Source organism: Quercus lobata, chromosome 3, assembly GCF_001633185.2.
Source record: "Quercus lobata isolate SW786 chromosome 3, ValleyOak3.0 Primary Assembly, whole genome shotgun sequence".
Classification (NCBI taxonomy): Eukaryota; Viridiplantae; Streptophyta; class Magnoliopsida; order Fagales; family Fagaceae; genus Quercus; species Quercus lobata.
This window is the reverse complement of record NC_044906.1, coordinates 71,088,993-71,233,171: the sequence shown is the minus strand read 5'-3', so window position 1 is coordinate 71,233,171 and position 144,179 is coordinate 71,088,993. Positions and strand designations below refer to the sequence as shown.

At 33.4% G+C, this 144,179-nt stretch overlaps 8 protein-coding genes, 1 non-coding gene and 1 pseudogene across 13 annotated transcripts in view; 5 read left to right on the top strand and 5 right to left on the bottom strand.

Annotated features, from left to right (window-relative positions):
- LOC115978884 overlaps window positions 1-3,017 on the top strand; it is a 3,618-nt gene extending 601 nt beyond the window's left edge. Inside the window, exons 1-3 of the mRNA XM_031100770.1 lie at window positions 1-180; window positions 958-1,117; window positions 1,246-3,017. The exon at window positions 1-180 is cut by the window's left edge and continues 601 nt beyond it. Of these exons, the coding sequence (XP_030956630.1) occupies window positions 964-1,117; window positions 1,246-2,711 (1,620 nt within the window). The 5' untranslated portion in view covers window positions 1-180; window positions 958-963 and the 3' untranslated portion in view covers window positions 2,712-3,017. The remainder of the gene's footprint in view (window positions 181-957; window positions 1,118-1,245) is intronic.
- A 3,616-nt stretch (window positions 3,018-6,633) lies between these two features.
- On the top strand, window positions 6,634-9,134 carry LOC115981874. The gene is made up of 2 exons (XM_031104291.1): window positions 6,634-6,959; window positions 7,097-9,134. Exon 2 carries the CDS (start codon window positions 7,108-7,110, stop codon window positions 8,731-8,733), a length of 1,626 nt encoding a protein of 541 aa, XP_030960151.1. The 5' UTR covers window positions 6,634-6,959; window positions 7,097-7,107; the 3' UTR covers window positions 8,734-9,134.
- Window positions 9,135-26,079: 16,945 nt separating this feature from the next.
- On the bottom strand, window positions 26,080-26,151 carry TRNAE-UUC. Its single transcript has one exon. It is a non-coding gene; the product is annotated as a tRNA-Glu (tRNA).
- Window positions 26,152-40,984: 14,833 nt separating this feature from the next.
- Window positions 40,985-47,969, bottom strand: LOC115979120 (probable WRKY transcription factor 57). The gene is made up of 4 exons (XM_031101086.1): window positions 47,057-47,969; window positions 45,509-45,652; window positions 44,277-44,650; window positions 40,985-41,557 (listed from the first exon to the last, which is right to left on the bottom strand). Exons 1-3 carry the CDS (start codon window positions 47,485-47,487, stop codon window positions 44,281-44,283), a joined length of 945 nt encoding a protein of 314 aa, XP_030956946.1. The 5' UTR covers window positions 47,488-47,969; the 3' UTR covers window positions 40,985-41,557; window positions 44,277-44,280.
- Window positions 47,970-66,908: 18,939 nt separating this feature from the next.
- On the bottom strand, window positions 66,909-77,139 carry LOC115978882 (alpha-1,4 glucan phosphorylase L-2 isozyme, chloroplastic/amyloplastic-like). 4 transcript variants are annotated; one of them, XM_031100765.1, is made up of 16 exons: window positions 76,697-77,139; window positions 75,295-75,533; window positions 75,097-75,198; window positions 74,458-74,634; window positions 73,986-74,261; window positions 72,669-72,940; window positions 72,202-72,319; window positions 71,661-72,041; window positions 71,084-71,236; window positions 70,368-70,496; window positions 69,873-70,109; window positions 68,963-69,039; window positions 68,468-68,654; window positions 67,850-68,050; window positions 67,159-67,279; window positions 66,909-67,032 (listed from the first exon to the last, which is right to left on the bottom strand). In XM_031100765.1, exons 1-15 carry the CDS (start codon window positions 76,914-76,916, stop codon window positions 67,163-67,165), a joined length of 2,886 nt encoding a protein of 961 aa, XP_030956625.1. In that variant the 5' UTR covers window positions 76,917-77,139; the 3' UTR covers window positions 66,909-67,032; window positions 67,159-67,162. The 4 variants fall into 4 exon arrangements, with proteins under 4 accessions (XP_030956625.1, XP_030956624.1, XP_030956626.1 ...); XM_031100764.1 differs by having other exon boundaries at window positions 66,909-67,279; XM_031100766.1 differs by having other exon boundaries at window positions 66,909-67,279; window positions 75,295-75,524; window positions 76,697-77,118.
- Window positions 77,140-78,922: 1,783 nt separating this feature from the next.
- On the top strand, window positions 78,923-83,601 carry LOC115978879 (putative SNAP25 homologous protein SNAP30). Of its 2 annotated transcripts, none has more exons than XM_031100762.1 (6): window positions 78,923-79,253; window positions 79,995-80,590; window positions 82,240-82,333; window positions 82,454-82,584; window positions 82,659-82,756; window positions 83,222-83,601. In XM_031100762.1, the coding sequence occupies exons 2-6, from the start codon at window positions 80,087-80,089 to the stop codon at window positions 83,319-83,321; spliced, it is 927 nt and encodes a 308-aa protein (XP_030956622.1). In that variant the 5' UTR covers window positions 78,923-79,253; window positions 79,995-80,086; the 3' UTR covers window positions 83,322-83,601. The 2 variants fall into 2 exon arrangements, with proteins under 2 accessions (XP_030956622.1, XP_030956621.1); XM_031100761.1 differs by having other exon boundaries at window positions 78,923-79,277.
- Window positions 83,602-85,186: 1,585 nt separating this feature from the next.
- Window positions 85,187-87,803, top strand: LOC115979013 (lamin-like protein). Its single transcript, XM_031100951.1, has 2 exons — window positions 85,187-85,528; window positions 87,218-87,803. The coding sequence occupies exons 1-2, from the start codon at window positions 85,351-85,353 to the stop codon at window positions 87,538-87,540; spliced, it is 501 nt and encodes a 166-aa protein (XP_030956811.1). The 5' UTR covers window positions 85,187-85,350; the 3' UTR covers window positions 87,541-87,803.
- A 1,776-nt stretch (window positions 87,804-89,579) lies between these two features.
- On the bottom strand, window positions 89,580-99,125 carry LOC115981390 (annotated as a pseudogene).
- A 23,563-nt stretch (window positions 99,126-122,688) lies between these two features.
- On the top strand, window positions 122,689-124,644 carry LOC115982414. The gene has a single exon (XM_031105002.1). The coding sequence runs from the start codon at window positions 122,851-122,853 to the stop codon at window positions 124,513-124,515; it is 1,665 nt and encodes a 554-aa protein (XP_030960862.1). The 5' UTR covers window positions 122,689-122,850; the 3' UTR covers window positions 124,516-124,644.
- A 9,214-nt stretch (window positions 124,645-133,858) lies between these two features.
- On the bottom strand, window positions 133,859-138,813 carry LOC115982507 (G-type lectin S-receptor-like serine/threonine-protein kinase CES101). The gene is made up of 7 exons (XM_031105118.1): window positions 137,658-138,813; window positions 135,489-135,602; window positions 135,202-135,401; window positions 134,907-135,117; window positions 134,538-134,775; window positions 134,276-134,426; window positions 133,859-134,195 (listed from the first exon to the last, which is right to left on the bottom strand). Exons 1-7 carry the CDS (start codon window positions 138,811-138,813, stop codon window positions 133,887-133,889), a joined length of 2,379 nt encoding a protein of 792 aa, XP_030960978.1. The 3' UTR covers window positions 133,859-133,886.
- Between the last annotated feature and the right edge of the window lie 5,366 nt (window positions 138,814-144,179).

The following is a 144,179-nucleotide window of genomic DNA, read 5'->3' as shown; positions in this document are numbered from 1 at the left end:
TTTTCTATTTGGTGGAATTAAATTGGGGATACGTATAGCCTTGTAGGGATATCATCTTTGGCGTGTGATTCAGTGAATATTTCATCCGAATTAAGGCTTCTAGGGTTTTGATTTTGATCTTCCTGTCTTCTCTTTCCTCTTTTGTGGTCCTTCGAAGTTTGAATTCAAGGAATTCGAGAGGTAAAAAGGAAATAATGTTGTTATGATTGTTACTGCATTGATAACCATATGTTTACTTATAAATGTCAATTTTTTAGTATTTAATTTATTTATATTAGGATTTTTACATGTTGGATTCCATTGCTAGCTATTTTTAATAGATATGATTGAATTTGAACTTCCATTCCATGATCATTATTTTTTATTGTCAGCACAAGACACCAATAGGACATTTTAATGTAGTTGGGATTCGTTCCCAACCCATAAGGTAGTTTATCATTTGAGCTAATTAGAACTCACTACCGCTAATAACTCTGTGGCATTGTTATATTGCTCAATTCTCTCCGTGTATAGAACTTGCATTCGTGTCCCCACTCCCCCCACCTGTTGTAAGAAAAAAAAAGGAACCCACTACAATTGTTCTCTTGTAGGTAGCTCACTTACTATTTAAATAAAGGACTACCTATTGAAACCTTTAATAACTGAAATGGGTAAATCAATTTGCTTATTATTATTGGTTTTCTCCATGTGTGTAGAAACTGTAAAACATGTAATAGTATCTGTATCTACAATCATAACTCATTGTTATCATTTTAGGAACATTTTTTTTACTTGTTATGTATGTATGTAAGCTCTAACAGAAAATTATTCGTGGCTCTGTGTTTCATTCATTTTGAGGTTTTATATATACATATGCAAATAGATACACATGCATACACACACACATCAGATACATTTGAATGATCTTCTTGATTGTTTTGCACCTTCAAATTTAACTCTTAGTTGTTCTTCTTTCAGGTTAACATGGGATTTAAAAGGTCTTTTGATGACGAGGAGTTCCCAGAGCTTCCTTGTAAGCACCCAAGGAAGCCTGACTATAGAAATACACGGACTCCATTTGCTGAACTTGTTCCTTGTAACAATGCCTACAATGCCCCACAAGAACCTATTTCTTCAGGTAAAAATAGGCGATCTGTAATCTTTTAGCTTGCACTGGCAAAGCTGGTATCATGTGCCATTAACCAGACTGAACCATCTTTATTTGCAAAATGTTTGTTGATGTTCAATATATTCTGCATAAAACAGGTGAGGTTGTGGATGGCTTTCATAAATTTCAGTGGCATGAGGAAATTGGAAAAGACACTGTTACTGAAGTTTCAAATTTAGGTGACAAGGATCTTGAGACCAATGAACCCTTGTCGTCGTTCTCCATCTGTTCTAATGAAGAAGATGATGGGTCTGGGGCATCAGCCTACTCATATCTTTCTCCAGAATATTTCGAAGTAGATTTCCCAAGGAGAACGTTAGTTCCATTTGAGGATGTCTCGTCTTCTTACTTGGATCGTTATCCTAGAAAACAAGTTCCTCTTGGTGCAGATCATCAAGCCAGTATTCCATTGTGGGGCAAGCATATAAATAAGAACAAGTTAGATCTGACAGAAAATTGTAATTCCAGCAGTAGCGATGGTGGCAGCAGTGAGGAGAAGCTGATGGGAACTTGTGTTATCCCAATGCCTGATATGTCAACAGACGAGGGCTACTATGCTGGATGTGGCAGGACAGCCTGTGACTGTCTGGATTCTGGCTCTGTTAGATGTGTTCGCCAGCATGTCAATGAAGCTCGGGAAGAACTAAGAAAAACCCTTGGGCATGATAAGTTTGTGAATTTGGGGTTTTCTGACATGGGAGAGGAGGTGGCACACAAATGGACTGAAGAAGAAGAGGAGATTTTTCATGAGGTTGTTTACTCCAATCCTGTATCCCTGTGTAGGAATTTTTGGAAGAAACTGTCATCGGTGTTTCCTTCTCGAAGCAAAAAGGAGCTTGTAAGCTATTATTTCAATGTGTTCATGCTTTGGAGACGTGCTGCTCAGAACAGATCTACTTTTCTGGACATAGACAGTGATGATGATGAATGGCATGGAAGTAATAGAGGCTCCCATGAGGTTGGGAATTCAGAAGAAGATGAAGACTCTGCTATTATCTCTCTTGCTGATCAAGATAATCAGGTAGATTCTTCTGAAGAAGATGATTGTAGTAGTGATGATGATGATGATGATAACGATGGTGATGATGATTGCAATGATGACAGTGGCAAGGGACATGGTAGAGAAGATGTCCTTGAAGAAGATGGTGGTGTGGATATTTTGCCGGAAGCACCAGTTTTGAAATCGCATGATGAGAACAAATTTGACCAGTTAGTTCAGCACATGGATAATACTCCTGGGAGTGATCAGGAGGATCTCTATGCCCAAGATGACTCATGCTTGTCATTTGATTGTCAAGCCAATATGAGTAGTTCCTGTGGTTCTGTTAACAATGGAGCTGCTTTACAGGTGCGTGGCATTAATAGTGAGCATGGAAAATGCAGTGAAGCCGATTGGTGTAGCGATGTGAGTCAATTCTATTTACTCGAGCCCTGTGATGCTAAAGTTTGGGATGCCAGGTGTACGTCAACTTCTTTAAAAAATTTTGATATTTTATCCCCATGGAACATGATTGAAGAGGTTTTTGGGGAAGGCACTTCGGATAACAAGAAGAGGGATGACTAAAAGGCATCAACTAGTGGCTCTTTGAGATAGTTGTATCAATTTCTTTGTACATATCTTATCTGGGTTTTTTTTACAAGGGCCAAAATTTTTGAGGCTTTGGCAGTTGTAACTGTCATGCAAGAACAGTTCTTCTAAAAGCCTTGGATATTCTGTTTTTCCATTTTCCTTGTGTACATTCTTTGGAAATCTCTTATTTATGAGCATATTAAAATGCTCTGGAGCAAACATGCTTTTTGTAAGTTGCTATGCTCTTGTATATTTAATATTTTATTCAGTTCCCACCATTTTATTGGGGTCGGAAACCAATTTAGCTCTCTCTAATTTCACATTGTAACTTTATATAACTTTAACCACAATTCCACCTCATATATCTATCATTGGCTGAGTACTGTGATCAACTGCCAGAAGCATTACATAAACTTTTACCGTCAGAACAAATGCAGAGGTAAACATAGGACATAAGTCATGCTTCTGTAAGATGATCATGGTGCTCAGCCGGTTTAAATCTTCATATGGCTCAACTTTATATTGCAACTGGATAGCCAAATGTATGCAACACTAATACAACCTCAATTGCATCTCTCCCCCCCTTTTTTAAGCTTCTGAAGTTTAAAGGAAATGTGTAATCTTGCTCATCCTACCAACTACTAAGTTTTAAAGCTCTTTAAATTGAATTAACAAAGTAATGTCATGGCTCAAGCCTGCTTCAACAGTAAATTTAAGTGGACTGCTGTTTCACACTCTATCCGAGGTCTTCCCTGTTGAGATTAAAAAAATAAGAACTGATTACAACAACCAAAATAGAGGCAGAGTTCACTGCTCAGCCGGCACTTATTATGCCTTTGAAATGTGTCTGCATTGTTCGAAGTTCGAACAGGTATCTTCATTTATCAACACACCTTCTATCATGCGCTATGAATTGATTATAATAGCTTAATGAATATCTTATTCAAAGTCAATGCCTTCAATTATGATTAAGTTTATTAGTTAAATTGTCACATTTTGGTCAGCTAGTACAAAGACAATTGGTTAATTACTCAAAAAATAAATAAATAAAAAACCGCTTGAAGCTAACCAGCCATACCTGAAAGAACAAGAAAAAAGAAGAAGTGTTTTTATGAGACTTACCTAGAGAAAAAAAATTATGTGTTTATAGATTGGGAACGAAGAAAGCAAGTAATTTTTTGGGTAATTACATTTTATTACCCTAAATTATACCCCAAATTACATTTTGCACCTTAAACTTTTAGAATGTACAGTTATCACTCTCAACTATAGTCCGTGTTGCACTTTGCACCCTATTGTTAATTTTGCTGGATGAAAAACCAAACTTTTATAATTTCTTCTTTATTTTTAAGGGATTGAGAAGAGAGACAATTAAGTTTTTTCACATGGTGCTATCCAAGATAACGGTAGAATTGATGGTAGGGTGTAAAGTATAACACGAGATATAGTTTAAGGTGCAAACTGTGCATTCTAAAAGTTTAGGGTGCAAAGTATAATTGAGAGTATAGTTTAGGGAGATAAAATGAAATTTCTCACAATTTTTCCTTCAAACGGGATAAGAATGTATCTCTTATAACAAATATGCCAAGTCATTCATACTTTAATTCAATAAGTAAATAGCACGTGGAAGGTTAGTGGATTAATTTTGACAAAAAGGATTATAAAACTAATTCACATGACATTCATTTATTGGGTTGGTATATGGATAACTTCGTATATCTATTACAAAAGATACTTTCTTAAAAAAACATAAAAGAAAGCTACCAAAAGATACCAAAACTAGATTAAATTTCTTCACCCAATTTATTATACCTTCTTAATCAAATTATGTTCATAGTATCACATGAAAAATGAATCCCACCAAGGAAAGCGCATTATGCTTAACACTGAACAGAAAACACCTAAAATTAAACTCAACAATGTGCAAATAGTAAGTACTTTTTGTTCTAAATTAAGCATGGGATGACACTTTGGATTATGCCCAAACTCTTTTCCCCATGAGGAGAGTCACACATGCCACTGAATTATGACACCCTTTCCACACTCAACAGAAGACTTATTAGGAGATCAATTAGCTCAAGCTACATTCAGAGATCTAAGTTGTTCTTATTGTTAATAAAAAAGGTAACGTAAGTCCATTTTTTTTTGTTAATTCTTGAGCACTCTAGCCAATGAGAAACCAATGAATCTATTACCTCATAGCCAAACTATGAACCAGTCTTTGCAGTTTACATTGCCTTCACTCCTTTTTCGTTTTTCCTTTTGCCATGTGACTACATATCCTTTAAATGAACTTGTCAATAAAATATTTTACAGAAATTCAATTTGATATATAAAACACAATTAAGATAAAGCTTTGAAAGAATTCGAAGGACCTTCATCAACAGTGACTGTCCTGTTTCAATGTATTACTCCGATTTTCAGCTATAGCTACTGAAATGGTTTCATTCATATTTCCCAGATCTGTTCCAATTATAGATAATATGTAAGGCAAAAATGGGAAAATGTTAAAGATTAATATCCACCTCCATATATGCAAATAGTTCATGATACTATTCATTCATCCATTATTTAGGTGAATCTTTAGTCTCTGTTGTTTTTGTTGGTGCGCATTCTAGAGAATGCAAATAAGGGAAATTGAATAAAGAGAATCAAAATAGAATAATGCCAAGAATTTTTTTTTCATAATAATTCAATTTATGAGTTGTGTGATATGAGAAACATCACTGTCATATGGGTCTGATACTTATTAGTACTAATAAGAAGAACTAAAATCATGTGTTCTTGTGGGTTCCAGTTAGCTCAACTGGTAAAATCTCTAATGGTTGTATAAGAGATCTGGGGTTCAATCCGCACCTACACCAAAAACTGATTGGTGTCTTGGTCTGATGATAAAGAGCTATCATTAGAAGCGGACGTCATAGGTTGAAACTCTCTCCAAAAAAAAAAAAAAAAAATCACGTATTCCATTTTAAGTATTCTACTTTCTTCTCCACCAATTGTAGTATGTCATGTGTTTGATTTCCCCCCCCCCTCTATTTTATACTTTGGTTATTTTCAAAGGAAAATAACTGGTAATTGATAGATTACAAAATGGAGAATGGAAAGTAGACACGTATGATTTATATACTTAAGTAATATCTTAACTTTTGTTTAAATTATTTCACTCCTTGCGCATGAGACACCCTGACAACCTTATTGACATATAGTATAGTAGATGAAATTTAGAACCTCCATATTCACAACGGGGTTTCAAAACCCAACACTTAAGTTTCCTTGAAAAGATGAAATAAAATATTTTTATTCAAATTACAATATATTATCTCAATAGTCACAGGAAAAAAAAATGTCTTTGTAAATATATATTTTTTCTTGGGTGGAACTTGTGTCCAGTGGCACTAGCCATTGGACACGTTGCAATGCGGACACATGTTTAAGACTGAGCACATGTTCGTATTCTATCAGCTCCAGTGGCCACTGGACACAAGCCTAACTCTTTTTTCTTTGAATGCTTCATTTTTTTTTCTTTTTATTCTGAATGCCTTGTGTCTTTTTATATTCATTCTACATTTATTGGTCAGGATATAGTAACATCTGCCTAAATAAATATCATTTTCAATGGGGACCAGAAGAGGAGGGGGAGCTAAAAAACAATAACGGTTGGAGATATCAATCTTATTATATTCTGACCCTTCACATTTGTGTGAGCTTACAAGCAAGACAAAGCCAAGGCATAGTTTGGATGTTTCAGTTTCAGTTTGCCATATCTAGTACTCCTGTTTCCTTGGGATCCTGAAAACACCCCCACAAATCCTGACCGTTCAATCCTATCAGCTAAAGTCTCTCACCCGAGTACACGTGCTGCCTATCTTTTATTCCCTTTTTTAGTCTTTTGCTTCCATGCATGGAATTCTCCTCCAACTACAACACAAACAAAAAGAGAGAGAAAGAGAAAGAGTCATGGTTTTGCTTTGATTGTTCTTCATAGGCCTCTTCATCGCCATCATTAGCGAGGCCCAGTTTTGAATTATCTTTTCAAAGCCCCATTAAATTTGTTTTGAACATTCAAAGAGTGAGAGAGAGAATAATGGAAAATGGAATTTAAAGGGACCCCTTTGTTTGGTTTGGATCTCGTACTTCACCGAACTGTCACATCTGACCCCTTTCTGATTCTTTGCTTATCATCACCACCAGAGAAAAAGCAAGAAACTTCCTGATCTGTTGCTGAACTTCTCGATCTGGGTGTGCTTCTTCTCACTGCTTATTCTTTTGCTTAAGATCATGGAATGTAGCAATAGCATTCTTGTGGATTTGAGGTAATAATACTTATATAGTTTCCTGGTTTTGTTTTTGCCCATCTTTTGGTTTTTACTGGTCAGATATAAAATCAATGGAAGAAGATCAGCAAAAGAAGTTTGTATGCAAGTTTTGCGCCAGGAGGTTTTCGTGTGGGAAGGCCTTAGGTGGTCACATCAGGACCCACATGAATAAGAATTCAGCTGAAGAAGAAGACGAAGTAGAAGTGGAAGCTGATGGTAATGTTAATGCTAATAATGTGGTAAAGTTTCAATCTTTGAATGGTGGAAGGAGGAGCAAGAGAGATTTGTCAGGGTTTGAAGCTGATGGTTTGGATTCTGGTTATGGTCTTAGAGAGAACCCCAGGAAAACTTGGAGGTTTGTGGATTCAAGTAGTGCTACTTTATTGCAGGAAAGGGTGTGTAAAGAATGTGGCAAAGGTTTTCAATCTTTGAAAGCTCTCTGTGGTCACATGGCTTGTCACTCGGATAAAGAGAAGCTGATTAGCAAATTTGAGGACAATTCATTGATGGATAGTCACTCAGACACTGAGACATCGGGTCCAACACAACTTAGGAGATCGAAAAGAATGAGGTACAAGGCTGTTGATGCTTACCCTTCTGGTTATACTATGGCAAATGGTTCTTCATCTGTGTCTGGGATTGAACAAGAACAGGAAGAGGTGGCTATGTGTTTGATGATGTTGTCTAGGGACTCTGGTCAAAGAAATGGTTTGAATTCTTTGGCAGAGTCTTCGGATAACAATTCAGTGGTTTTAGAGGCCAAATCATGTTCTATTGATGTGAAAATGAAAATTACCATGAAGAATAGTAGGAATTGTGCCTCTAACATTAATGAGATTGTGAAGCTTAAGAAGCAAATAGACAAGAAGTTGAAAACTTCTGAGATTAGTCTTTCTGACAATTCTGATTCTGGGTATTTTAGGAATGGACCCAAAAAGGCTGAATCAGATGTTTCTGTTGATGGGTCTTATTGGGGTGACGGATTTAAGAAGCCTAAAGTGTATTATGGATCTGGGATTGGGGGCTTTGATTCTGAATTGGGTAAAAGTTCAAGCTTTGAATTAAGGAAGGAGTTGATCAATGATGAAGGATATGGTCCAGTTGGTACGGAGTGCGATTTAAGAATGAAAGCTAAAAATGATTCTTTCAATGCTGAATTTTCAGAGGGCTCCAGCAAGAAGATAAAAAATGATTCTTCCAAAGTTAAAGGTAGCAAGAATGCTCATAAGAGAGGCAAATATGAGTGCTTGAATTGTAACATGAGCTTCCACTCTCATAGGGCTCTCGGGGGACACAGAGCTAGCCATACAAAGAGCAATGGCTACTGTGAGGCTATATATGAGAGCGGCGAAAATAGCACAGGCACTGGTTCTCTTGCTGTTCCAAAACCTCAGAGTAAACATGTTGAGTCCTGCAGTGTGAAAACCTCAACTAGTCAGAGTTTCTCTGGCCATTCTAAGAAAAGAATGGGGCCAAGGAAAAGCAAGGGGCATGAATGTCCAATCTGCTTCAGGGTTTTCCGGTCGGGCCAAGCTTTGGGTGGTCACAAGAGGTCCCATTTTATTGGAGGTTCTGAAGAAAGAACTTTGGTCCTCAAGCAAGAGCTCCCTGAGTTTCATGGTCTAATTGATCTTAATCTTCCTGCTCCCACTGATGAAGAGGCAAATGGGGATGATGCCCAGTTCATGCCATGGTAGGTTGCAAGCAGAAACAAGCAATGAGTTGCTGGTGGGTAACATTGATTTATATATTTTTATTTATTTTTATCAAACCTCCATGAGATGCAAGAGATGCAAAGGTGTACAGACAAGTTGGCCAATTTCTTTTCCTTTTTCACTTTGCTTCAGATTCAAGAATGTTCGGTTGAGGTAAATGTTCCATTGTTGCTCCTGGCCTGTACACAGCAGTTTTTCTTGCATTTGAAGTTCTTCATTTCTTTTAAGTTCATTCGTCTATTTCATTTGCAAACTGCCATATGTGCACCAAATTAGTTCTATATTTCTTCTTTAGTATAACATCTTCCCTGAAAACTACTTCAACTAGTGGCTTTAAACTGTGATTTTTGGTCCCAATTTTGTCTTTGTGGAGACCCTGAATAAAGCTGTCTCTCTTTGCTACATTGGATGAGTAAAAATCACAACATTTTTCTTATTAAGCTTTCTTATCAAATTTTGTTGCCTTTGGACATGGACTAATGTGATATTCGATGGGGTGGGTTGAGGTAGGTCTTGGTTTCAAATGTTACCATTGAAAATTTTCTAATATCAGTCCCCAGCACATATGATTACTCGAACAAAATTCACTGTTGAAGCACTTTCTTATTTAAAATAGAGAATCGAGGACCACCTGCTTTTGAGGGGGCCTTATGATAAAGTTCCATTCTAAAGGTTGGAGGGAAGTTTCCTTTTGAAGTTCCAAGCCGAAATACTGTTTATTCACATTCATATAATACTATGTTAATTTTCTGTAAAGCTCCTAATCATTCTTCCCTGAAGTTGTGCATTTGGATTGGCTTTTGTTGAGAACTTATATGCTTTTTTGGCTGAAAGTTGGCAAAATATAATTGTATCTGGAAAAAACAAGGCCTTAAAAATCTGCATATAAGTAAATAAGCAACAAAAAGAAGAAGCTAAAAGTAAAAAATTTAGTCCACACAGATTAATGCATATAAGATCTACTCTGATTGGTAGTATTTCTTTACCACAAAATTCTTTTGGGTTAGTGTTCTCTACCATAGAATATGGCATAGGGTCAACCCAATGAATTCTATTTATTCCGGACAAGGGCTACAATTTAGTCCCCTTTGCGAAACAGGATGGCTTTATTGTTAAAGATTCTCCATTTCACTAATTTTATAGGTCGGCAATGAAAGGGAATATATTGAGTGGTTGAGTAAAATTCTCGAGCTCAAAGATTGGTTAGGGATAATTAGTTTGTGGAATTATTAGGATTTAAAGTTGATGTACTTTTTATCATTCAGCGTGAAAGCGTAGATTGAGGTGGTTGTGTCGTCACCTACCATTAAAAACAATGCTATTTATATAGCAATACTATGGACATAACTTTGTTCACAACTTACTAATGCAGCAAGTTGTGATCAAACTAGTATTATTTTCTCGTGGATTTATTATTATCGTTATTTTTTATTATGTATCAATTACAACAAATCACATAAACGATTGTGAAAAATTGGATTTCTTTCCATTCTCTCTTTAGCTTGACAGGGTGGGACAATTTGTTTTTTGTTTTTTCCTTTATTTCCTTTACATTTGTTGCCGATTCCATACTTATTATCCTTTTGGGTGTGTGAGGGGACAACTTTGTTTGACATGTTATGGGCTCAAGTAAGCTTCTATATAAGGCCGAATCAAGAAGCACTCAAGGAGAATCAAACTCCTATGGGATAGAGAGAATTATGAATATGGGTTGGAGTCAGCTTGCATCATATTGAATCAAGGACCACTTGTGAATGAGCGACTCTTACGCAAACTGATTGAATTGGTTTGTGGAATTTTTCAATTGGCTTATATTGTCTTTTCTTTTTAATAATTTCTTTCTTTTTTTTTTTCTTTCTTTCTCTTTTTACTCAAACCTTAATTTCCTTGTGAAAAGGGGGACAAAGCAATTTAAAAAGAACTTTGTTGGGTCTGCCATTATCCTATCACATGTCCAAGCCCATTACTATTTTTTGACAAAAGTGGTGCTTGGATTAAAGAGGTTAAAGTTATATTTCAAATAAGTTTGAATGTCTAACAAGGCTTTGCCTTAACTTCTTCAAAAAAAGGCTTTGCCTTAACTAAACAAACATATTGTTTTAACATATGCAGAGTTAAAACTTTAGTGTCTTGTAAAGCAAATAGGAAAGCCACAAGGATTACACTAAGGGAGTGAGTGAGGACTACTATTTGCAATGACAATAGAGACTTTAGTGCTTGGTAATATCTATGATATGTTTCCTAGCAAATAAGGTAGTTTGTTTCTAATTTTCCTTTTTTTTTTTTGCTTGGAATATACTCATCCTCATGCTCTAGCCTGCATTTTGCAATGTGGATTACAGAGTTCATATAGTTTGTATATATATATATAATGGGTGAATTGATGTGCTCATATTAATGAGACAAAATTTAATACTTGAATAATATTCATTGGGGTATAATTATTAATTTGTGGTTCTAATTAGGCCAGCTTATAAAGTGCTTTGTCCTCAAATAAGAAATACATGTTCAAATTTTGGCTATACAAAAAAAGATACTAATCGGTATTTTGGGCTAATTGTAAAAAATAATCATTATTAAATACACCTCATAAATTTTAAATTCTATCTTATATATAAAATTAATTTTTTAATACTAATTTTATCAATCAAATATCTGGTTAGTACAAAATATTTGAAAGAACTACAGTAATTTGTTGTCAACAATTTATGACCTTTTTGGTGGCACAAACTTTTTCACGAGTAATGTGTTGTACTTTTTCCTCATACCAAACGCATTGTTAATTTCCTTTACCGGGCACCTGTTTATACAATGGATCTTAGCTTTTTAGTTTGTTCACTATCGATAGAAACAAGTATCGCTATCGATACTTGTTTCTATCGATAGAAACAAGTGTTCACTTCATGGAGTAGTACACCTAACGCTAACATTACTTCATGGTATTTCTTTCCATTATTACCATAGTATATTCTTTATTAGCATGAAAATGCAATTATACTGGTCATCTATTTTTTTTTTTTTTCAGGTGAGAATTCTTCATTAAAAAAAATATAGATGTTTGACATGTAATCCTTTTCTTTTTCAGTGTGATTGACATCTAATCCAGATAGTAATTTGATCTATCATGATAAGGCAATCTTGGAATTGTCAATTATGGACTGGACCTTACTTATTTGGGCATCACCTATCATTTTCCTTCCCTAAAATAAATCTAACAATGCTAAATTTATTTTTATGACTAATAGATAATAAGAATGGAGTTGGCTTGAGCCTCCAGTGCACTGTATGTTGTATCCGTTGTGATGGCAACATGTGATAAAAAATGGATATATGTTATCATTTTAACGAGTCCAGTGTACTAAATCACTAGATCCAATCTTTGCTTAATAAAAATGATATTAATGATGAAAACTCATCTATACTACTGATAACAAGATTTTCTTGTTTGAGCTTGACTTTTTAACTGTCCCAAATTGCCATCACACGCATAACAGTTAAAAACTTAACAAATTGTAATTAATGGAGACAAGTCATATTTCTAATTTTCAAAATCCTTGATTTTAGATAAACTTCTTTTCTCCCTCTACACATATTCAAATTGAACATTCATCTGTTAGTTGAGTTCCTACTTGGGTTTCTTATCCTTTTTTTTTTTCTTTTTGAATCTCAAACTTATCGAAAAGTATTTGCATTTGTATGGCTTTTGAAACAAATTGGAATTAAGTTATATGCTGACAATTGGATATTTTTTATGTGGGCGTCTCTCTTAACATGTATTCCTTTTTTTTTTCTTCTTGTTGTATTTATGTGTGTTTTATGTTGTAGTTATTAGGATTTTTTATTGAATGGCTGGTTATTAGGAAGTTTGTTTCCCTTTTTTTCCCATTCTTTTGTGGGTATCTTTTACATGTCACTATTTAGTAGATGTTTTTGCTTTTGCATGGAGTTGGATTTAATTTTCAATTCATAAGGTAGTAAGGAATGCTTCAACCACAGCTGGCGAAGAAGGAAGTTGGACTCTCTGTCATGGCACCAATAACATTTCCTGAGTGGTCTCGCACAACAGCACCCAAACCAGCAACTCCGATCTTAGAGAAAGTGGCCCCATCAAAATTGACCTTGTACAATGGAAAGTTTGGAGGGGTCCAAAGAACAAGACTTACAGGCATCAGAAGGCTGTGCACTTTGCTCCCATTGACCTTCTTGAACTCATGGAGGAACTTCTTTGCCTTCTTTCGAATCTAATTAACCTAAATGGAAGCCTCACCAACCCGAATTGAATTTCTTCTAGACTAGATAAACCAGAAGATCAGTGCCATAAGATTAATGTCTAGCTTATCCCTCATTTTCATTTACATTTCCCACAAATCAGCAAACACCATGTTAAAATTGCAGGGCAGAGTAGCACGAGACAAGCTACAAGTGTGATGGGTAGTACAGTTGTTACTGAGGTGAAGAGCACTAACCAAGCCACAAGGGTTGTAGGGAGTGCAGCACTAACTGATAGGCAGTGCAGAGATCAAGACACACAGCGTGCATCAACATCTGACCAGAGTAGCACTGAAGTCTTGGAAGTCATTGAAGCAGTTCCACATCATGAATTCTTCATTCAAGAGCGCTGAGGATTTGGGTCCCAAGATTCTAGGAAGCAGTTAATGACAATTGACACGTGTATAATTCTAGAAGTTTCAATAACTGACTTTGGTGCCATATTTGGAAGTTAGTTATGTTCACTGTATATATAAACAGAGCACTATGTATTTTATTTGATTCATTCACTTCGTGTAATCATTTTGATCAATGAAATTCTCGCAATTCTATTTAGATTTCTCTCAGATTTTTTCATGGTATCAGAGCAGCTAGCACGGTTTACACTGATTTCCTAGCTTTTAGTTTGGTTCCAGAAGATTTTCTTTCGTTCCAAACAGAAATTTTCTCAAGAAAATTTCCTTGTTTTTTTTGCTGAGAAATCGTTCGAGAATTTCTTTCTGTTTCTTCTTTTCATTGAAGTTTTTTTTTTGTTGTTCAAGCTTTGAAGATTATTCATGGCTTCTGTTGAAGGAAGTGATCACTCTGATCCAACACACACTCAATCCACGCGACCAGTCTCAAGTTCCAATACACAGACCAATTCACCCAATCCTTTTCTGCTAAGTGCAAGTGAGAATCCAGGTAATATCTTAGTCACTCAGCCATTGTTGGGAATGAAGAACTATCAATCTTGGTCTAGGGCTATGGTTCTAGCACTCACTGCCAAGAAGAAGATAGGCTTCGTAAATGGAAAGATTGAGAAACCTGAAGTTGATTCTCCATTGTATGAAGATTGGGAAAGCTGTAACACAATGGTGCTTTCTTGGTTGATCAATTCAATGCATTTTGATGTGTCAAGTGGCATTATGTATTGTGAGACTGCGAGAGAGATGTGGCTTGAGTTGCAACGTGTGTTTTCTCAAGGAAATGGACCAAAAATTTATAACCTTCAACAAGAAATCTCTCAGATAACTCAGAGTCAATTGTCAGTGACTGAATATTACTCTAAGTTCAAGAAGCTTTGGGATCAACTGCTTCATTATGAACCTTTGCCAGCCTGTACTTGTGGTGCGATGAAGATACTCAGCATTGCTCATGAGAAATCCTATGTGATGAGGTTTCTAATGGGGCTCAATGAGAATTTTGAGACTGTGAGGAGTCATATTCTCATGCTTGAGCCATTTCCATCAATGAGCAAGGTGTATTCTTTGATTCTTCAAGAGGAGGCCCATAAAGGAATTGGTCATGGTCATGTTCTACCTACATTCCTAAACCTGATTCAGTGGCAATGTATGTTAATACCAAAGGGAATCCTGGTAGCAAAGCTGGACCTAAGAAGGAAAGACCCGTGTGCACCCACTGTAACATGCTTGGACACACTGTGGACAAATGTTACAAACTCCATGGTTATCCACCAGGTTATAAGCAAAAGGGGAAGTTCAATGTTAATCAAGTTTCCTTTCCACAAGGAGCTGCTGCTGAGAATGCATCTGCTCAATGTCCTATTACTAAGGCACAGTGTGAGCAGCTCCTTGCCCTTTTCAAGCCTGGTATTGATCAAGGTCAAAATCATCATGTTGCATCTATCAGTACAAGTGGAAGTGTCTCTGGTTTGACTACTGAAGCTCATGGTGTGCCTGCTGCAACTGGTGTGCCTCCCTCATCAGCCCTTAATAATTCCAATTTCATTGACTTTGAGCAGACCAGATATCACATATGCAGTACATAGGCTTAGTCAGTTCTTGGCACAACCTGGAGAAGGTGTTTTCTTTCCCACAGATTCTGATTTGCACTTAAAAGCAAACTGTGATGCGGATTGGGCTGGATGCCCTGACACAAGGAAGTCCTTGACAGGCTATTGTGTGTTTTTGGGTGATGCTTTGGTGTCTTGGAGATCTAAGAAACAAAGCATAGTGTCTAGATCAAGTGCTGAAGCAGAATACAGGGCAATGGCCACAACTACATGTGAGCTGACTTGGATATTACATTTATTACAAGATTTGCATGTTAAACATGACAGACCTGTTTTGTTGTACTGTGATAACCAGGCAGCACTTCACATAGCGGCAAACCCAGTGTTTCATGAAAGGTCCAAGCAAATAGAAGCTGATTGCCATGTTGTGAGAAATAGGATCATTGATGGTACACTTAAGACCTTCTATGTCTCAACCAAAAATCAGTTGGCAAATGTATTTACAAAAGCCTTAGGAGTTGAAAACTATTTGAGGTTGATCACTAGATTGGGTGTCATCAATATTTTTGCTCATGTAGTAGAATATCCTTCCCCACCTAAGTCAAGTCAGAAGGCAAGAGTTGTGCTCTTGAGGGGGAGTGTTAAAATTGCAGGGCATACTGCAGGGCAGAGTAGCACGAGACAAGCTACAAGTGTGATGGGTAGTATAGTTGTTGCTGAGGTGAAGAGCACTAACCAAGCCACAAGGGTTGTAGGGAGTGCAGCACTAGCTGATAGGCAGTGCAGAGATCAAGACACACAGCGTGCATCAACATCTGACCAGAGTAGCACTGAAGTCTTGGAAGTCATTGAATCAGTTCCACATCATGAATTCCTCATTCAAGAGCGCTGAGGATTTGGGTCCCAAGATTCTAGGAAGCAGTTAATGACAATTGACACGTGTATAATTCTAGAAGTTTCAATAACTGACTTTGGTGCCATATTTGGAAGTTAGTTATGTTCACTGTATATATAAACAGAGCACTGTGTATTTTATTTGATTCATTCACTTCGTGTAATCATTTTGATCAATGAAATTCTCCCAATTCTATTTAAATTTCTCTCAGATTTTTTCACACCACAAACTAGTACCTGAGTAGTTTAGTAGCCACTTCATTCGTCTCCCAAATCAAAGTGAGTGAGGCACAACCCCATAATGCATGTACAACATCTTCACATTCAGATTTGCAGCTCGCACAAAGGACTGAACCAACAACATTTCATTGCCAAAGGTTGCAAAGAGTAGGGAGAGAATTATGTGAGGCCTACCAAATTGTATGCTTAACTTTATGGGAAACTTGTAAATCCTAAATGCTATTCCACATCGAATGGGTTCGGTCTAGATTTGAGCAAGAAGGCAGCACCTTACGATTGGAGATAACAAGGAGTTTATAAGCACTACGCATTGAGAATTGACTTTGAGGGGTTGGGAGCCAAACCTACTTGTTAGGCATAACTCGGTAGCTTAGTGGAATCCCGAGGATAAGGCTTGCCTCTTGGGGGATGAACTCTGCTTTACCAAATCAACTTTCCAAGAATGGGACTCAGCATTTATTAGATCACCGACTCTAGCGTTTTGAGGTAGATTTAAAATAGGAGATACTATTTTTGGGCACAAAACCTTTGGCAGCCACCTATCCTTTCTGATCTGGATAGTCTTCCCATCCCCAACTCTCCAAACCGAACCCATTTCAATAACATGTCTTGCTTGGTAGAGGCTTTTCCAAGCATAGGACCCCTTATTTGCTAGAACACACTCCATGATGGAACAATGGGGAAAAAACTTTGCTTTGAACACCCTATGAAATAAGGAATTTTCCTGGGTATTGAGACGCCATACTTACTTGGTTAGAAGGGAATCGTTGAACTTGCTTAATTCTCGGAACCCCATAGCACCTTCATTCTTTGGGAGACAGAGCTTCTCCCAACTAACCCAATGGATATTCCTCTGCTCGCCCCTGTAACCCCACTAGAACTTCCTAATTAAGGTTTCAATCTCCTTGATAAGACCCTTGGGCAACTTAAAGCAAGACATTGTGTAAGTCGGGATTGCTTGAATCACCACCTTGATAAGCATTTCCCTCCCCGCTTGAGACAACAACTTCTCCTTCCACCCCTTTGGTTTCTTCTAGATTTTTTCCTTTATATTGCTAAAGGACATCTTTTTATGCCTACCAATAAGGGACGGCAGCCCAAGGTACTGTTCATATGTCTGGATTACAGGTACTCCCAAGAAAGCTTGAATTGCTTGTTTGGACTGGGCTGAGGTGTTTGAGCTAAAGAAAATATTCGTTTTCCCCCTATTGATGTTCTACCCCGATGCTTGTTCATATAGGTGCAGGATTGACTGAATTTTGACACATTCCGAGATTGTAGCTCGACAGAAAACCAAGCTGTCATCAGCAAAGAGTAGATGAGACACATGTGGCCCAACTGCACACAGAGACACATCCATTATTTCCCCATCTGATTCTGCCTTCTTGAGAAGGGCATGAAAGCCCTCTGTAACTAGTAAGAACAAATACGGGGAAAGAGGGTCTCCTTGTTGGAGACCCCTTCTCGGAGTGATAAGTCCATGAGGTTGTCCATTTAATATTATTGAATATGTCACAGACCGAATGCACATGGATATGAGACAGATAAATTTTTGGTTGAAACCCATCTTCACCATAATCTGCTCAAGAAAAGTCCATTCAACCCAGTCGTACGCTTTGCTTTTATCAAGCTTCAGAGCCATGAAACCCAATTTACCCATTCTCTTTGACTTCAAGTAGTGAAGCATCTCATGTGCAATAAGGATATTGTCGGTGACGATCCTTTCCAACATAAAAGCACTCTAGGTTTCCGATATAACCTGGGGAAGAAGTGCTTTCAAGCAATTTGCAAGAATCTTTACAATGAGTTTGTATAGAACATTACTTAAGCTTATAGGGGGAAATCAGTAACCCGACAACCACTCTTTACTTTAGGAATAAGAGTTAAGAATGTATGGTTAAGAATGTCAGGAAGGATACCTGAGTTGAGAACCGAGAGCACCGCATTCGAGACCTCAGACCTCACCTTATCCCAGAACTGTTTATAGAATAAAGGAAGTAACCCATCCAAACCTAGAGCTGTATTGGATTCCATCTATTGAATGGCAACCCTTACTTCACTTGCTTTAAAAGGTCCATCCAAGTCCTCATTCATGGTTAAGCTGACTCTTGGTTCAACCCCACTCAAAACTGGGTCCAGAGACAGGGGGTTTAAGGAAGTAAACAAACTCGAGAAGTAATTAACAATCATATCACCGACTCTGCCCTCATTTTCAATCCAATCACCAACTTCGTTCTCTAAGCCTGCTATGAAATTTCTCTCATCCCTTTCCAAGGATCGGCAATGGAAATATTTTGTATTTTGATCACCATACTTTAGCCAGTCCAACTTAGCTCTTTGGTTCCACATACATTCCTCCAGCTTCATCAAATTTTCAATCTCCTCACTCAGGGACTTCACTCTGTCATGGTCTCCTCCCACCATAGACGAAGCCTCAGCTTTCACCAACTGCTTTCTTTTTTGAGCCAATAAAATGTGGACATTTCCAAAAACCTTCTTATTCCAAGTGCACAAAAGGGATTGACAGTTACTAACCTTCAACAGGACATTCTCCATTGGACCACTCGTTAAGCCTATATCCCAGGCAAAGTGGACTACTCCCTTACAACGCTCATCATTTAACCACATGGACTCGAACCTGAAGGGTTTGTTTGGCCTATAGAAACGGTTCTGAGCATCATCAGTACATAACCAAATCAGATTGTGATCAGAGGAAGAGCCTAACAAATGGTGAAGCCGAGCTGTTGGGAATTTGAGCATCCAATCAACTGAGACCATTGCCCAATCCAACCTAACCCAAATCATTGGACCATTGTACCGCTTGTTACACCAAGTGAACGGTAGACCCGTGAAGCCCAAATCCTTTAACCTGCAAACATCTAAACAATCTCTAAAACCTTGCAGATTCAGTTGAGACCCAAGGTGGTGCAGCACAGTCCAAGAGTCTTCCCGGTTGGCAACTTTAGGGGCTCCATAGAAAACCGTCAAGTGCCAGGCGTCATCAACTCTTGGATTCACCACTGCATTGATATGGTGAGGAGAATATGTACGAATGTGAAGGTCGAGCTCATTCGTCCAAAACAGAGCAAGCCCACCACTGAGGTTTCTCCAAGGAACAATGAAGAGATTATCAAAACTCAAATGACAATGAATCCTTTCCAAATAAGCTTTCTTCTTCTTTATCTCCATCAGAAAGACTACCTTGGGAGCCTTTGCGTTCACCAAATCGGAAAGCTCTCGAACTCGCCGTGGGTTCCCAAGCCCACGACAGTTCCAACTCAAGCAATTCATGATGGTTGGCAGGGTTGGGGACCAACCACCACCATTGAGTTGTTGCTGAGGTCAACATTTTTTGCTTAGCGATGAACACCTCTTCGTTTAGATACTGGGATATCTAAGGCTTTTGGTAAGAGACATTTTCGTGAAGGTTCTGGATTAAGAACTGTTTTAGAAAGGGTTTGGGACTCTGTATTATTTCTGACTTTTATCCTAAACTTTCTGGGCTTTATTTCAGTTTTCTGCCCAATCCTGTTAGTAATATCTTACAAGGGAATTTTGATTTTTGGACTTGACAGGCCGAAAGGAAAGGGGGGGGGATGGGAGTTTTTAATAGGCCTAGCTTTGCTTGGGTTCGGCTTGGTTTGAACCTGAAGTGGGCCAATATTTTCCAAATTTCTCACGTTTAAAATAGGCGGGCCAAAGCCCACAGCTACACTCACAGGAGAACACTTTCTATCACTCGAACTTCTCAATTCAGACTCCCTACCTTTTCCGTCCCTATTCTTACCCATGACATCCTCAAACTTTCTAAGTTCTCGATCAATTTCATCTAGTTTATTTTGGAAAAGATCATTGCTTCCAAACTAACCTGAGATCTTCTCTTTTCCCTTTGGCTCATTTCCCATTGACTTCCCACCTGCTGACACGCCTAAAGTTATGAGACTGTTGCCGACTATCTGTGCTTCCTTAAGGGAAAAGTCACCGAGTTGATTTGACTTGCTTGAAGACCCCTCGCAGCCAGCTAAGACATCACAGTCATTTTGAGGCCCGGTTTTAGGGGGAAGATCTTCCTCATTAATGGCAGTATCATGGGTGTCCATTTCCACGTCGAGCTCAGTCATCAAGGGATGGTGGAGGGTAAAACCACCCACCACTGCAACTAACCCACCACCCAAGTTCACTGAATGTCTTGGCCTGGAATTGTCAACATTTTCATAGAACCCCGGAACAACAATGACGGGTTTGCTGTAGGATCCATACAGCGGAGCATGCAGTGAGCTACTGAATTGTTGTTGGTCGATGGAGAGGGTTCCCTTGCTATTTATCCACAGCATACAGTCCTTGTCATCGTGATCAAAACAACCACACCAATAACAAATGTTAGGGAGACATTTGTATTTAAATCCTACCCATCTTTTCTCTCCATTTTCCAGAGTTATTAGGCGGCCTCAACACAGAGGGAGGGAGATATCCAATGTAACCTTCACTCTCATAAAACTACCTCCTTCCTTATCAACCTCATCAATTAAGCGACACACCTTACCCACAGACTCACAGATCGATTCAGCAACTGTTTTATTCATGAATCTGATAGATATGTCATGAACTTGCACCCAAAACGAAGCCTCATTGAACGGAATCTCCTGGATTGACCCATCACCCTCATATTTCTTCATAACTACTAGGTGCTTATCAAAGCACCATGGTTCACTTTAAAGAACACGATCAACATGAACCCTTTTTGGAAAACAAATAATATAATGTGATTATCAAGATTTCGGATTTTGAAACCACTAGTAGAATGCCACAGTTGCCTGAAGGTCCTACCCATTGCCTTCATATTTAAGGCATGTTTTGTCAAGAACTTAGCAACAATGATAAACTCAGAGGATCGTAGCTGGTTTTTTAACGAAAAATTGGAACCTTCTCTATCATGGAGGGAGAGATTTTTCCAGTTTTTTGTTAAATCCTCCATTGGTAATAGCAGACAAGAAGAAAGAAACTGTTTCCCAAAAAGGCCCTAGAAGAAAGAAAAACCTACTAGCTCCAAGAGGCAAACTTGTTGACTCTAGAGAACAAACCACCTCTAGGAAGGAGGGCTCTTTTCTTCGCAAAGGAACCGAGCATCTTTGAAGTTTCTGTCGAGTGTGATTTTGAGGTCATTATTAAGGCCATACTAGCAGGTGACACAGCCAATTCGGAAAATGGTCATGTGATTAGTGACATTTTGTCTGTAGTAAAGGATTTTCATTTTTGTATTTTCTCTCATGTAAAACATATAGGCAATATCGTTGCCCATTTTCTTGCCAAGAAGGTTGTTTCTGGCAATGAGCTACAGGTTTGGATTGAATCCTCTCCTGATGATATAGCTCCTCTAGTAATTCGAGACTCGTTGTAATCTGTTTGAGTTTTAATGAAATTTGCTTGGTCTTCGGGTCCGGTTTCTCAAAAAAAAAAAAGGTAGTAAGGAATGGTGTCTTTTGACAATGGTTTATGTTTGTTGGTGAATTGTGGTTTGTGAGGATGTAAATGATTTGATTTTACTGTAATGATTGGGTGGGTTAAGGAAGAGATGGATGCGTATTTATTTTATTTTGTGACTCTAGAATTTAGGCGAAAACATCATTTTGGTCCCTACATTTTTGGATCATGGTCAATTTGGTCCCTACATTTTGGTAGCAGACAATTTGATCTCTCTTATTTTCAATTTGCAATCAATTTGGTTTTTACCGTTAACTCACTAACGAAAAATGCCTACGTGACAAACAAATTGCACTGTTGGCATGTCTAATATTAAATAAAATGCTGATGTGTCTAAATTTTAGTGTCCACCTCAACACTTATTTATATATAAAAAAAAAAGCCACTTCAGCTTTTTCAATATATATATAACAATTTATTTTTAATTTTATATTTCTTACAATTTCTTTAATAAAAAAAAAAATTAAAAAAACACTGAAGAGTGCCCTCCGTCTCTCTGAGTCTTCTCAATCTTTAATCTCCATCTCTCCAACTCTCAATTTCTTTTAGTCTTATATGTCAAAAGTTGAAACCAAAAAGCCCACTTGTCTCCTAAAGAAATAGAGCACAATTAATTCCTTCCTTCGTGGTTATCTTATCTCCCTCTTCTCAAGCCACTCTCTTAAACAAAATCAGAATAAAAAATCCCACCATCAACTAACACCTTCATCTCAAAAGCTAACCATTCAAGATCCATAAGCCACCCACCAGACCTCCATCAACTAAAGGCCCCAAACCAACAAATGAAACCCATCCCAAAAGCATAGCTTGGTGTTTGGAGTTTAGATACAATCTAGTGCCCCGACGCCGTATGACGAATCTACTGGGTATGACAACAAAAGATTTTTTGATTTGGTTGTGGGTTTGGTTTGGGTTGATTTACAAGTTTGATTTGGATGTGTATTTGAGTGAGCCTCTATTTGTTTGCTGAGAAAACAAGAGAAAAACTAAACAAAATGTCTGATTGATGAGATGTCAACGATTGTTACTGCAAACGCTGAAGCTCTTCCACGAAGTTGTTGAAGATGGGTTTTTAGTTTATAATTTGTGAGAACGTTTAGATTTGGTTAAACTCCCTAACTACAGATTCTAGGCTTAGGGAAGAAGAACAATGAATGGTGTTGAGCCAAAAAAATATTTGGTAAAGTAAATGATGAGGTAAAAATTTTGTTTGGTTAGTAACTGCAGATTCTGGGTTCGGGGGAAGAACAATGAAGAACATTGTGTAAAAGTAAAATGAAATTATCTTTGGTTAATGAAATTGTAAGAAAAATAAAAGATAAAACAAACAAAGGAAAAAATTGGAGAAGAAATTATAAAAATAATAAAAAAAGCTGATGGGACTTTTTTTTGCCATGTAAGCGCTGAGTGGTTACTAAAATTCAGACACATCAGCATTTTATTTAATATTTTAATATTAGGCATGCCAACAATGCAATCCGTTTGCCATGTGGGTATTTTCTGTTAGTAAGTTAACGATAGAGATCAAATTAATTGCAAATTGAAAACAACAGGGATCAAATTGGCCGCTATCAAAATATAAGGACCAAATTGACCATGACCCTAAAATGTAAGAACCAAAATAGTGTTTTCGCCTAAAATTTATCAAGGACCCAGATACAATACAACAAAATTTAGTATATGAGGAGTTTCTTTTGGTACAACAATAGAAGAATTACAATATTAAAAGATATGGGTTTCTAGCCTTTAATATCCAAGTTTTTATTTATTTATGTTTTTTATTGAAACTTAGATTTCAAAGTTACAACATATTTCAATTTTCGTATTAATGTTTCTAGAGATTTCAAGTACATAGTAGATTTTGTGTTAAGTTTACTTTGTTTAAAATTAATTTAAGGGATAATTACACTTTACCCACCTGTGATTTGCCTCTAATTCTATGTGTCCACCCGTGGTTTAAATTTTGACACTTTGCCCACCTGTGATTCTGACTGTGAGTGCTTCGTTACCCACCTCAATGTTTTCCGTTACTCTAACACCAAATAAGTAAAAAAACACATCCCAAAACGGATCAAAACTCACTCACTCCCACTCGCTTGAGACAACTGTGGCAGATCCGAGCCAAGGAAGAAAGATATAGTTGCTCCTTTGTTTAGCTGTGGCAGATCCTACAATGGGCTTCGATTCGTGCATGCTCCTGGGTTTTGATCGTGCATGCTCTTGGGTTTTGATCGTGGGTAGCTTAAAACTAATTCTAAAAAAAAAATTCTCTTATATATTTTTAGTTTTTACCACGTATATCCTCTATACCTCAGACACATCAGTTACCCAAGAATGTGAGAGACAGGAGTTACTATCCTCATCTGAATGGAATCTCCTATATATAAACTAGCTAGACCCTATAGTCTTTTTCGACATAAACCAAATTCGCATGCAGCACCAAATGAGTACTAAAACATTGTTGAGAAGTAAACTCAGTAAAGACAAAATTCAAGTTCACTAGCACATGCAATGCAACAACGAAAGGCAGAAAAATTGCCTTTTTCAAGTTATAACATAGAATGTAACTGGCTCATATAACAGGCTTGCATATATTAGCTTGTTCTTGGCAAGTTGGGTTCAGGAGATTCTATTCACTTGTTTGTTGGGTAAGGTCATTAATATCTGGGTTGCACAGCTCGTGATCCAAATAAAATGTGGAGAGCTAACTTTTATACTGACTGGATTTGCTTGTTCCCTTCTCACAATAAATGAAAAGAAATTCAAAAACATATCTCGTCAACCATCGATCCAATCTAGCATATGTCCCACGATCAAAACCCAGGAGTATGCACAATCAAAATCCAGGTTCAATACCCACGATCAAAACCCAGGAGCATGCACGAATCGAAGCCCATTGTAGGATCTGCCACAGCTGAACAAAGGAGCAACTGTGTCTTTCTTCCTCGGCTCGGATCTGCCACAGTTGTCTCAAGCGAGTGGGAGTGAGTGAGTTTGGTGAGCAAGCCGAGTAGGAGTGAGTGAGTATTGGGAGTGAGAGTGAGTTTTGATCCGTTTTGGGATGTGTTTTTTACTTATTTGGTGTTAGAGTAACGGAAAACATTGAGGTGGGTTACAGAGCACTCACGGTCAGAATCACAGGTGGGCAAAGTGTCAAAATTTAAACCACGGGTGGGCACATAGAATTAGAGGCAAACCACAGGTGGGTAAAGTGTAATTATCCCTTAATTTAAAGTACAAGAGTTTCAATTTTTGGATAAATTTTTTATTATTAGATTTTACAGTGTTACAACATATTTCAATTTTTGTATCAAAATTTTTTAAGAGACTTCAAGTCAATTTTAGATTTTGTTTCAAGTATCATTTAAAAAAAAACTATTTTAAAATTCATTAAAAATGGTTTTAGTCCATTAAAGAATACAATTTAAAGAAAATGTTAGAATGTTTAAAATGTATATTATGTTATATATATATATATATATATGAGTATTAGATTTGCATAATTGGATTACTTTTATTTGACAACAAATATAACAAAGTCAGTAAAAAATCAACTGAATTAAGAAGTTTTTAAAATAGCCTTACCCTTTAGTTAAATTGGCTTTTTTGAAAAAGTCAAAAAGAGAATTAAAAAGTGATTTTATCACTAAACCAAAATTTAGTCAAAATTATCTCTTGACCTTTAAAAACTACGTCGAATTACTTTTAAAAAAAAAAAGTCCAAGTTCTTAGCACACATCTAACTATAAAATTTTTTGTTTGATGTTCTAACTACAAATTTTTAAATGACTCAAACTTATCATTTAGCAATACATGATATAGAGAGTAAAGAATTAAAAATAAATAGATAAATAAAGGAGCATGAAGGATTTGCTGTCCAATTTAATGTCTTGCCAAATTTGACCTTGCTAAATAGTTAAAAAAGTTTTAAAAACATAAAATAAGGAGGACAAACAAGTAAATTAATGGGTCACATTCAATTGAAAAAATTAAGACACCACCACCAAAGACAATCACTCAATTGAGTCAGTTCCATCTTATCAAAAAAAAAATTGAGTTTTTTCCAAGTTCGAACAAAAATTGATCTCCCTTATCAAAATGCCTTTATCACTTTAAAAAATATATTAATATTAATATATATTTAACTAGCCTCATCTCCTCGGCTATTTTTTTGGGTTAGTGTCATAAATTTTTTTTAATAACTCACAAAAGTATAGTTGCATATTACATGCACACATTCAGTTATTATGAATTTCATCGCTCATAAAAAAAAAACAACATACTTTGGATATCCTTTCATGTGATTAAGACATAAAATAACTCCATTGTTGCTAAATGGACACCATCCAGGGTTCAAGTCTCTTCACTTTCAACTATTGAATTATCAAAAATAAAAACATTAATCAATTATCTACATGAATTTTCATGTGAAATATTGGAGGAAATTAAAATACTCTCTGAACTAAAAGAGTTATTGAAAAAATAAAAAATTCCATTGCCGGGAATTGAACCCGGGTCGCCTGGGTGAAAGCCAGGTATCCTAACCGCTGGACGACAATGGATTATTGGTTTATTGGATTATTTATTTTAAGAATTATGTTATTTCTCATGAGCAGCTCACAAATTGGTAGATACAAGTTAGTGTGAATACAATATTATTCTAACAACTTTTTCCCCCTATTATTGAAAAACTGTATTATATACAAATAGCTAAAATATTACAAAAAAATGTATCTCAAAAAAGAAATTTGGAAACCTGGAGAATGTGCATAATATCTCTTATATTTTATTTATTTCAAAATGAATAGATAAAATTTTAGTAAATGATCCGGTTATGTTTATATCTTCAATTAGGAATGTCATGTTTTAGTGTTTTACCATCTTTAAGTACTGTACAATAATCTGGTGGTATCTATTTGTGGACAGTTTGACATATAAGATGTGCTTGGGCTTTGAAACTTGTTAATTTGAAACTATACAGTCATTGAACTCCAAATTTGGGCCTCTATTACTTAAAAGTTAAAACTAGCCTATAAATGAGGCCCTACAACTTTCCAAGCTGTTCAGGATTTCAATTTGTCGGTTGGAACTTGTACCATTTGGAAAGTTTTGGTTTATAGATACAAAATCTAGTAACTTGATTTCTGAAAAAAAAAAGGGATTTTTTTTTTTTTTTTGAGAAACAATCTAATAACTTGATGAAACTAGTAACTTGATATGATTTACAGATTGAGAACCATGATCCATACATTAATATTACGGAGCATATACAATCTTTGTTTTATAGATACAAAAAAAAATTTAAAACCCATATGGTATGTTACATATTAATTGTTTTTTATTTTTTATTTATTGAGAAAAAGGTAAGTAATTTTACTGAACTAAAAAAAAAATGGTCAAAGATATGAATGATATTTTTTATAAACAAAATTTGAATACAAAATCTTTTATTAACCATTTGGAACTCACTATGAAACACATAATTGATATCCGGAAAAATGTACATATATAGATTTTCTCTTCATATCTATTAAACTCACATGATGAAGAGCACCCCTATTACCCATAACATAAAAGTTGTTCCGTTTGTCAGTCATGTTAGTAGGATTCAACTAGCTAGGACCCATGATAGAGCCGTGAGCTTCTTCATAGCAAATAAATTAAAGGGCAAACAATTTGAGCACATGTGATTTGACCGAAATTTAATTTGTCTACCTGTAGTTTGAAATTTGACATTTTACTCATCTAAGATTTGACCGAAATTTAAGTTGCCTACTTGTAGTTTGAAATCCCATGATGCAAGTGTTTCGCTAGATTATTTTTTATCTTATTTGATCTTGTACTTTTATGTTTTTTGTGTTTTTGGAGAAAAGAGATATAAAAGTAAAGCAAAATTACATATTTAGCCCTATTTTTAATAAATGTGGATTACAAAACTCTAACTGAAATAACCACAAGTGGTAAAGTGTCAAATTTCAAACTATAAGTAAATGACTTAAATTTCAGACAAACCATAGGTGGGTAAGTTGTAATTTGCTCTAAATAAAAATAACCAAAATGTTGGAAACCTGTCATCATTTCCAATTGTGATTGCTTGTATTTTACATAATGTAATAAATGTGTTTTTTTTTTAATATGTAATGATAAATATTGTGACTTTACGTTAGAACCTTATTTCTTTCCATTGTATTTATTTTTCAAATAAAAATAACTAAAGTGTTGGGAAAAAAGAGAAATGGCTATCATCATTTCCAATTGTGATTGCTTGTCTTTACATTAGGTAAATCCGTAAATGTGTTTTTTTAGTAAGTAAGAGCATTAGCATCCGGGATGCAAAAAAGTTCTACTTTGCATCCTTAAAAACCTACTTTATCTATTTTACCATCTTATTTTACAACTCCTCCAACATCCTAGTTTTTATTTTTACATCCAACTCATTAAAATAATATAAACCATACAAATAAAAAAAAAATATATATATATATCTCTTCCATTCCTCTCTTTCCTCTCTTTCTTTGTCTTTATCTCTCCAGTCTATCTCTATCTCCCAAGCAAACCAATCACAACCACCATTGCACCATTACACATGCCCCGCAAGGTAGCAATCACCACCACCCCACCACCACCACACAACCCAGCAAGGCAGCAACCACCACCACCCCACCATCACACACATCCCACCAAGGCAGAAACCACCAACAAAATAGAAAAAGAAAAGAAAAAAAAAAAAAAAACCAATAACCAAGCACAACCACCACCCAAACACCAAACCACCACTGATCCGACCACCCAAACACCAAAACCACTAATCCGGCCACCTAATCACCATACCAACACCGATTCAACCACCTAAACACCAACCCACAACCCATCCCATTTCCACCAAGATCCACCAAAACCCACAACCCATTCGACACAATCCCCATGCCGCCACCATCGCATCGCCCACGACCACCAGAAACCCACAAATCTCATCTCCACCATAGCCCCATTTGACCTACAACCCACAGCCCACGTCTCCACCACAGCTCCACCCAACCCACAACCCACAACCAAGAAAAAAAACCTCCAAATTGAGAGAGAAAGATGAAAAAAGAATAGAGAAGAGAGAAGAGTTGGAGAAGAAAAGATAGGGATCGGAGACAGAGAGTGAGAGTGATTCAAAAAGAAAAGAAGAAGAGAGAGAGGAGAGAGAGTCAGAGATTGAGAAGAAAGAGAAGAGAGAGGAAAGAAAAAAAAATATTTTATTTATCCATCCGTGCTATAGTAGGTTGTATATACCCATACTTATTGTAGCAGGTTGAATTTTTTTTTTTTAGGTTCCCATACCCAGATGGAGCACATTTTTACGGGTTTAGTGTGTATAATAGCAACTAGGGGGTGTTTACACCCCCCAATGTTGCCTTGTTTGGATTTTTTTTTTTTTTTTATTACTCATCACTCCTCACTCAATTTCCGTCACTCATCACTCATCACTCATCACCCATCACTCATCACTCATCACTCAATTTTTCACACCGTTTGGCATCATCACCCAATTTCCATCACTCAATATTTTTTACACTATTTATGGGCCCCACACCTGTCACTTTGTCAGATTTTTTTTTCCAGTACCCAAACTCACCGAATCTAGTAAAAAAAAAAAAAAAACCCAGAAACCGAACCCAGTGAAAAGAAGAAGAAAAAAAAAAAAAAAAAAAAAAAACACAGCCAACGGAGACCAGTGAAAGAAGAAGAAGAAAAGAACCCAGCCAACGTGAAAGAAGAAGAAAAAAGAGAAGAAAAAAGAAAAGAAAAAAAGAACCCAGCCAACGAAAAAAAAAAAAGCCAATGGAGACAGTACTGAAAGAAGAAAGAAAAGTGGAGAAGAAAGGAAAAAAAAAATGGTCAAAAGTTGCGGCTGTGGGTCCCTTTATGTGTGTTTATTTACGAAAATGCCATTGAGTTATGAGTTATGGAAACTGAAAACAGCCAAAATGTGTTTTCAATTTCCATAACTCATAACTCAAAAATCAGAGAATTGAGTAATGAAAACAGAGTTATGGAAACTGAAAACAGCCAAAATGTGTTTTCAATTTTCATAACTCATAACTCAAAAATCAGAGAATTGAGTTATGGGTCCCACCATTTTTGAGTTATGAGTTATGAAAACTGAGAATTGAGTTATCAAAATTGGAAATCCAAACAAGCAGTAATGTTCTAATGATAAATATTGCACTTTTGTGTTAAAATCTTATTTCTTTTTCTTTTGTGTTTATTTTTCAAATAAAAAATGACTTTGTTAGCTAATATTTTAAAAAATATTTGTTAGTGAATTATTTTTTAAAATTTTTTATAAGAAAAGTAACCATAAAAAAAAAAAAGACTTTTTAACTGTTTTATTTATTTATGTATTTATTTTTTATAGAAGTGATCTCAAAACTCTTGTAAAATAATTTATTAATAAATATCTCAAAGACATCAAGAAAATAAAAAATAAAAAACCCCAAAGCCTCCTATTGACATTAACAGACTAACAAGAGAGCATGATCTATATATTTTTTCCAGTCAAATCTTTATGATTATTAATTAGTAACAACAAATTCAGAAAAGTTTGTGTCTTGTTTCTGGTAAAAGTGGTTGGGCCCTATCAGATGCTTCCTTGAGATGACGGTTCAACTAATGCAGCATATCCTGTCTTAGTCAATAGCTATGATTAAGATGAACCAATGGGCTAGTCTAAATATTGGTACATATGGTAGTGATGTATAAGGGCCCACTTTTGTGTACCCAATTCCAGAACCCTAGAATAGATATCAATGCTTCACTCTAATCCCATCACTCCTTCAGAGTCCAGTCAAATCCTGTTCGAATTTTTGGATTTTTTTTTTTTTTTTTTTTTTAAGAAATTTGTCCTAAGAAAAAGATAATATTTTGTATACATATTTATTCGCATCAAAACCTAATAAATGAGAGATATTTGTGTAAAAATAATTACTCACTAACATGTCTTTCATTTGTTAGTGAGGTAATTATTTTTTGCTAACGTGTCTCACACTTATTAGATTTTGATGTCACTAACATGGTATCATTTGATACAAAATATCTTTTCTTAAGTAAGAGAGCTTAACTATAAGGAAAATCTTAAGGAATGTCCTAAAAGCATTTATTAGTGAATTGTTTTAGAAAAGTTTTTACGAAAAAAGAAAAAAAAGTAAGAAAAATGTTAAAAAAATGCTTCAAGGATATTAGTTTAGGAATTATTTTTAGAAATATTTTATTGTAAAATGATAAAGTAATTGATTTTGTTGAAAGTTTTTTTATATTTTCCGTAAAAGTGATGTCAAAACTTTCCTAATATAGTTTATTAACAATTGTCCTATAGGCACCTGTTAACATGACCTAAAAAGCAATTAATGTTTTGACAGTTTTTTTTTTTTTTCTCATAAAAAATGGTATAAAAACTTTCTTAAAATAGTTTTTAACAATTACCCTAAGGACATCTGTACAGACTCAATTTGATCCATAGCCCAAAAGATTCAGACAATGACCTAATAGGCCCACAACAATAGATTTATTAGAGAATGGATTTGTTACTGAGCATTCAATGAGTTAGAAGTAACTCACAGTAGGTTAATTAGCGTTGGAATGACTAAAATGAACAAGTTGAAAAGAAAAAGACTCCTTGGCCATGCCCGAGGATGGGATGTTATTATAGATATTTTCAGACTTATACAAATATTTCAAGTTCTTGGTTACAAGGTGGTTTCTTTTTTGGTTTTCTGATGATCCCTTATGTAATGGAATCCTTCTCCTTTTATACTCCATTTCTTTCTTTCATCTTAGTCTTCCACGTGTACATTAGATTGCTAATCTCCTTGATACTTGTCCTATCAGTACCTTCTTGAAGTCTTTGTGGGTAGCTGTAAGGCTAGAGGTCACTGTTTAGGTATCACTTCCACATTAATATGGCCAATTTGTTAGGTGCAGAGCATTTAATGCGGTGGTAGCAGCTTTCTTCCCAGATATTTCTCAATTCTCTGCTAACTCTCTTCTCTCCAAGGCTTATCCTCCTTCCAAGCATGGTTGTCCGCTTCCTAGTACTTGTTGGGTGGTTGAGCTTTAGGTTTCCACTCTACTTCCCGAGGAGTTTTATCTCCTTGGACAATATCGCCTGCTTGTCGTGACCAACTCCCATCCTCAGCCCGATAACCTACCTACCTTTACTAACACTGGTTTGTCCTTGGGCTCTTCGACTTCCTCAGGCATAGCCCATGGCCCAATACCCTTATCCAAGCCACTCATCCCCACAACACCTGTTAACATGACCACGTAGAAAAATTGCGTAATAAAAGATAGCAAAAATTAATAAATAAGTATAATCTAAATTAAAAGTGGTTTAGTTCTTTATAAAATGCCAATCAATTGCATTTTAAAATTCAACCTTAGCAAATGTTCTAACAATTGAGCCATTAACATATTTTTGGACCTATAGATGACATTTATTTAATTTTTTGGAGCTTGTTGCGTTTTGGTTATCAAAAATTAGCTTCTAACAATTAATATGCATTGTTGATAAATAATAAAATGGTGATCATATATACAAGAAATGATATTCTTAAAATAAATGAAAAAAATAAAATTCAAAAATTTTCTTAACCCTTGGTTTACCTGCCAATAATCTTCTAACTTAGATTTTTCTTTATTCTTTTTTTTTTTTTTAATTTTAAAAAAGATAAAAGTTAAGTATTGGGGATTAAGGATTAATAATACTTCCTATATAAAAAAATAAAATAAAATAAAAACCTATATTTCTCTTAGAGTAGAGTTAAAGTAACACAGACTCACACAATTAAAAGAGAAAATACATTCGCCATGAATACCATCGAAAGGATACTTGAGTTACATGATAAATAATATAACTATTAATAAGGTGAAAAATAAAAGAGAAAAAACTAAAAAGTCACACAACAAAGTTTATCTTTTCGTATCATATTTTTAAGGAATTTTCTATTAAGCACCCCTTTCCTAAAATAAGGTTGTGGTAGGACTTTCATCTCGACCCCCAATCAGGTATTGTTCGCTTTGGAATGGACAAGGATCGACCTATGTCCCACCCGCACGAATTTGCTCAATCCCACATCGTGGAGAGACGCGTCCCACTCTTGCCTTATAAGCCTCTGACCTAAAGAAGGGTGTACCATAGTGTGTGTAAATGCTTTAATATACCTTTCAACTTTGTGTCTAAATATAAAGACTATAAGTTGCTTCTTTTTTTTTTTTTTTGGTGGGAAGAGGCAAATACAAGTGACATTCACATTCACAAAAAAAGGCACAAAATTTAATACACCTATCATTTGCATAAATTCATAACTCTCACAAACTTTGATGTAGTTTATTTTATTTTGTTTTATAATTTTGTACCTCCAAAAAATAATAACACAACCAGAAAAATAACCAGTGGAGAATTTGTAAGTTTGATTAGCAAAAAGGTAGCTCATGAAAAATCATGGTGAGGGCACCCGCATCATATCATATATATTAATTTTTTTATTTATTAAATTTAAAATGGTTTATTAATATATGTTCTATGAACACATGTTAATAAATCCTACTCTATATTTATATAAAACTTTTTTGACCTTTTTCCTATGAACAATAAATCGTACAATTCAACCGCACCAACTGCCTAACCGCCAGCGAGGAATTGCCAAAATAAATCGCCAAGGAGGAAACGGTAACGAGGCGATTAGATTTTGATCCCCGAAAATAGCGGCGGGTAAAGCGGGACTTTTTATGTCGCCGCGACAGAGGGGGAATCGTACGTTGCTGAGTCAAAAGACATGTTCGGTCGAAAAGCTAAACCACATGCTCAAATGGACATGGAATCATTATTATTTTTATAATAATAATAATAATAATAATAATAATAATAATAATTATTATTATTATTATTTTCACGCGGATTGCTTTGAAAATTGCAAATAAAGCCTATTATTATTGCACTGCTTGTGCTAATCTCTTCCAATAATCCAGCGAATAATGTAATTTACAATTTATTTTGCTTCTTCTAGAAACAACAGGATTTAATACGATATTTCATCATTAATCATTAAGTTAAAATATTAATAAAATTTTGATGTATTTAAAAGACCAATTAAGGTTTAAAAAAAACAAAATTAAAGATATTTATTGGAACATAAAGTGTTTTATCCATTAAACTAATTGAAATCCACATGCATAAATAGGTATAGATTATTCTTAAGTAAGGGTGTCAATTCGGATTAGCGTGTAAATGTAGGATATTCGACTAAATATCTTAACTTGAACCCGACCCATTTAATAATCGTATCATGATCCTTTAACGTTAACTCAATCTATTAACAAAGCAGGTTGACAAACCCGATTCACTTGACACGCTTAGTAAACAGGTCGTGTTGAGTTGACATGAATATAACAGAACACATTTCAACCTGCTTAATATTAAATATGACATCCATACAGAAATAGGTTCTTTACATTCCAAAAGTAATGTATACACTTCAGGTTTTCAACCTATATTCAAGATAACATAGAGTTCTAGGGTTTGTAAAATTTTAATTTACAATCATATCACTTATAAGTTTTTGTAATTACTCACTTTTCTTTTTAAGTTTAAAATATAAGTTGGATATAATTTTTTTTGACAAATCTAAAATAAAATGAATATTTATTTGTTATATGAATTAAACAAGTTGTGTTAAATTAGTCATTTTAGGTTGATATAAATAAATTGACTTGTTTATTGCGGGTTGACCTGCTTATGACACGTTTCTTATTGTATAGCTTTTAGGTAGGGACGAAACCAGAACTTAGAGTTTAAGGGGCGGCTTTGTTGCTGGTTGTATGTAATAACTTTGGTCTTCGACTTTGCTGTTGCTTAGTTGTTGATAATTAATTATTTTTATTATTTTATTTTTGTGTGTGTGTGTGTGTGTTTCATGTGTGCATTGCTGGATAAGAGAAAAATTATTTTGTTTAAATTTTTTTAAAAGGCCAGGTTGGTTAACTACACTTATTTTTTTTAGTTTTACTATTGGTAATTTTTTTTTTGTTGGACTAATTTTTTTGGGTTTGTATATTTTGTTTTAAATTTTAGATCTATAAATTTTTTTTATGGTCTTTAAAATGAGGAAAATGCTAGAGTTACAAACGTTTTTTTACAAAATGCTGATGTGACGAGTCGTTATTGGTAAGTAAAAAAATTATGTAAGTGATGAGTCCGAATGCAAACCAATAAAAATTTGCTAGCTTAACAGTTTGTAAAAATGTTGTAGAAAAATTTGTGACTATTACAATACTCTTAAAAGAATTAATGATATTGTTAAGGGAACAAAAATGTAATTTTATAAAAAAAAATTGCTAAAATTATTACCCATATATATAATAATTTAAAAAAAAAAAAAATTGGGGTGGGGGGGCATTGCCCCCCAAGTCCAACCATGGCTCTGTCCATGCTCTCGGGTTGACCCGTTTATGACTCAAACCCGCTAAGGCTCAACCATAACTTTCAAAAACATGTGTCATATTCGTGGGTTGTGTTAAACATTGACACCCCTACCCTTAAGTGTATGTTTGGATGAATTTGTTTTTATTAGCTTTATTTATTTATTAATTTGATGGTTGGAAATGAAATATTTGAATCTTGAGTGTCTTTTTAGATATACTAAAAAATGTTAATTGCGTTACAAAACTCTTAACTCATTAGTTAGTTTGTTTTATTTATGATGTAAAAGTACAATAACTATACATTGAAAATGATGTTATTTTAAAAATATATATATATATATATATATTCCATTTAAGATGAAAATAAAATTTTCCAAACCAAACCATATAAGGTGTTTTTTATTTTTATTTATTTATTTTTAAATACTACATATTTTAGTAAAAAAAAAAAAAAAAAAAACTCATTCAAACTAATTGTCAGAAGACGTGACTACCGACAGTCATAATAGATATCATTTATTGTAGGAAAAATTGTCACAACATATATAGATAGTATATTATTATGAGGCATGTCGGAAAGAAAAACAAGAAAGTGTGTGAATATAGTGTTTGAATGGAGCAAGAATTGACACTGTATAAACATTTACGGGTGGTACGTACGAAATACGAATAACGTATACTTTTCCAAATGTTAAATGTACGATTTGATGGTTACTGATAATGTTGGATAAAGGGTATTACTTTTCTTATAGGAGATGGCACATCAGGATTAATCAGGTGGCTGCCCTGGCCGTATGTTTTTAACTCATCCTAAAGATGTGTACATTGTTTCGGTTGACAAAACACAGATATGAAGTAAATCACAAAGAAGGTCGTAATTAAGACTCATAAACTCATAAAAAAGAAAGAGGAAAGATAGAAAAAACAGAGGAAGTAATGGTTTTGGCATGTCATGATTCATCAATAATGTACACGAGGAAAACCTTTGTGATAGCCTGAACCATGCATATAATGAATTTCAGTCACCGACTAAATGATGGCTTTGATTCCCTATGAGTGCTTCACATTTAGAGGTTTATGTTATCTTGAGATTATCCATGAAAATTAGTCAAAAACAACGATCATGTGGAGGTACCAGAGCATACAATTGCTCTCACACCCACATTCTTAAGAGGATTACTAGGTCATCATGTCATAGCCTAGCATGGTAGGTATATATTCTTACCCGTGAATCGTTTTTTGGCTTAACTTTCTTCAGTTTTTTGTAGCTAGCTAAACGTGTAGTCTGTAGAACTTAGTAAATATATCTTCTTCGTGTCCAATCTTAGCACACCATCAGAAAAAGACCATAACATAATGTTTACGTAGCACTAGACTGTAATCCCAACTGGCAACTACCCTACTGTTTTACTCTGCACACAGTTCTAATGAAATTTATACAATTATATAAAATGAAATTTCTTTGTTAGTGTCTTCTTTTCCTCTCTTCCTTTCCTATTTTCCTTTTATTTTCTTCTAAATAGCCCCTCTTATAATTCACTTCTAAATTTAAATAATTTTACATTTGAGGCCTTGATGGAAATAATAGAAAACTTTACTCATAAAAATTCTGTTGGAAAGTTTACTCCCACAATCTTTTGACTCCGTATTCCAATGATTTGCCCATGTTTTACTCTTCTCTTTCAAATATTTGTGAGTTTGGTAAGCTAATTAAAACATGGTTTCGACTTGGGGCACAAGTTTCTTAAATTGGTTACCTCTCTCTCTCTCTCTCTCAAATTAATGAATGTAATTTTCTTTTACCTTTACTTTCCCTAAAATACTGTAAAACATTATTCATACCAGAGGTGATTGAAGGTGCTTAATTAGTGCTTAAGCATAAGAGCATTGTTAGCTAGTGATTAAAGCAATATACTGCAACTTTTACATGCACTCACAACATACAATTTTTTATTATGTGCAAATCATAGTATATCATCTCAATAGTTATGAAAAATATTGTAAATAATTTTATGTCATTATGCTTGATCCATTATTGATTTGTCTATGGTAGACAAGAATGCTATGAACATTCGGTAAAAGGGTTACAATATGAAGAATCAATCTAGACAAGGCCATTTGTTTACACAGCAAGAATACATCTATAAAAGTTATGAATAGAAAATGAAAATGGTGTGACATTTTTTAGAGGAGAAACCCTCATATCAAATACAATATTCAATGGGTTTATCCTTTTTTAAAAGATAGAAGCATCCAAATCTTATAAGACTTGGATAGGCATTGTGTAAATTGATGTTATTAATAATCAAGGACGGAACTAGGATTCAAACTTAGGGGGGGTCGAAATTCTTTGTTCAAAGATTTTAAAAAATTGAAATATCAATACTAAGGGTACGTTTGGTACATTGAATGAAGATTACAATAGGAATTGTAATCTTTATTACTAGGAATAAAATGTGTTGTAATGTAATAACTAAACATATTCATTAGTTTGGTTGTGAGTTATAACATTAGAATGAAACTTAACAATTATTTTAGGAAATTTCTTACTCATACAATTATATCTCCTTAAAAATTGTTATTTTTAAATTTAAGAGAGATATGTGTTATTTTTTATAATTTTTTATTTTTATAATTGTTAGATGTATATGGAAAGTTTGTTTATTTGGAAATATATTAAATTTTGAAATTATTACATTTACTAAGGAATAGCTAATACAAGCTTTTAAAGAGGAATAGTTATTCCTCATTTTGAAGAATAGCTATTCATAAGGAATGATTATTTCTTGTAATAAAAACATAACCAAATTAAAGAATAACTAAACCATAAGAATAACTATTATATTACAGCGCCTATTACAGTTTACCAAATATGCTTTAAAGATTGACAACAACGCATTATTACCATTAATTTTTTAATTATTTGTATTTTTTATTTTGAAAAAAAAATCACAAATGACAATTTGTAATCAAGAGTTTAGTAAATTGTGATTTACAAATATGTTTTTTGTTGGTTTTAATTTTGTGACAAATTTGATTATAATTATGTTCAATCATTTCCCTGTATTTTTGTAAGATTTAATGTAAGGGTTGTGTGTGAGAGTTTAGTGAAGATTCTATGAAAATGAGGATTTCACGACTAGCTCGCGAGTGCCAACTCGCGAAATAGGCCACGTGAAAAGCATATGTTGGAATTTGAAGAGTCTTTGACAGACTGAATTTCACGAGTCATTAGCGACTCAGGCCAAGTCGCGAGTGAAATATTCAAACATTGTAGTATACCATTCGTGAATATCAAAATCACGTAGTTCAATATTCAAATATTGTAATTTCATTTCTTTATTAATGAAAATGATGGGGATGTTACTTTGATCAAGAAAGAAGAAAATAACAATTAGAGGAAACCTGATCAACAAGTAAACAATGAGCATAGAAAAGCAAGTCAACAGAATTGTACCGTACCATGAGCAATAAGGCTTTTAAGTCTTAACCCAACGTAGCAATAAGTCAATAACAAAGAAAAAGTATTTTGCTAGGAAACTTGGGAGGCTAGCTAGCCACAAAATATTAGGTCGCAATTTGCTATTCACAATCAAATGACACGGAGTTATGACTAAGTGGGAGGCTCATGTGTGATAAAAGAATCATTTTTCTACCAAATATTAAAAGCAGTTTATTAAGGACGGAATCAGGATTCAAACTTAAGGGGGTTGAAGTTCTTTGTTCAAAGATTTTTTAAAATTTAAATATCAATACTAGAGGCTGACAATAATGCATTATTTGCATTAGTTTTTTAATTATTTGTATTTTTTATTTTGAAAAAAAAAATCACAAATGATAATTTATAATCAAGAGTTTTGTAAGTCAATTGGTATGTCCTAATATTTTTAAGGCCTGACCAAGATTAGTCTGATTCTTTATTCTATTGACATTATAAATTAAAAAAAAAATTTATGTACTCTTTTCACATAATTCTATAACTAATAACTTCATAATGCTATATATATAGTTAAAATATTCTTAAAAGAAAAATACAAAAAACTATAGTTAAAAATTAAAATCTATGTCAAGCATTATATTAATAAAATAGATAAAATAATGGTTAATAATATCATGCATTAATATTCAGCGTAAAAAAGGATAAGACAATTATTTGTGTCTTGGTAAGGGTGAGAGTTTTTCCTTTCAAAAATTGCAAGTTTGAAAAAATAGTAAAACAAAAAAATTAAAAGAGATCTATTAAATAATCACATGATAATGGACAGTAACTTTGAGTCTTTAACTAAGTAAATAATAAAGCTTTTCCCGTCATTACATTAATTTAGTTAAGTCACAAAATTTATTACCAATAGACTAATCTCACACATGCTTTGGTGGCAGTTTATGTAAGGCACAAAATAATAGATTGTTGTTGTTTCACACATGTATTACCATTTATGCATGCATGCTAAGTGTGTCCCAAAGTTAATAAAACATTAAAAAAAAAAAATTCTACCATTCAAAAAATAGATAAATTTTTTCCATTGGTTGAGTTAAAGACACCAACAATCTAAGTTGTTGGTGATTAACTGGTGTGTGGATAGAGCAATCAACAATATAAGAGTTGTCTCTGTGTCAATGAGGTGGAGTTATTTGAGAGAGGCATAGAACTCTCAAATGAGAGGGAGAAATTAGGTAAAAGTTATTGGGTTTTTGTGATTTGTTTTGCTGGGATTTGTAATTGATTTGTTGTTATTGTTTTTGCTTAGACCAGATTTATGATTTGTCTAAAGATTTTTCTTATTATTATTTTTTTTTAAAGATTCTTCTTGTTATCTATTTTTGAGATTTATGGGTCATCTTGTCAATTTTTTGGGGGAGGGGGGCCAAGTATATAAATTTTAGACCTTAATGTAATTTTTTTGTGTAAATATATATACTATAAGATTTTTTTTCGAAGGGGGGGGGGGGGGGATGGGCCCTAACATAGACATAAGCATAGTTTATATCAACCAACGGTATTCTTACCTTAATTATGTATCAGAAGACTCTTGTTATTTTTATTTTTTAATTTCATATTTATCTGTTCTAGAGAACTGTGGTTACCAAAAAAAAGATACCAAATATTGAACTTTCATATATTGTTGACACCATTGTCAGATTCTTTAGCCCAGGCACAGTTTATCTTTGTCATATTATTTTTATTTACAGCAAAAAAAAAAAAAATATATATATATATATATATATATATATAAGAGTATAAATGTGTCTATTTGATGTAGCTTGAACCAAATAAATTTATTAAGAATTGGGAAGGGGATTTATAGATTGTGAGAGCCATTCACCCTATTGTTTAATAATATTCTCTTTGAAAGAAAAAGCAAAAGAGAAAAATACAGTACTATATTGATATGTAGTTATGTACAACTTAGATGAAATTGCTAGCCAATGATTTTACTTATAACATGACCGGACTACAAGACCTTTTTCGTTAAATATATATATCACTTTTACTTTGACATCGCATGAGAGAGAAAGAGGATCCCTTTCCCCCATAGAAAAACATTAAAAGAGTGTTCATTGTAAGTAGTACTAATTAAAAAGTGAAAACTGAACAGTACATGCTAATTGCACTTTGCTTATTTTAGGAACTTAAGATATTCTAAAGACAAAAAAAGGCTCCGGTGTAAAGCTACCCCAGCATCATGGTAAATGGTAAATTGGTAACTTAACCCTGTGGAAAATATAAATAAAGGTGATAAAAGTAGGGAGTAAAAAACAAAAGCATTTGTCGGCTGACTCAGTCTGAAGCAACATCGAAGTTAACGCAACCGAGCCAACTACTGGTCCAATTCACAGTGCCTTTTTCTTTTCTCTATTTCAGAGTCACGTACAAGCCATGAAGAACTCGCAAAAGATAAGACCATCGAATGACCAAACAACTAAAAAAGCAGTACAACTCAAATGTATTTCTTCTCAAACGTACAGTATTCATATATTATACATATATATTAAAACTAAAAGGAAGGAAAGCAGTCACTTTTTTTTTTCTTCCTTAAAGCTAGTCAGGCTAAATATAAATATATATTATAACAAAAATTATGGATATGAATGAAGATGGGTTTTAAGGTTCACTTCAATTGCTAACTCAAGGATCGAAGCTGACAATCTAACGAAAAAAAATAGATAAAAGGTACCCTATACAGTAGCTTTGATGGAAATATCAAATAGTTATATACATATATATATATATATTATATATATGATGATGATGATGATCATCATCTTCTTCAAAATGACTATCTGAAATATATCTCATGCTCGATGTGAGAGTGGGTCTATGATTCAAAACCTGATACGTACGCCCATGAATATAGTGAGAGATGCAGACATTTAAAAAGGTTTGGAGGTGAAACCTGAGAGGACTCACTACCAGCTTGAAATTAATATTGCCTTAGTTGTTAATACTTGATGATAAGATGAATATTGTTTCCACTCTATTCCAGCTACCGCATGCAAGTCCTGTCCAATCGACCAAGTTTAATCAGCAATCCAACAGAGGAATTTGAGAAAGTTTTTGGGATATCATAAACAGTTCAATTAGTAATATACAACTGTACCATCATACACAGGGTTATCAGTTTGGGATCCACATCACGCGTGTGTTCCCTTATTTCATCATGCTTTCGTTTTATGAATGACATGTTGGTGAAAGTCTTGTTCATTAACATGTTTATTAGGCCCCTCTATTGGTGTGACATATATAAATACATGATGATATATGCATTTCCCTTTTTTGTTTTTGAAGTAAATGACATGTATATCACTCTCATAATTCCACTGTTAACTACTGCAATGATTATGCTAAATAATAATTTACTTTGGCTAATGGTCATATTCCATTCACTTCCATACTACATATTTCATGCAAAATGGCCAAAGAAAGATTTATGGAGAATTATGCTAGTAGCACATAATTGGACACAACTTGTCATATGATGAGTTGTGATTGGCAAATGTGTGTTTCTACATGGCCCACTGGCACATCTTTGCCAATCACAACTCGCCATGTGGCAAGTTGTAACACAAAATTGTGCCCAATTTTATAGTACTAGCATAATTCATTTATGAAAAAATAGATGGAAAAGACAATACAAACCCATCCTAAATGATATTGTCTTTTCTTCAAAGACAATACAAACCCATCCTAAACGATATGAAAGATTAGATGGATAAGAAAAAAAAAGAAATGAAAATAACTTGTAAGTAATAACCTAATGACAGATCTTCACAGTTTTGGATGAATTTCTAAGCTTTATCTCACTTTAAGCAACATAATAGTGACTACTAAAATCTTTTGGATAACTATTTGAAAGGGTCATCGGAGAACATTTTAGAAGTCATTAGAAAGCCCTTCCCTAAAGCTATTTATATTTCAAGTTTCAACCACAACCTTTTGTATAAAGCTGTTTGGATACATCATAAGCAAGCACAATAAAGTGGACATTATTCAAAGATAAGATATAGTCCACAAACACTAAATCTGGATTAATAGTAACGGATAAGTTTAAAGCCAATGAGAACTACATGATGTTGGCGATGGTGCATGGCCACAAGGAAACAATTAGTACACTGTAGTCATCACAAGCAAGACATTAGTTGTCCTACCATATTAGTATATCCATTACTATAGCACTCATAGTTGTTGCTCTAATAATTCATGAAATCGGTCTAAGGAATCTAGTGCTAGGTTTCTGGTCAAACAAAAAGCTATTCATATTTCATGCTGGTGGGGTTATATTTGTTGGGAACACCATGTTCAAAGGGGGTAGTTATGAATTGAAAATTTAACAACTGCGGTCCACGGAAGCAAAAGTTTTTTCAAAAGACAAAAGTAAAAGTTGTAAAATCACTTATGACATTAATCGATCTAGGACAAAACTTAAATATAATACTTTAGATACTGTTCCTTAAGTTTCATTTTTAAGATTCAGTTATGTGACTATTTAACTAAAAAAATATACTTCCATCCCATGTGAAAAAATCCACATGGTAGATATTAAGAGGGGAACCTAAGAAATAACACCTAAGTACAGTATCTAAGTCTTATCCAAATAATCTAAGCCTGGAAGACTAGGACTACATCCAAGTGAACTATTTCAATGCATCTTTCTTGAATGAATAATGGCATTGTCTACAACAACAATAGGTATGATAATGGCTATTAAAATCTCAGTATAAATAACATTTTACAATCTCATAAACCTAGAACAACCTAAACCCTTCTAAAAGTTTATACTAAAAGTTTTCAAATTACTAGGAGTCCATCCTTTATCTTACATGTGTGCTCCCAAAAATATGAGATAAGGGGTAGTTGAAGTAACAAAAAAGAGAGTGGAAATAACACTTTCCTATTCACAAAATATCAATGGAAAGAATAAGGACTCTATCTTTAGGTTGCACTCCTAATATGTATAGCTATGACATAATGTTATATGCACAACTGACTATTTTAACCATATTATAGACTCTTAACATTGTATATTTAAAAATGGAGTAAGTTTTTATTATGTTTTTCCATCATTACCTCTTAATTTAACAGTTTGTAAAATCCTATAAACCATGATTTGATTGTATGATTTGATTCCCAAGAATAATGCGTTGAAAACTTTTAACCAACATACTCAATTTCTTTGAACTACCTTTTAGAATTGATTCATGAAAGCCAATTAGCGCATCATTGCACCTCCTTAAGTTGTGCGTACAGGACCTGGAAATGCAAATCTGAGGTAGGCTTGATTCAATGAATCAAATGTAGGACCAAAGCAATAATTATCACTCCTTTCTTTCAAAGCTTCAACAATTTAATTCATTATAGAACCAACATATAAACATTTCAGTCCTACATCTACAAACAAAAGTAGACGCCCTTAGAACTTAAAAGTTTATCTTGGCTCAAACTCATGCAGCTTTGTGCACTAACATGCATTAAAATAAGTATGGTACTCCACTTGGGTAAGTGTGCTAAAATGCTCTCACAGATGCAGGTTTTACATTGAATTCTCTCCCTATCTGTCTCTCTCTCACACATATACACATGCACAGACAGCTGCTCACAAAGAAACAAACGCATATATGCACTAGAGATAAAAGGAAAATAAATTCACTTATGTTAAGATATATGTAACAACATTGTAAATTGAATTTACTTGTGAGAAATAGAGTGAATTAACCGTGTTACCTCATCATCTGTTACGCATGTTAGGAGGCACAATATCCCCCAGAAGTCCTTCATCAGTAGGAGGCTGTGCATTTGTTTGGGGCATTACACGGGATTCACCAGCTGCTTCGCCTGGTGTTTGCCGAGTCTGTGTTATAAAGAATGGATTTTCTTGAGGTAACTGATGATGAACTGTTGGATAATAAAATTGTGAGATCGGAGGAGCCAACTGTCCAGCAAAGACTTCTTGACTAATGATTCCACCACGAGGGAATCCGATCGTGTGATGACAATGTTGGCCTTCATAGGTAGTTATTACAATAGTGGGATCGTCTGATGAGCGTTCCACCCTTTTCTTTACAGTGCATTTGCTATTTGTGCAGCGGTAGTAGCTCCTGCCACAGTGAAAACTTCTACTGTTATGCTTAAAGTTTGATTGCCTTTTATAACATCAAATTTTCATCTTCTTATTGGGGTTTCAAATAAAAAAAAAGGTTGCATTTTACATTTTCAGTCTGTACGTTGTGAGAAAAAAATTACAAGGCATGCATGTATGATAACTAGGCAGATTGTTTGTAATGCTCATTTATTACACAATGGAAAATGCGAAAACTACATACTATCAATTTTATAGACAAATCATTTGTAAATTAACATGACAATGAATATAATTGACTACTATTTCAAGTTTCAACAACATAATAATTAGATATTTGAAGTAAATTTTTGTCATAATTGATAACAGGTCAATTTGTAAAAATTATGTATTCAAATTTGTAATTTCCCTAATACGCAATTATGAGCCAAGCGATAGGATAAGGGAGCTCAAAAGCTATGAGATATAATATTATTCAATGGCTTGGCACGCGTGACATAGATGGTTTGGATACAAAAGAGAGCTTGAGAAGCTATAAAGTAGTATTATAATATAATAGATACAATTCAACTTTTTTCTAATGGGTGTTATTCACTTTAGGGACTTCACATATATTTTGAGCATGCTTGGATGCTTTTCATAATTGGAAAGTGATAACCTGGAAATTAACATGTCTTACCATGTAAGCTTATATTCTTTTACTGGATACAAAAAACTAACATGAATTAACTAAACTGGAATAAACAGAGTAAGTTAGAAATGATGATGGAAAAAGGAAAAGGTTTAAATGACAACATTTAATTATTTCATGTTTAAATCAAATATGGGAAGGTAATTAATTTCTTTGGTTAAGTAAAGAGAAAGAAGCTATACAGACCTAGGAAATGGACTGTTTTTAACAGCCTTCTGTCCATATTTGCGCCATCTATAGCCATCTTCAAGATGATCAACCTCACTTTTTGTCATAAATGCGAAACGCGGCTGCCGGATTCGCTTTTGTCCCTTCTTTCTAACCTTGTTCCTACCAAAAAAAAAAAAAAAAAAAAAAAAAATCATCTAGCCACAATTAGCAAACAAAAACAGCATATCCTAAAACAAAAATATAAATGAATCCATACCATTTCATTAGCTGTAGGGACCAATATATATATTATAACATGTGGTGAAATGTATCCAAATGTTTTGTAGCTAATTAATAGTGAAAACTAAGAAAATGTAAAGGTAAAAGAGAATATACATGAAGCTTCAGATGTTCAGCATAACTAGCTAGGGTATACATTGAGCTATACTCTAGGAGTCTTTGCCCCACAAATAGATGTAAAACTAACTATAGAAGTTTCCCAATCCATTATAAGATGGCCAACTGCATCTATAAACAAGAAGAAAAAGAAAATGTGAAAAGTCAATCTATAAAAACAAATGAAACTCAATATTGGGAAAAAAACAAATATGGGTAATTTTCTTTTGGTTCAAACAACATATATTAACTGAAGTAATGGTTCAAAAAATTTAACTTGATACTGATTATGTTGCAACAACCCCATTTCATTTATAATAATTTGGTAGTGAAAAACGAATCTTAAAAAAAACACACACACACACATTTATAGAGAGATTGATCTATGGAGCTAGCATAATAAAAAGAAGAAACCCACTTAAGAAAACAAAAAATCTAACAGTTTCTGGAGAATATAGTATAGAGATATATAGCATTATGTCATGCAGCTTATCAAATTTGATTACGTAAACGATGCCAAAAGCCAAAAGCCAAAATCCAAATGCTATATAGATAGTGCACTCATATTCTTAGCAAATGAATGAATGAACAACATAAAAAAAAAAAAAAAAAAAAAAAAAAAGAATATAAAAGGCAAAGTTTATTAGAATCTCATCTAGAAGCTCAAAAAGTATAAGGTTTTTACTTCTTTTTGAAACGCTATAGTCTCGCTATTAATTTTCATTGTACTATATATATATATATATATATATTTACGTGATTATATTTCTCAGTACACAAAATTATTCCCAAAATGGAATTAAAAAAAAAAAAAAATTTAGGCACGCCATTCCCGCCGCAATAACGGCGGTGTTGTTGTAGGAAATGCTCCCTCCACTTTAGTGAAATTACGAAACTACCCCCACAGCCCAACTTGCATGGGTATCTAACACCGTAACACGTACGGACACAGACATTGCACTCTCTCACAGTCACACCGCACCTAAATTCCAAACGGAAAAATCTCCATAATCGGACATGGAGTTTGTTTTTTTGTTTTTTTTTCTCAATTGTTTGAAATAATTGACCTGTCATTTGCCCCTAAAAATTGAGTTAATTACGGATTTAGCCAATCACATGGAGAACATGTTGAATATATAAAAATCTATATAGAGAAAATTAAAGAATGTATTCGCAGAACCCACTCACGGTATCTCGGGCGGTTTTCCGCCGGAGCCCGTGGATTTCTCCGGCGGATCCTCGCTGGAGGTCGAAGAAACCGAAGGATTATTCGACGTCGTTGCTTCGCCGGCTTTACTTTCAGAACCGGACGGAACTGCCGGGTCGGAGCTCTGCAGAGCGCTGCCGGTGGTGGTATCTTTGTTTTGATCCGGAAACACGAAGCTTCTAGTGAAATCGGAGGCGTCGTCATCGAGGCCGCCGATCCGGTTCTGATCGTCGTTTTCGGGCCGGAGATTCCACCCGAACTCACTGAGAATCGTCGTGTCGTCGTCGCCGCGGCGGCCTCCGCGGTCGTTGTTGGCGAAGAAATACACGTTGTCCGAGTCGTGAGGACCGAGTGGCCAGCTGGAGTCGCTGGCGAACTCGGTTCCTGGATCGGATTTGTCACCTTCTTCCATCAAATCGTACTCGGAATTCAAATTCTCAGTTGCAAATTCAGCTCAAATTTGTAGCTCAAATTTGTAGCAGAAAGAGAGAGATAGAGCGAGAGAGTGCGAGAGTGTGAAAGAGAGAAGCTAGGGTTTTGGAATTGGTAGTGTTCGTTGCGAGATGGAAAGGACGCGTGGTTTTTGAACTTTTAGAAGGGTTTGAAAGCTTTGTCTCGTCATTGCACAGTCACAGAGAGAGAGAGAGACTGAGAGAGAGAGAGAGAATAGTAGGAAAGAGAATAAGAAAGAGAGAGGGAATAGAAAAGAGATAAGTTAGAAAAATCGCCGTCAAACCTCTAATCGTACTGAAGGATGATATTTAAGCATGGAGCGGGAGGGGAGGGAGAGTAGGACCCACGCGCATGAATTGAGTGAGTGAGTGAGAGCTAGTGAGACCTTTCCGACAAAGACCTCACCATGCTTCTCTATGCCCTCTTGTAATGGATTCTCTCTCCCCCCCCTCTCTCTCTCTTTATATGAGAGGACGGGACACAAGAGTGATACGTGGTTGTTGTTGTGAGTTACGTGTTGTATACTGAATGGATATGATTAGTACCACTTAAATTCAAATTATTTTAACCCACTAAAAGTGTGGGAATTGTGGATTCGACTTCTAACAAGTTTGATGCTATCATGATGATTGTTTTTATTATTTTCTTTTTTTCATTATATTCTTGTTTATTTTCAAAGGGATATCACTTATCTTTTATATATATATATATATATATATATATATATTTATAAAAAGAAATTATGTAAGCCATTTTTTGGCTTATTATTTGCCATATAAGCTCAACTATGCATTTCTTACACTAAATACAAAGAATACAACAGAAAAGGTTGAGATCAATATTAAATACACGTGACATCCTAACTAGTGTGTTGAATCAATAATCTCACTTTCTAGCCTCCTTTAAAAAAAATTGAGATGTCATATAATCTATAAACCGTGAATGATTTTAAATGAATTATTCCTCTATTATAATGATTGTGATGAATAGGAAATAAAAAGTATTTAACACAATAAATATTAGTTTGATGTTAGCACCAGGAAAAGACCAATGCCAATAACAATATAGCTTCTTCTTCTTCTTCTTTTCCCTCCAAAAACATCTTTATTTAGTTTCATTATAATAATCACATTGATTTAACAAAAACAATAATTTTTGGCAAAGAGAAAGGGGAGGAAGAGAAAGGAAAAAAAAAAAAAAAAAAAAAAAAGAGAAGAAAAAGGAAATAAATTTTCTATCAAAGTGCTAAGGTACAGGAAAATAGCTTTCTCTTGTGAATTCCACACCCAAAATTATTTTTTCTTTTCATTTTTCTCAATTTAAAAAATGAGATTCAAATGATATTCTAGTGGTAATAACATACTTTGTGTGGTGCATAATGTTTATGATTCGAACCCTGCTCCCTTATCTCCCATTATTGATCTATAAAAATATGGACTATGAAGTAAGATAAATCATTCCATTTTTTACATCCTTTCTTCCTTTCCTTATTCTTTCTTCAGTTTCTTTCATTTTTTCCTCTCTTTTCTGAACTAAACATAATGGAGGAGAACAATGGATTTTGATGAGATGCATGAAAGTTCTTGATTCTTTATAGATAGTGGGATAAACAAGCAAAACCAAGTAGTATATTGGAAGTTCAGGATTAATATATTCATTTAGTTTTAATTTGAATAAGAGCTGAGGTCCAACTCATCAACAAACTAGACATGTTTAAGCTTAGTTCATTCTTTTATTGAACAAGTTCAAGTTTGTTAATAAGCTGCATGAATAATACATAGAAGAATCCGATTAACGGGTATTTTTAGAACATTTATTACAGGGACAGACCCAGAATTTTAAGCTAGTGGAGATGAAATATAAAAGAAAAATAAAAACTCCAAATAGGTAACTATATAGTATTAAAAAATTTTAAATACATAAAATCGTTATTTCTAAATACATTAAGATGCAACCATCTACTAACAAAGACAAAATCAAAAACAAAATAATGTTTTTTTAATACTAGGCTGGTTAGGATTTTTTTTTTCTTTTTTTGGTTGAAGTTAGAGCATTTACAGTGGTAGTGCTAAAATTTTTAGTTTTTAGTACCTCAAAAAGCTACTTTATCTATTTTACCACCCTACTTTACAATACACCCAATATCAAATGTTCTATTCTTTTATCACTTCATTTAAAATAATATAAAAAAACTTATTAAAATAAAAAAATGAAGAAAGAGGATTTGAGTTTTTTAATTGAAGAAAGATATATAATCTTAATAAAATATTGTATTTTATTTTTAACAACTTGCTACAGTTAATTGGTATTTATACCAGTTTACTATAGTTACAAAAAAAAAAAAAAAAAAATTAGCTTTAGTTTTTCCAATAACACATAATTTTTTGGTTTTTGGTGGTAAAATAGTTTTTTTTTTTTTTTTTTTGTGTGCTACCATTGTGAATGTTTTTATTGTTTTTGTTAAGTTTTTGGATTGGATAGTTGCTATTTGAGTTAGGCTGATTGGAGAGAAGGGAGGCCTAAGGTTTTGGAAAGGGAATCCAATTACAAAAATGAAATATATAATAATTTTGTCCCTAATTTGTTAATAGTCTATTTTAAGAAAATTTTGATACCACTTTAATGAAAAATATAAAAATTTGACAAAAAAATTAGTTGCTTTTTTCTTTTCTTATAAAAAATTTCTAAAATTATTTTCTAAATCAATACTCTTAGAACATTTGTTAACATTTCTCTTATTAAAAAATAGTGTGAATATGAGTGGAACTTCTTGTGAAAATGCTATAGATGTTTGCTTAGTTACGTAAATTGGACAAAACTTGTGACCATTGTCTAATAAAAAATTACCCACTAATAATTTATAATAATGATTTGACAAATTAATAATTATTAAAAGCATGGGATAGAGTATTATTTTTAAAACTTAATATTGAATTAACTTCTCAAATAAAATTATTATAAAAAAAATATAGAGAATATTACTAATTTATAGACACTAAATTATTAGAGGGCCTATATGATTGGTCCCAAATCTATTTCACAAAGAATCTAGCTTATTTTATATTACTAAAATTCAATCCAAGCCCTTTAATCTTGACTGGACCAGTCGTTTCTAAACAGTCGCCTACTAAATAGATATGCCCACAGAAAAGAGAGAAAAAGAACGTAAAAATCTGCTATTAGAGTACACAAATTAATGGTTAATTACTGATCCGAAAAAGTACATGAGTAGTTGGAATAATGCTTTGTTATGTTCATATCAAAGATACAAATTTGTGAATAATGGGTTGATCTTTTCAATTAATTGATTTGTATTTGTGAATAATGAGTTGATCTTTTGAATGAATTGATTTGTAGGCTTTGGCCCACCTATGATGTGGATAACAAAATTCATTATATATATATATATATATATATATATATATAAAATGATGTGGATAGCAAAACAAAATTATTGGATTCGTGTATTTGAACTTATTCAAAAAATGGGCATCTCTAAAATACATAGAAAGAAAACCACTTGATTTGACAAATTTAGTGATTAACTATGTTAATTTCAGAGATGGATCACTAATTACACTTACAATATCTTATCAAAAAAAAAAAAAAAAAATTACACTTACAATATCTCAGTCAATTTCCTTGAAATAATTGGTATATCTAAACCACTTTTGGGTTGCTACCATTAATGTTGGTGTTTAACAAATTTAAGTACTTAATTATGTGTCACAAGTGACAGAACTAGCGCCATGCTTTTATATAAATTAAGGTCACAATTAATGTAATTATTAAAGTAATAGATTAATGTAATTAGAATAGAATCAACTTTCTCATTGGTCCACTATTAATTGACATCATTTTATTATACATCAATCACAACAGAGTATGTTAACAATTGTGAAAAATTCAGTATCCCTCTATTACTTCTTCTTTTTTTCTTTTTTCTTTTTTTAAGCTTTCTTAACAAATTCATTATCAAACAACTTATCAGTTCATATAAAAATTAGGTCACAAAAAAACCTATGAGCACTCATTTTACCATGAGGGTTGTCTTCTTCTCCCTTTTTTGTTTTTTTGTTATTTATTTATTTATTTATTTTTATACTTAACTAAAACAATGGTACAGGTCTTTTTCCACACGAGTGATGGCTTGCTCGTGACAATTAATTGTTAATGGAGACATGTATTTAAAAGCAGAAAAATTGCTGGGCCATGCTAATTTTGCTTGCAGAAAGCATGGAAGCCTTCTTGTACGTTAAGGTATCTGGTCCAACATATGTCCATGCATATTGTGTTCAACGTGGAACTCTTATGTCCAATTATCCATACATAGGCCATAAAAAAATAAGAGAAAATATATATGTACCCACCGAGACTGATTACAACACTTGCTTGCATTAAATGCTTGCTTATAATTTAAGAAAGGTAAAAATTATAGTAAAATTATGGTGGTTTTTTTTTTTGGTTGGGATTGTATCTAAGCATTGGACACGTTAGAATGTAGCCTCGTATTTAGTTTTGGATATATATCTATATCCTGACATGTGTCGTAGCCTTACTTTTATACATTTTTACAGCACTTGAATTAACATCAATGGTAAAATTTTAGTGGCAACCTAGTTGAAAAAATCAATTTCCTTGACGAATTTGCAGATGATGTCCTTCCATAGCAACACATACACAAACATGAATGAATCAATCAAGTACCAGACTGAAAATGGTGGTTGATGATTTACTGCTTCAATTTAATGCCCTAAAAGATTGACATGAATGGACCATCAATTAGGGTACCACAGACGTGGTCCAATTCATTCTTGTTAGAAGTTGTGACTGTTGCTTGTTGATGGATGTGATAGAGTACTGTAGCGCGCGGTTTAGGAGGCGCGTCAATATTTTTCCTTTTATTGCAAGCAAAAACTAAGACATAAATTATCACAACAGTTAATGGAAAATCTTCACATCATATTTGTTTACAAGATCACCCCATTACAAAATTTCTATAATTAGTGTAATGACATTAAACACAATTTGTCATGAATCTCTCTGTAAGAGCTTTTTGTCATTGTTTTAAGACTGCATATCAACCATGTCTTTCAAACCTTGTTAAAGTGAAAATTCTGACACTTAATACAACTTTTTTTAAGCAAGGTTTCTGGTGTAGTTATTTGATACTTCTATATTTTTTGTGCAGGTAATAATTAAATCCCAAATTTCTTATATTTTCTTTATTTGATACTTTTATTGATTAGGGACAATGTAAGAATCCACATCTCTCTCCCTTATATTTATGAACAATTTATGAATCTAATGGGGGGCTTTAAAGCATTGTGATTTACTTTTGCTAATAATTAACATACCATTTATGCTAACATAATCATTCTTGTCACAATATTGTTTGATGAATGAATTAAAATTATGATGAAATCAATTTAAGAGGTAATAATTGTCCTTTTTTTTTTTAATTGTTGGTTTTCATTAGTTGGTGACGTAATGGGTGTCTATAGTAACCCAATATCCAATTGGCAAACAAGATTACAATAAATAAGTAGGCATCAATTAGCGCATACATAAAGAGATGCTTTCTTTTTTACCTTCCAAAAAAGAAGCATTTTATAAACAAACACAAAGAAATGCTGAGTGATCCGAATCTCTTTATTTAAAAGCTAACTTGATTCTTAAGCAACAATGTCATTTTCAACCGAACTTCATGAAGATTTCTTTAACATTAGACTAATAAAAGAAAACAGGATCACCTCTTCTATTTGTTTTTATATATAAAGAAGAAAAAGAAAAGAAATAATTTGCTGTGTCGTGTTGCATCATACAAGTATTTAACGCACCGATTTGTAGAACAAGCTAGGGCCCTCTCTATATACAAATGACCAATGAGATACGTACAGTGTGAATACACGTGTGTTATTAGAAAGAGAGGACCCCAGATACCCAGTGTGTCATTTCACGAGATCTTATAGATATGAATCATGACAATGGTGGGGTAATGAGATCAAAGGGCTACAGTACTCACACATGCAAGTTGAGCAACCTTTTGAATCGTCCACTTCTGAGATATGAAGCTTGAATAGCCATCTTGTGTGAGTATAGCATTTATTGGATATTTGGATCACAAGGCCCTGCCAAACAAGTAAAAACGTTGCTACATTTGAAGGAGGATCTTTCTGTACAAAAATGCATTTCCTTGGTAACCATCATGTTTTTTTTTTTTTTTTTTTTGTGAGAAGTAATTGTTGTGTACATATGTGTGTACAAATTGGTGATAATTTAAGGAGAAAAAAGAAGAAAGAATTAAATACCCTTTTCATATGTTGCAAAAGAATAGGAGAATATGTTAATATCCACCTCTAATGATTTTTGAAGCAAATTGATCAAAAAATTGTGTTTTGGGAGCGTTAGAAAAATGGTTAGGTAATTAAATTTATCATTTTTTTATTAACTTTAACTTTTATGACAAGTGATAGTTTATCATATTATTAGAGAATTTGATTTTGGGTAATTAAATTTATCCTTTTCTATAATACAGTTTATTATTAGTGTTGGTTTATAATCATGTGAAAGTTACAAAAGTCATACCAAATTGCACACTGATCATCCTAAACAAAATGCATTTTTTTTGGTAAACCTTAATGTTTTGAGAAGTAATTGTGGTGCAAGTACCATGTAGGTGTACAAAGTTGGTGATAATCTATGGAGAAAAAAAAGCAAGTCCCTTAATTTCATCTGTTGCTAAATAATATAAAAACAAATATGTTACATATTCACATACTTCACCTTACCTGTAAAATAGTTGGTGTCACACATTAATGATTAATTAGGTTTTGTAGACCAAGAAGGTTTTTTGTTTTCTTGTGAAAGTTGCAAAAGTCATACCAAATTACACGGGTTTGAGTTCCAACATATATTATAAACCTTGGATTCAGTGCCTTGTGGATCAAAGTTGAAAAGAATTTGAAGCATGCAAGTTTGGTATCAAAAAAAAGATTATGGAAATTGTGGCATTTTATGATTATCTTAGTGTCAAATGGAATTTTCATCTTGCCAAGCAAATGGAGCATTAAACAACAAGTTAATGAAGACTATTATATTTATAGCATCCAAAATTTAATCTTGATTAGTCAATTCGAATTGGTTGCGGCTTCATCCTCAGAATACAGTGTGGACCCTCATCATCCCTATATTTTGGCCAAAAATTCCATAATAAGGTCATTTATTACTTTTTAGAACTATTATTATATCTCATCCAAGTCATAATCATACATATATTTTTTTATAGGAGTCATAATCATATTTTTATTAGTCATTTAATAATAGTTAAGAAAGTCACGAGAGCCTTACCAATATATATTTAGACTGGATTTTGTGTTGCCTATTGGCTATGATGGAGCCGAGTTACCATCCCATTTTAGCCAAAGCTATATAGCAAGGTAGTGTTTAACTATCCGACAAAAAAAAAAAAAATTTCAATAAATAAAAAAAATTTCAGAAATATTCTCTCAGAATATCCTCTTTGCCAAAAGAATAATGTAATTTTAATTTTGCATTTTGCATTTTGGTCTCGTATTGGACTATATAAATGCATTTGTTATGGACATTCACCTATGACTTTGGAGTTGGTGAAATTTTAATTTGTTTATTACGAAAGAAAACAGTTTAATTAGCCATATTATCTTATTTATGGTCCGAGGATTCAAGTCCTCAATCTGAGCATTTGGCCACTAATTTATAAGGCTTTGACTGAAAAACAAACAACTCTTACCTTAATAGTTAATACTAATTAGTTCTTTGCTTACAAATTCAATTCGATTTGGTCATGTATGACAACCATTTTGTTAGTACTACGAAGTAGTTGACAATGATACGGTGTTAATTGGCTGGGGCATGAGACAATGAGATTGTGGACTTTCTCTTGTGACAAACAATGTTTTTTAGTTGTTGTTACTTGTTAGAATTGTTGGCTTGGATTAATATTCAAAATGAGTATGTCAAATTGTCAATATATATATACTAGCTCGATCCAACCCATTACTAAGATTGTGTATCTCGATTTCTTGCCCTTTACCAAGAGTTTCCTCCTTTGGTTTCTTACTAATTTAAACAATAATTGTCTCCTTTGGTTGTCCAAAACTAGGGAATGATGACTCATTTTTGCACATCTTTTGAGTGGTATGAGAAAGAACAACACATACAGAAATCTCAACAAATAAGGGCATGTTCGATTGGTTATATTTTTAAGAGAGATGCTACGTACATAACATTTTTATAATATTTTCACAACAAATCACAGTGGTTAGTTGTTATTGGTTCAAATTTGAATCTAACACTAAGATTACTTTTTTGCCTCAACAATAACAACCAGTAACAATTTTCCACTTAGGATTTGTTGTAAAAATGTTGTGAAAATGTTGTAGACATATCTTTTCTCTATTTTTTAATCTTTAGAATTTAAAATTCCCTTGAGTTTAAACCTCTGGCTAATTGAATTCTAAAATATATATATATATATATCTTAGTGTTCAATAGGCCCTGAGAAATTAGTTTTAAAAATCCTGATTTTTTTTTCTTTCTTTTTTACAATAAAATCCTAAAAGTTTAAATATAAATTTATCAAGGTTTAAACAGACCCATGTGGTTAGTATTGTAGGTGAGATCTAATAAGGAAAGTTAAGTAGTTTTATGGATGTAGAATAGATAAATTTCTAACTCTTAGTTGAGATTTTAGAATTTATAAATATAAATTATGGGAATTGAGATTTCCAAACTTTGATAATATTAATCAACCGAACACCCATAAATTTAGTAATTCTTCAAAATTTTAAATTTTAACCTTAATTTCCAGCAAATTGAACACAACTATGTGAATTAAGTTGTGAATTCAGGATGATACAAGTGTGTCAGTGAGGCGACAGGTGAACAAATTAGCATATGTATTGGCTCAATATGTCAATGATGTTGCTAATTTTGTAACTTGGATAGAGGAAAATCTTGACATGATAGAGCCTCATTGGCTCAAGATATATTGAATTTCTCTTTTTCTTAATGAAAGTTATATATTTCTTAAAAAAGAAGAAGACGAAGCTGTGGATACGTATTTTCTATTATGTTCTTGCAATAAAAAATACCACCCATGTGAGTATTTCATGAGTGGAATTACGTAACATGTTAAACATTTACAAAAGATCTTTTTGTTTGTGGGTTTGATTCAAATAGAAGAAGGTACCGAAGGGGTAAAAAAAAAATTGTGTTTTATATTCTTCATTATGTATTCGAACAATTACAATTACAATAATTGATATTTGGACAGTGAATTGGCTCAAATGTTTTCCAATTGTAACTTGTGGAGGTCATTCAATATTGGCGAGTACAAAAGACAAAGTCAAATACACCGCCATGACACAAGAAGATGACCTACTTACTAGACCATGATAATCAATTAGTTCTATTATTCCCAAGTGACTGTGAAAGATTTTTTAGGAGTAAATTAATCATCTTGTGCAATGTTACAGGTTATATTAAAATGAAAAGGTAAGTAAAAGATTCTAAATGACAAGTTTGAAAACAACCATGACACCCAAGCTGATAAGGACTTGGATTTGTTTCTGTAAAGTCTCTGCATATAAATTTACCTTTTCTAAACAGGCAAAACAGTGAAAAAGATTTTGGGAGGTATTTTTATTTTTATATTGAGTCCCACAATTTTTCTCAAATAAATAACATTCTAGAGGTCTTAGAACCAGCGAACATGGATAAACCTAGCCAACTAGGAGAATTTGATGCCTACCAGCTGTAGGCTGATGTAATGGAAAACTTGGATGAAAGCACCAAAAAATATTCATATAAATATGTTTTTTTTATTAAGTTATAAAAAAAGCTTTCATTCACATTGGAAAGAAGAACATACATGATACTTGGAAGGTTCTTCCAAACTGGAAAAAAGAATTTTACTTCTTATTTTTTATTTTGGTTACTGTTTCCTTCATTTCAAATTGAAGACTTGTAAGTTGTAAAAGTCAAGTATTTTTACTCAGTCGAAGTTGTTACAAGGTTGAAAGTGCTGATTTAGAAGTAGAGATCTTCAGTTCAAGACCTAAAATTTGCCTCTGCCTTGCGTGAAAGTCCTATTTCCTTGGCCAAACACAAAGAGTCGTAACCATGGTTGTCATGATTTTACAATCACATCTTATTAAAATGTTTAGGATCACACTAGGATCGTAGGATCGTATGAGATCCTACCGATTCTGCTGATCCTACCAAAATATCAGTTTTTGGTTTTTTATTTTTTTATTTTATGGGATAAAATTTTGGTTTTGATGAAACTTTAAGGGTTATTTTTTTATTTTTATTTATTTATTTATTTTTTTAATGTTGTGATGGTATGTCTTTTTGTTTTATTATATATATATATATATATATAGAATTATATTAACCTAAACAGATGTTTTCTAGTTTCTAGTTCACTTGTAATCAAAATAAAGGAATGCTTTATCATTTCTAAATGAAAAATTTATATTGGCTTTGCTACATTTTAAGCTATAATGTTGTTAAATTTGTTTGATCAATATACTAATTTGTGTTCTAATATTACTAAATTTTTTTCTTATATATAATTTTATTAGTATGCTTGTATTGAATATTGATTGATTGATTTTTTTGAGCATGCTCTATAATAGTTGCTGAGCGGTATAACTTGAATAGTTGAGTGTGAAGTTGTATCTTGGTATTTTTTGTATCTCTAGTATATAAATATACAATGTTTACATAGATGATGAACTGGATGATGATGATTAGGACAGTGGTTATAAGAATCCTAGAATGAGAATAATTAAATGTTCATTTCACCTTAATATTTTGGATTTCATATTTTAGTTAGCTAGTTTCCATTTGATAATTTATTTTGGATTTTAAACTTGAAACTTAGAAAATATTTCCATATGTGTTGATAAATATTTTGGTATTTGGTTGCTAATTAAACATTTATTGAACCTTTTAGATATATTGGGTCAAAACTTAAATATATTTGTTTCGTTAGTATAGACATAGCGATGTATGACATGCAAATTGCATTATATGATGCAAATCTTTTTTTTTTGTTTTTTTTTTTTAATTTTTTTAAATTTTAAATTTTATTTATTTTTAGGGATAAAATCACAATTTACATGATTATTCAACATACAAAGTCATTATTAATGTGTTTTTTTCTTTAAATATAAAGATATGTAGGATCTTACGATCTACGATTATATCCTACGCTTCACAATCCCACCTACCTCCCACGATCCTATATAGGATCCCGATTTTGACAACTTTGCATGATAGTATGATACACCTTAGAACTCTCAATCTTAATGTATGTTACACAAAAATTTATCTACATCAGGCTATATAACTCATACACTCTTGAAATTTAATTGAATCTTGTTTATGCCAAAAAGAAATATATTAGTGAATTGTATCTTATTAAGTTAAATAGTTGTTACACAATATTTATATTTTGTCAACACCATTATGATTTATTTTTCCATTATCATGTGATTTTTTTTATAGAGTTCCAACTTATAGTATCTGTTTCCAATGATAGCTTTTTTATCATTGAACCAAAACATCAATTGGTTTTGGGTATAGGCGGAGATTGGACCCTAGATTTCTTATTCAACTATCAAAGACTTTATCAATTGAGTTAACTGGAACCCACGTTATTATCACGTGACTTAATTTCTCATATCTGACTTACAAGTATTTTAAGTCCAAAGATAAGAGTCTTATAACTCTTGAAATGTATACATAGAATGTGAAAGAAACTTATTGGGTAAAACATATAGAGAGTGCGTTTTTCTTGTATATTATATTGTGGGTAAAACCGTAGTGGTGTTTGTTTGGAGGAGCTTTTGCTTTATGCTATAAACCTTTATAATACAGGCCCATATAACCAATAACATGTACGGGTTGGATTGTTAATTGTATTTAGTGGATGCGCATTAGTGAATTCATTGCACTGGTGGGAATTTACGTTAACATTTCTCTTACAGAGAACGAGATATATTGTACCTCATCCAAGGACGGAACCAGGATTTGAACATAGGGGAGGCAAAGCATGAACCAAAAAAATTTCAAGTTACATGGCCTATCAAAAAAAAATCATGGTAGACAAAACAATTGCACTTTATTACCATAAATATTTAAGTCAAGAAGAAAATAATATGAACAAAAAAAGTTGAAAGTTACAATATGATATTCTAACCTTTTCAAAGAAGAAGAATAAAAAAAGAAGAGGATTTCGGATCTCCAGATTTTGGGTAATTTGAATTAATATGTTGATTTTATCACGTTAACCAACTCAAAAATATGATAAACCCATACTTTTGGATGCAACTGAAAATCACACTAATGAAGTTTCCAAAACTTTGTTTGAGGATTTTAAAAAATTGAGATATTAATATTAAGAGTTGGCAATACTACATTATCAATATTGGCTTCTAAAAGAATTTTGCATTTTATCTTTTGAAAAAAATTTAAATATTATAATTGACTTTTCCATAATTTATAAATCAATTAAAAAGTCATATAAATTATTGTCACCCCCTAAAGGAATTTTTTTTTCTATGAGATTTTTTTGGTTATGAATTATTGAATTATGATATTGGTGATTTATGGATTTTTTGTTGTGTTGTATTTGGACCAATCCAAAAATTTGAGGGGCTATAAAACCAATATACTACTTAAAGTTTTCAAAGAAATGGTTTTTTTGGGGGGGGGGGGGGGGAATGGCCCCCCTGACCTCATCAAAATTTAGGTAGGTGATATATATTACAAAATTTATATTATCTATTATAAAAATTTTATATTATTTTGAATTATTAAATCTAAATATAAAAAATCTACAATATGTAAAAAAATTGAAACATTTTACTTTTAGTTGAACTCATAAGATGTTTCCGAGACTTCAAAATTTTACACATCATTATTCTAATATGAATTTTTCAATTGAGTTTAATTAAATTCTATTATATATTTAATTCATTAGAATTTTGACATCTCATATTTTCTTTAAATTGAAAATTATATGGTTTCATATGCAAACACAATCAAAATAAATATGCATGAATAATTATCATAATTATTAAATTTCATATTCAAAAAAAAAAAAAAATAAAAGAAAAAAAAATATATTAAACCTTTTCGTACATTGCATTGATTACCGACTAGCTATCTATTATTTTCAAAACTCTAAAAGCCAAAGATAACGTGTGCCTTTTTTGTCCAAAGATGATGGAAAACAAATATAGTAGCACTTTTTCTTGTATTTATTGTCTTCTAGTAATTTTCCAACAATTTTAACAAAGAAATGGAGGCACGAAAATACCACATTTCTGTTTATATAGTCTATACACGTTATAGCTGTGCTGTGCGTGTCAAATACACGTTATAGCTGTGCTGTGCGTGTCAATAGCATCGAGTCTGGACCAAATGGACCGCTTTATAAGTTACAAGTCTCCCTAATGGCATGCATGCATGCATGCATGCATGTGGTCCACATACATTCCCCATAAATTGTTTTAGGTCAAATTGTTTAAATCAAATTATGGGTAAGTCTCATTCAGTATCTTTATGTAAAAGTAAAAATGTATAAAGCACCTTTCTTTAGCCAGAGAGATTTTGCTGTCCTTGTACTCTTTGGGAGGCATACCCAACTAACTTTGCGTACTTTCTTACTAGCTATTTGACTTGGTCATGTATTTTCAATATTTACAACTATAATGATACTATATATCTTTTGTTTTTTGTATAGGCAAATCATAATACATGTTCAAATTAAGCTAGTAACAAGCTTCAAGATATATCTGCCTTTTGGCAAGAAACCAATCCATGAAAAAGCTGCATTAATGGGACACTTGCAATACAAACCAAAACAAAATCATACACATCTCATAAATATATTTATCATCTCTCTCACGATGCATATGTGAGTTATAACCGTGTAAATTTCACATGTTGTGAGAGAGAGTATACATTCGTTGTCGGATGCGCAAATACATTTTCTAGTCTAAGTTAGCGGTGCTTAATTAACATTTCAAGGTTTATAGTATAAAATATTTACATGACCTAGCTGGGTATATATGCAGATTATTTTCACCACAGAAACTTACCTTATAACCAGAATTCAAATCATTTTTGTATAATTAAGTAGACCCAATTGCCTTCATCAGTTTCCTAAATATATGGTTTTCTCTGGGCTTTCATAAAATGATAGACACTTAATTAAATCATCTATGATGATAATCAATAATAAGACTATGATGATTAAGAGATCAACGGTTGAGAAGATCTAACCGACACCGACTAAACAGTTAAGGATATACGATGAAGGAAAAAAAAAGTGGGGCCATGAATTGAGGGTTATGATAGAGTAAGCAGAAGCATTGAACCTTGATGAAAGCATGACAGTAGGGGCAGCATCATTAATAATATTTTTCTGTTATTAGAGCAAAATGTCATCATTACAGATAGTGGGGGCAAAGCCATGATTCTTGAACAACCATTTTGTGTTCCCTTTGGGAAGCCCTTAATGAAAATGACATTTATGTAAAACCATTTGCACCCAGATTTTTCTGCACCAGGTTTTGTTTTGGTAGAATCTCAACTGCTCTCACTAAATGTGAGTGATGGAGGGGACAATCTAATAGATATGCATATGCCTTTTTTTTTTTCTCCAAAAATTACTGTGGGTTTTACCCATCCACTTTTGGGTTTGGAATAGAATTTACATGTGTGTGTACGTGTGTGTGACGATAAGTATACATAAAGTATATTATCACCTCAGTTTGTAAATTTTTAATGCTAAAACTTTCTCTCTCTCGTTTAGGTTTAGGTTTAAATTACACTAGTATAAGTCCTTATATTTTACATGTTTGACTATTAAATTACATTATCTTCTTATCCTCTACATGTTTACAAAATATCATGATGATCCAAGATCAATGACCATTCCATCATAAAATATTTACATTTCATTTTTTTATGACTTTAATCAATGACCATTTCATCATAAAATGTTTATATTTCATTTAAAAAAAATTAAAATTAGATGCAAAACAATGAGTTTGTGGATTAAATAGTGAATAAAATCTTATTGACACAAAATTTAGTGTGAATATTAAGAATAATAAAAACATGTAATCCAATAATAAGATTTTTTAAATATTAATTCGATACAAAGTTGTAGACTAATGTAAAGTTGCAAAGAGTTAAACATGGTACAACTCTCTCTCTCTCTCATGTGAAAGTTGTGCTGCTTTTTTAGAGAAAGAAAAGTTACAGGCTTTCCAGCTTATTGGCATTAACAAAATAGGAATTGTTTGATATGGGGTTCGCGCCTTTTATGTAAATAGCTGTTGTGATTAAACAGCTCAATCCCATCATAAGCTCGCACGTGTATGTAATGAGAAATATTTGTTCTCTTTAGAGAAAACTCCAATAAGAAAAGGATAGTTTGACCTTATATAAATAATTCATGACGTCCTAATGCGTTTAATTTCAAAGGTTTTTTTTCCCCATAAGAAATGAACAAATAAAGGATGCTACTTAATCTATTTATGGAGATGGTATCTCATACAATTGCAAAAATATAATGTTCTTCTTGGAAAATTCTCTCTCTCGCTCTCTATATATATACATGACTATGGGACTTGCATGTGAAAAAGATATTACATGATATAAGGATTGTGAAAAATAATTTTTGCTATTTACGAATAGATTATGGTTAGGGTGCATTAATATTTTTGAAAGGACACATTTATGATCAAACACCCCAAACCTACAATTACGTATATTCGTAAAAAAGAAAACAGTTACAATTATCTTGTACAGATATGATTCGAACTTATGACCTTACTAAAGTTCATAGGCACCGCCACACTTCTCTCCTCATTCTCAAAATAATAATAATAATAATAATTATTATTATTAGGTGGGGAACAGGCCCAATAGGGACCAAAAATGCACATTAATGGTCTAGTGTTAGGTAATGTAGAGGCAAGGCAGTGTGTTCTTGTGCATGAAGTGGATTGATCACTCATTTCATTATCAAACTTTGTTCTTGTTTTTTACTTTTGCATCATGATTGTAGTGGGAATGGACCAACATTTGGGCCATCCCTATGAACTACAGGATATAGATGAGAGAGATTAGAGAGAGAGAGAGAACATGAAATGATAAAAGTATTACTACTAAATTAGCATTAATCCTATGTGATTCATAATATTTTTTTTCTATACCAATTTGGTAATTTTGTGTATTTTGTTTTAAGTGTAAGTTGCTTGACCTAACAAAAATAATAAATAATAAAAAGTTAGTATAAAGTAAATAGAGATTGCCAAGTCACTTGAATTTTGTGTTCTTAATTAAATATACTAAAATGCTAAATAATTTGCATATTTAAAAGAACCTTTTTAGTATGGATTGTAAATTAAATGTGTATATACTATATAGGGATTGATTTAAAAGTATCAACTAACTGAGTTGTAGTATTTGTTCTGTGCTTTTTTTAACTAAACACAATAGAATTTTGATACAATAACCTTAATATTTAAAAAAAAAAGAAGATAATTGATTCATTTAATAGTTATTAAGTACAGTCATTCTAAGGACAAACCTAAAAGAATATTAATGAGATTAATCAATGAGTCGCTAATAAGTAATATTATTATTTCAGCTAAAAAAAAGGGTACTAAATTATTATCATACTAACTGTCCTATTTAGATACGAATTAAAACGCGCACACAAAACTTATGTGAAGTAACTAGTAAGTTCAAGTCTTTGCATTATCACGTTTCATACAATGAACAATTTAAAGGTTAGCTTTGGCCTTTGGGTACTCAAATATTAAAGAAATAAGCAAACTTTTAAATCAAGTCTAATCTAACTTTTTATCTGATTGAAAGTGGTGTTGGTTGCTCGATCTGCTGAACTATAGGGATCTAGAGACTCTAGGTGATAGGTGAGTTATTCATGTCAATGTGACACTGAGAAAGATAAGCTTTGAAAGCTACTTTCTTTTGTGAAAGGAATCATATTCCAAGGCATTTTACAATGTATAATTTCCCAAGAATGTTAGGCCAGTTTCAATCCACTTTAAATGGCAAACACATATTTCCAGGGTTCCTAAAGAATTTTAAATGGGGATTCATGGAATCACTTTCACAAAACAAAGCATATAATTAAAAAAGAAAATGCCTTTCTTCAAAATAAGAAAAAAGTTTTAATAATATTAATAGCTAGCTCAAGCAAATGAAAACTCTAGACAAAGATAGGTTCATCTGGGGTAACAACTTTGCCAAGTTATGTTAAGTTTTAAATAGGAGTCTAATCTTTATTGGTAAAAGTTCATTTTAACAAGGAGATTGATGTTAACTGCGCTGCTACCAAGTGAAAAAGGGGTTGGATCAATTACCTTTAATTACGTCAATTGGAGATGACCCTACTAATTAGATTCAAATCAATGTTCTTGGGGTTTAGTTAAAGAAAAAAGGGACTCCTTTAAAAGTGTAGGGCGTGGAAGTTAATAGTGGTTGATAACTAAACACTTTCTTTGCTTTGAGAAAGAGAGAGAGAGATTCACCTTATTGCCTAAATGTTTGGATGACTATAGGTCACTATATGCGAATATTGGGTTTTGATGTAATCATGAGTGCTTGGATGGAAGATGTGTCGGAATTTTTTAGCTTTAGTGCTTGTTTAGAATAACTTATTTGTATTGATTTACTTTGCTTCAAAAATAAGTTGGAAAAAAGTACAATTGTACCTTTTAAAGAGGGAGACTTTGAAAATTATACATTTTCTATTATAGTGGGACTTTATTGAGATGTGGTCATTTCTATTAGTGTGCTCATTTGGTATAACTTATTTTTATTGATTTTCTTTACTTAAAAAAAAAACTTGGACAAAAGTACAATTGTATCTTTAAAAAGTGAGACTTTGAAAAGCTATACATTCTCTTTATAGTGGGAAAACAGAGAGATTAATAAATGGAATACTTGATTGAGATGTTGTCATTTCTATTTAGTGCTCATTTGGTATAACTTCTTTTTATTGATTTATTTTGCTTCAAAAATAAATTGGATTGAAGTACAATTATACCTTCAAAAAAGTGAGATTTAAAAAAATTTTACGTTCTCTCTTAGGGTGAAAAAGAACAGTGATGTAAGTGAAACAAAATCTTCCAAATTTCCATAAAATTGATCTCTTTCATAAAAAAATTCATATTAGAGTGATATGTGGTCATTTTTGGATACATGTTGTACCCGTGTGACATGTAATACTCGAGTGCACTGGACAGCCAAAAATTCTTCATACCAAATTGGTTGCACTATGGACCTTCAATCAAAGTGGTTCATCCACCCTTACTTTTTAAAGATCTATTCATACTGGACAGGCTAAGTCCAGTGCTTGAATTTCATATAATACTTCATTAGTCGTTGTTCTGGACACCCAATCAAGGTGGTTCATCCACCATCACTTTTTAAAGATCATTGAATACTGGACAGGCTAAGTCCAATGCTTGAATTTCAAATGAAACTTCATTAGTCATATCTCAACTACTCCTACATGAAATTAGAGAGTAGGCGCGCAAGCCGTGTGAAGTCAGCTTCAGAATTTGACATTGTAGACAAATTCCTTCTAGCAGGTAAAACATTGATGATCACCTGAATTATCACCTTCAACAAGAGCCAAACTTTTAAGGTGTGAAAATGGTCATGGGCTGTTTTTGCTTGCATCTTGTCAAGTGGGCTGTATAAAGTTTATAACCCTGGTCTTTAGCATGAAAGCCCATTTGGTCATACTTGATATGGAGAAGCCTAGTAAGCGTATCTCCAGCAGATTAGTCAAATTTTTGTACTGTTTGGACAATGAACAGTGACATTTAGCTTTTACCTACCTACTTTTTCAAATACACTTTCCAACAGATTCTCTATTCTTTTCTATCTTATTTAAATATTATTTTTTTCATTTATTCTTTATTCTTTTTTTAACAACTACACATCTTTAAACATTTTTTTATTCAATACCTGATTATTATAATAGAAAAAAATATTTGAAGAATGAATAGTAAAAGCTACAGTGTTCTCTATTTATAGAGAAGCACTGTAGCAAAGCTAATCTAAAAAATGAAGATGGAGAATCTGTTAGAGTGTGAATGAAGTGTGAACAGTGGTGTTTTTGCTCCAAAAAATAGATATAGAGCATCTATTGGAGATGCTCTAAGATGATTGTGCTGATTTTTTTTTTTTACAACTCCATGATTTGGCTTTTTATTAATCCATTTATAAATATTATTTTAGTAAACTTTCTTATACATCACAAGGATTAAGATCTAGTAGATATGCATAAACCCTTTTACTTTTCCAATAAGTCTAGAAACCAAACAATTTTTCAATTTTTAATGGAACATCAAGATTTCAAGTTCCTAGCTGACTTCGCAACAAAATGGACGCTGGCCTGGCCCCCCAAAAAAAAACTGTATTAGTGGGTGACTTACAAGAATACTTAATTTCACCATTGAAAAAGAAGAAAAGAGATGCAGAATTTGTGTAAAACTTTTGTTTCACATGGAGTACAATTTACCATTTTATGGCAATACAACAGGTTCGATGCCCCATATGTCTCTCGCATATTCATGAATTGTTCGGTCACTGCTAAACTTGAACGAACCAGCTGTGTTCAAGATTGACATCTTTGTCCATCTCTGTCTCAATAAGACAACCATTAGGTAAAGCTAAGAATAGAACTATGGCATTAGTAATGCACTCATAATTAATACCATACACATAAGCATTTATGTGAGGCTTAAATCTAAACTTAGTTACCAAAATTTTTTGTAGAAGGTGTATGCAATTACATGTATATGCATGTAAGGGGGCCATGTAGTATGCATAAATTGTGTTAGCAACATAGCAAGAACCTTTATGCAAGGAAACTTGCGCATGATTATGCCACTCCTGGAATATAAGGTCTAGAAATTGCTATTCAGCTCCTAGTAATCAGTTGGTACATCAGGTAAATGAATTATTCAGGTTCAGGAAGGAAATTTGAGCCCAGAGTTGTAGAAAAACCTCATACAAACTTGACTACCTAAGCTAACTGGGATCTTTAAGACCTATATCATGATTGTCTATAAGCCTGATAGCCCACATAACTTTCAATCTATATGTATCTGAGCACGTAGATTACAGGTTCAAGACAAAACTACATGATAGGCAAACAAGGGTGTGTGTGCATGCCTGTTGGTGTGTATGAGGTAGCAAACATTACTCACTTTTTGGTCACGATATGCCTCATCAACCTTCTCTTGGCACTCTATGTAACTAGGGAAGTCCTTGCCCACAAGGAAATAATCAGCACGGCCATAACCTTCATTTCCCTCTAGTGATCCCATAAGTTCTTCATAGTTGTAGGGACCAAAAACGCCGCTTCTGACAAAAGCTTTGACTTCTTCAAAGCGAGGATCCGGCACAAACTGTGTATAAGATCAAATAAATTGGAATGGAAAAATGCTAAACATACTACCAATTTAACTAAAAAAATCTTACAAAGTAACATGACAATAAATATGATTGGTTACATATCAAAAACATAATATTAAAAATTTGTTAATTTTTATTTTTTGTTTTAAGTCTAAAAGTTGACGAATAAGTTTGTAAGGCACATATAATAATATTTATAGTATCTCTAGCATCAATCAACTGGGAATATATTTGATACAAATTTTCTTTTGTATTATTGAACACAACCAATAAAAAAATCAATCCACTTCTGGATTTCAGTTGTTTATAATGTGTGATGCTTTCCTTCATTATGTATTTGAATAGACATGCCACAACATTAGAAGTCTAATCCAGACTTATCAGAAGTCTCTACTGGTTTGTAAGCTTACCTTTCCCTCAGACCTTTCTTTCCTTAGTCCAGCAATTTCATGAGCTTGTGCACCAAAGAGGAAGAAATTATCCTCTCCAACCTCTTGCCTTATTTCAACATTTGCCCCGTCTAAGGTTCCAATTTGGATACAGCCATTCATTGCAAACTTCATATTGCTGGTTCCACTGGCCTCCATTCCAGCAGTGCTAACCAAATTGAGATTGAGAGAGAGAGAGCAAGGACCAGTCAGCAACAAAGATTAAAGTTAAAAATGCATTTTACAACACAACATACTGCAGGATTTGGCATCAGGCCATAAACACTCATTTCAAATACTTCTAATTCATTTCATGTCAAATTCACCTACCACATTAAAAGCAGATATATTTGGCTAACTTTGAAGTTCTAACACTTCAGTTGCATTCATTTTGTCTCCTTTTTTCCATATTTTTCTCCATTGAGGGATGAGTGGAAGAACTCCAAGAAATAAAATTCACAAATCCTACCAAAGTACCTGATATGCTGGGACAATTCACTGCCAGGAATAAGCACTTCTGCAACACTGACATTATAATCAGGAACAAAGATGACCTGAAAAAAAGAATATATATATATATATATATAAGATCATGCTTACAGATGATTATCAACTTCCAGCTAGCAATTAAGTTGTATTATCATTTTATTATTTTGTCTAAGAAAAAGAAGTCAAGATGATAATATTGACCCAACAAATAGCTACTTTCTGGTGGCCCCTATCTAATTTAGAAAACAAGTCAAGATACTATGCTATGTCAAAATGCTTCAGTTCCTAAGTAGAGAACCCAGAATAAGAAGATAAAGGTACAATCAGCTGATCAGATTACTCCTTTACATGTAAACTAGATAGCATAAAAATAATTCAGGAGACGAATATTGGACCAAAAAACTGTTAATCACACAGACATTTTCACATCATAGTCCATGATGCCAATAATGTGTCTAGAAAAAGAAACAGTATAACATTGAGGTTTAGGTTCATGAAAATTTATGTTAGCAAGGTGCTTTACAGAAAATAACGAGTACTTCTTTTCTTGTTTCCTTTTTTCATTTTCATTTCAATACTTTTTCTCCAATCAATATTGTTTTACTCAGTTATTTCCCAGATAATGTCAAAAGATTCATTTATTTGTTATACTTTCAGAGTTCAGGATTTTGAACAGAAAATAAATGATAAACTAAAAAAGTTTTAGCCTAGTCAATTAAATTTAATGTTGCTCAGTAGAGGTAGTTCAAACATAAAAAAGGAATATCAAACTAATATTGTTACCTTATTCTCTTAAGTTCTTCATATTGCTGATAATGCTGTAATGATTCCATTCAGATATTTAAAATATGAGTAAAGTGCATGAAGTATCTTGGATAATCAATCAGTGAAGCCATACCTTCAAAAGATCACCTATCTCTGGATCATGATTTACTGTAGCTCCTACATCTGTGATAAATTTCACAATTCTCTTGGCTTGGACATATGTAGCAAATGCCTTTCCTCCAAATATACATACCCGAGGAACAAACTTTATTTTTCTTTCCTCAAGACTCATTTCTTTCATTTTTTTATAGCGATAAACGATTCCCATGATGTTCAATAACTGCCTCTTGTATTCATGGATACGCTTCACCTGAAAATACACGGTTAGATCTACTGTTTTCTAGGCTAAAATACAGCAGAAGAATCTGTAGATGCCACCATGATTATTTCATATTATAGTATGAGTTGTATGTACAAAACTAAGCTTAAGGCTATTTCCCAACTCAAAGGTAATCTCCAAAATTTTGATAATTCCTTATTTCTCAGTTTCTTTACTTGGCATGATGTCATATTCAGTTGAAACAGAAAAAGAAAGAACAAAGAAAAGAGTTCAGAATCAGGGAATAACCTGTACATCAAACATTGCATCAGGGTCAACAAAATAGCCAGTTTTTTCTTTGAGGAAGGAGGCAACCTTGATCTTGTTTCTTCTTTTTGCTTCCTTCCATTCAGATTGGAGTTCTTCATTATCAGCAAACTGCAGATAACTGACACAAAACCTGTTAAATATGACATGCACACAGCTGATATAAAAGTCATAGATAGCGAGGAAATCACCATAGAAAACATGCGCATAAAATATAGTGAGAGTGACCCTCAAACTCAACAATGACCAGATAAGTTTTGGCTGTTTTGAAGCTTTTTATGGTAATTATATGACTATCATTGGCTAATGCATGTGGTTAAACTTGAATGCATCATACCATTCCATTCAACAACCTTTCTTATTTACTACACTCAAACTAATTATTCTAGACACTCAGGTAATGAGCTATAGCTCAGCTAGCACTTCCTTCTCCCATAATAACGGGGATGGAGGGTAAGGTCGTGAGTTCATGTCCCATTGGGTGCACGTGTAACTTACCAATAAAAAGGAATTTGAGATTAAGTTGATATCAGACATGAATCATAGTGTTCATGACGTGAACTACAAGCATTAAATACACATTGGAAAAAGAAAATACATTCTGTTTTTGGAAGTTTCAGGTTTGATATAATGAAATGAACAGCTATAACTGACCAATCTAAACATTTGCTGGACTATAGGATTGGATATGAGATTACCTTTCGAAGTGTCACCAATTTCTCAGTGTCTACAACCCAATCTTCAGTTCCAATCCACTTGGTTATAATTTTACTAAGATCTGGATTGCAAAAACGAATCCATCTTCTTGGTGTCACCCCATTTGTCTTATTTTGAAATTTCTCAGGCCATAACTGCCAAAAAAAGGTAATGCATTAGCAGAGAAAGAAAGTTACTATCTATTGGAATGTTCATGTATGAGTGATGTGGTTAGTTAAGTAGTGAAGTCCCACATAGGATAAAAATGACAAGAGTGAGTAGTATTTTTTTTATACATCAATAGCTAGGAGTGTGGGGATTTGAACCTTGGATATTTCATTGGAAACATTAGGAGGTGCTAACCAGTTGAGTTACAAGGCTCTTGGAACAAAAGTGAGTTGTTAATATAATATAATTGGGTCTAAACACATTAACTTAAGCTTTTGGATTAAGTAGTGTCCCTTTATGTTATAATTGAGTCTCCCCAAGGTGTTATATCCCATTACATTAAATTTAGAATGGTCCTACAACAATAACAGTGATGAAAGGAAAATATACTTAGATCATTGACATAGTTACCTTATAGAATTCATTAAAAACTTCACTCTTGACTATTTCACTATGAATCTCAGCAACCCCATTCACTGCATACCCACCTGCAACACATAGATTAGCCATGCGGACCACCTTTGGCAGTTTTGGAGCTTCATCAACTGTCACCCCTTTTTCGTTCTCAGTATCCAGTCCAGATTCATCTTCTTCAGCAGTAGGCTTATTTTCTTCAACAGAAGATTCAATTTCATCAGCAGGAACAACAGCAGAATTTTCTTCTGATTTAAAAAGCAATTCTGCAACGGAGTCAGGCAACTCCACATTATCCAAAATTCTCATTTGTTTCAATTTTTGTTTCAACATGTCAAGATCCTCCGTGCCGTACTCAGCAATTATGGTATGAACCAGCTGGTTAACCCGTTGAATATATAACATTAGAGTGAAAACTAAAAAGGACTATTTCAGAGAGGAAAATTGTGCATGTATGCATGGATTCAATGGTAAGGACAGAGCATGATTACTAATTAAAGTTTGAAGCTGAACATCACCATATTATCACTATATTTACCTCCTCATCAATCCTTCTTATGATCTCAACATGTCGAGGAAGCAATTCCTGCATAAGCTCTAGACTCCATTTCTCCAGTGCCTCAGGCAAAACTGTGTGGTTTGTGTATGCAACAGTTCTAGCAAAAAGGTCACAGAACCATGAAAAGAAATAACAGGTACTGCAACTTAGAGGTAATATAAGTTACCTAATAACAAGGAAACTACCTTCTGTTGAGCATCAAAGTGATGCATATAAATGTTTCATTATGATAGAGCTGTAACATTGTGTGGACCATGTTAAATGTGTTATGTGTGTGTGTTTAGTTAACAAATGCATGTACTTTATGCATCCATATGCATGCCAGAACGCCCAGCACCACACATGAACACAATGGCTCATGGAATCCAAAAGAAACCAAAGAAGTGTAACATACAACCGTGTGATCAATCACCACAAACATGTTTAAATATTGTTAAAGGAATTACCTTCGAGTAATATCCCAGGCTTTCTTCCAGCTCAAACCCTTAACATCCATTAATATTCTTATCAACTCCGGGATGCAGAGCGTTGGGTGAGTATCATTCATCTGCACTGCTACCTTTTCAGGAAAATTCTCCCATTTCACAGGCTCTCCTGATCTCCTTTCAAAATGTGCAATAATATCTTGGAGAGAAGCAGAGCAAAGAGTATATTGTTGCTTCAATCGAAGAGTCTTTCCCTCCAACGATTCATCCCCAGGGTACAATATGTAGCAGATCTGATCAAAATATAACATCAAAATGACCATAATTAATTAGTGTTATACAGACCACTTATGTCAGTTATCAAAATGAAGGAACATAAGCAACAATAGTTTATGAAGAGTAGGAGCAGATGATTGCTTGTAGTCCTACTCACATCTCTATGTTAAAGTACAGTGGTGAAGAAATCAAGGATGAAAGATATAAATAGATGATTTCTCAGAGAAAGAGATGGGTGCCAGAAGTAAGAAGTTAGATATAATCAACAGTCTTTAGAAGAAGTCTGACAAAGAGAGAGGGGGGGGGAAGAAAGGTAGGTGTTGGATGTAGTGGCTTAAGGCAGGGACAGTGAAGCAATGGAATGTTTTATATTGGAGATATGCAATGGCTAGGGGATTGCTATTATCTCCTGGAGGAAAGAAAATTAAGTTTTGTGATGTTCTTGGAGGAAATGGAATAGACAATCAGTAGAACCATTGAATAAAACAAGATGCATCTTCACACAATCCCACTCCAACACAATTTTCTATTAAACAAACCTTAGAAATATAGTAAAAGTTGTTCCGGACTTGTTTGCCAAGATGGAGTCATTAGAAGCATCAAGAAGTCATTCCCAATAACCTCATAGGTAAAGCTTCCTAAATGGTAGACAATACTGATGAGCGACCAAAATTTTTTATTGATGTGTTTAGATAGTATAATATAATTTACTGTCTTTTTGGTGCTGTATTTATGTTTGCTTGGGTCTCTTAAGGGCTTAATTTGCAGTTTATTTCTTGTGTTTTTAAATGTAACTCTTTCATTAGCTATGATTAAAATCTATTCATCTGCCAAGAAAAATGTTTCAAGTGTGTTTTGAAGCAGCAGCACAGATGTTGGAGAAGGTGCAGAAAAATTCTGTACATTTTCTTATTTCTATGGTCTGCACCTTGGTTTTGTTGTTGGGTGAATCAGCAGCATACAGAATTTATAAAAATTGTCTTAGAAAGTTCTTAAAAAAATGCAAATATGTTTATAAGAAAAGGAATCATAAAAATTAAAAGAATTATAATGAACTCTAACCTTTTCAGCATTCTTCATAGCTGCATATGCTTTGGCATGATCTCCAGCATTAAAAGCTCTTAAATCAAATTCTTCTGGTGCAAGTTTTGTGGACCACAGTCGAAGGTTTATGGTGGTTTTAGTTTTGTATCCTGGTATGGGGACATCATAGGCAAGAGCCACTACATTTTCCCCTCCAACCCATTGTTTACTTCCATCCGCCCCTGAAGTAACTTCACCATAGAATTTCACAGGATAGGAAACATCATTTCTTACAATTTCCCAAGGACTGCCCATCTGCTAGGATATGCTTTAATCAACCAACAGGTAAACAAAGTGACCATATAACCTCAAACATTTCATCACCCTTAAGTAGATATGGAAAACAAAGCTTCTACTGAAGTATTAACTATTAAGTATTCTAAACCATGATGAATAACTCACATAAAAAAGGTTGTTACTTAAACTTACACTGAACACAAATACATCATACCTCAAGCCAACTTTCAGCAACTTCCTCCTGCCCGTCTTTGGTAATGTGCTGTTTGAATAAGCCATACTTGTATCTAAGTCCATATCCCCATGCAGGGTAATTTAATGTTGCCAGTGAGTCCAGAAAGCAGGAAGCAAGCCGCCCTAATCCTCCATTCCCAAGTGCAGCATCTGGTTCCTGTCAATAATCAACTGACAGAATTTGGGCACTCAAAAAGCAGCTAGTCCATGTTAGATTAATTTAGCCAAGGGAATGCACATTTTAGATATGTTTGTGTGTTTGAAAACCACCACTTTCAAATTCCTATTAGAAGGTCAATTTTGGAGGTTTCTAAGTCGCATATCTAGTCAATTGTTTTAGGTAATATTTGAGGTTCAATTAGCTCAGAAAAACTTTTTATTATGACAGTAATTCAGTAATTTCATCTCTGGTTGAAATTGGACAAATTGTAACCTCTGCAGCTTCTAATGGATCAAGTGAAACTATATATATAGTAAACTTTGTTTTTCCCTTTTCCAAAATTACCATCATGTCAGTATCAAACAACCAAATGTCATGAAACTATGATGAATTTTCAGATACTCAATTAGAAGCAGTCCACAAGAGGAGGTTAATTAGAGGATTATTGAACTATCTTACCTGCCTAGCAACATCCTCTAGATCATGCCCTAGCTTTCTCAAAGCCTCTGCATAAGCCCCTGAAAGCTCTAAATTTCCAATTGCATTTAGCAATGCCCTACCCTTAAACAATTGAAAAAATAATATTTTTTTAAGAATAGTGGTATGCAAACAAGAATTAATTTCAATGGCTGGTACAAACAGAATGCTGGGACAAACCTGTAGATACTCCATAGAAAGATAATATGCCTGCTTTACATTCATCATTTCATAGTAATCATAAGTAGCATTCCAATTTATGATAAGGGTATCGCGAACACTTTCTGCAGTTGCAAAGTATGCCTTAGGGAGCTCAAACTGCTCTGTAGAAAACGATGGAGTGAACTCTGCATGGTATTTAATACTTGATGCTATAGATGCTGAATCTGGAATAAAGGTGCCTAGATCACCTGCAATACCTAAAGCAAAATACCAAATGTGTTAAAATTTAGGAGTGCATCAATAAGCAAGTGAGTGCATTAGACATGCTTGTCCAAAACAGAAAGGAACAGAACCAAATGTTATGCGCACATATGTAATCGGCCAACTCATAACAATCACAATGCAGTATGACTCAAGCATGAACTTGGGGATAGGCAGTGTTTTCAAATAAAAGAATTACACAATAAAATAAAGCAGACTACAAGATTTCAATAATTAGTTAAAAGGAAGCCTTGCCACATGTGCATGCAATAGATATGATTAGATTCAGCTTATCACTGCTTGTAATTTGACCAGATAGGAGAATAGCAAGACTTTCAAGAGCACTGAAAGCACGCCAGCACTATATCTAAGATGGTTGCAAGGAACCAAAAACACTATATCTAAGATAATTATCCAATCAGTAGGCATCCCAAGTTGGGGATTTTTTTTCTCTATTGTAGGAAAAACCTTGCCACTAGTTTCATCAATTTCTCCTGATTACAAAGGATAGAGCCTAGGTTATAAAGTAAGATAATTTGATCATATTCAACCATACCATTATACATCCAAATATTTCACAATACAAAAGTTTGAAGTATACATCAAAAAATAAACACCAATATGTGAATGAACTCCAAAATTGGAACTCCAACTATGACACAAAACATGAAAAATTTGAAACTTTAGCCTAGACTCCTTTGAAATGGGAAAAACTTAGGTATAGCTGCTTGGGTACTATACCTTAGGTTCTTCAATTAAATTCAATCATGTTGCTTAATTAATCAATGTGGCATATCTAAATGAACTCCAAATTCCCACTACTCCTAAACACAATGCCAAAAATGGAACTCCAACTATGACACTAAACATGAAAAAGTAAAAAATTTAGCCTAGACTAATTTAAAAATAGACAAACTTAGCAATAGCTTCTTAGGTACTGTACAGTGGATTTTCCAATTAATTAATCAATGCATATCTTTTTTGTAAAGACAATTAAACTCAACCATTGGGATTATTGGTCAATGCAATCACATGATTGAATTTAATTAAGAACCCATGATACAGCACCTAATACATGTAAAAAGGTTGTAACCTTTAAATATATACATATAAGGATTTCAAAAGACACTGTTAGCTAAAAGATATTCAAGAAAAGAACCTCCTTCTTGTTTAACAGAGTCCTTTAGCTTCTGCTTTTGATTGCTGGCGACATTCTTGACAGAAAATTTTCTTCTTGAATAACTGGAACGTGGGGTTCTGATCAAGAACATCTCCGGATTATGGGTTATGCGGTCGAACCCCATGAAGCCTAAGATAAATTTGGAATGTGAAAAGGACATTGATTGAGCACTAGTTGCTGAGAATGGTAGAGTTGCCATTGTTCTCTCTCTCAGAGCAAAAGTGACAAGTGATGAGAGAATGAGTTCAGTGAAAGATAATGTGCTCTTATCTACCTACTCTCTCACTATTTCATTCTTCATCAACTCTTCAACTTCATGGAATCATGTTAAACACACGACCAAAATGTTTGGTTTAGTTGTTTTACCTGTTTGTGTGGGACTAGAGTTCTAGTTGAACCTTGTGATTGAAATGGACAAATAGCGGGTAGATATTTTTCCCTAATATGGACAAGTTTATTGTCACCAAGATGCCATTTGTTTTCACCCTCCACCTTCCATGTTGGTGACTTTTAGGAGTGAAATCAAGGTGGTTCATGGACCACAAATCCACCATGATCTTGCTTGAATAAGACGTCTTTTTTGTGAGAAAAAAAAAAAAACAGGGAGCTCACGTGTGTAATCATCACCCTCACGTTCCATGATACACTGTCACTTGGGCTTTTTGGTATGTCTATAAGTACCACCATCGCACAATACAACATGCCATGAGTTTTGCATATTAGGGAGTGAATAAGAAGTATCTAATATGTATAAAGTTATGATGAAAACAAGCAATTATATGCTACTTCTTTTCTTTACTTTTCTTTTTTAATAAAAACTTCTTTTCTTTTAATACAAACAAGCAATATAGTTTATTTTGTCTAAAAAATAAGTTTGACAAAAATATAGATTCACTACGATTTTAAAATGTTGGAATTGGGGATTAGGAACAAGCATATTCACATGACAATAAGTAAAAACATTCACACAAGATAATAATATTTAACATGTTTTGGCTAATTCCAAACCTATATCCAAGAGCATCACTAACTAGAAATCCAATTTCAAAGATATGGATTACAATCACCTCAAACCAAACTAACACATTAAAATCGAAGCTAAGAGCCAAACTCACATTAGAATTGAAGCTAAGAGAAAGTTTGCACCTCGACCACGGTAGGCAATATGATGCAGCATTTTACAGTTGGTTTTGGTCAGTTAAGGACCTTTAGGAGTGGTCATGCAATTAAATAGGATTTTCTTACAGTTCTACTAAGAAATTATACCACCCTCGTTACGGACCACATTATTACTTATTTACCATTCTACTAAAAAACTCCCCCTATATAAAATTACTAAGGGTGTATTTGGATATCGTTTATTTTGTTGAAAACCGAAAACTGAAAATACTGTAGTAAAATAATTTTTAAATGTGAATAGTGCTGTGAGATTTATTTTTAATGAAAATTTTGCTGAAAAAAAAAGTTTCACGGGACCCATTGGAATACCATAAAAGCCACATAAATGCGCTTCTCAAAAAAAAAAAAAAAAAACAGACATAAACGCTGACTTTTTCATCAGTATCCAAACAGGTACTAAGTCAATTTATAATAATAATAATAATAATAAAATAAAACAAAAGTTAACTTCCTTTTTAAACTGATTTAGTAATTGTTTAACTGATTTAGTAATTTTAAACAAGTAGGAATTTTTTAATAAAATAGTGGACAAATAACATAATCTAAGTAGAGTATAATTTCTTCTTTTCTTTTTTCTTTTTTTAATATTTTTTTTAAGGGTAAAGAAAGAGTAAAAACACGCACATCTAGGCCCAAACCTGGTATGCTCAGCCGGATTCACATCAGGTGCAATACCTAGGGTATTGCACCTGGTGCAATACTTCCACTTCCTTCACAATTTTTTTAACTTTTTTAACTTTTTAACTCTAACCTTTTTACTCTTTTTAAATATATTTTATTTAATGGCTGAGATTGAAAGTTGCTTTTTCAATCTTTCAATCTCAGCCATTGATTAGGTATTGCACCAGGTGCAATACCCTAGGTATTGCACCTGATGTGAATCCTGCTCAGCCCATATTCAACTGCACATCATGAACTCATGTAAGCCCAATGACCTAAACGGGTCCTCGATAAACGTTCCATGCATCTGGGTCCCACATTTCCACTATTATCGTATTTTTGCATGAAACAAACTTTCAAGTTACAACAAAAAAAACAAATCCAGAATTTTAAAAAAGGCAAGGGATCCCAGATTCCCAAATCCCCAACGGTCTAAAATTGTTGAAAGCACTCAAAAGCTGGAGATAGAGCCGTACAGTTCTCTGCTTTTTCGCAGCGCCTCCCATCTGTTTGTTTTTTTTCCTCTGAGACAGAGGCAGACCAAAACACACACAAATTGAGGGAGAGAAGAGTTTTCAAAGAGGACCCTTTTACTCTCCCATAATAACAAAACCCATATTAGACAACATATTCGGTTCGTGTGTGAAGCTTTTTTTCTTGACGAGACGCCAAGATCAACATTTTTTTTTCATCTCTGGTACTAAATTTCAATACCCATCTGGTACTTTTTCTTTTCCTCTTTTACTATGTTTCTGTCCTTGCTTTCTTTGGTTGCGGAGAAAAGTTTGTTAATTCTTTTGACTCAAACAATACCCAGAAATTTTATAAAACTTTGGAAAGCAAAGTTACCATCTTTGTATTGTTTAATCTTTGCATTGGCATACATACACATAAAGATCTGTCATTTTTAATTTTCCTTTCTTTTTCATTTTTGGGTCTTAGGTTTCATTTCTAAATTTGTGTATTTTCTTATCTATCAATGGCTATTCATTGATTTCTCTGTGGGTTTTAATTATAACATGTAGTTTTTGATTCACATTGCTTTGTGCCTCCTCTATATGCTAGATTTATTGTCTGTGTAAAGATCAAATTCTGTACCTGTTCATGTTTTAGTCCTCTGTTTTTGTCACGAATTGAGTTCAAATTTGTGAAATTCTCTGTATTGGATTCATGGGATTTCTCTCTTTATTATATTGATGTTACCTGTAAAAGGAAATTTGCTTAAACATTATGGATCTCTTTCTAGATCTCTCACCAAGTTGTTTGCCGTGAGATATTTTTTTCCCTTATTTTCTTTTGATTATCACTTGCACCTACCATGGATAATAATATAAATGCCTACTAATATATATGCATTTTTAACAATTTTAGGTACCACAATTGAATAATCACACAGATTCCTACCATTCTTATTAAATGACATTGTTTGTTTTTGTAGGTACAATCATTGAATCGTTTCATAGATTTCACTAAGACGTTGGACTAAACAATATTCGTGTTGATATATAGGAATCTTAGTATATTGTCAAAATGTTTGGGTTTATGAAATCACCTGTGAACAAGGTTTTTAGGCAGAAATCAGTGGAGCCTGGATTCCCGGCTTCTTCTAGTTCTAATCCTTTTGATTCAGATTCTGAATCTGATGCCACTCATACTAAACCTGCAAAACGAACCTCTTCCGAACCTCTGTTAATAACCCCAAATTTTAATACCAACCCTTTTGATGATGATGATGATGGGAGAAGAGGGGCTTCTTCATCATCATCCTCATATTCTGGATCTGCAGCAGCAAAAGACAGATACAGAAATGATTTCCATGACTCAGGAGGATTACAGAACCAGAGTGTACAGGATCTGGAGAATTATGCCGTGTACAAAGCTGAAGAGACAACAAAGACAACTAACAATTGCCTGAAGCTTGCAGAGGAAATAAGGGAGGATGCTACTAAGACCCTTGATATGTTGCATCATCAGGGTGAGCAAATCACAAGAACCCACCAGATGGCTGTTGATACGGATAAGGATCTGAGTCGGGTAAGTTCGTCTATGTTCTTGCTTATGAGAAATGCATAAGTAGGTGTGCAGCCTAGGAAATGGTTTCTGATGTTACATACCAGAACTTTTCAATATCATGCCTCTCTCTGACTTTGCGATTCTCTAATAACTTGTACGTTGGAAAACATATTATTCGGAATGCATTGGTTTACACCAGAAACTCCTAGTGAATGTATGTGAATATTCCTAGATTATTGTAGATGTGTCATGGATTTCATATCTTTGGAATCTCTTATGTTAGCCTACAGGTTCCATGTAAAGAAGCCCAAGTATGAAGCTACTATGCATGTCAACATGTTTTATTGGAAAATCCTATGTAATAGGAGTAGGGATGAACTGCTTAGGAGAAGAAATAACCAGAATGCAGTGATTTACACTGAAAATCCCTAGTGAATATATGTGAATATTTCTACTTATCAACAACAAAAAAAGAATGTGTGAATATTTCTAGATTCTTGTAGAATATATGCATCATGGTTTTTTGCCATGGGATTCTGATATTTTGGAAAGTCAGCAGAATACGGATACTATGCAAAGAAACTCAAGTTTGAAGCTTGTATGCATATCAGAGTGGTGGTTTATAATCTTTCAGCTTCACTTAACAAATCGTAAAAAGCTCAACTAAAATTTATTAATAAAGATAATTTAATGGTGTTTTGCTTTGGCATCTTCAATGTGGGGTCTGATGGGTTCATACTTTATAGTTTATTAAGGGCTGATGTTAAACATGTCAGAATCTGTCCTAGAAGATCTCCATGTACCAAGTTAGAACTAGTTTAATTCAACTTGAGTTTCACAAGGCAACTATATAGTGCAATTGGTAGGCCGTCAGACCAAATTGACCTCAATCCAACTGACCACAATGTTCAATGACTAAACTTATCATAATCTCTTCAATTTAAAATCCAGTATTTTTTTCATTATAAAAGGGGTGGCAGTTTTGGGTTGAAGTATAAAACCCAAAGCAAATATCATTAACCTTGTTCATCAGCTTGCTTTTAAAGCCTTGCCACTCCCATTCTATCAAGTTAAGAACCAAAGACTGAAACTAGCCAACCTGGTTAGGTAGAGATCAAGGGAGGCACAGAGCTCCTTTCCAGATGGAGTATCTTGAAACCCTGCCTTAATCTCACTGCCTATCCAACACGAGGATAAAGAATAGATGCTAGTAATGCTGGGGCATGACTGGTTGGACTGTTGGAGTCCCTGATGTGAATTCTGTATATTCTTCATATAAATGTGTGGCAGTTTTGGAAATGGTTGACCAGCCTAAATTCATTAGCCTAAAGCCACCTCATTGCCACCTTTAGATGCAATGTGACAATCATTGAAAGCCAAGCTTGTATTTTCCTATCTGATAATTAATGAATTCAGTATATTCTTCAAATAAATGTGTGATAGTTTTGGAAATGGTTGACCAGCCTAAATTCATTAGTTCAATGCCACCTCCTTGCCACCTTTAGATGCAATGTGAAAATCATTGAAAGCCAAGCTTGTATTTTCCTATCTGATAATTAATGAATTATTACTTACTGCTACCTAAAAGTGGACTGCTGTCTAATTATTTATCTTTCATTGTATTCTCTTCTTTCTTCAAGTGTTTTTTGATCATGCATTATTAATATCAGGGAGAGAAGCTTTTAAATAACCTTGGTGGCATGTTCTCTAAGACTTGGAAGCCAAAGAAGACCCGGGAGATTACAGGGCCTATAATTACAGCAGGTTTTAATCTAAGAAAATTGGCTTCCTTCAGTCAAGATTTCTTGTTATTCCTTCAATATATCAAAATACATGGAGCTTGGTGATTGCAGTCATTTTATATTTATTGTGTTGGGTGAACAGATAATTCATCCAAAAGAAGTGTAAACCACTCAGAGCAGAGGGAAAAGTTGGGTTTAGCTCATGTACCCAAAGGATGGTCAGCTTCTCGAACAACTCCTCCTGAACCAACAAACGCCTTGCAGAAAGTTGAGGTTTGTGTTTGTGATTATCAATTAGGTATATAACATTTGCTTTTGAATTTCCTAATATGTGTTGCCAAAATCAGGTGCAGAAGGCAAAGCAAGATGATGCCCTTTCGGATCTAAGTAATATCTTGGGTGATTTGAAGAGTATGGCAGCTGACATGGGAGGCGAGCTTGACAGGTCAGTTGTGTCCCTCCTACCACGAGCAAATTACACATTTTCTATCTATATCTATAGTCATTACCATTGTGAAGCATCTGAAAGTAGAAAATGGAAAACTAGACTCTAGATCAGATTTTAATTAACTATCTTTTAGATACGACATATTTTTCTGGTTTAAGGGAATCAGTAGGTGCTATTGTTTTGTAGGAAAACCTTTTATGCTTCACAATGCAGCCAGTCATGCATCCATGCTGCTGCAGTATTCCAAAGGCTTTTTATTACAAGCACCTTGTAAAATACTTTTGGCACCGTTGGTTCCATTGTGGTTTTTCCTTTACACAGTCACATGACATACCAGATTCTTTGGCAGTGGAAAATTTTCTAGAGGATTTTATCTATTGTAATTTTTCTTGCCAAATTACTTTATCATTTTTATACAACTATTCTCTCTCATGAATGTTGAATGTAATTTGGTGATTTCAGGCAAAATAAATCTCTTAATCATCTTGATGATGACGTGGATGAGCTGAACCACCGAGTGAAAGGTGCCAACCAACGTACACGCCGTTTGCTTGGGAAGTGATGGTTGATAGTGGTTCAATCACCCAGCTTCTTCTTTCAACTTTTCTACTGTCATATTTTTGTTTTTCCCCCTTCTGGTTAATGTTGTCCTTATTGACATTTCTAGTTTTCTTCCCATTTGTATTCAAGCAATTATGAGTTTTTTTTTTTTTAATTTATTTTTTATTTACCACAATGTTATTTTTCTTTGTCAATTCCTTTGAATCTTGGTGCCCCCAATGCCTAGAAGAATTAATACAATTTACATATGATGTCATGGCTATGTAGGACAAAATTGTTTATTTATGGGTATCCATATGCATATCAAATAATATACATTTAATTTTGAAAAATTAGATGATTTCATCTTCTCGTGCCCTAGATGCTGTATTTAGGCCTTTCAACATGAAAATTCTCCATTTATAATTTGTATGGCATTTAAGTACGTAAGAAACTAGTTAATGGTGTCAACCTTGGAAGTACTTGGTTTTCTCTCATAAAAAAGAACTTAGGTTCAAATCCCCTCTTATTTGTTGTAAGCAAAAAAGACAAACTACATAATACAATCAAACACTCATGAAGAAGGGGGAAATAGGTGATAATTGGCTGACTCTATCCTAATGTGGCAATGACCATATTGGTTGTATATTTATTCTTCCTTTTTTATGGGGTAAGAAGGTTTGAATGACTTACCAAGAAAAGAAAGATTGACATCTAAAAATTTAGGATTCCAACTTAGAAGAAAAATAAAATGATTCTAGAACCACAATCAATTCCAAACCCATATTCAGAATTATCATGTGTGGCAAACTATGTAATTGGTTACCTATCAATCTCACATGGACACTTTAAAAAAAAAAAAAAAAAATTCAATCAAAATTAGCTACATTAGGTTTTTTTTTTTTTTTTTTTTTTTTTTTTTTTTTTTTTTTTTAGAGAAAAAGTCAGCTACATAAGATAGTTAGCTGTGAAAAAACTCATGAAGAAGGGGGAAATAGGTGACAATTGGCTCTATCCTAGTGTGGCAATGACCATATTGATTGAATATTTATCCTTCTTCCTTTTTTTAGGGGTAAGAAGGTTTGAATGGCTTACCAAGAAAAGAAAGATTGACACATTAGAAATTTAGGATTCCAACTTAGAAGAAAAATAAAATGATTCCAAGATCACAACCAATTCCACACCTATATTCACAATAATCATGTGCGGCAAATTATGTAATGGTTACCTATCAATCTTACATTGACAATTTTTTTTTTCCAATCACAATTAGCTTCATAAGATATATATTATATATATATATATATATATATTTTTTTTTTGGAGAAAAAAGTCAGCTGGATAAGATAGTTAGTCGTGAAATTGGTTGTGATATATTTTTTATTTTTAGAATATATGCATATAAATTTCTTATCCCATAAATAAATGAATAAAAAGTAGGGAGATTACAAATATTATCTTACCACGATTTTGGGTTGATGTGAACCAAAAGTGCATGACGAAATCTATCATCAAACGGCTCTTTTAGTTCAATCAGTACACGTGCACGGCGAGCAATGTACCATTAGCATTAGCTCCCAAGAGCAAAAAAAATTTTAGCCTGCTCTCCTAAGACGCGTCTTATACTAATACAGTAATTACTAATGTCAGATTTTCTTTCCAAAGATACCTCTTAATACGTTTATAGGAGACACATAAAATAGGCCTTTATACAAGTTAGTGTATTATTGGAAAATTATTAGGTACTTTAAGATTACAAGAGTCGTAGATTTTCAACATAAATTAATTAGTGGTACTCATTATTATTTTAAGACGGAAAGTTATACTACATTGTTTGACTCTTGGAATACTGAATAATTACTCTTGGTCGTAACCCTAATTGAAATTTCTGGAGTTATTAGGTAGCTATATTGTAGGAGACCTATAAAGTAAGCCTTGATTCCATGTATGGTATGACTGTAATTGAGAATTTTTAGGTGACTAGAGAGAGATCTTCAAATCTTATCATTTGTTTGTATAGACTATAGAGTATAGAGATAGAGAGGTTGGTGATGATGGAGGGTACAAGTTTGAGAAAATTGGTAGTGAGCATAGTAATAGTGATGATGATGGTGGAATTAACGAAAGCTGAATTGCATTACGTTGGAGGTAATAAGGCTGGTTGGACACCAAACACCAACTTCTCGGAGTGGACAAGTCACGAGAAATTTCTAGTTGGGGACTGGCTTTGTATGCTCTCTCTCTCTCTCTCTCTTTCTCTTAATGTCTTTTTTTTATGAGCTGTTTGGGTGATGAGAAAGTGTTAGGAAAAAGTGGATATCATATTTTAATCGTTGGTTTGGCTTGTTCATTATATCTTCTCTTTTTTCTTTTGAGTTAATTATACCATATATTTTTTTTTCTCCCTTGATGAAATCCATGTTCTTTTGACTGAAGGATTAATATTTCCACTAACTTTGATTTTTAATTTCAAGATATGATTTCGTTATTTTTACCAGTTATAATGCCTGTACCTTATTTCTTGAAAATGTATTGAGGGGAAATCATTCGATTTGATAGAGTTCCTCCAAGACTGTTTTGTTGCTTTCAAGTTGTTATGATTCATAGGTATAACTTACCTAGTAATTTTTTCTCTAATAATGAAATGGATGGTGAGGTCATAGCCTCATCGGTTCAAGATCTATTGGGTGTGTGTAATTTACAATAATAATAACAATTGCATCCAAGTCTTAATCTGAAAATTTTGAGGTCAACTATAGATTCTTCACAATCAAATACAGTTTACTTCTTAAATTGACATTATTTTGTTGTCTCTTCTCTACTTTTTTACCTGTGTATTAATCATTATTTTTTGAATATGACCAAACTATCTTAAGAGGCTCTCGCTTATCTTTTTATCAATGAGGATCTGTCTTATCTTTAAGCGAATTTCCTTATTTATGTTACTTTCATTATAATGATTTTATAATTGTTTTTATGTGTATTATAGCTCTACAAACTACATCTAATGGCGTAACATAGTAAGAAGGAGAAGAATGTATATATTTTTAAACAGAACGAGAACATGATAACAAAGGAATAGAAGAATATGATGATGATGATGATTTTGTATGCATGTCTGATTTTAAACAGAAGAGGGGGGGGGGGGGGGTGCAATTCAAACAGGCAACGCACAAATGCATTATGGGGAAGGTATATTTGATGGATTTCTCCAACTCCTATTCTTGCTTTTCCACAAGCTTTTCACTTTTTCACTTATTTCTTTCTTTCAACAAACTTTTCGCTACTCACTTATAATGGGTCATAGCTATAGATTAATTATCACTTCCTTCTTTCACAATAATGAAATGGATGATGGGTCATAGTTTTAAAATTCATTTTGTACATTTGTAACTTAACAAAAAAAATAAGAGGAAAATTTTTTTTTATGATTAGTACATTGTTGAATCTCAAAATCCCACATTTTGTGCTTTAGATAAGATTGGAGGTTATTTGTGGTCCTTAAATATTGGGAAGCGATTCAGTTATAATGAGACTGATAAAATGCTTAAATTTCTCTGCCAAATACAGACATGTGTATTGGTTTTTAATATCTGTTTTTCTTTTTTTAATAAAAATTCAACTGTTGAAGTATATTATCCTTGAATAAGGGACTTGAATTCAAATTCCTGTAAAATATATAATATAAAATAAAATAAACAATTGGTGTTTTGACTGGATGGTAAGAAAATAATCATAGCACGGAAGTCACAGGTTCATTCACATTGTATGTAAAAAAAAAAAAAAAAAAAAAGAACAAACAAACACGCGTGTTAATTCTAAGTCTCTGAATTTATAATCTGCATGGCCCTGATATTGTCCTCATCTTTATTTTGCTTTTCTCTGTTCTTTTCTAAATTATCGTGTTGCCTTCTTCAGTTTTTGGATTCAACAAGGTACTGTATACTGTATTTGAGGTGAATGAGACCAGCTATGAGAAGTGCATTGTGCAGGACTTCATAAAGAACATAACAAAGGGTGGACGTGATGTATTTGAGCTAACTGAGGCAAAGAAATATTACTTCATTTGCAAAGACTACTGCTTTGGGGGAATGAAAGTTGCCATCAATGTCCAAGATATCCCAGCTCCAGCACCTGCCCCAGATAAAAATGCTTCTCCATCAAATCACAGCATTCAAGTTACCCCAGTTATGGTGCTTGCCATTGCTATGATTTGGGCTTTCCTCTTCAAGTATTATTAGCTGGTGAAAATAGACCAGACGAATTGGTTTGTATGATTACAAAATCAAAAGGATTTTCAGTAGGTATTTTTGTTATTATTAAACCATGGAGTTGTGGATTGTATTAATTTCAGTCTAGGTGTTATCATTATAAGCTTTTGATCAAATGAAAGGTTATTGATTGCCTATGATGTCCGGTTATATTACTCTTTTTATAAGGGTGAAAAGAATAGTCAACCAAACCAATTTAGAAGAAAGTTTCTACAATCCATTATGTGACTACTCAAAAGACTATTCACTTTTAATTTATAGTCATGTGACTTTTTTGATGATTTAATGAATCTTGTGATATAATACACGTGAATGGTATTATAAATCATTACTTAATGGGTTAAAGAAAGATTCCTCCAACTGAGTTTGTAGGAAAACTGTCTTGTAATTACTAATTACTACTTAAAGCCCTTTCTGCATTACTTGTTGCTGCCTCAGTGGCAACTTAATCATTTCTGAATGCTTGTATGGTGACTTTGTGGATCATGATACCCCTGCAACTGCAACATAAGTATAATGTGGTGTTTCATGTCAGTTATAAAATCGTTCTATTAATTAGAGAGAAGCATGTGCAATTGATGTTTGATGGGGATCTAAATTACAACAAATATTGTTCTCATTTTGGTCAAGCAGGGTTAAGGTTATTGCGCTGGGAAAAGACAAAAGGCATTCTATAATAGATCAATAAACTATATACACACAAAAAATTTCACAACTATTAAAATTGCATGTTGTAGTTGATGCTAAAAAAGTGGTGTCAGTAGTGAACCCATGTGATATTGATGATGCTCCAATCAATTACGTAAGTAGCCGTGCAAAAGATGGTAACAATTTTGTCTCCCTAACATTACTCATTATAGATTTGTGGCTAGTAGTCTTTTCCAGCAAATGTGAGGACCTGCAGATGATAAACATAACAGAATGTTCCAACGCTCAGTCCCAAGCCCCTCATACACACTAACCTGACAAAACTTATTATATTGATTCCCAACAAAATGCTTTATTTGCAAAAATAAGCTTGATATATTTTCAAACCCGGATGTAGTATAGTTTCAGACTTAACTTTTTAGCATCTTAACTGGGGGAAGGAAATTCAAACACTAGACATCTAGATTGTAAACACTAGGAAGTATCAATAGACCTGAAGGTCATTGGCATTTGGTGCCCTCAGAATGGATGATACCTAAAGGCCATTGGCATTTGGTACCCCCAGAATTGATGATATAGTTCAAATGAAGTTCAGCTGTAAAGCCAAAATAAGTTTATATATAGGACGTCTGGCTACAATTCGGTGACTAAACTAGGTGGCTAAAAGGGTATTCTGATGTTTCCCACAGAGAAAACATACAAGACTTGCATCCATAATTCTCCTAGCCATGAAAGTCACAATAATAGGAAAAAATAATTGGAAGGCACTTCAAGAAAAATAACTGGATTTTTGGTGAGAGGAGGATTAGGTTCATAGAGTAATCATGAAATATCTTTGCAAAAGAAAACGAAAAGGTCAAAAATAAAAAAAAAGGTTTTAACATGCAGATTCTTGGATTTTCTCCATTAAGGAATTTGTAGTTTGCTGATGTAGGTTATCCTAAAAATGAGGGGAATCAACCTTTTAACGCACAGTAGGTGATTGGTTCAATAAGATCGTGAATTCAGGGGAGTTACCACAGTTCCTCAACTAGAGATGCTCCTCAGTTATCTCCAATATTAAAATAATAGGTCTTTTCTCCACACAAGAGTACTCACAGAAGTAAGCAAAAGAAATATGACAGTACCTCCAATGGCACAAAATGGTAAGATAAGATCATTTTCATCCATCAATAAAATAGTCCATGACAATTGCACATTTATTTGACAAAGCATATGAATTTAAACTATATGAAGCCCTTTATATAAAGTGTTGAATAGCATAAATTACATAAGGAAAATTGCATAATTGCAGTTACTTTAGAAATACAGATGAACCAGATTTTGGAAACTAAACAATGTGCTTCAATGCAATTTCAAGTTCAAATATCTTCTGTCTTCACAGGAGTCCATCTATTTTTTGAAGTAGCGTCTTTCCGGGAACGTGAAATGAAGCCAAGAACATAGCCTACAAAAGCCACAAGCACTAACACGATTGCTCCCTCAACCAACAATGAAGATTTGGACTGAGCCACCTTGCTCCCGGCACCAGCACTAGCCCCACTGCCACTGACAACTTGTCCAGATGCTAGAATCTCCACCATATCATGCACTTCTCCATCATGGTTCCCGACATAAGAAAGCTGAAGCTTCTCCTTTGTAGCAACCAATCTAGTGTACCCAAACACACCCCTGCGGTACAAAGAGTGCTTTGGTTGTGGGAAGATTAGATCATCCGGGTGGTCAGGTCTAGGCTCGCAGGTGGATTGTGCATCCTGTCCTCCCATCCCAATAACAATATGGACTGGAAATGCCTCCCAATCCTCCCCATCCAGGCCCATGCTTCCACAAGTAAAGTTATTCATTGGACAAAACCTCTCATATCTATGGTTATGACCCCACAAAGCAAGGGTGACCTTGTTTTTCACAAACAAAGGTTCCGAGTCTCAATGGGGCTTCTCTAGTTTCATTGCTTCTTGTATACATCGGCCGGTGCCCTTGGACTACCACAAAAGGGGTTTTGTTTCTATTAACTGACTCCAAATCATGCTTCAAAAAATTATATTGGTTGTTGTATAAAAGATGTACTGCCTCCATATCAAATGAGTAGTAAAGGTTCCAGTGTCCGGAGCTTGGGTTCCATTTGGCTCTAAAGAGTTTCCAGGCATTCTGAACCTAAAGTTGAAGGGTACACCGCATTCACCACCCCCATCATTTCCATAAATTCCCGCAGACCACTCAGGTCTCCAAGGCTGTGAAGGCCAGTTATAATCATGATTACCAATGCATACATGTTATGCTACTTTGGATGCAACAGGTTAAATCTTAGTAAAAGAATGATCCCACAACCATGAATATCCTCTTGCATAGCTGATGTCCCCAATATGTGAGATAAACGCTGGCTTGTCACCCAAAGCCTCATTATCACGGAGTATCCACTTCATGGTCGCTATGCTTTCTTCTTCTGTACGGAGAAAGGTAGAGTATGGTGTTGCAGTTCCCATGTCACCGAACAGAAAAGCTATTGTTTCATCAGAGTCCTCATTCATTGACACAAAGCTGCGGGTTGAAGTCCAACCTCCGGCATCACTTCCAACCTATCATAGAGAACAACAACAAACAAGCCTTAGTCAAACATTTTGGGGTCAACTAATTTATAATAAAGTGACTCAAGTTTAAATAATCTTTAAACTTACTCTAGATGTCTTATTTCTTTGGGCTTGGTGCCAACTATGTACAAAATATATGACATTAAGCACAAGCACAGCCATTGTTATATTCAAACCATGCAATGTCGGGCAAAAATAGTTTCTCATATGAGTTCCCTTTATCAAGTTTTTGAAAACCCAATCAAAACTCATGCATTCATAATAACAGAGAGTCAGAATACAAGGCCTCTAAAGCCGGGGCCGGTGAATCTTCCAGCCATACAGTTTCATTCTCTATCTCCCTAGCGAACTGAGCTAGCGAATGAGCAGCTCCATTAGCACTCCGTCTAACCCAGCTTGTGGACCATGCATGTAAACCAGCTGTGAGGCATCAAATATCATCATATATATGGCCCAACCGTGAACAGTTAAACCGAGTTGATGATATGGCTTTCATAACTTCAGCATTGTCTCCCTCAATGATCAGATCGGAAAAACCGGCATCCACTGCAAACTCCATGGCTTTACGACAAGCCAACGCTTCCGCTTCCTCGCTATCTGAGACTGGTGGACCTCGGGCTGCACAGGCAGCCATCACTTCCCCCTTCTCATTCCGTATGACCGCACCACACCCAGAGGTCCGCAAGCTTGGAGACGTTGCCGCATCAAAATTCAGCTTGTAGACCAAGCCCGATGGTGGTTTCCACCTATCTCTGTCCCCACCCACGGACGTCTCGATGGCCAACGAGTCCTGAGCATCCTGGAAATCCACCAACATGTCCTTAGCTCTTTGAGTAAGCTTAGCTGGATCTTGAACATGTCCTCCATAAATAATAGAGTTCCGTTGGTTCCATATTATCCATCCTTGCACCAAAAACAACTCGAACTCTTCTGTAGGCAGCCTATCCATCATGCCTTCAACCAAGTGCATAAAATCCCATTGTCCCAGGACACTTTTCTGAATTTTGCTAGAGCAGCCCGCCCACACATCTTGAGCCACTCGACATTCCCACAGAACGTGAAGCACAGATTCCAATCCTCCTTTGCAAATTTCGCACCCACCATCCTCTGTTATCTTGCGTCGAAACAGAGCATCCTTGGTTGGGAGGATATCCTGACATGCCCTCCATCCAAAAATCTTTATTTTGTTGGGCACACGAAGCTTCCACAACTTGGCCCACACATGACTTCCCCGAATTGGCATAGATGACTCGCCCACTCCTTGCTCCTCTCGTGAAAGTGTACGTGCAATATGATATCCCGACTTCACCGTGTATTCCCCAGATTTATTATGGAGCCAATACACCTTGTCCATCACATATCTCCTACTCAATGGAATCCGTAAAATCGCCTCCGCATCATCCCTGTGGAATCTACTCCTTATAAGCTCACCATCCCAATCAAGTTTAATCATACAACTAATTAGACATTATATACATATAAACAAATAATCAAGCCAGTAGTTTATAAAAACACTTTTTTGTAACTATGGATCACCATGAAATCTATAGACACTCAAACTAAGACATTCATTGGATGCTTTTCTTAGACATGATCGTGCAAATGAGATTCAATGATTACAAGGTCACATGGAAGAAAATGCTATAATAAAATCCAAACTATTGTGAAATATTATTGAACGATAGTACAACTACAACAAAATTTACCACACAAGCCTTACAAACTGATGCGTCTAACTTTTCAACACAAAACCAAAAGAGTGATTCTACATCTACTACAAAATTTACCGCATAATATTAGAAACAATTACTCCTTTTCATATATGAAACAAAAAAGTAATTCATAAATGAGCAAAACTTTTGGTACAAATTAGGTTTCCAATTGAATTCAACCACATAGCTTTATTAACCCCTACAACAAAAGTAGTGTTATCTTTTCTAAAGACAATTAAATTCAACCATATTCATTGGTCAATGAAACCAAATTGTTAGGTTAAATTTGTTTTTTTATTTTTTTATTTTTTTATTGCAATCGATCAGCATTTCTAGGGAGTCACACAACATTCTACTCAAATGGCCATTTATTTATTAGCTTTTGCTACTTCAACTTATTAACAAAAGCCATTTATTCATTATGTTCTTGATGACTTGATGTGACATGGATCACATTCATTGACATATCAGTTTGTAAGTTAATTTTGTTTCATTTATAACAAAATTGATAGTACCTTTTGGTCAAGTTATTGAGTCACAATCATTTTGATCAATCTAAATTCTAAAGTATCAAAATTTGCAATGAACAATGTTCCAAAACTAATGACAAATTCTCTCCCAAGTAGGAGTTCTTCTCTCTCACTGAGTTCGAGCACATCTCTCTCGCTGAGTCTGAGCACATCTCTCTCGCTGAGTCTGAGCACCCTTTCCCCTAAACGATCGTTCTAATCGGTCGAGCTAGGGGTTTTTTCTTGGTCATTCCTATCGATCGCTCTTGGTTTTCAAGGGTACTGTTCTTTCTTTCCCTGAATCGCGGGATCAAAAGCTTTCCCTCTCGGAGCTTAGGTTCTGTCGGTTTTTTCCGGTTGCGTTCACATAGGTTTCCGTTGGCCGCTACTGAGTGGTCCGATTCCTCTGTCTGTTCATCATCGCGCTCTTGGTGGGTTTCCTCTCTTTATCAGAGGTTTATCGGATCCAAGGGTGGGTCCTCTTGATCGGAGTGGGGCTGGACCTTTTGCCGATTGGTTTACTGGTGGTTTATCTTGTCTGCCTCTGTGGAATTTCAAAGCTGTAGAAGTTGGTGTTTTAAGGCTACCTGAAGCTTCTGCGGCATGACTTTCGGCTAGTGAAGGTTTGCTGGACCGGGCGTGTTTTGGCCAGGGGTGGATATTCCAAGTAAGAGGTGAATAGTACCTATACGCTTAATAATTCCCTATTGCTTATTAGGGGGTTCTTTTTCTGGATTTTCCCTTTACTTCTTGGTGTGGGTTGGATGCTCTGGTTGTACTCCTGGTTTTTCTTATTTCTTTTGGGTTGGCTTCACATGATGTATGGTATAGAAAATTTGTTTTAATGGTGGAAGCACTGAGGATTATAAGTTGGAATTGTCGGGGATTGGGGAATCCCCAGTCAGTTAGGGCATTGCATGATCTAGTGAGGTGTTGGAACCCAAAAATTGTCTTCATTATGGAGATAAAATCAAAGAAGAATCGAATGGAAAGAATAAAGAATAGAATTGGGTTTGCAAATGGATTGATTGTGCCTAGTGTTGGTAGAAGTGGGGGAATTGCTTTTCTCTGGACAAGGGAAATTAGTCTGGAGGTTAAAAGCTACACAAGATTTCACGTTGATGCAGTAATCACAGAGGCCAACAGTGATTATAAATGAAGAATAACTGGTTTCTATGGCCATCCAGAGACGCATAAAAGGTACGAATCTTGGCACCTTCTTGCTTTCCTTAATAATCAATTCCAACTACCTTGGTTATGTTTAAGTGATTTTAATGAAATACTCTCAATGAATGAGAAAGTTGGGGGAGCAAATCGCTCTCAGCTACAGATGGATGGTTTTAGGGGAATTGTAAATTATTGTGGTTTCCATGATTTGGGTTATGTTGGTCCAGATTATACATGGAGCAATATGCAGGAGGGAGAGAATAGAATTTGCCTTAGATTGGATAGGGCATTGGCTTCCCCAGAGTGGTCGGCTAGATTTAAAGGGATGAAAGTGCACCACTTAGTGGACTCAACTTCGGACCACTGTGCACTTCTAGTCTCTGATTCTAGAGCTAGACACCGACCGAGGGTGAGACGCTTCCACTTTGAAGCTCATTGGGCTAAAAGAGAGGATTGTAAGAGCATTATTGAGGCCTCTTGGGGTTTCGGTATGGATTTGAGTACACTGGAAGGCATAGCAGAAAATCTTAGAATTTGTGCTGCTGAACTTTCCAAATGGAATTCAGCGGTTTATAGGCAGATTCCTAAGAAAATATAGGATAAAAGAAATAGGCTGGAGGCCCTTGCCATGTGGGAAAAAGATAAGGAACTGAGCTTGGAGATTAACAGACTAAGGGGAGAGATCAATGATCTTCTTGATGACGAGGAAATGTATTGGGGGCAAAGGGCAAAAGCCCACTGGCTTAAGGAGGGAGACAAAAACACTAAGTTTTTCCATGCGCAAGCATCGGAAAGGAGAAAACAAAATACTATCATGGGCATTTGGGACGAGCAGGGGCGAGAGTGTGATGATGAAGAAAGCATTGCCCAAGCTGCTATCTCTTACTTTGATAACATATACAGCTCCTACCACCCAAGCTGAATTGAGGAAGTAACTGATGCTATTCCTTCTAAGGTGACAAATGAAATGAATGAGAGCCTAATAAAGGAATTCACTAGAGAAGAAGTGGTTGTGGCTCTAAAACAAATCCATCCTAATAAGGTCCCTGGACCAGATGGCATGTCCGCTGTATTTTTTCAAAAATATTGGAGCATTGTTGGCAACAACATTACTGATATGGTCCTAAGAGTCCTCAACCACAACATACCCATACCGGAGCTCAACAAAACCAACATTTCCCTAATCCTGAAAATAAATAACCCCAAAAGAATGACGAACTTTCGTCCCATCAGCCTCTGCAATGTTGTTTATAAGCTCATTTCAAAAATCCTTGCCAACCATCTAAAAACTTTTCTACCTCATATTATATCTGAAAATCAAAGTGCCTTCACCTCTGACAGGCTTATCACAGATAATGTGATAGTGGCTTTTGAGTTGATGCACTACCTAGATCAGAAAACAGCGGGGAAAGAGGGCTTTATGGCCGTCAAACTTGACATGAGCAAGGCGTTTGATAAGGTTGAGTGGGGTTTCATTTCAAAAGTCATGGAGAAAATGGGGTTTTGTAACAGATGGAGAGACTTGGTTATGCAATGCATTACATCAGTATCATACTCAGTTCTTATAAATGGGGTAGCTCATGGAAACATCCATCCTTCGAGGGGCCTCCACCAAGGTGACCTTCTTTCCCCGAGCCTTTTCCTTCTTTGTGCTGAAGGTCTCTTAGCCCTTATTCACCAGGCTGCTAGGAATAAGCTCATCACAGGCATCTCCATTACTAGGGGTTGCCCAAAGGTGACCCACCTTTTCTTTGCCGATGACAGCATACTCTTTTGTAAAGCAGCGTTGGAAGAATGTCACTTGCTAAGATCAACTTTGATGGAATATGAAGAAGCTTCGGTATAGAAAGTAAACATGGACAAATCCTCTATCTTCTTTAGTCTTAACACAGCCCAAGAAACTAGAGATGAGATTTTTAATATCCTTGGCCCTATGTAAAATTTGAGACATACTAAAAATCTTGGTCTCCCCTCTCTTATTGGCAGGTCAAAAAAGCAAGTCTTTGCAATCTTAAAGGAGAGGGTTGGTCAAAAACTAGCGGGTTGGAAAAGTAAGCTTCTTTCTATGGGTGGGAAAGAAATTCTCATCAAAGCAGTGGCACAAGCTATTCCAACATATACTATGAGCTGCTTTCTACTTCCTCAAGGCCTATGTGATGATATGGAAAGAATGATGAAAAACTTCTGGTGGGGCCAAAAGCAGCAAGAAACAAAATTGGGTTAGGTTAGCTAGAAGAGGATGTGCAATCCTAAGGCAAGAGGTGGGTTGGGGTTCAGGAATTTGAAAGCCTTTAATCTGGCCATGTTGGCTAAGTAGGCTTGGAGAATTCTCAATAACCCGAGCTCGTTGGTTGCAAGAGTGCTTAAAGCCAGACACTTCCCCACAGGTAATCTATTAAATGCTAAGCTTGGTTCTTCCCCTTCTTATTCCTGGATGAGCATTCATAGTAGTTTAGAAGTTATAAGACAGGGAACTCGGTGGAGAGTTGGTAACGGGAAGCAAATCCATATATGGGAGGATAGATGGCTCCCAACGCCTTCCACCTACAAAGTTTTCTCTCCCCAGATCCAAAATTTTGAATTTCCTATGGTTTCCTCTCTCATTGATCCGAACACTAGATGGTGGAAAGCAGAAGTTCTTCATGCCACTTTTCTTCCATTTGAGGTGGATACCATTCTAAGGGTTCCGCTAAGTTATAATTTGCCAGAAGATAAGCTTATATGGATTGGAAATAGGAAAGGTGAATTTTCGGTGAAAAGTGCTTATCATGTTGCCCATAGCATGGTTGATGCTTCTGAAGAGAGTGAAAGCTCTTCTGGGGATCCTTATAGACAGTTTTGGCGGAATTTATGGCATCTAAACCTCCCAGAAAAAATTAAAATCTTTGCCTGGAGGGCTTGTGTCAATGGTTTGCCCACCTATGATAATATAAGCAAAAGAGGGATCAATTGTAGTACTGCTTGCCCCGTTTGTGGTTTGGAACCTGAGGATATAAATCATGCTCTCCTCCATTGTGAGGTGGCCTTCCTAGTATGGAGCTTATGGCCAGATTATCCCAGACCTCCTCAAGGTCACCACTGGTCATTTTTAGACATGGCCTTACACTTAAACCATTATAATGCCTTACATGCCCTGGACTTGTTTTTTGCACTATCATGGGCCATTTGGTCTAACAGAAACAAATTAGTGCATAATGATTCTCCTCTTTCCCCTCCTCAGGTTTGGACTCTAGCAAACAATTCCTTGGAGGACTTCAAAAATGCTGCTACTTCCTTAGACATCCTTCCCCCAAGGCATTCTCAAAACAGATGGGAGGCTCCTCCTCAGGGTCTTTTCAAAGTTAATGTTGATGGGGCTACATCTAACCAAGGAAGAAATTCCGGCATTGGAGTGATCATTAGGGATTGCTTTGGTCATGTTGTAGCAGCTCTTAGTAAATACCTTCCAGGCCGGTTTGCTGTTGACCAAGTGGAAGCTTTGGCTATGGAGCAGGGAATTTTACTTGCTCAGGAGTTGCTTTTGCCTCGGGTCATTTTGGAGAGTGATGCCCTCACTGTGATCCAAGCCTTGAATGACAACTCTACCGGAAGTGAGTTAGGCCATATATTACAAGGAATTCAGCTTGTGTGTGACTCCTTTGAGTTTTGCATCTTTAAGCATGTAAGTAGAGACTTTAATGTAGTTGCACATGAGTTGGCTTAGCTGGCTCGGCGAGAGGAATCTACTTGCTTGGGGAATGGAGTTCCTCCCCCTGCTGTTTCTATGCTTGTCCATAGTGACTCCTTGTATCTGGCCTAGAGGCCTTTGTTTTTATGATATATATCATCCTTTTCAAAAAACAAAAAAAAACTAATGACAAATTACAAATATCATTTACTAAACTAAAAACCCAATTAAACAAAAATTACCTGATAATAATACCTGACTCCTTTCTTCAAATTCTTCATAACCCCATCATGAATCCAACCCGGGTCTCTCCACCCGACACTCAAATTCGTTGGCTCGTCACACACTTGCCATCGCCACGTAGTCAAACTTACCCTCTCTCACCCCAAACCTCACTCGCCTCTCCTCACGATCCCCTGCTAAGAACATCACTCTCATCTCATCCACATTCTCCGTGAACCCTAAATGGATTTGCTTCGACGCCCGACCCGACCCGAACCCGACTTCCATCGACTTCGCCAACAAATGGGCCGTGATCAGCAATGGATTGTGCTCCTGGTTGAGTTTTTTCGGGTCGATTTCGGACTCACCCCATTGGAAGACCCGGAAGGAGAAGTTGGATCAGAGGTTGATGAGAGGGAGTGAAATGGAGCCCGACCCGGATTGCCACTTGGCGGAGGAGTTGAGGAACACGTAGCCAATGAAGTTCTCGTGAGCGGAGTCCGGGGGAGAGTAGATGCCGAGCCAGCCAAGCTTGGATGGTGAGGCGATTCCAGACCATTGGGTTTGGACTGGGTCGCCCGATTTGGCTCAAACGGTTGGGGTTATATAGAGAGAATTTGGATTGGGTTGATGGGTTAAAAGCTTTTCAAATCAAAAGTAGGAAACTTAAATTTTGGTCAAATGGATAAATTGTAATTTGTTTAAAAATAAATAAATAAATAAAAGAAACCGATGAGTCATGATAAAGTAAGCAAAAAAAAAAAAAGTTAGAACTTGGTCTTGAGGGAAATATAAAGTGGATTGAGAAGTTTTTTTTTTTTTTTTTTTTTTTTTTTTTTTAATAATTTTAATTTTAATTTTTGGATAAGTTTGTTTTGAATGCATGAATTAGTAAAAGAGCATTTTATTTTTTAGACATTTTACGTGAAATTTGAGATATGTTTTTGGATTCAGAACTTCTAGATTTTTTAGGATACTCTACCAATAGATTTCTTTAAATCCTAACCACTCTTTTATGATTTAAGGGTCTAGATTCTACCATGTTAGCATTCCACTAACAATACTCTTAAAATAATAAAATAATATTATAAACAAAACAATTTAGATTATTGTTAGTAGAATGCTGACATGACAAAACCTAGACCATTAAATTATTAAAGAATGGTTAAGATTTATGGAAATCTATTTGGTAGAGTATCCTAAGAAATCTAGAGGATCTAAATTACCAGATGGTCTTATAAAATTGAAAAGGTGAAAATTCACTTTACTCTCATTTATTTAATTACTTAAAAAAAATCACATGATCATCTAGTTAAAATTAAAAGAATATTTGTATAAAATTTAAAATATTAGATTTGGAGTCATATTTAATATAATTACATAGGAATTAGGAAACAAATGATCTATTTCTTAATTAAAATAATTTATTAATTTCAGACTATTGGTTAACAATTGCAAACCATAATTTGTGGAAAAAAAAAAAAACAACATTTTTCATTATTTTTGTGGATAAGGCATGGCTTGCCTTATCCACAAAAATAATTAAGAGGTTGTGTAACACTTTGGAAGTCGTGATCTAATCAAATTATACAAACTAATATGTAACTTGTGTGTGAATTGTAGTAGTGTTATTAATGTTAGCTTGGGTTATAAAATATAGAATAAAATTTAGGTATAGTACTTAGGTTCCCCTTTTAAGATTCTACTATAAGATTTAGAAAAACTCTTTTTTTCTCTGTCACTAAGGAGGCGTCGTTGGGGCACCAGTTGACTTCCCTTGGACTGTAGAAGCTGCTGTTCCTAGTAGGAGGATTTCTGTGTAACTTAAGCAATTAATTGCTTGGAGAGAGTTAGCTGTTAGTTCTTCTTTTGCTGGGGTTTTGGGAAACACGAGAGGTGAGTGCAATAGAAATATGGACACTCTTACAAAACATTGGCAGAAAATGTCCTTGAATGCTACGGAGGGTGAAAAGTTGGGTTTGGACGATGAGTTATCAACTAAGAACTTTACCATGGCAGCTAAGTTTCTAACAAGGAGGGCACTAAATATTGAGGCGGTGACTAGGTCTGTGAAAGGATTTAAGGTTAGGAGAAGTAGTGACCACGTGTTACTGTTCACGTTTGAAAAGAAGGAAGAGGTGAAGAGGATAATGAGCAACGCCTCATGGAGCTTTGACAAACACCTCGTGGTATTACAGTGGTATGATAAGGAAGTCCCTCTTAAGGATTTAGTGTTTGATAAGTTTTCGATATGGGTTCAGATTCACGATGTTCTGTTAAGGTTCATGAATAAAGCAGTAGCTGAAAAACTCTGTGCAGTATTTGGAATAGTTTGGAAAGATATTGATGAGGGAGAGACGGATGGGGGGAGTTTTTTGAGGATGAAGGTCACCATTGATGTAAATAGACCTCTGTGTAAGGAGAGGTTAATATCTCTATCTCACGGCGCGCAAAGTTGGGTGTCTTTCAAGTATGAAAGGCTACCCAATATTTGCTACTGGTGTGGGTGCCTGAACCATGGGGACAGAAATTGTGATCTTTGGATTGAGAGTGAAGGTAATCTCACAAAGGAGAGTCAAGCTTATGGGGCGTGGATTCGTGCAGCTCCATTTGTGAAGGGAAGAAATCCTGTGGTGAAGGTACCGGGTTTCTACACTGTAAAAAAAGCCCAGCAAAAACAGGGGACTGAGGAGCGTGGGATGAACTTATCGGTAGAGCAAAATGGTAACCAACTCCCCACGATGGCGCACGCACAAACTGAGGAAACAGTGAGATTCCAGGAGGCATTTAATGGGACTTCTGCGGAGTCTGATACAGCGGATGTGATTGCTGAGCTGGTAAAATCCGGTGGCCGAGAGTCAGGGGAAAGATTCGAGGAAAGGCTTAAGGAAATTGATATGGAGATGGGCATATTTGACAAGATGTGGGGTGTATTTTCAACGGATAACATAGAAGAGGAAATTGTGGGAATTAAGGATCAAAAGCCAACTAGGAAAGCTGATGACTCTATCCAAAAGTTAGATGATAGGCATGCAGAAAATTCAGATAGGCATGCAGAGAACGTGGCTGGTACAAAGGGCTTTTCATAGTCACGGGTGCATGAGGCAAACTTGGTAAGTGTCCCTATTACCCACTCTACACTATGTGATATTTCAAATATTATGGGCTGTAGCAATAATAGTGCTAAGGTGGAAAAGGTAAAAAGAACTAGGAAAAAATGCCATGCACGTCCCATTGAAAATGTGGCGCCTAGAGGGCTAAAAAATATTAAAAGGTTAGCTTCAGAGGTGGACTATAGTGAGTTACCATGCAAGAGGAGGCTGGTTTCCCGTTCTGGTCATGAACTAAGTAATTTAATGATGGAGGTTGTGGTGCAGCCCTACCAACAATAATGAATCTCTTAAGCTGGAACTGTCGGGGGATTGGGAACCCTCAGACAGAGCAGGAGCTTGGTGACCTTATTCGAGCTCATTCTCCCTCAGTTGTGTTCCTAGCCGAAACATGGCTGAAAAAAGCTAGGCTAACTCAGTTACGTGATAAGCTAAAGTTTGATGGTATGATAGAATTTTCTAGAGAGGGAAAGGGTGGAGGATAGGTGGTTTTTTGGAAGAAAGAAGTGGATTTCTCGGTGGACACATATTCCCTGAATCATATTGACGCTGTCGTTAATAAAGGAAAGGAGGAGGAGTGGACGCATACGGGTTTTTATGGCGAGGTCGACACAAGTAACCACCATATCTCTTGGGCTTCCTAAGAAGATTAAATTCCAAATATTCCTTACCTTGGTTGTGTGCGGGAGACTTCAACGAAATTACTAGAGCCCATGAGAAATTAGGGGGAAGGCATAGACCAAGTAGACAAATGGAGGCTTTTAGGGATGTGTTGGATGAGTGTGGTTTTCAAGAATTAGGTTTTAGTGGTAACAAGTTCACTTGGTGCAATGGGCAAGGTGAGGGGCACACGGTGTGGGAGAGACTTGATAGAGCGATTAGTATGGTGGATTGGCTAGCAATGTTCCCGGCTACAAAAGTGGTCCATTTGGAGAGTGGTACTTCGGATCATAAACCGATCATGATTTATTTAGCGGGTATCCCAAAAAGAGTAAATAAGCCATGGAGGTTTGAACAAATGTGGATGAGGGATGAGGATTGTGGGGAAGCAATTGAGGATGCATGGTCCTTTGATTGCCAAGGCAGCCCAATGAAGAGAGTGGAAGGAAAAGTGGATAGATGTCGTAGGAATTTGAAGTGGTGGAGCAAAGTTGCTTTTGGTAATGTAACTTTGCTGCCTTATGGAGAAAAAGGAGCAATTGAAAGTTGCCGAGGAAGCTGCAATAAGGGGTGGAAGCATGGCGCGAGTCCAAAGGTTGAAAAGAGAGATTTCAAAGCTTCTAGTAAGTGAAGAACAAATGTGGAAACAGTGTTCCCGTGCTCTATGGTTGCAAGAGGGGGATAATAACACAAGATACTTTCATAGTAGGGCCTCTCATTGGTTTAGAAGAAATTGAATTGATTCACTTGAAGATCTGGGTGGGGAGGTATGTGCTGATGAGGATGGGATTGCAAATATTCTAGTTTCTTATTATCAAGGCCTCTTTACCACCTCAAACCCATGCGGGATAGGGGAAGTAGTGGCTGGTATTCCTTGTTCTATTTCGGATGAGATGAACCAATCACTAAATGTTGAGTATACTAGGGAAGAGGCGGTCATGGCCCTAAAGCAAATGGAACCTTCGAAGGCGTCGGGCCCGGATGGACTTCCACCTCTCTTTTTCCAACATTACTGGCAATCAGTGGGCGATGATGTGATAGAAGCAGTATTAAGTTGCCTTACCTCGGGTGTTATCCCACCATCAATAAATCAGACCTTCATCACCCTTATACCAAAGGTAAAAAGTCCCTCAAAGGTTTCAGAATTTCGTCCTAATTTTCTATGTAATATCATCTATAAGCTTGTTTCCAAGGTGATTGCTAACAGGCTCAAGGGGGTGTTACCTCTGATTATTTCGGAATCACAAAGTGCCTTCCAATCGGACAAGGCAATCTCCGATAATATTCTTGTAGCTTTTGAAACCTTGCACCACATGAAGAACCAAAAGGCAAAAAAAGGGGGTTTCATGGCCTTAAAGCTTGATATGAGCAAGGCTTACGATAGGGTGGAGTGGAGTTTCCTAGAAGCAACTATGGTGAAGATGGGCTTTAATGAGAATTGGGTGGCTTTGGTCATGAGTTGTATAAATTTGGCCTCCTACTCAATTCTAGTGAATGGAGTGCCAAAGGATGATATTTGCCCAACTAGGGGTTTTAGGCAAGGAGATCCCCTATCTCCATACCTATTCCTAATTTGTTTTGAAGCTCTAAATTGTCAATTGCAACAGGCAACCGGGTTCGAAGCTATTAGGGGCTTCTCTCTTTGCAAAAAAGGCCCAAAAATCACTCACTTATTCTTTGCCGACGACACTCTACTTTTTTGCCGTGCTACAATGAGCGACTTGGATGCTATCCAACATATTTTGAGTTTGTATGAGCAAGTCTTGGGGCAAAAGTTGAATAGAGAAAAAACTTCCGTGTTTTTTAGCAAGTCCACCCCGGAGGGGAGGAAATTAGAAATTCTTAATCTCTTGGGAGTAAGTGAAGTGCGAGAATACGAAAAGTACCTTGGGCTACCGGCAGTGGTTGGGAGAAATAAAAAGGCGAGTCACAATTTCATTAAGGAGAGAGTGTGGAGCAAGTTGCAAGGATGGAAAGAAAAGCTCCTTTCGCAAGTGGGTAGGGAGGTGCTCTTAAAAGAGGCAGTTCAAGCTATTCCCACTTTTATGATGAGCTGTTTCAAACTCCCATTCTGATTATTAAATGATATTGAGATGATGATAAGGAAATTTTGGTGGGGGCAAAGGGGAGATCAACGAAGGATCCATTGGAAGAATTGGGAAACTTTGTGCAAACAAAAGGCCTTGGGGGGTATGGGCTTTAAAGATTTGGAAAAATTTAATGAGGCTATGCTTGCAAAGCAAGTGTGGAGACTACTTGTGGATCGGTCTTCTCTCTTTTATCGGGTTTTTGGTGCGAAATACTTTCCAAGCGGGTCAATTTTTCACGCAAAGGTTGCCTCCAGATCTTATGCTTGGCAAAGCATTGCTAAGGCTAGAAATCTTGTCCAAACCGGTTTGCTTTGGAGTGTGGGAAATGGAAGGAAGATTAACATCTACGGAGATAGGTGGTTGCCTGGAGGAGACTCGGCTTGTATTCTTTCTCCAAAGAATGGGGTTGCTTCAAATTGGGAAGTCGCAAAACTGTTGGTAGCTAGGGGTGAAGGTTGGAATGACCAACTAGTGGAAGCTCTTTTTTTGCCATTTGAAGCACAAAGAATCAAGATCATTCCAGTACTTGTCACGGACCAGGAGGACAGTGTTACTTGGTTGAGGTGCAGGTCAAGCGCTTACTCAGTAAAAACGGGTTATCAATTGTTGTGTGAGTCTGAAATGAAGGCCGCACCATCAAGCTCCAATGCTGATGAGGTGAAGCAGTTTTGGAAGAGCATTTGGCGGTTGAAAGTCCCAAACAAGGTCAAGGTGTTCCTTTGGCGAGCTTGCTCAAATGCGCTCCCAACTAAGGTGAACTTACAGAGAAAGAAAGTGCTGGATAACCATTTGTGTGAACAGTGCAAGTGTAGGGGAGAAGACACGCTACATGCCATATGGAGCTGTGAAAACCCTGCAAGAAGGGTGGGAGCAATCTTTTGAAAAGGTTAGGAGAAAATTCCCGAGCATCATATCACTGTACGATTTGGTTAGCATCATAAAAGAGGAAGGAAAAATCTTGGAGGAGTTTGCTATGATTGCGTGGCTGATCTGGGTCAGAAGAAATAAACAGAGACTTAACAAACTAGCCTAGCCACTCTCGAAGCTTGCCTAATCAGCCACGGCTCTGTTAGATGAGTTCCAACGGGGAAAGCAATGGAAAGAACCTCAGTCAAGGGTTGGACTGGTATGGTGGCAGCCTCCACCTGTGGGATTAGTGAAAGCAAATTTCGACGGGGCAGTGTTTGGGGAGGAGAAGGAGGGCGGCATTGGGGTGGTTATTTGTAGCAATGAGGGGCAGGTGTTAGCTGCTCTATCCGAGAAAGTTCTCATGCCAAAATTTGTGGAGATCTTGGAAATGTTGGCGGCTCGTAAGGCTGGTCTCTTTGCCCGGGAACTCGGCTTTCACAAGGTGTGCTTTGAAGGAGATGCATACCTCGTGGTGAAGAGTTTGCAGGCAGGGAAGGCTTCAAATGTGATGGCTGGACACTTGGTAAAAGACTTCATATAGGGGGTTATTTTCAATCCTATTCTATCATCCATGTGAGGCGATAGGGTAATTATGTTGCTCATGCTTTAGCTAGGGATGCTAGGTTCTCCTTTCCATTAAGAGTTTCGGGTGAGGTTGTTCCTCCAAAAATTTTGAATTTTGTTGTAAAAGACTGGGTTTAGTTATATATTTTTAGCCTGAGTTGGGTTGTTCCTTAAAAAAAAAAAAAAAAAAAAAAAAAACTATGTGGATGTTTTCTTATGAGATGGAAGTGTATTTTTTAATTAAGTAGCCACATGATTAAATCTTAAAAGAGGAACCTAAGAAACAGCATCTAAGCTACCGTACCTAAGTTTTGTCCTAAAATAGTTTCTACCAAAACATTTGGAGGTACTAAAATAGTTTTTTCTTGCAATTTTCATTATATTAGTTATGCCAAGTTTCTCATTATACTGCTATTATGTATATAATTTTGAAAATTACTATTAGATATTACATATATAATATCAATTCACAATTACAGTCCGCGAAATTCTACTAAATACAACACAAAATAAAATAATAAATTGGCCCAATAGTATCTCCTAAATTGAATGGGGATAGGTGCATGAGATTGTTTAGCTTAATTACAATTTGTTATGTTTAAGATTCTAGCATACATCTGAATAGAAATAGTATAAAAAATATGTTTATTAGTTTAGAGAAAAAATAACAGAAAAAATTTAAAGAATTTTATTTGTATGGAAAGCTAATAAAAGCAAAATTCAATTTTGAAACTAATTAGTAATGGACTATATATAGTTATAGTGTGTGTGTGTGTGTGTATATTATTTTTTTTATGGTTTATTTATATTGAATTTTTCGTTTTCTACATTGAATTAACTTACTTGGCACAAAAATTAAAAAAAAAAAAAAAAAAACTTACATTAGATGAGATTAGTAGCGCAAAATGAAGCTTTAGTTGAATTCTAATTTTTACATTGAATTAACTAACTTAGCACAAAAATTTATAAACTTTGATTAGATGGGACACGTGGCGTAAAATTGGACTCTAATTGAATTCCAATTTGAAATCTTGTTAGATTTTCTCTTATTAGCTTAATTCAAATTAGAATTTTAATTTTGCACCATGTGTCCTAAATTATATATTCTGAAAGTGTTTTATTTCTTAATTTTAGAATAAAATGTGGAACTACATCATAAATATTCATTCAAGTGAGTTATTAAGTACAAAAACCAAAAAGTCTAGAATAAATGAATCGTAAAAAAAAAAAAAAAAAACCGTGGACTTTTATATTTTTTAAGTTTTTAAATTTTTGTGCCAAGTGAGTTAATTTAATGTAAAAATTGGATTTCAATTAGAGTTTAATTTTGCACGACATATCCCATCTAATCTTAAAAAAAATAAATTAAAATTTTGTGCCGAAGAGTTAATATAGTGTAGAAAACGAGGAGTTTAATATAAATAAACCCAGGTAATATATATATATATATATATATATATATATATATATATATATATTAAAATCAAATCTTAGAGAAAATTTGATTAGAATCAAAATTAGATTTTGCCTTTGTTCTTTTCATACAAATTAAATTATTTAGATTTTTTTTTTTTGAACTAATGAGTATATTTTTTATATTGTTTCTATTTAGATATCTTATATGTGAAGATCTTGAACATAACAAACTATAATTGAGCTAAACGATCACATACACCTATCTCCATTCAATTTAGGAGATATAGATATTATTGAACCAATTTATTTCTTTTATTTTGTATTTTATTTAGTATAATTTTGTAGTCAATGATAGTGAATTGATATTGTATATGTAGTGCCCAATAGTGATTTTCAAAATTATATATATAATAACAATGTAATTAAAAATTTGGAGTAACCAATATCATTAAAATTGCAAGGAAGAATCATTTTAGTACCTCCAAATATCCTGGTCAAACTAATGTCCTATATATTTAATAACCCAAACTAACATTAATAGTAACACTACAATTTATCATTCATGTGTATAAGTACGGGTTACATAGTAGTTAGTAGTTAGAATAATAATAGATGATTATTTCTTTTTCTTTTTATTCTTTCTTTCCTTTTGTAATGGAAACAAATTTCATAATTGTCTGGTTTAGTAGAGCTATAAACTTACATTCTTTTTTGAGTATCCAAAAAACAGAACTCAAATTCAATTTTGAAGATATTTTCCATTCTTTTTGCTAAGGAAACTATATATATATACCAATAAAATTCTTGTGTATTCCAATTGCATTCTTATCCCTTGTCAATGAAACATTTCCGAAGCCTTTTTAGTAAGTTGAATTTAGATCAACTATTAACAGAAATTGAATTGTTTTCACTTTTATTTTGCTTCATGCTAAATCACAAGAGCTACTTAGTACTCCATCTTTTATATCTAATTAGATTGAAATGCCAGTTCTATACTTGGCATATAATCTTTTTTAGACCGTAGCAAAATTATTCAACGCTTGATGCATTAGGCATATGTTCGTTGCCTACTCCCTGCATCTCTGATGTGAGCAAGAAAGCAAGGAGGGGACCTTGAAAATGCTCAAAATCTTCTTATTTTTTATTTATCATTATGTAAAACTCATGTTTCTTGTTATTTGGTGAGAGTGCAAATAATTTACTTTCATAATTACCCTTAAGGTATTACTATTTGTTACATAATGGACGACCTTTCTCTAAATAGGTATACATCCATATGTAATATTTTAATTACAACTTATTGGGGGGAGTTGGCTTAGGGGTAACAACTAAGATAAGTTTAATTAGTAGCTTTATCTCTTAAGGTTTGTATGAGAGAAAATGATATCGTTCATTTTTTAACTCATTGATATGCCAGATTCCTTCAACTTTGAAAATGTGTACACTATCAGGAGTCTTTTTTTTTTTTTTTTGGAGGAAACACCATTAGAAGATTTTAATCATATTAGTGTTTTAACAAGTCTTTGATCATTGTTTGGAACTTCCAAAGACTTCGAAAATTCAAGTCTCGAATTCTTTTTTCTTTGTTCACTATAGTTTTCGAATTTTGGACTATATAAGAATTGTTTGATGCAAATTGCATAGTTATAGACAAAATATGTTGAAACTAATTAACATGTAATAATCATGTTATCTAAATAAGTTTTATGTCAATGATATGTCAGATTCCTTCAACCATGAAAACGTATGACACTATTACAAGTCCTTTTTTGTTGTTGAGGGAAACACCATTAGAAGATATTAGAAAACTTTAATCATGTTAGAGTTTCAAGTTTCGACAAGTCTTTGATCATTTAATTATTAATTAAAGCATTATAATTTACGCACATGCCAAATGCACAAATAAAAATAGCCAGTAAGCAATTGGTTTAAAGGGAAGTTTACATTAACAGAGTCGAAGCACTTATGAAACACACCCTTAGGAATATTGTAACTAAGATCATTGTAATACTAGAAAATTTCTTAATAATCTCAGCCAAAAAAAAAAAAAAAAAAAAAACTCTTAATAAAAGTTGAACATAAAATGATAATTTCTAGAGGGTCCAATTTAGTAATGGTATAGTCATGAATTTTTGGATTGCTCTTTCGTAACATGGACTAGCTTTTTCTAAATATGCATATATACATTTGTAATAGTTAAATAATTTACTAAGGGGAGAGGACTTATGGGGAAGACATAGTTTTCCAAAATAACAAGTAAGAAAAGTTTAGTTAGTAGCTTTATCTCTTAAATTTTTTTGTGAGAGAAAATAATTGTGGCTTTTTTTAATTCATTGATACGCCAGATAACTTCAATCATGAAAACGAATGACACCACTAGAAGTCTTTAATCTTGTTAACATCTCACCAAGTCTTTTTTCATTGTTCAAAACTTCCAAAGTCTTTTGGTTATTGTTTGAAAATTTCAAAAACTTGGATAGTTATAATCTTAAAATTTTGGACTATATAATAATTGTTTGATGTAGATTGCGTATTTGATAACTAAGTGCATGGAAATTACCAAATGTGTAGCAATCATGATATTTGAGTCAGTTTTACATCATCCATTACTATTTCTCAAATAAAATAAAAATAAAAATGGACTGTAATTACATATCTAGTTTTCTACCCATTCGCATCCCATGTAATGATCAAGATATTTTATTTTTATATAAATAAGTGTAACTCTAAATTACATCCTCCAACTTTAACTTATTTTCAAATTAGTCATTTAAGGTTTTTATTTTTTATTTATTTTATTTTATTTTATTTTTCAATCCTTAACTTAAATATGTTTTCAGTTTAGTCATTCCATCAATATTTTCCAATCTTGCTATTAGTTTAATATCGTCCAATGTGGATTAGATGGAAGGAATATTGAAAACAAATGAAAGTTAAAGGACTGAAATGATAAAGAGTAAAACTTAAAGAACCGAATTAAAGATTAAGTCAAAGTTAGATGTGTAATTTTTAATTAAGCCTTCGTTTAATAAGTATTAAAAAATAAAAAGTCAATTAGAAACCTTCTAGAGTAGAATATACATATTAATTATAATTTGTTCAAGGAAATTTAATGAAACCTAAATTAAAATTTATTTAGTGTAAGGTTGCTTTATATATATATCCAATTAGATTTCAAACTGGAATTCAATTAGAATTTAATTTTGTGTCACATGTCTCATCTAATGTAAGTTTTTTAATTTTTTTTAATTTTTGTGTTAATTGAGTTAATTCAATGTAGAAAATGAGGAGTTCAATATAAATAAATCATAAAAAACCTAATCACATATATATACCATAACTATATACAATCCATTACTAACTAGGTAATATATATATATAACCAATACTTAGAGAAAATTTAATTAGATTCAAAATTGAATTTTGCTTTTGTTAGTTTTCCATACAAATTAAATTATTTATATTTTTACTGTTTTTTTTTTTCTTCTTTGAACTAATGAGCATGTTTTTTATACTGCTTCTATTTAGATATTTTGTATGTTAGGATCCTAAACGTAAAAAACTATAAATGAGTTGAACAATCCCATGCACATATTCCCATTCAATTTAGGAGATACTATTGGATCCAATTTATTCTTTTATTTTTTGTGTTGTATTTAGTAAAATTTCACAAACAGTGATTGTGAATTGATATCGTATATGTAGTATTCAATAGTGATTTTCAAAATTATATATATATATATATATATATATATATATATATATATATATATATATATAATAGTAGTATAATGAGAAACTTGGCAGAGCCAATATCATGAAAATTGCAAGAAACTATTTTAGTATCTCTAAATCTTCTGATCGAACAATATTCTATATGTTTTATAACACAAGCTAACTTCAATAGCACCATTACAATTCATCATTCTTGTGTGTAAGCACGAGTTACATACTAGTTAGATATAACTATCAATGGAGACATTATAGATTTCAATCTTTCCCTCTTCCATAATAACCATTGAATTAAAAAACACAAACAAACTTCAAAATGTGTGGTACTATTAGAGAAGACTTTAATCCTAATAATGTTGCAATGAGTCTTTGGTTGGTGTTCATAAAATAAATTTAGATTTGGAAAGTAATGGCCACATGGTACCACTATCGACTAGCGTGACATTTGAGCTATATAATTGTTTGATTATATACAACTACTCTTTTCAAGTCATGGATTCTATGTGTTTCAAAAAAAAAAAAATCATTGATTCTCTATACTCATTCAAACTTGAAAACTTGTATTAAAGGGGAATATACTTCAAAACTTGTGCCAAGATTTTTGAAGCAAAATTAGTTGACACCTCCTGGTATTAGTGGTATCTCCATGATTCAAAGCCTCCCTCATTTGTTATAACTATTGAATTATCCAAAAAAACTTCAAAACATGTGGTTCTGTTAGAAGACTTTAATCCTAATTACATTGAATCAGTCTTTGGTTAAAGTTCAGAAATTCAATTTAGACTTGCAAAGTAATGGCATCATGGTTTAGCTATTGTCTAGCATCGTTTTTAGACTATATAACTATTTGCTGAAAATTCATGCTAGATTGAACTAGGAGAAATTGTGTTAATTATCTTGGTAAGTTTGAAATTAGTGTTTTAATAAGATATTTATGGTGAGCCAGACAAAATACTTTCTTTGAAGGGAGGAAACTAACACTAATCTCATTCGTCTTCCAGTGGTTTTTCGTAATGAATTAATTTCTAACGGGTTCAACCCGGCGGGAGACCCTAACCACGATTATCAGCCACAACACAATTCTAATCCCTAGTGTTAGCGTAATTTATGGGTTGGGGGCTTTAATTTTCTTTACCTTATCAGCTCTCATTATCTTAGAAAAGACTTTAAGCCAGTAAAATGTTTCAAAAAGTCTTTGGCCTATGACATGGAAAATTAAGGTCTCGTGTCTCCTCAAAAAGACAAAATTAAAGTCTTGTGGGTCTCTTTATTAACCAGCGTGAATTTTGGTTTGTGGAACTTTTGTCACTTGTCAAAGGCATGGAAAATTTAATATATTAACTAGTGTGAATTGTGGTCACTCTATTAATTAGCTTGTAACTCCATGCATATGCGTGGATATACTTAAAAGATACACATTAAGATGTATAGTATAATAATCTTACATATATAATTTAAATATTATTGATAGTCATTCTTATATTTTTTTTAACTCTTTAAAAAGTCTTTTAAGAATGTTATTAGGTAGAAAATGTAAATTGTCAATTTTTAAAATATTTTTTTATCCTAATTAATTCTAGACTCTTTGGTTTTTGTATACAATAACTCACTTGAATGGATATTTATGATATGGTCCCACATTTGATTCAAAAATTAAGAAATAAAACACTTTACAAAAATAAAATATTTATGACACAGTGCAAAATTGGACTTCAATTGTAAAATCTAATTGGATTTTCTTTAAGGTTTAATTGTTTATATATATATGTGTGTGTGTATATATATATAATTTTTGTGCCAAATGAATTGCTTTTAGTTTTAAAAAAAGGGCTCATAAATATAAAATCATTAAAACTCTCTCTTCCTCTAATTTTATATATAGTGTTAAATATATGATTATTTTTTTATGATTTATTTATATTGGACTACTTGTATTCTACTCTAAATTAACTCATTTGGCACAAAAATTTAAAAATTTCGATTAGATGAAACACGTATCGTAAAATTAAACTCTAATCAAAATTTAATTTTTACACTGAACTAATTAACTTGGTTCAAAAATTTTAAAATTTTGATTAGATGGGACATCATTAGAAGTCCTTTTTTTTAAAGGGAAACACTATTAAAAAGTCAGAAATCAGGTTATCCGGATTAGGTATATATAAAAAAACTCCTTATAATTAATCAATTATCATAATAATCCTATCTACTATTTTTCAAAAATAATAATAATCCCATAAAAAAAAATACTTTAGATTTCAATTCACTCAGTCTGATACCTGTAGTGGGTAAATTTTTATTAATATATATTATGTATATATATATTTTTTCTTTTCATTTTTAGGAAATGTCTTTGCCTATTTAGGACCATCAATTTATGGAAATAATTAACTTATTATCATGACATTTATGCTACACATTTAGCATATTGTAAAGGACCAAGCAAATAAGACAAAGGCATCCTCTTGGCCTAATTATTAATTAAAGCATTATAATTTAGGCACATGCCAAATGCACAAATAAAAATAGCCAGTAAGCCATTGGTTTAATGGGAAGTTTACATTACCAGAGAAGAAGCACTTATGAAAAACACCCTTAGAAATATTCTATCTAAGATCATTGTATTAGCAGAAAATTTCTTAATAATCTTAGCCAAAAAAAAAAAAAAAAATCTTAATAAAAGTTGAACATAAAATGATAACGTCTAGAGGGTCCAATTTAGTAATGGTATAGTCATGAATTTTTGGATTGCTCTTTCGTAACGTGGACTAGCTTTTTCTAAATATGCAAACATACATTTGTATTATTTTAATAATTTACTAGGGGGAGTGAACTTATGGGGAAGACACAGTTTTTCAAAATAACAAGTAAGAAAAGTTTAATTAGTAACTTTATCTCTTAAAATTTTTGTCGGAGAAAATAATTTCAGTTTATTTTAAGTTATTGATACGCCAGATACATTTAATCATGAAAACGAATGACACCATTATAAGTTAATCTTGTTAACATCTCACCAAGTCTTCGTTCATTGTGCAAAACTTCCAAAGTCTTTTGGTTATTGTTTGAAAATTTCAAAAACTTGGAAAGCTATAATCTTAAAATTTTGGACTATATAATAATTGTTTGATGTAGTGTGCATAACTGATAACTAAGTTCATGGCAATTATCAAATGTGTAGCAATCATGATATCAAAGTCAGTTTTACATTATCCATTACTTTTTCTCAAATAAAATAGAAATAAAAATGGATTGCAATTTTTTTTTTTGTTATGAATAATTAAAGAAATATATCACCTTCTTCCCTCTCTTCGTGTATGTGTTAAAAATACTTAGTATTCTCAAAAAAAGAAAAAGAAAAAAGAAAGAAAGATATCACTTAGCATGGTTTAGAAAAACATATTTACAATTTCATCTATAGTTAAAGGAAAAAAGAAGAAGAAGCAATTTATACATATATTTTCCTTATTTATTAGTATTTCATTAATATTACTTTTGTATTGGTCGAGAAAATTCCACATTTTTCCCCTCCATGTGGTGGGGCTTGTGTGGCTACTAACCGCGTTGGTGTATTTGGATCTAACAATAACCATCAACTATTTATTATCCTTTGCCTATCAACCTATTTATTCTAAACACGATTCGATTCCCAAGATCTTGGAGTTGACCTCTAAGGTCTCTTTATCACCGACTTAACATTCAAGACTTTGGAATCAAATTCTGTTTACACCCATAAAAAAAAAAAAAAAAAAAAAAAAAAAAAAAAAAAAAAAAGGGGACTGTAATTACATATCTAGTTTTCTACCCATTCAAAGGGGACTGTAATTACATATCTAGTTTTCTACCCATTCACATCCCATGTAATGATCAAGAAATTTTATTTTTATATAAACAAGTTTAAACTCCAAATTACATCCTCCAACTTTAACTTATTTTCAAATTAGTCATTTAAGTGTTTTTTTTTTTTTTTTAATCCCTAACTTAAATATGTTTTCAGTTTAGTCATTTTGTCAATATTGTCCAATCTTGCTATTAGTTTAATATGGTCCAATGTGGATTAGATGGAAGGAATATAATGAAAACAAATGAAAGTTAAAGGATTGAAATGATAAAGAGTAAAACTTAAAGAATCGAATTAAAAATTAAGTCAAAGTTAGAGGTGTAATTTTTAATTTAGCCTTCATTTAATCTATATATATATAAAATCGAAGCCTTTGTAGGCACCACAATTTTCCACGTCAGCACAATATTTAAAAAATAAAAAATAAAAACAAAAATATTATAATTCCTCAAAACCCTAGCAACTTTACCCCTCTCTCAAGTTAAGAAATATAAAGCCACGGTTTCTGCAAACTCTCAAAATAAAAACATTATAACTCCTCAAAACCCTAGCAACCTTACCCCTCTCAAGTTAAGAAATATAAAGCCACAGTTTCTGCAAACTCTCTCTCTCCAGACATAGGAAGCCCTAAACGCATGGTATAGCATTCAAGATCTACAATGCACGGTATAGCATTGAATACTCATATAATCAATTTCCAATTCAGTGTTCAAGAATTAAATCAAAATTCTAACTGCTCTATCATAAAATATTATTATTAGTATGAATTTTATGGAGTTGTGGTGTTCAGGAATTAAATTTTAAGGCTCAGTTGCACAATATGTGTAAATTATTCAGAAGGCTACTTTAAATAGTAAGTCAATGTGTCTCTTACATTTGGGTATTAGTTAGAATTGTTTTCAAATGATTGTACCAATTAAGGTGAATGTGTATAAATTTTGTTTAACTATCCCGTGCATCGCACAGGTTAGCGACTAGTAAGTATTAATAAATAAAAAGTCAATTAGAAACCTTCTATAGTAGAATACACATATTAATTAAAAAGTTTTCAAGGAAATTTAATGAAACCTAAATTAAAATTGATTTAGTGTTAGGTTGCTTTATATATATATATATATATATATACACACACACATATATATATATCCAAATAGATTTCAAACTGGAATTCAATTAGAGTATAATTTTGCATTATATGTCCCATCTAATCTAAGTTTTTAAAATTTTGTGCCATGTTAATTAATTCAATCTAAAAATTGAAATTCAATTAGTGTTTAATGCTGCGCCACATGTCTTATTTAATGTAAGTTTTTTAAATTTTTGTACCAAATGAGTTAATTCAATGTAGAAAATGAGGAGTTCAATATAAATAAAGGGAAATGCTAACAAGTACCCTTAGGGCACTGGTTAAGAATCCAGTTAAAGAAAGTTTTTATGGGAAAAGAAAAAAAAACAATTAATGTTTTACCATGACTATATATGGTCTATTACTAACTAGGTAATATATATATAACCAATACTTAGAGAAAATTTAATTAGATTCAAAATTGAATTTTGCTTTTGATAGTTTTCCAGACAAATTAAATTATTTATATTTTTACTGTTATTTTTTCTTTGAACTGATGAGCATATTTTTTATACTGTTTCTATTTAGATATTTTGTATGCTAGGATCCTGAACGTAATAAATTATAATTGAGCTAAATGATTCCATACACATATTCCCATTCAATTTAGGAGATACTATTGGATCCAATTTATTCTTTTATTTTTGTGTTATATTTAGTAAAATTTTACGAACAGTAATTGTGAATTGATATTATATATGTAGTATAGTATTCAATAGTAATTTTTAAAATTATATATATATATATATATATATATATATATATATATATAATAGAAGTGTAATGAGAAACTTGACGTAGCTAATATTATGAAAATTGCAAGAAAAACTATTTTAGTACCTCCAAATCTTCTGATCGAACTAATATTCTATATGTACGTTTTTAGACCCCTTAACACAAGTTGTTTAACCTAATTATTTAACAAAGTGATTATTTAGATAAATTATTCAAATCTAGGTTAACACAATAAAATCATATCATGTAAATAATGCGAAAATATAAAAAATACAACGATATGATAACCTAGGAAAACCTATCAGGTAAAAAACTTGGAGAGGATTTAACCTAGCTATCCTCAAGGTAAAATGCAAATCCACTATGAAAGAATTGAAGTTTGTACAATAGAACTTAGACCACTAACATCCTATTGCTACCTCGAGTAGAAAACTTACTACCACGACCACATGATAGCTCTGAGTTCACGGAATACTTATTTCATTGATCTGTTGCAACCACAAGTTCTCCTACTTGTGACTTTAAGACTCCACTCAAAGGTTTCAGATCTTCTTTAAGTTCTTTAAGCAACAATTGAAAAGATCATCAAGCTCTTGACATGAATCTTGAACTTGATAACCCTAAGCGTGTGTGTGAAGGTAAACACCTCTAAATCTCACAAAAGATTCAACACACAACCATCAAAAGACCTCTAAAACGTAGCTAGGGTTTTTCCTTTTATACTTGGAGTAAAACACAAAACCCTACACATTAAACAAGTTTAGGCTAAATTGGAAATTTTGCAGAAAAATAAATTTGCCCGAGGTTCAATCGATCGAGCCTTGCAGATTTTGTCCAATAAATTCTGCAATCACTTAATTTCATTTTACAAATAAACACACTTTGAGCAAGCCTAAACTAAACTCTATGCTTTGATCATGGTTTGCCAACAAAATACAAATTGAAGTTCTAATACATTTAGTTCCAAAAGTCTAAGAACCTAACACTATATGTTTTATAACTCAAGCTAACATCAATAGTACCATTACTATTTACGCACATGTTATAGACTAACTAGATATAACTATCAATGGAGACATTACGGATTTCAATTTTCCCTCTTCCATTATAATTATCGAATTAAAAAACACAAAAAAACTTCAAAATGTGTGGTACTATTAGAGAAGACTTTAATCCCAATAATGTTGCAATGAGTCTTTGGTTGGTGTTCGTAAAATAAATTTAGATTTGGAATGTAATGGCCACATGGTACCACTATCGACTAGCGTGACATTTGAGCTATATAATTGTTTGATGACATACAACTACTCTTTTCAAGTCATTGATTCTATGTATTTCAAGAAAAAAAAATCATTGATTATCTAAACTCATTCAAACTTGAAAACTTGTATTAAAGGGGAATATACTTCAAAACCTGTGCCAAGATTTTTGTAGCACAATTAGTTGACACCTCCTGGTATCAGTGGTATCTCCATAATTCAAAGCCTCCGTCATTTGTCATAACAATTGAATTATCCAAAAAAACTACAAAACATGTGGTTCCGTTAGAAGACTTTAATCCTAATTACATTGAATCAATCTTTGGTTAAAGTTCAAATATTCAATTTAGAATTACAAAGTAATGGCATCATGGTTCAGTTATTGACTAGCATCACTTTTAGACTATATAACTATTTGCTAAAGATTCATGCTAGATTTAACTAGGAGAAATTGTGTTAATTATCCTGGTAAGTTTCAAATTAGTGTTTTAATAAGTTATCTATGGTGAGCCAAACACAATACTTTCTTTGAATGGAGAAAACTAACACTAGTCTCATTTTTCTTCTAGTGGTTTTTCGTAATGAATTAATTTCTAACCAGTTCAACCCAACGGGAGACCATAACCACGATTATCAGCCACAACACAATTCTAATCCCTAGTGTTAGCGTACTTTATGGGTTGGGAGCTTTAATTTTCTTTACCTTATCAGCTCTCATTATCTTAGAAAAGACTTTAAGCTAGTAAAATGTTTCAAAAAGTCTTTGGCCCATGACATGGAAAATTAAGGTCTCGAGTCTCCTCAAAAAGACAAAATTAAAGTCTTTTGGGTCACTCTATTAACTAGCGTGAATTGTGGTCTGTGGAGCTATTGTCACTAGTCAAAGACATGGAAAGTTTCTTAATAATCTTAGCCAAAAAAAAAAAAAAAAAAAAAAATCTTAATAAAAGTTAAGCATAAAATGATAACGTCTAGAGGGTCCAATTTAGTAATGGTATAGTCATGAATTTTTGGATTGCTCTTTCTTAACATGGGTTAGCTTTTTCTAAATATGCATACATACATTTGTAATATTTAAATAATTTACTAGGGGGAGTGGACTTATGGGGAAGACAAAGTTTTCCTAAATAACAAGTAAGAAAAGTTTAATTAGTACCTTTATCTCTTAAAATTTTTTGTGGGAGAAAATAATTGCAAATCTTTTTAAGTCATTGATAGGCCAGATACCTTTAATCATGAAAATGAATGACACCATTAGAAGTCTTTAATCTTGTTAACATCTCACCAAGTCTTTGTTCATTTTTCAAAACTTCCAAAGTCTTTTGGTTATTGTTTGAAAATTTCAAAAACTTGGAAAGTTTTAATCTTAAAATTTTACACTATATAATAATTGTTTGATGTAGATTGCATAATTGATAACTAAGTGTATGGTAATTATCAAATGCGTAGCAATCATGATATCCAAGTTAGTTTTACATCATCCATTACTTATTCTCAAATAAAATAAAAATAAAAATGGATTGTAATTACATATCTAGTTTTCTACTCATTCATATCCCATGTAATGATCAAGAAATTTTATTTTTATATAAACAAGTTTAAACTCCAAATTACATCCTCCAACTTTTACTTATTTTCAAATTAGTCATTTAAGTTTTTTTTTTTTTTTTTTTTTGGGATTCAATTCTTAACTTAAATATGTTTTCAGTTTAGTCATTCCATCAATATTTTCCAATCTTGCTATTAGTTTAATATCGTCCAATGTGGATTAGATGGAAGGAATGTAATGAAATTTAAAGGATTGAAATGATAAAGAGTAAAACTTAAAGAACCAAATTAAAAATTAAGTCAAAGTTAGAGGTGTAATTTTTAATTTAGCCTTTTTTTAATAAGTATTAATAAATAAAAAGTCAATTAGAAACCTTCTATAGTAGAATATACTATATTAATTTTTGTTCAAGGAAATTTAATGAAACCTGAATTAAAATTTATTTAGTGTTAGGTTGCTTTATATATATATCCAATTAGTTTTCAAACTGGAATTCAATTAGAGTATAATTTTGCATTATGTGTTCCATCTAATCTAAGTTTTTAAGTTTTTGTGCCATGTTAATTAATTCAGTCTAAAAATTGAAATTCAATTAGAGTTTAATTTTGCGTCACTTGTCTCATCTAATGTAAGTTTTTTAATTTTTGTGCCAAATGAGTTAATTCAGTGTAGAAAATGAGGAGTTCAATATAAATAAATCATAAAAAACCTAATAACATATATATATCATGACTATATACAGTCCATTACTAATTAGGTAATATATATATATATATATATATATATATATATATATAACCAGTACTTAGGGAAATTTAATTAGATTCAAAATTGAATTTTGCTTTTGTTAGTTTTCCATACAAATTAAATTATTTATATTTTTGCTGTTATTTTTTCTTTGAACTAATGAGCATATTTTTTATACTGTTTCTATTTAGATATTTTGTATGCCAGGATCCTGAATGTAACAAATTATAATTGAGTTGAACGATTCCATGCACATATTTCTATTCAATTTAGGAGATACTACTGGATCCAATTTATTCTTTTATTTTTGTATTGTATTTAGTAGAATTTTATGAACAGTGGTTGTAAATTGATATTGTATATGTAGTATTCAAGAGTGATTTTCAAAATTATATATATATATATATATATATATATATATATATATTTATATATATATAATAGTAGTGTAATGAGAAACTTGGCGTAGCCAATATCATGAAAATTGCAAGAAAAAACTATTTTAATACCTCCAAATCTTCTAATCGAACTAATATTCTATATGTTTTTTAAACCCAAGTTAACATCAATGGCACCATTGCAATTCATCATTCCTTTGTGTAAGCACAGGTTACATACTAGTTAGATATAACTATCAATGGAGACATTACAGATTTCAATCTTCAATATTCCATTATAACTATCAAATTAAAAATCACAAACAAACTTCAAAATGTGTGGTACTATTAGAAAAGACTTTAATCCTAATAATGTTGCAATGAGTCTTTGATTGGTGTTCGTAAAATAAATTTAGACTTGGAAAGTAATGGCCACATGGTACCACTATCGACTAGCATGGCATTTGAGCTATATAATTGTTTGATTATATACAACTACTCTTTTCAAGTCATTGATTCTATGTGTTTCAAAAAAAAAAAACAATCATTGATTCTCTAAACTCATTTAAACTTGAAAACTTGTATTAATGGGGAATATACTTCAAAACCTGTGCCAAGATTTTTGTAGCGCAATTAGTTGACACCTCCTGGTATTAGTGGTATCTCCATGATTCAAAGCCTCCCTCCTTTGTTATAACTATTGAATTATCCAAAAAAACTTCAAAACATGTGGTTCTATAAGAAGACTTTAATCCTAATTACATTGAATGAGACTTTGGTTAAACTTCAGAAATTCAATTTAGACTTGCAAAGTAATGGCATCATGGTTCAGCTATTGATTAGCATCACTTTTAGAATATATAACTATTTGCTAAAGATTCATGCTAGATTGGTCAAGGAGAAATTGTGTTAATTATCCTAGTAAGTTTCCATTTTTTTTTTTTTGAGGGAATAGTAAGTTTCAATTTAGTGTTTTAATAAGATATCTATGGTGAGCCAAACACAATACTTTCTTTGAAGGGAGGAAACTAACACTAATCTCATTCTTCTTCCAGTTGTTTTTTGTAATGAATTCATTTCTAACTGGTTCAACCCAACTGGAAACCATAACCACGATTATCAGCCACAACACAATTCTAATCCCTAGTGTTAGCGTACTTTATGGGTTGGGAGTTTTAATTTTCTTTACCTTATCAGCTCTCATTATCTTAGAAAAGACTTTAAGCTAGTAAAATGTTTCAAAAAGTCTTTGGCCCATGACATGGAAAATTAAGGTCTCATGTCTCATCAAAAAGACAAATTAAAATCTTGTGGGTCACTCTATTAACTAGCGTGAATTGAGGTTTGTGGAACTATTGTCACTTGTCAAAGGCATGGAAAATTTAATCTATTAATTGGCTAATTTACCCAAAAGGTCAATACATTCTTGACCTATCACTCCACGTAATAAAGACAATTAAAGAAGGGAGACAATCTACAAGCAAATCTTGTTGGAAATGAGTGTGTATTATTATAAATGAGTGTGTAGTCAAGTCTTCACACAGCAGTGTTGTTCTTGTTCATCTTTCTTTTTTCTACAAGAAAGAAGAAATTACTAAGGCCATGAACACCTCCGCAATGACCAACTCTTCACCAAGATGGCACTCACTGCCATGGTTTCTCATCCTTTTCTTTCTTTCCACCACCTTCATTTTCATCTCTGTCACTTCCTCTGCCTCTCAAGATACTTACTATGAGCACTGTTCTTCAACTGTCGCAGGCTCCAACTCCAAAGAATTTCCACTCCCAAAATTGCCACTTCCTCGAACCCATAATGGTTACTACACTGGTGGTGATGAACTCCACACCCAAAACTCGTATTCTTATTCTCCCACTTTCTCAAACTCCATTTCACTTCGCACCAGAGCTGTACATGAAACTGATATCCCTGGCTTGTTCAAGGTTGAGCTGAGTTTGACATTTCGAGTCTCAAATATCTACTACCAAGATAGGCGTCGAAGAAATTCAGTAACTTTTAGACTACAAGGTTACTGGTCAGAATCAAAGGGGAACCTTTGTGCGGTTGGAACAGGTTTTACTTACTCCAAAGAAGATTATTTGCCCAAGCGTTTTGCTATTCTGAAGCTCTCTAATATCACAAAGTCAACTAATATTACTAGTTTGATTACTGGGACTTTAGAGAGTCTGAGTTCTGCTAATGAAGATTCCTACTTTGTTCCAATTTCCATGTTGTTGTTTCCTCAAATGAATTACAAGTACTCATATGTTTCCGATGATTCCAAAGATCGTTGTTCTGGTGGAAGTGATCATCTTCCAAAAGGCTTGTCACTTAGTTCTCTGCAAACACGCAGTTTCTGTTCAATAGTTGCAAGGGCAGTCAATCAATTCAATTTGAAATATCCAGGGGGTTGCGTTTCTGCAAAGAACTGCAGCAATCCATTGGATAAGAGTATCGGATATGTGCCAAATCTTATGTCTTTGAGTGAAATTGAATGTTCTGAGGATAAAGACAGGATGTGAGTCCTGGTGGAGTTTGCTAACGGGAGCTATATTGATTATTACCGGCATTTCAGTCCCAACACGACTCTTGTTGGAGAAGGATCATGGGATGAGAGCAAGAATCAGCTCTGTATTGTTGCTTGTCAGTTTTTGGGCATGACACAATCTTTTTCTGATGCTCATCTTGGTAATTGTTCAACCATGTTGACCTTGAGGTTCCCTGAAGTCTGGTCAATCAGAGGTGCTAGTAGCATGGTGGGACAAATTTGGAGTGTCGAGGCTGGGAATGAATCTGGTTACTTCGATAAGATCATGTTTCAAAGTGATAGGAATTATATGCGAGGGGATGCCAGTGTGTCTAGTGCGAAGTATGAGTATTCCAAGATTGACATAGCGAGGAAGTCATGCTCAAATCCTGCTAAAACCAAAGGGAAAGTGTACCCAAATGCGTTTTCTTATGAAATGAGATTCCACATGTCAGTGAAAAATTCCAAAGGAAATATAGGTCGGGGTTATTCTGCCCCAATCTCTGTTGATAATCAGCTCTATCAGTACTCAAGCTATGTGGAGTCTGAAGAGCCAGCGAATTTCAACAGCAGTGGTCCAGTCAATATCAGCTACCAAATAGGCCTCACAGCGTACTCGACGATCTCTCCATTCAACACATCTTCCACATTGTGTGAGAACTTTGAGATCTTAGCTGAAGGGTTGTATGATGCTGAAACAGGAATCTTGTGTATGGTAGGGTGCAGAACTCTTGGCTCAAACGATTCTCTGGATTGCGAGATTCTTGTCAATTTTGAGTTCCCTCCAACAAATAAAAGAAATTCAGGTCGTATCAAGGGAAGCATTAAAAGCACGAGGGAAAAATCTGATAGTCTTTACTTTGAAGTTTTAGACTTGTCTGAAAATACTTATTACAGGGATGAAGCCTCCATTTGGAGGATGGATGCAGAAATCATCATGGTACTTATCTCCACAACACTTTCATGTGTGTTTATGGGACTCCAACTCTTTCATGTCAAAAGGCACCCGCATGTGCTTCCCTTCACCTCACTTGTCATGCTATCAATTCTCACTCTGGGTCACTTGATACCTCTTGTGCTCAACTTTGAAGCCTCGTTCCTGAGAAATTCTCGTGGGAGAAGTATATTCTTTGACAGTGGTGGATGGATTGAAGCAAATGAGGTAATTGTAAGGGTGGTTGGAATGGTAGCTTTCTTATTTCAATTCCGTCTTTTGCATAGAACATGGTCCGCAAGAAGGGGTGATGGTAATCAGAAGGCTTTGTGGATTGCTGAGAAGAGGGTTCTCTTTGTTGTTTTACCATTATGTGCAGCTGGGGCTTTAGTCGCTGTGATAGCCAACTGGGGAAATAATGAAAATGATGTTGTGATGGATACTTATTCCTTAAGAAGTACCAATCCACGTACTCTTTGGTGTGACTTGAAATCTTATGCTGGATTGGTCTTGGATGGTTTTCTTTTGCCTCAAATACTGCTGAACCTGTTTTGGAACTCCAGAGAGAGAGCTCTCTCTTGTGGATTCTACATGGGAAACACTTTAGTCAGATTGCTACCTCATGCATATGATCTTTACAGGGCTCACAATTATTGTCACCGGTATGATGGGTCATACATATATGCAAATCCTGGTGCAGATTTTTATTCCACTGCTTGGGATGTTGCTATCCCTCTTGGTGGTTTGGTTTTTGCATTGATCATTTACTTGCAGCAGAAGTTTGGTGGTCGGTTCATCTTTCCTCAGAGGTTTAGAGAGATGGAAGGGTATGAAAAGTTGCCTTTGATTAGTGATGCATAATTGCCAGAGGAATCTTACATCACCCATCTATGGCCTTTTACATATATTGAGCATGTTGTATGTTTTGTAAGTTAGCTGTATGATCTCTTTCGGTTATCGTTCTTGTATTTAAGCTTATGCTTCTTTCATTACATATTATTAGCTTATAATTAACTTCATGCATGTATACACTTAAAGATATACAATAAGATGCATAATATAATTCTTATATATAAAATTTAAATACTATTAATAGTCATTTTTATATTTTGTTAACTCTTTAAAAAAAATTTGTAAGGATATTATTAGGTATAAAATGTAAATTATCAATTTTTTTTAAAGATTTTTTTTTTTTTTTTTTTTACAATTTATTTATTCTAGATTCTTTGGTTTTTGTACACAATAACTCATTTAAATGGATATTTATGATATAATCCCACATTTGATTCTAAAATTAAGAAATAAAACTCTTTCTAAAAATAAATAATTTAGGACATATGGCGCAAAATTGGACTTCAATTGTAGAATTTAATTGGATTTACTCTAAGCTTTACTTATTAATATATATATATATATATATATATATATATATAATTGTGACAAATGAATTGGTTTTAGTTATAAAAAAAGACTCATAAATATAAAATCATTCAAATCTCTCTTCCTCTAGTTTTATATATAGTGTTAAATATATGATTATGTTTTTTATGATTTATTTATATTAGACTCATCGTTTTCTACTCTAAATTAACTCATTTGACACAAAGATTAAAAAATTTTGATTAGATTAAGCACGTGCTGTAAAATTAAACTCTAATTGAAATCTAATTTTTACACTAAAATAACTAACTTGGTTCAAAATTTTGATTAGATGGGATATGTGGCATAAAATTAGACTCTAATTAAATTCCAATTTAAAAGCTAATTGGATTTTTTCTCAGCTTTACTTATATGTGTGTGTGTGTGTGTGTGTGTGTGTGTGTATAGATGACTTATAAACTTGAATTGTTTTTAGTTCTAAAAAAAATGGCTCATAAATATAAAATCATTTAAAAATTAATTTTTTTATGGGTTTACTTATATTGGACTTCTCGTTTTTTACACTAAATTAACTCATTTGGTACAAAAATTAAAAACTTAAATTAGATGGGACACATGTCGTAAAATTAAACTCTAATTAAAATCAAATTTTTACATTGAATTAACTCACTTGGCACAAAAATTTAAAAGCTTAGATTAGATGAGACATGTGGTGCAAAATTAGACTCTAATTGAATTCCAATTTGAAATCTAATTGGATTTTCTCTCAGCTTTACCTATTATTATTATTATTATTATTATTATTATTATTATTATTATGTTAATCCCTTAGTCTGCTAAACATTTCTAATTTGAATCATTAATCCTTTTTTTCTTCTTGAAAAAATTATTTATTTATTTTTTTGATACAAAATAGAATTTTACTCTAACCTAATCTAAGTGTATATGTGTATAAAACTCCCTCTTAGAGATTTGAACCCTGGCCTTTGCCCCCCACACCCCAAGAGCACTTAAACGCCAATTTAGTCCACTGAACATTTCTAATTTTTGAATCATTAATCCTTTTTCCTTTTTGAAAGAATCATGAATACTTTAGACATTATGTTTTGTGTGATAGTTTAGTTCATGTATTTTATATGTAAATGCCAATTTAGTCCACTGAACATTTCTGATTTGAATCATTAATCCCTTTTCCTGTTTGAAAGAAGGAAAATAGTAACAGGCACTGTAAGGTGTTTGTTAAGGATGATTTATTATAGGGTCCACTTAATAAAAATTAGTATAAATTGATAAGAGGACTGGAAATATTACTGAAGTAACAAGCGGAACATCAAAAGTTAGCTATTGACACAACACCCTTAAAAGAATTATTAATACTTCAGGCATTATGTTTTGAAATACGTATAAAGATGAAGCACATATAAATAAATTCATCACTTATATTTTTTTTAAAAAACTTTAATAACATAAGAAACATTAAATTTTATCAAAAACCTATCAATATTACGCTAAGAATGTGACATAATTATCAATGAAATAGCCATGGTTTTAAAAATTGTTACGGTCAAAGAATTGGTTTGTGCCCGATTCCAAGTTCAACTTAGTTTTTTGACCGATTTTTACTAGTTGAGGAATTTTACCATACTGGACTAGTGCCCGATTCTCGGTTGAACCAGATGGTCTGGTCCGGTTTTTAATACAATGGAAATAGCTCATTTTTCTACCAAAGTCTTTCCTCCCAAAGCATCTCCACTGGGCTGAAGTGGATCAGACCAAAATGGACCAAAGGAGACCGAAATGGACCAAACTAGATTAACGTGGGCTAAATAGACCGAAATGCTACGCTAATATGGTGCAATAGAAGTGTAGCAATAATAAATGTTATGCTTCAATTTTTAGATATTATATAAAATTGTCTCAAATCTAAATAATTTTTAAACTTACTAGAGATGTCTTTTTTTTTTTTGTTGGGGGGGGGGGGGGGGGGGGTGGGTTAGGGGGCCAGTTATGAACAAAATATATGGGATTAAGCATAAACACAGCCAGAGTTAAATGAGTTCACTTTACCGAGTTTAATAATACATCTAATTAGATATAATATACATATGAACAAACAATCGAGCCAGTGGTATATAAAAGCACTTTTTTGTAACTATGGATCACCATGAAATCTATAGGCACTCAAACTAGGACATTCATAAAATTCTTTCTTAGACACGATCATGCAAATGAGATTCTATGATTACAAGGTCACAATGAAGAAAATGATAAAATAAAATCCAAACTATTATGAAATATGAATTGAGCGATAGTACAACTACAAAAAAATTTACCATACAAGCTTTACAAATTGATGTGTCCAAATTTTCAACACAAAACAAAAGAGTGATTCTACACCTACTACAAAATTTACTGCATAATCTTAGAAACTATTATTCTTTTTTAGACATGAAACAAAAAAGTAATTCATAAATGGGCAAAACTTTGGTACAAATTAAGTTCTTCAACCAAATTCAACCATGTAGCTAGATTAACTACTATTACAAAAGTAGTGTTATCTTCTCTAAAGACAATTAAATCCAATCATATAGTTAATTTGTCAATGAAACCACAATATTAAATTTAATTTGAGAATCTAAGGTATAACAATTAATGAATTGTAACTAAATTTTACATTTCATAAATTTCTTTAGCATCCAGTTAACAAGTGCCAAAGTGTACTGGTTAAGTTTGAGTTTTTTTTTTTTTTTTTTTTATTTTTTTTAATTTTTTTTAATTTTATTTTTTTTTTTATTGAATCGATAAGCTTTTTTTAGGTAGTTGCACAACATTCAAGTTAAGGGAGTTTTTTTTTTTTTTTTTTTTTTTTTTAAAAAAAAATTTTATGGAACATGTTAATAGATACCTCAAGAGCATTTGTTAATGAACTAGTTTTAGAAACTTTTATGGGAAAAGAAAAAGAAAAACAATTAAATTTTTTTACTACTTTTTATATTTTTCATAAAGTGATATTAAAACTTTCTTGAAATGGTTCATTAATAAATGTTTTAAGGGCATTTGTTAACATGACTCACTCAATTCTTCTTTATCGAGTGCAATCAAGCACCTATTAACAATTTATTATGTTGTTGATGTGACATCTCATTCATTGTCTTAGTCATTGGTCAACTTATTGTGTCACTATCATTTCGATCACTCTAATATAAATAACAAAATGAAAAGAACAAAACTTTACCTGTATTGATAGAAACCCAGGATATTGGAAACCATAGATTTTGTGAGAGTTGCTCCTTGAGTTCAACAAAGGAGGAAGAGAAGAGACTGGGTTTTCTCACACCATGGAAAATAGAGAATGTGGTTTTAATTTCATTAAGTATCTCTTTCAAAATAGCCACATAGCTTAATTTTAGAAAGGAAATCTAAAACACAACACACAAGGTACTATATCTAAGTTTTGTTCTTTATAATATGCTTATCGGTTTTCAACTGTCTACAAGGTTTTCAACATCAAATTTATTGTGAAGGCAATGAACTTATATTAAGTTGTTTGAAAATTTCATAATATTATTTTGAGATAATCTTATTTAAAAACTTCCTTTATATATCTTGGGATCAAGCACTTTGTGAACCAAGTATCCAAAGTCTAATAGTAAGGACATGTAAATGATGCAACATTGAAATCGTGAATTTTCACTTGATTTGATGATTTGAGAATTTTGGACATGTCTTTTGAATATGTTGGATGGAAGTTTTGGAAATTGATTCTATTTTAACATATTTGTGATTTTATCATAGTCAACAGGGTTCAATTTATTGGCCTTTGAAACCAATGCTCTATATCAGGGCCTAGGGCTGTCCACGGGTCGGTCCGGGTCGGGTTTGTGCCCAACCCGGAACCGATCCGACCAGATCGGGTCTCCAAAACTTGGACCCGTAGCCGACCCGCCGAAGGCAGCGGATCGGATGGTCGGATGTCATCGGGTTCCGGTCGGGTATTGGTCGGTTTCGGACTGTGTGAATGGTCGCCGGATTTTACAAAAATCGTCGCCGGATTTTGCCAAAATCTTTGGTTTTTGCTGGATTTGACCGAATCTCAAAGAGATCTTGGCGGATCTCAACGAGATCAGGCCGGATCTTGAAGAGATCTCGACAGATCTCGAATAGATCCGGCGAGATCTCAACGAGATCAGGCCGGATCTTGAAGAGATCTCGGCAAATCTCGAATAGATCCGGCGAGATCTCAACGAGATCACGCCAGATCTCGAAGAGATTCGGCAAGATCTCAGTGTAACTCGAGGAGATAGGACAAAATCAGACCGGTAACCACTCAAATCGGCGGAGAATAGAAATTCTGAAGAGTTTTCTGGTCGGGTCGGTTTTTCTCGGTTTTTCATACTCAAACCCGTCAACCGACCCGCCGGTCTTGGGTTTTATGGGCGAAGATCCGCTGCCGACCGTCGCCGGCATCGGGTCGGACGGTTTTCGGGCCGGGTCGGACGGATTGGGCGGGTTGATCGGGTTCCGGGTCTGCTTGGACACCCCTATCAGGGCCGGCCCTAGGCCTAGGCCACTTAGGCCATTGCCTAGGGCCCCCTACTAGAGTAAGGCCCCCAAATTTGGGGGGCAAAAATTGTTTTGTTTTTTTTTGTTTTTTTTGGAGATATTAAAAAAATTTAGTTTACTTTTTTTTTTTTACTATTAAGAAGGCCTAAAGAATTAAGTAATGCTAGAGATAGAAATAAGAGAAATTTAAATAAATAGATCTTATAAATAAATGTGTTACTAATCACAAGTAATTCAAATAGGAAAATGTTAAAAATACCATAAATTTTACTACATAACTTTTATAATTTGATGTAATAATGAATATGATAGGTAAACTTCAACAAGCTATTAAATGCATTTTTGAATGAATTTTTGTGATTGGTGATATATCTTTGTAATTCTCATGTTGTAAATTTTATAATATCTCTAGCATTTTTATAAACCTCATGTCACTGATCACATCCGTTACAACATTAGTTTGTAGTAAAATTTGTTATAACTTTAGCATTTTCTAAAAATAAACCATATTAAAAAGTAAAAAAAAAAAAAAAAAAAACTATTTTAAAAAAATTATATAAAATGCTAGTTAAATATTATTTAGGTGATAACATAAAGGCTCCATTTGAAGATTTCGCCTAAGGCCTGCTCTATATGCCGCTATCAGGGGAGTATGTTTACCCGTATATTTGTTTTCGCTGAAGTATGTATACCCGTATATAGAGAGTCTGTTTATGATATATTTATGCCCTTAAGAGTCTAGTGCCCCAACCAATGGGGGAGTCTATTGTGTCTCTATCCATTATGATAGTTTCTGCCAACAAAATTTTGTTCTATCATTCAAAAAATATGTATTCTAAATCAATTTTCTCGGTAAATATCTATCATTTATTAAGCATGTTACTATTCCATTGATAAATTTATAGTTTGATATGTTGTAAGCTCTATTATGATCTCCTTTATATATAATCTCCTTTATAAAAAGACTTCCAATAGTTAACTTGATCCTATTCCAGTGTATATTATAGATAGATATACTTATTTGAGCTCACCTCATTTTAATATTGTTCAGATTGAGCGTTGAAGCTCTGAAAGAAGATTTGACGTAACCAGAAATTTGTGGATTCGCAATGACTTGTTCACTAGCTATTAAGTAATGCTAGGAAGTTTGTTTGTACTTTGGAGATTATTTTCATTAGAGGTTTGTTTTTTTCTTGTATTATTTACTAGTTGAAGTTATTGAGAGTGGAACTCGTATATTTGAGACGCGTTTGTTTTTTTTTTTTTTTAGATAGAATTTCTACTGTAATCTAATCTAAGTGTATTTGTGTGTGAAGCTTTTTCTTGGAGACTTGAATTCCAACATTTGCCCCCCACACTCCACATGCATTTATATTTGTAGAGTGACCACCGCGGCACCACACCAAGGGTGCACGGTGGTGAGATATGTTTGATTAGGGAGGTATTCTTATCTTAATTATTCTTATTTATAATTAGGTTTAGCTTGATAGTTTTTAATCATGTTCTTGATTTCACAAAGATCATGTAGATTTGAGTAGTCACACGTGGTGGTGACACATGGCATCAAGTGTGTGGTGCTGATGGTTGGCAAATGCATATATGTGGGCACTTGTTAACGTGTGATGATGTGTATAGCCCCGTACGCTAGGGCTGTACACAGTGCGGTGTGGCTGGTTATGGGGGGAATTTTTGCACAGCACCTATAGGGTGCAGTTTTGAACCTGATAGTAAAATTTTAAAATGGTTCCAAAACGGCGTCGTTTTAAATCAGTTTTTTTTTTTAAAAAAAAAAAATTAAATGAAATGCGTCGTTTCTAACTAAATTAACCTAAACCCTATTTTTCCTTCTTCCTTTGCTTCTTTTAGTTTCACGCCAAATTGGTGCTCTCTCTCTCTCCCTCTCAATTTCTTTTATTTTAAAACTGATGAATGATTATATATTATATATGTATAATAGGTTTCTAGTCCCTGAGCTATGAATATATTTCAGTGTTTGCTCAATCTAACTGCTAAGCGGACAACCTAGATTTGACATGTTAAAAGTTGGCACTAAGGTTTTTTTTTTTTTTTTTTTCCTTGGCAAAAATGCAAAAATGTTCATTTGTTTAGGCGGTGCCAATAATATTCTTAAGATAAATAAAAAATTTTATTGTAAAGAATTGACAACAGGTTGATAAAGACCTGAAAATTTGTAACTATGACTATTTTTTAAAGGAAATTAGATAAGTGTAAAGAATTGAGCTACTCTCAAAAATGAGAAGAACAAAAGAAAATATTAAATTAAATAAAAAGGGAGAAAGTTCTTTCTCCCTTTATGTTTGAAATAGTTCATAATTCCTCATTTATCTTAAAAACCAATCAATTTCCCTCTCTCTATGTTTGGGAAATGCGCAAATATTCAAATCATTTACTTTTTAAGTTAAATCTAACACAGGATAAAGTGGCATTTGAATGAGAAGAGAATGAGAGTGTGTTTTAATGTGCTTTGTTGATTCTTTATTTGCTAGAAGAAATGTAGAAAAAGAGCGGAAAGAAGGCGGAAAGTGAAAATAAAATTTGGCAAAGTTGGAATGGTAAAAGGACACATAAAACTTTGTTTGAAAAACTAATGTTTGAAAGCTGTCAATGAAAGGAGGAGGTATCTAATAAAAATTTACATGCTCTTGTCATAGAGTGCGTGTATGCTTTGACGAAAATTATCTACACGAATTTTTTTTTCTTCTTGTTTATAAGTAAATTGTGAATGAGGAGCGGTCTCTACTATGAATTTAAACATTTTTGCACCTCTCAAATGGTTGGGGGCGGAAAATATGAACTTTAGATGTGGTTTTAGAAATTCCCAAAAATACGAAGAGATCAATATTTTTAAAAATCTATGTTAGAAAACCTTGAAGTATGTTTTGAGCTATTGTGGAATGCTTGGAGTTCAACAATGGTGAATCGAGAAAAGAGAGAAAATGATTTCACTTTCACATATGCATTAATATACAGAGGCACTGTTCTTATTTAGCGGAAAAGAGGAGCGATAACTAACTAGAAACAGACTGAAAAGAATCAACCAATAATCTACATACATCTGGCACCAAATCAGTATAAGTAACAGAAAATATACAGTATAAACGACTTGTATTTTGTATATATACAAAAGAGAAATGACTTGTAGCTGTGCTTCTTCTTCACCTAATCAGTATGGGTTAGCAAAGACATCAACAACAACTTTAGCATCCATGTTTACTTCAACAGTAGCAAAATTACAATTAAAAGGCCATCTCAAGGGGCCCAAAGCCCTGCTAAAAAACCCCCACAACCCAAGTCCTAGCTTCATTCCGGGTTCATTCCGTCACATTAAAGGGCCATCTTGAAGGGCTCAAAATGCAAAATACGTATCACTACTCGCCAAAAATGCACAAAAAACACCAACATCCTGTGAGCAAAAATGCAACCCAAAAAAAAAAAAAATCATTTCACTTGAGTGCTTATGTATATTTGCTAGCAACATGCATATATATATATTTTTCTTTTTTATTCTCTATCTTGTATTGTCTTTCTTTCTGTCTTCTATATCTGACTTTAACATTTAAAAAATGGGGAAAGAATAGAAAAGTGGAATAATAAAAGAGATCTAATTGGTTGGGAGGATTGGAAACTAGAAAGATGAAAAACTCATTTGTTTAGTTGAGAAAAAAGAAAAAAAAGAAGTTGGTATGAATTTAGAATTGATAATAATAATAACTCAAAATGAAAGGTGTGCTGAAAATTTGGTCAACACATAGGTCTTGACCCGACCCAACTTACTCGAGTTTAGGTCAACCTGTTTTTTATGATCCAAAAAAAAACAATCCATACCCTCTTTTTTTTTTTTTTTTTGGGTGAGTTAACGGGTCAAGTCGTCTAGATATAATTTTTTTTAGATCCACATTTGATGGCAATCTTTTGTTCTCAAAAAGATATTTTGGTGACAGCTTTGTGCAACCCTCACAAAAGTTGTGTAATTAAAGGGATTTTATTTTATTTTTTGGTATGAAATTGGGAAATGAGAAAATGGAAAATCCATACAAAGTTTAATGTCAACTTTCACAATCAAATTTAATAAAATTCCTTTATGTCTGTATTAAGGGAATCTATGTGATAAAACAGAAATTTCAATAATTATTTATTTGGATTTGAGTATGTATTGTAACAATTATTTAATAAAAAAAAAATAGTTCATTGGAACTATTTAATGGATAATTATAAAAAATCCAGCATTAACATACTCATAAGTACATAGTTATTATACAATAATGTCTTTATCGTGCAACCATATTGGAAATGGATAACCCATATATTGAATAATTTTCTGATTCTTTCTCACATATATGCGCTTCAATTGCTTTTCTAGCTATAGAAAATATGGGTTTTTCAGGGGAAGGTAGTGTCAAACTATCATTTGCCAACATAGCTATAACATCTGACATTGTTGGTCGATCAATTGCACTATCTCCTATGCATAGGAGACCAACATGAATGCATCGAAACATCTGATCCTTGATGAATGAATCACTAAGTGTTGGATCCATTAAGTCTAACATGGCATCTTCTTTCCATAATTCCCATGCCTGAAACAAGATCACAGAGTGTTAGAGATACTCACAATAAATATCACAAAATCATCCAAGCTGATTCATTTTTCACGTACATATCCAACAAGATTGTCCAAGTGCTTAGTGTGGTAGAAATTGTTGCTTTTCCTACCACTCACGATTTCTAGCAATAGAACTCCAAAACTGTAGACATCAGATTTTATAGAGAAAACTCCCTCCATGGCATACTCAGGAGACATGTATCCACTAACATCAAATCATAAAACAAGTTTTAAGTCTAACATCATTATATGGAAACAATAATATTTAGCATAGAAAGTGAAACAAGTATAAGAAGGTATGAATTAGTTTACTTACTATGTCCCCATAATCCTCCTAGTATTTGCTTCCAATTCATTTTGTTGGAAAATTCTTGCCATACCAAAATCAGATATTTTGGGGTTCATATTTTCGTCTAGGAGAATATTACTAGCTTTCAAATCTCTATGGATTACTCTCAATCTTGAGTACTTGTGGAGGTAAAGCAATCCTTGAGCAATTCCTTCAATTATGCTAAAACGTGTAGGCCAATCTAACATTTTGCTTTTGGTTGAATCTATAAGATAAAAATTGTAGAATAAGACTAGTTATTTACTTTGAGCAAAATCATATAAATCAACAAATTAGTTGATGGAAAAAAGAAAAAAAGAAAATCAAGTGTTATATAAAAGTGAACGTCTTCCTAACCAAAGAGAAAGTAGTCCAAGCTTTTGTTTGGCATGTATTCATAGATTAACATTCTCTCTTCTCTATGAATGCAGAAACCTAGAAGTTGAACAAGATTCATATGTTGGAGTTCAGATATAAGTATCAACTCATTCTTGAACTCTGACATTCCTTGTCCTGAATTTCTTGAAAGTCTCTTTATAGCTATTTCTTGCCCTTGTGAAAATACTCCCTGATGAAAGAATCAATAAGTCATCATACAATGTTGAACAATTCAATCAAAACATCTTTCATCAAAGAGGTTTGTAGACCTAACCTTATAAACAAGTCCAAAGCCTCCCTCTCCAAGCTTGTTTTCTAATGAGAAGTTATTTGTCGCAGACATGATGCATTTATAACTGAATATTCTCAAATCATTCCCCTGCTTTCTATCATTTTGAAGCTCATTGACAGTGGTAAACGTATCGGAGTTCATTAGCTCAAGCATTCCATCGTCACTCTTTGCATCCATCTCCACTATTTAGATCAACACAGAGCTTAAGAGATCATCTCGAAATTCTGAATACTTTCGAAATTCTGAATGTTACTATGTGAAGCATTTACCTTGAAGAAATACATTTCTCCTTCTTGATAGGTGGCACAAGATGCAGAAGAAAATTACAACTAGAGGAATGACACCTATGGCTATACCAATAACCCATATCCATTTCTTTGTACCTGCATTCAGTGATTGTCACTGGGTAAAAGGAGGCGTGCCAGGGGCAATTTCTTACCATCCCCCTATTTTTTATTTATAAAACTTTTAAATTATATATAAATTTTATTAAAGGACCCCCTTCATATTAAGAAATGTACAAACAGTCATTTAAAGTATTATTGTCTCTTTTATTTTCATTAATTTTTAATTTTTTGTCATATATAACTCTAACTTCAGAAGCATTTATCGTTTCAAAAAAATAAATAAATAAAAACTTCAGAAGCATTTATATATATGTTCGTAAAAATATATAAGTAAATCCATGTAATAAAACTCTTTTTTTCCCCAAAAGAAACTATTTTTCATTATGCGTCTAGAGAGCTAGCAAGTGCATGAATATACGGATTTTTTTTTTCCCATTTAAAGAAAAGACGCTATGATTTTTATGGTTCAAACCGTGGGATATACTCTACTTTATCCTCCGTAAACGAAAGAAAAGTTTTACATTTAGATTTACCATTATATATTTATCTTATACGTACATGACATTACATGTGTTGCTTCTTGATCAATTACATTATACTACTTTCTAAAAAAAAAAAAAAAATACATTATACTATATATGTTAAGGCATATGAAGTACATTTATTATTTAATTAATTAATCCATCCAAAATTAATTCATTTGTACACATTTTATCTTATCTAAAACTATTGTTATACTCTAATATGTAATTTTTAGTTTATTTAAAAAAAAAAAAAAAAAAACATTGATTTAAAATGTTTAAGAAATTAATATTAATTATGATTAATATAATTTAAAGAATAATTATACATGACCTAATAAAAGAAAATATTTTTCTTGGTTTATATAAAATGGACTTCGCGAATTTTTCTTATATATGAAGAAACTATATATATATATATAAAATACATCGTATTAATTAAAGACATGTTTTTTTTTTTTTTAGAGGAAGGACAAGACATGTTTCAAGCAAGGGCAGAGAAATGTTTGCATGTGTGACTACAACCAAGGTATGGAGGAATTGTGAAGAATGGTAATTAATAACGCGGGAGGCTAAGTTCTAAGAAGTAAATATCTTCTTTCTTTGACTTTTCTTCTCCATTATTTCAACAATTGCAACTTTGTAGAATAGCTTTTGGGTGGAAGCATTTAATGCTTTGTTTTGTTGTCTCTTTTGTAAGTTCTATATAAGGCTAGCTACTGTTGTATCAAGACATCTAATATATAATAGAAGCATTGTATCCAATCTAGCAAGTGAGAAATAGTGTGGTGTGTGTACCAAACTATGTGTAATGTATTAAGTATCAATAAAAGCTTCTATTTATTGATAACTTTTTTGTGTATTCTATTTGAGCGTGTTGAGATTTATCACAAAGTATTTGACAAAATAATTCTCTTTTGAGTGTCATTTATTTTGACAAAACTTCCGTAGTGATAAATCTTTACAAACTCTACCTTTTAAATGAACCAATAAACAATTACAAGTCCTCCACTAGCATGCCTTACACAAATCTTGACTCTACCACTGGTTTTAAGTATGTGTTTGTACATAGAACAAAAAATTTGGTTCCACCACTATTTTTCATGACTCATGAATCATTTGCTATTGACTGTTATGTTGAATCACAATTACAAAATATGTATATCAACAATCAAACAATAAGAGGGATATGAATTAACTTTGATGTATTCATAGATCATATCGTTATTACTAAGTTCTTATTAATTTTTGTATATAGTATAATGGAATGAGATTCACTCATTTTATGTTGTCTTCATTTTGTCATTTTATAGTTAACCTTTTATTCTTTAGATTTGTGAATATATATATATATATATATATATATATATAATCATGTTATTTAAAAAAATTTCCCTTAAAAAAAAATCATTTAAAATTTTAAATAATGTGATAATTTATAAACCTTTAAATTTAAAAACTTTAATGTAAACCATAGTATGCATCCAAATGGAAACAATCATTTTCCTAGTATAAGTAGATAGAATTAAAGTGAAAATTTCTCAAGGGTTTATTAGCTTTAGAAACATACCATTTTGAGAAGACTTTGGTATTAGAACATAAAGAGCTGGAATTATACCAGAGAGGTCTTGGAAGAATTCCCCCTTTTTCTCCCAAAATTTGCATCCAGTCTGATTATCATATAGGAAAGTATAGGCATCACAGCCACAGAGGTTCCAGCAAGTAACCCTGCAATCATTCATGGTATGTTTAGTGTTATAATCCAAGGAGCTAGGTTCAGGCCCTTGTATGAAGTAACCAGATCTTTTATCAAACATGTCATCACGACTTCGACACGATGGTAGCCATCTCATGCAGCCTCCATCAGTACTGTGTCCATTACAGTTTTCCGTTTCTGCAATATAGGATCCATCAAAACTGAGAAGTTTCCCCTCAAAACTTAGAAACCACGCTGATTGTCCACCTTGGTTTATATCATTATAAACCAAGTGTTCTTCATCCTCGTTAGAAACAATGGTGAAATTATACATGCTCTTGTATTCATCTGATATGAACTCAAATTTGCCACCTTTCAAGACCCCACTAGTCCAAAACTCCACCCCTTGTCGCCGAATGATCAATTGGCGACCCTTGGGATCCCACTCTAGAGAAAACTGCCCTGGAACTGGGACAACCTCGTTCAACCATGAGGTAAGTGACCAAGGTCTTCCATTCTTGTGGTTGACACCTAACTTCATCCCCGGCAGAAGTGTGTCTGTAGGCTCATCAAAACTTTGCCACAAAACCTTTTGCGTAGTTCCATTGGAATCCAACTCTTGCAGGACAAAATTCCCTGAATCCAATAGAGTTGCAAAGAGAGTGTCTGTGTAGTTGGTTGCTTGATGAGAATACAGAGATATTGCATCTCCACCTTGGGGCAAAATTTTGAAATTTCCTTTGGTTTCTAACGTAAGAACCGCAGCAGTGTTCACAACAGGTGCGTTTCTGTTGCCAACCCAAACAATTTTTTTAGGGTCATTGGTGAACCATATTCCCAAGTAGATGTTGCTGGTACTTCCAGAGTGGAAGAACCCCAAAGTGAATGCTCTTTTTCTAGAAACTAGATAACTTGAGGAATTAAGAGTGTCGCCTAATTCGAGGGTGTCCCTTGCAGCAGCAAAGGAAATCCACAAGCATGATAACATTAGCAAGAACATAAGTTTGAGATGGTTTTCATTCGTAGCCATGAATGAGCACTGAATTTCTCCAAAGGGAAAGCACTTTGCTCTAACTCAAACTTAATAGGCAGCAAGATATTTAGGGTTTGGAGACCATATTTCTTTACCTGTCTTTATAAACATGACTTAGTGCCCGATTAGATTGGGTTTATTGCCGTCTGCATTTTGAGTTTCACTTTTTTTTTTTTTCCGTCTTCAGCGTGTATGAACGGTAATAATACTGTTCATTCACATGAATTCAATGTGTAGAAAACAAAGTACACTGTTCATGAAACCCACCATCACTTTATTAAAAAAAAAAATTTTAAAATAGGTCTTACGGTACTATTTACATATTTAAAAATTATTTTACTACAGTTTTTTCAGTTTTCAATTTTTAGCAAAATAAGCTGTATCCAAACGGACCCTAGTGTGTGTTTGGCAAAAATACAACTTATTTTACTATTCAGCTTATTTTTACTACTATTTATGGGGCCCATTGCACTTTTTAATACTATTTATGGGTCTCATTGTACTATTTCAGCTAATTTTTACTTTTATATACAGTACTTTTAACAAAAAAATTTCAGTTTTAGCAAAATAAACGGATCTCAAACAGACTCTTAGAGTGGTTAACATGGTTTCAAAGTACAAACATTTATTACAATGATTGCAGGCTGCTTAACGTATTTAGGGCCTAAGGCAAAGATTGAAACTGTGACATTTTATATATTTAATATGACTTTAAAAAAATTAAGTATTACTTAAGCTCTATTATTTTATTTTAAATGCAATTATTTTACTAATTAACATGAATTAGACAAAATTTTTTAAATAGATACCCAAAAATTAAAAAGAAAAATTGACAAAAATTTTCACACATATTGATGCAATAGATTGATATTGGTAAGTTTGTCAATTCAACTATTGTGAAAAATTTTGTGAATTTTTTTGTGTATTACTTTTTTTTTTTAAATGCTACCTTTACAATATTTTTCACAATAAATCCTAGTTGTTAAATTGTTATGGTTTAATTTGAAACTACGAATTATTTTTTGCCATCAATACTAGCCTGTAACAATATGCTACTTATAATTTGTTGTATAAGTGTTGTTAAAAATGTTGTGAACATAATATTTCTCTCTCTTTTTTCTTATTTTTCATTTGATAAAAAAAATATTATTTTACTTGTTGGCTAATATTTAGGCTTAATTAAATTAAAATTTGGGGTCCTTTTTTCTACTTGGGCATTAGGCGACCATGTCAAAATTTTTTTTTTTTTTTTTTTTGGTGGTTGTCTGGCCGGATTATTTTGTTGGCTAAAAATTCAGCAAGTCAAGGTTCAGATAATGACTCAATGGTAGTGATACTTTTAGTGGACGTTTGTTGTTCACACCCATCCCTCCTACCCACCATCTAATTAGAAAACATAGCCTTCAATATATTTTTTTTCTTTTTGCAGTTTCTCTCATCTTTCCTTACACATTCTTTGGAAACAAACAGACAAAAAAATTTGAAAACCAAATATTTAAGCCTCATCACCCAAAGAAGACCCAATCAAAGGCCGCCACCTCACCCTCTCTCTCTCCAACCACTCCTTCCTCATCATCATCCTCCTCCTCCGCTTGCCAATGGCTCTCCCCTCAAATAAAACTAACAAATTAAAAAATTAAAGGGAAAGAGAAAGGAATATGGCAGAAAAGAATTTCGACCATTTGTCCAGGATAAAGAAATTCAACAATTAAAAAAAAATGATAAAAAAAGTATTCAACAATAAGATTTACAAGCAGGGCCTACCCTTCCACTAGGCCAATTAGGCAATTGCCTAAAGCCCCCAAGTGGAAGGGAGGCCCCAAAATTTTAAAAAAGAAGGGGTAGTAGGGAAAAAAAAATAATTTTGGTTTCAAATGAATCTAAAAAAATCCAGCACATTCTTTTGACCAAAAAAAAAAATTTCTATTATACCTGGTTAAACTTTGGTAGCACAATTTTTTTTTTTTTGATCTAAATAAAATCAATTGTCCCAAAAGTAACATCATTATCCTCTAGACAAACCAAAATTCAACAAGATAAACTACAAATCTAGTCTAAGAAATTAACCACAAAACAATCAATAATTATCCACAAAAATTACCTTATCCACAAAAATAATTAAGAGGTTGAGTAACACTTTGGAAGTCATGATCTAATCAAATTATACAAACTACTCCCTTTGTCCCAGTTTATTTGTCCTCTATTTCATATTGGGATGTCCTAAAATATTGTCCTATTTCTAAAAATAAAAGTTATCAGAGCCAGGATTTTGGTTTAGAGGGGGCAAAATTAAAAAACATCATTTAAAGTGAAATTAATCTAAAAAATATTAATCAATAATAATAACAAAACAAAGAAACAATTATAAGAAAATAAATATATTTCATATCATTAAAATAAATAAACAAAAATAACCAATTCATAGTTACTACAAAATTTACAACAAAAAGTTTACAAATTGATGTGGTAAAAATGTGATTAGTGTTATATAAACAATATAATGATAGATGTTTGTAATTATTTTTTTGTGATTGGTGACATGCTAATTTGTAAGATATAAATAGTAAAATTTGCAATATTTTTAGCATCACTTAACAATAAAATACTGCAAAAATTATCATTAACAGTAAAAATAATGATAGAAATTAAAAACGAAAAAAAGTTGTGAAATAATTATCAAACGTGGGACAAGACAAAAGCTTACAAGAGCAGTAAATTAGGTGAAAAGGATTTGATGTTTGAGAAAACTTTTTTTTTTTTACTTTCCTTTTCTTGTGTCAGAACCACTTTCAAGTTACAACCAATTGGGAGTTTTTTTTTTTTTTTCTTTCTTTTTCTTTTTTTGGCTCCACCACTGGATATCAGATATAATTATTCTAAAACATATAAAGAATCACTTATACATATGTAATCACACCTTAAAATCATTCAAAAGCACATACAGATAGTTGATCAGAGCATAGTATCGCATATACACATATCACATATTCTCACATACAATCCTGTGAGTGGATACCAACATCTAACCCCTACTGTTGAGGCATCAACATTTATTCTCACATACAACCCTATGAGTGGGCTTACATATATACTTAATCACTTCTAAAAACACTTATTTTGAGTCACATATCACAAAAGCAAAGTTTATACAAAATAGAATAATTTTCTTAATATTAACCATTTTTCCAAACATAAAGGCATATCAAATATCACAATAACAATTTGAACATAAATCAAAGGATGCTTGACTCTTTTGGAGAAAGAAGAGAAACTGAGGAGTTTATATAAATATTTTTACAATTCTTGAGTAATTTTGAAAATTCAATTTGCTAAAAGAAACATTTTAAATACAATTTGGAAACTAGGAATATGAATTTGAATCACCTGGTTTTAAACAAATTTAAAGAACAAGAACCTTTTTAGAAAACTTACATTGAAACTCAATTCTTTTTGGAAAATAGTTTAGTTTAGAAATCATCTTTTAAGTGAGGTTTAGATATTCAAAACATTGTTTAGAATTCAAAGTTTCTCTTTAAAACATTATTTAAAAATTGAAGTTTCTCTTTCAATGATGTAAAAATGATTTTGATAAACTTCAGAAACTATAAGTTTGAAATACATAACTTTTGAAAACTTTTAACTTCTAAGAACCTAATGGACAAAAACTTGTGCATATTATACATAATTACTTACAGAACTTGAATCACTTTGAAAGTCCAGTTGAAACACTCTCCAAAATAGTCTCAAAATACTCTTAAATATGACCTATAATCAATCATGGAAATTACTTAATATCCTCCACAAAATATAAATCTTATTGCATTATACAAACTGACTCACTAAGATTATACTTTGTTGAACTAAATGATAATACTAATGCAAAGCATCTCCACCCAAAAATATGTTTCCTTGAATTTTATCAAAATTCAGAGCCAGCAGCCAATACTTTAGGTTTAGGATTTAATATATGTCCTAAACAAAAAATAAAACCTTAAACATGAATTAGGCTTTATAACCATAACTTTGTTCTAGAATACACTCTATTGGGCAAACTTAGGATTTAATATATAACTTCAATGGAAACCGTGTGCCAAATCTAATATGACTTTGTTCATGGACTTAATATCATTGACCCTAATTGATTTAATATCTAAGCATTTTGGGATGAAATTAGAATTTGGATAAAAACCAAGTCTGTCATTATCCTTTAAAACAATTGTAGAAGTGTTGAACCTGGATGGTTCATTGTGTTTGGACTAGTCAACGTCCGGGCAGAGACTATCAATGCCATCAATCCATCAATCAGAGAAATTGGACTTCTGTGTGGGGTCGGGTATAAACTGTCCAGCAAAAGCAAAAGAACTTTTTGGTATATATCAGGATATATGTGTGGTTATCATTGCAGGCCCAAAACTCTTACAATCTTATGAAAACGTGTGACACTATTACAAAGTCCTTTTTTGTTGTTGAGGGAAACACCATTAGGAGACATTAGAAGACTTTAATCACGTTAGAGTTTCAAGTTTCCACAAGTCTTTGATCATTTTTTGGAACATCCAAAGACTTTGAAAATTCAAGTCTAGGAATTTTTTGTTCTTATGAAAACGTGTGACACTATTACAAGTCCTTTTTTGTTATTGAGGGAAACACAAATTTTCACGAGTCTTTGATCATTTTTTGGAACATCCAAAGACTTTGAAAATTCAAGTCTAGAAATTTTTTGTTCTTTGTTTGGTGTAGTCTTGGAATTTTGGACTATAGAAGAATTGTTTGGTGTAGTCTTGGAATTTCGGACTATAGAAGAATTGTTTGGTGCAAATTGTAGATTTATAAACAAATTTTGTAGAAACCAATTAACATGTAGCAATCATGTTATCTAAATAAGTTTTATATCATTCATATGCCAGATTCCTTTAACCTTGAAAACATGTGACATCATTAGAAAGTCCCTTTTTTTTTTAAGGGAAACACCATTAGAAAGTCAGAAAATCAGGTTATCCGGTTTAGGTATATATAAAAAGCTCATCCTATCTACTATTTTTCAAAAATAATAATAATCCCATAAAAAAATACTTTAGATTTCAATTCACTCAGTCGGATTCCTGTAGTGGAAATTTTTTTATTAATATATATTATGTATATATATTTTTTTTCTTTTCATTTTTAGGAAATGTCTTTGCCTATTTAGGACCATCAGTTTATGAAAATAATTAACTTATTTTTATGATATTATGCTACACATTTAGCATATTGTCAAGGACGCAGCAAAAAAGACAAAGGCATCCTCTTGGCATAATTATTAATTAAAGCATTATAATTTAGGCACATGCCAAATGCACAAATAAAAATAGTCAGTAAGCCAT

Coding starts and splice junctions, on each gene's coding strand:
- LOC115982507 (XM_031105118.1), bottom strand. CDS start 138,813: ATGGCTACGAATGAAAACCATCTCAAACTTATGTTCTTGCTAATGTTA. Junction 135,118..135,201: donor GCTTTGGACTTGTTTATAAG/GTTAGGTCTACA, acceptor TTCTTTCATCAG/GGAGTATTTTCACAAGGGCA. Junction 134,196..134,275: donor TGGACAATCTTGTTGGATAT/GTACGTGAAAAA, acceptor ATCTTGTTTCAG/GCATGGGAATTATGGAAAGA.
- LOC115978882 (XM_031100764.1), bottom strand. CDS start 76,916: ATGGCAACTCTACCATTCTCAGCAACTAGTGCTCAATCAATGTCCTTT. Junction 72,320..72,668: donor GCCTGGGATATTACTCGAAG/GTAATTCCTTTA, acceptor CCTTTTTGCTAG/AACTGTTGCATACACAAACC. Junction 72,042..72,201: donor TAAGAAGGATTGATGAGGAG/GTAAATATAGTG, acceptor CGGGTTAACCAG/CTGGTTCATACCATAATTGC.
- LOC115981874 (XM_031104291.1), top strand. CDS start 7,108: ATGGAAGAAGATCAGCAAAAGAAGTTTGTATGCAAGTTTTGCGCCAGG.
- LOC115979013 (XM_031100951.1), top strand. CDS start 85,351: ATGATGGAGGGTACAAGTTTGAGAAAATTGGTAGTGAGCATAGTAATA. Junction 85,529..87,217: donor TCTAGTTGGGGACTGGCTTT/GTATGCTCTCTC, acceptor TGCCTTCTTCAG/TTTTTGGATTCAACAAGGTA.
- LOC115978879 (XM_031100762.1), top strand. CDS start 80,087: ATGTTTGGGTTTATGAAATCACCTGTGAACAAGGTTTTTAGGCAGAAA. Junction 80,591..82,239: donor CGGATAAGGATCTGAGTCGG/GTAAGTTCGTCT, acceptor TATTAATATCAG/GGAGAGAAGCTTTTAAATAA. Junction 82,585..82,658: donor ACGCCTTGCAGAAAGTTGAG/GTTTGTGTTTGT, acceptor TGCCAAAATCAG/GTGCAGAAGGCAAAGCAAGA.
- LOC115979120 (XM_031101086.1), bottom strand. CDS start 47,487: ATGGAAGAAGGTGACAAATCCGATCCAGGAACCGAGTTCGCCAGCGAC. Junction 45,653..47,056: donor GGAAAACCGCCCGAGATACC/GTGAGTGGGTTC, acceptor TTTTTTTGGTAG/GAACAAGGTTAGAAAGAAGG. Junction 44,651..45,508: donor AAAAACAGTCCATTTCCTAG/GTCTGTATAGCT, acceptor TCACTGTGGCAG/GAGCTACTACCGCTGCACAA.
- LOC115982414 (XM_031105002.1), top strand. CDS start 122,851: ATGACACAATCTTTTTCTGATGCTCATCTTGGTAATTGTTCAACCATG.